The following is a 133074-nucleotide window of genomic DNA, read 5'->3' as shown; positions in this document are numbered from 1 at the left end:
CCGCAGGGAGCGGGCCAGGGGCTCAGTAAGGGGTGCTCTCCCCTGGCAGACAGGGCTGGCCCCAGTGAGGGCTAGGGGGCGCTGTGCCGCAGGGAGCGGGGTGAGAGGCTTAGTGGAGGGTGCTGTGGAGTGGAGGGGCAGCTGTGGGGCTGGGGCTGTGTCTCCCGGGACTGTTAACCCTTTCCTGGCGCAGGCTGAACTTCTCCACGGCGTTCTCCACCAACGTGGTGTCCGTGTGCCGGGCCGCGGGGCTGGGCTGTGTTGACCGTGTCGAGTGCTCCCGCCGCTACCTGCTGCAGGTGAGGGGGGATGTGGGACCCCGGGGAACGGAGGGGATGACCCCTGGGGGATGGGTGGGGAGGCCTGCGGGTGGGGAGGTTCCGGCATTGTGGGGTTAATGGGGGCTCTGGGGTGGGAGGCAGTTTCTGGGCCGCTTGCTCCCCCCCCCCCGATGCCCAGATCTACAGGTGGGGGTACAGGGGGGCTTGGTCTGTCTGTCTCCCCTTCCTGCTCCTGGTGATGCGGGGGATCCTAGTTCTCAGCCCCCCTCCACCCCCAGTGCCTATCCACAGTGGGGAGGGGCAGGAGGTTCCCATTGTCACCCACGCAGGGCAGGTGGTGGGTCCCCTTTCTCACCCAAGGGGAGGAGAGACAGCTCCCCATTCTCACCCCCATCCTCCCTGGCAGTGTGCCCGACACCCCACACCCCCTGAGGAGGCCACCCTGGTGGCGGTGCTCAGTGACCGGATGACGGAGCAGCGCTATGAGGAGCCAATCCGCAGCTTCGCCGTGGCTACCCGCCCTGCCCCCACCTGGCATGTGGATGTGCTGGGGGGGGGCCGCACCGAGCTGGAGCGAGCCAACCAGGAGCTGGGTATGGGGGGCAGGGGTGCTGAGTACCTGGACTAATGGGGGTGGTTGGGTATCATGGGAGTCAGGCTTGGGGGGCTGGGCATGGGGAGCTGGGTGTGGCGGGGGGGTGGGGAGCGGCTGAGCACACTGCAGAGGTTGGGGTGGGGCGTGTGGGGGGGAGGAGATGGACACCCAGGGGTTGAAGCTGGGGCTCTGCAAGATGAATGACTGGGGTGGGGTGAGAGCTGTGGCTGAGGCAATGTCCCAAGCAGCCTGGGTTCGAGCCCCCCGATGTCCTGTGGGGGGAGGGTTCTGCCCACCACGGAGAGAGCTGGGGGTCAAAGGTCTCTGCCCACCTCCCATTCCACCCTAACCCCCTTTCCCCCGCAGGCCTGGCCTTCGACTCCTGGGACCTGGATTTCTACACTGAGCTCTTCAAGAAATTCGGGCGCAACCCGACCAGCGTGGAGTGCTTCGACCTGGCCCAGTCCAACAGGTACCGGCACCGAGTCCCCCCAGCCAGCCAGTCCCCTGCCCTGGGGCCGGATGGGAGCCGGCGCCCCCTTGAGGGGAGAGGTCCCATTCCCAGCACCCCTGAGCCAGCCAGTCCCCTGAGCCAGCCAGTCCCTGGCCTGCGGCTGGATCGGAGTCAACATCCCCTAGAGGAGACAGGCCCCGTGCCCCATTCCCTGCCCCTCTGGCCAGCCAGTCCCTGCCTTGGGGCCGAATGGGAGCCACGCCCATCTAGAGGGAAAGGCCCCTCATGTGCCTGTCTCACCCCCCTATCCCTGCCCCCCAGCGAGCACAGCCGACACTGGTTCTTCAAAGGGCGCCTCCTGGTGGACGGGAAGGAGGTCTCGGAGTCGCTGTTCAAGTCCATCATGCGGACCCAGGAGAAGAGCAACCCCAACAATGTCATCAAGTTCTCGGACAACAGCAGGTGCCTGCCTGGGACCCCCATCCGTGGGGATGGGAATGGGGCTCGAGCTCATGGCCAGGGTTGGATTCAAACTCTCACTTCCTCTGGGCTAGGGATGGGGGTGGGGCTCCGTGGCTGACGGCCGTGGCCGGTTCTCTCCCCCCAGTGCCATCCAGGGCAGGACCGTGTGTTCCCTGTGGCCCCGCGACCCGTCCCGCCCCAGCCGCTTCGAGAAGAGAAAGTCGACCCGGCATGTCATCTTCACTGCAGAGACCCACAACTTCCCCACGGGTCAGTGCCGGGGGCAGGAGGGCTGTGTGTGTGCAGGGGAATATATATGTATGGGGGGCTTCTATCCATGGGGTGGCCTGGGGGCATGGCCAGGGGGTTGTGTGGCAGTCTGCAGGGGGGACATTGGGGGAAATCCATGGGGGGGAGAGTGAATGTGGGGGGGTGAGAGGGTGTCCATGGGTCAGGGGTCTGGGGGGGGGGCGGGTGGCAGTACGTGGGGTTATGGGCTGTGGAGGGGTGGATGCTACACGCTTTCCCTGCTCTCCGTGCGCCTGCCCCAGGCCATGAGGTGCAGGGGCCTCCTGTGTGGGGCGGCTGTGGGCCTGGCACTCTGGGGTGTGTGTTTTGGGGGGTACCTAGGAGGGGTGTCTCCTCGCTCTCACCCCCGTGTGCTCCCCAGGGGTGGCCCCATTCAGCGGCGCCGCAACGGGAACAGGTGGGCGGATCCGGGACGTGCAGTGCACGGGGCGTGGGGCCCACGTCATCGCCGGCACGGCGGGGTACAGCTTCGGAAACCTGCACATCCCTGGTGAGAGTAGGGGGGCCCCACTTCCCCCCAGCCACAGCCCCCCTCCACCACCTCCTCCTCCCCTTCCTCTGCCAGGCCCTGGGACCCCTTCCTCAGGCCCACCTTCTGCAGCCCCCTCCCTGTGGGCTCATGGGGGCCCTCCTGCCCCTGGGAGCAGGCTGCCGGACACTATCCCTCCAGCCCTGAGCCCCTCCCCGACCTGGCCATGGGCCAGGGGACCCTCCACTCCCCACCCTGGGACCCCCCTTGACCTCATCTTCACACCCCCAACTTCTCCTGCCTGGGGTTTGTCCTCCCTGGAGCTGGCTCAGCCCGTCTGTCTCTCCACCCCCTGCCCCCTTTCCTTGGCCCAAACGGGGCAATTTCAGGCTGCAGGTCTAGTCACCCCCCTTATCCTGCCTTTCAGATAACGAGACACACCCCCCTTCCCCCCGCTCCGGCCAGCCTGCCTAGCCATAGCCGCCCTCCTCTGTGCCCAGCCTGCTCCCCAAGGGCAGCGACCAGAGCGTGCCCGGGACCTGCATGGCTCTGCCACAGTGCCTGGCTTTCCACGCTCCCTGCACCCACCCCAGGGTCACCTGGCTTGCGGGGCGGGTCTGTTTGGTGACTCAAAAGGAATCACCCCCTGTCACGGAGTCCCTGGGCGATGCTCTGGAACTGCTCCCCATGAAGCCAGGCAGGACTCTGGGGCAGTCGCCTTTCTGTGAGCAGCCTGTCTGCAGGACACACAGCTCACCCGGCTTCCACCTTCCTGGGTCTGACCTCGGAGCATTCAGCATCCTCTGCCCCTCCGTGCGCTTCCCACAGCGAGTCCGCTCAGGCGGGGTCCTGGGGAAGCCAGAGGGTCCTGCACCCCAACTTCGCAGTCAGACGTGACTCTCAGCCAGCCAGTAAAACAGAAGGTTTATTAGACGACAGGAACATGGTCTAAAACAGAGCTTGCAGGTGCAGAGAACGGGACCCCTCAGCTGGGTCCATTTTGGGGGGCAGTGAGCCAGACAACCACGTCTGCCCTTCACTCCATGTCCCAGCCAGCCCCAAACTGAAACCCCCTCCAGCCCCTCCTCCTCCTCTGGGCTTTGTTCCTTTCCCGGGCCAGGTGGTCACCTGATTCCTTTGTTCTCCAACCCTTCAGCTCTCACCTTGCAGGGGGGGAAGGGCCCAGGCCATCAGTGGCCAGGAAACAGGGTGTCGGCCATTCTCTGTGTCCAGACTCCTGCACACACCTGCCCTCTAGGGCTCTGCAATGATCATACACCCTTACCCCACCCCCTAGATACTTAAGAACTGCCATGGGGAAACTGAGGCACCCCCCCACTATTCAGAGGAAACATTAAGAACAGTCCCACTTCGTCACACCCCCCCCCCCCCCATCAATCTCCTTCTAACCCTGCGGTTGCGAGGCAGGGTCTTCCCTGGGTTACTCCCCACCCCCTCCGTCTCCCCTCCCGCTGTCCCCGCGGGGCACTGCCTGCTGGGCTCCCTGCTCTGGTCCTGGTCCCAGGGCGCTGCGGCTCGTCCAGTCCCCGGCTTCACCTGGGTTCAGAAGACGTCTTTCCTGCCGCCAACTGAGCCGTCCGGCTGCCTTTTGCGCCCCTTGGGGTTGGGGAGCCCGGCATCCAGGCTGGCACCCCCTGACCGTCTCTCCCTGCCCCCAGGCTACCCTCTGCCCTGGGAGGACCCGGCATTGCCCTACCCCAAGAACTACGCCCAGCCCCTGCAGGTGGCCCTCAGGGCCAGCGATGGCGCCTCTGACTACGGCAATAAGTTTGGGGAACCTGTCCTGGCTGGTGAGTGTTGGAGGGGCCGTTCTGGGGGTTTGGGGGGACCCATCCTGGCGGGTGGGGGCTGAGCTGAATCTTCACAGGGGCCTGCTCCCGAGAGTCACCCCATGAGCTGCCCTGTTGCTCCCCGCTCAGAAGGGGCACCTGCCTGGCCCTCGCCCGCCCTTCTGGGGTGGCCAGGAGGCTGTGGGTTCTAGTCTGTCCTTCGATGGTTGGGGACGCGGCGGGCTTGGGGAGCGCCTGGCAGGGAGGATGTGTGACGAAGTGACTCAGCAGGGAGGGGGGAGTGTTGACCTGGGAATGTGCCCTGGGGATGGGAGACCTGAGAGCCTGTCACCTGAGCCAGGAGGGGGAGGGGGAGGTAACACCTCTGCCCAGGAATGTGAACAGAGGCTGCAGCAGGGAACCTGCTGGGTGGGTTTAGTTGGCAGTTGGGGAGGCTGGGGAGAGGAACACAGGGAACCCCAGGGCTGGGGTCTAAGCTCCCTGCTCCCCCAGAAGGACGTGATTGAGGGGTCCTGGTTGTACCCACAAGCTCTGTTGTGGACTGTGTTCCTGTTGTCCAATAAACCTTCTGTTTTACTGGCTGGCTGAGAGTCTCAGTGGATCCCAGGAAGAGGGGTGCAGGGCCTGGACTCCCCCACACTCCGCGACAACTGGTGGCAGCGGTGGGATCTACTGCACCCCGTGAACGGCGCTTCCTGCAGTAAGTGACTGGGGAACAGTAAAACGAAGGGGAATTGACGGGGACCAGGCGTGCTGAAGATTCAGAGAGAGACGGTTTCGGGGGGCGGCTAACCCCTGGGAATGTGTGACCAGAGAGAAAGACTTTTGCAGTAACAGGGTCCCCCGGGGGATTGCAGCGAGCGGTCCCAGGGGCGGAGGAGTCTGCAGCTCGACCCTGGCAAAGAGGTGGTGACCTCAAGAAGGACTGGCACACTAAGGGCTTTTCCTGGAAACCGTGGGAAGCTGCCCGGCCTGCGAGTGGCCAGCAGGGAGATGTACGCTAAACGCCTTAAGAGTGACCTGGTGGAGCTGTGCAGGCAGAGGGGGCTGCGCATCGGGAGGTCCACCAAGGAACAACTGATTGCCCAGTTGGAGGAGGGGGATCGCTTGGATGACCCGATCCCTGTCCCTGAGGGGAGCCGCCCGGCAGACGCAGCGTGGGCCCCGGGGCCTGACCGGGCTGGGAGGGGTCAGACTGCTGCCGAGGACATCCCGAGACCCTTCCTACCTAGGCCTGGGGGAGGGGTTGGGGGAAGCCCGGCGAATACCGAGGGCACCCTGACCCCAGCACCCAGCAGGGGATCCTCCCGGCGGAGCTCCCCATCCCTGGAGCGGAGGCGGCTGGAATGGGAGAGGGAGATGAAAATGAGGGAGCTGGAGGATCATGAAAAACAACGTCAACATGAGGAGAAACAACGTCAACATGAGCAGGAGGAGAAGGAGAAACAACGTCAACATGAGCAGGAGGAGAAGGAGAAACAACGTCAACATGAGCAGGAGGAGAAGGAGAGGGAGCGTCAGGAGAAGGAGAGGGAGCGTCAGGAGAAGGAGAGGGAGCGTCAGGAGAAGGAGAGGGAACGTCAGGAGAAGGAGAAACAAAGACAGCATGAACTGGAGCTGGCCAGGCTGAAGAGCAGTGGGGCCCCGGCTGCGGTGAGTGAGGGGGGACCCAAGACTGCAAGGAGCTTTGATAAGTGCTTCCTGGCCCAGCGTAAGGAGGGGGAGGACATAGATAGCTTCCTGACGGCCTTTGAGAATGCCTGTGAGCTGCACAGGGTTGACCCTGCAGACAGGCTCCAGTTTCTCACCCCCTTACTGGACCCCAAAGCCGTGGAGGTGTACAGCCGGATGACAGGGCCGGAGGCAGGGGACTATGAACTGTTCAAACAGGCCCTGCTCCGTGAGTTTGGGCTGACCCCCGAGATGTACCGGAGAAGGTTCCGGAGTCAGCGTAAAACGCCTGAGGTCACCTACCTACAACTGGCCAACCGGATGCAGGGGTATGCCCGCAAGTGGACAGCTGGGGCCCGAGCTAAAGAGGACCTGCTTGACCTAATTGTACTGGAGCAACTGTATGAACAGTGCCCTTCCGACCTGAGGCTGTGGTTGGTGGACAAAAAGCTCGAGAACCCCCAGCACGCAGGGCAGCTGGCCGACGAGTTTGTGAACAGTCGGTCAGGGGGTAGCCGGGAGGAGTCCCAAAAGAACAGGCCCCCCCCGATGCAGAGAGAGAGTCACCAGGGGGCCTCCCAGCGGGGAAATAGGGAGAACCCCCTCCCAAGGGGAACGCCTGGCGTCGGGCCCCTCCGACCCGCTCGAGGGGACCAACGTGACCTGAGCTGCTATCACTGTGGCCAGAGAGGCCACATACGGTCCCAGTGCCCTGGGCTCAGGGACAAACTGAGCAGACCCAACCTACCCAGGGTTAATTGGGTAGGGACCCAGCTGGACGAGGGGCAGACGACCCAGGAAAGGGGGCCTACCAGTTTACCACCTGCTCAGGAGGGAAGAGTACCCCAGGCCAGCTCCACCAGAGGGCTGGAGGCTCTGGACTCAGGGCGCTCAGTTTACAGGGTGGGCGCGGGGCTGTCCCTCCGGAGAGAGTGCCTTGTTCCCCTGGAGGTGGATGGGAGGAAGGTCAATGGATACTGGGATACGGGCGCGGAGGTGACGCTGGCCCGGCCCGAGGTGGTGGCCCCAGATCGGGTGGTGCCCAACACCTACCTGACCCTGACAGGGGTGGGCGGGACCCCATTTAAGGTGCCCGTGGCAAGGGTACACCTGAAATGGGGGGCCAAGGAGGGCCCCAAGGATGTGGGGGTACACCACCATTTGCCCACTGAAGTTTTGATGGGGGGAGACCTAGAGGACTGGCCAAGCAAGCCCCAGACCGCCCTGGTTGTGACCCGTAGCCAGAGCCGGCGAGGGCCACTGCTCCCTGACCTCGGGGAGGGTACCGCACCGGAGGCGCAGGACCCTACCCTGGTGGGAAGGGAGGGCCGAGGGGCACGGCTCAGAGAGGCTGAGGCCTCAGACCTGGCCACTGAGGGGGAACCGGTCCCCATCCCTTCCCCAGCTGCTGAGTTCCAGGCCGAGTTGAGGAAAGATCCCTCCTTGCGGAAGCTCAGGGACCTGGCCGACCTCAGGGTGGTACGGACCATGAGGAGAGGCTGCCAGGAGAGGTTCCTGTGGGAGAAGGGGTTCCTGTACCGAGAATGGGCTCCCACAAGGGAAGTAGAGTCCTGTGGGATCAGGAGGCAGCTGGTGGTCCCCCAGAAGTATCGCCGCAAGCTCCTGTACCTGGCCCATGACATCCCCCTCGCAGGGCACCAGGGAATCCGGCGCACCCGGCAGAGGTTGCTACAGAACTTTTACTGGCCCGGGGTCTTTACCACGGTCCGGCAGTATTGCCGATCCTGTGACCCCTGTCAGAGGGTGGGGAAGGCCCGGGACAAGGGGAAAGCGGCTTTGAGACCTTTGCCCATCATAGAGGAGCCTTTCCAGAAGGTGGCCATGGACATCGTGGGGCCTCTCAGCAAGACGACCCGGTCGGGGAAGAAATACATTCTGGTGGTGGTAGATTTTGCCACCCGCTACCCCGAGGCAGTGCCCTTAGCTTCCATTGAAGCAGACACAGTGGCAGATGCGCTCCTGACCATTTTCAGCCGAGTGGGGTTCCCCAAGGAAGTCTTGACAGACCAAGGCTCCAACTTCATGTCGGCCCTGCTCCGGTGCTTGTGGGAGAAATGTGGGGTCCGGCACGACTGGGCCTCAGCTTATCACCCCCAGTCCAACGGGCTGGTGGAGAGGTTTAACGGGACGCTAAAGATGATGCTGAAAACCTTTATGAACCAGCACCCGCAGGATTGGGACAAGTACTTACCTCACCTGCTGTTCGCGTACAGGGAGGTGCCCCAGGAGTCTACCGGATTTTCGCCTTTCGAACTGTTATATGGAAGGAGGGTGAGGGGCCCCCTGGACCTGATGAGAGACGAGTGGGAGGGGAAGGCCACTCCCGATGGAGAGTCAGTGGTGGAGTATGTCCTGATCTTCCGAGAGAGACTGGCTGAACTCATGGGCCTGGCCAGGGAGAATCTGGCCAGAGCCCAGAAGAAGCAGAAGGTCTGGTATGACCGCACGGCAAGGGCCCGGGCCTACGCCACCGGGGATCCGGTGATGGTTCTCATCCCTGTGAGAAAGAACAAACTACAGGCCGCCTGGGAGGGCCCTTTCAAGGTCGTCAAGCAGCTCAATGAGGTAAACTATGTGGTGGAGCTGTCGAACCGGGCGCACCACCGCCGGGTGTACCATGTGAATATGATGAAGCCATATTATGCCAGGGGGAATGTGGTGTTGGCCGTGTGTGGACAGTGGGAAGAGCAGGGAGATGACCCTTTAGTAGATCTATTCCCTGGGACCAGAGCTGGTTCCCCCCTGGAAACAATCCCCCTCTCGGATCAGCTAACCCCTGCCCAGCAAGCTGAGGTCAGGGGGGTGCTGCATCCGTACCGACAGCTGTTTTCCAACCAGCCTGGACGCACTAATCTGACTGTCCACCGGGTGCAGACAGGGTCGCACCCGCCGATAAGATGCTCCCCCTTCCGAGTCACAGGGAAAACTGCTCAGGACCTGGAAAGAGAGGTCCGGGACATGCTGGCTTTGGGGGTGATCCAGCCATCGGCCAGCCCTTGGGCCTCGCCGGTGGTGCTGGTCCCCAAAAAGGACGGGTCGGTCCGGTTCTGCGTGGACTATCGGAAGCTCAATGCCATCACTGTATCTGATGCCTACCCCATGCCCAGGCCGGACGAGCTCCTAGACAAACTGGGAGGAGCTCGGTACCTTACCACCATGGACCTTACAAAGGGCTACTGGCAAGTGCCGCTGGATGCAGATGCCCGACTGAAATCGGCCTTTATCACCCCTCTGGGGCTCTATGAGTTCCTGACCCTGCCTTTCGGCCTCAAGGGAGCGCCGGCCACCTTCCAGCGCCTGGTGGATCAGCTCCTGAGGGGGATGGAGAGTTTTGCCGTGGCGTATATTGATGACATCTGTGTCTTTAGCCAGACCTGGGAGGACCACGTGTCCCAGGTTAGACAAGTGCTGGACCGACTCCAGGGGGCTGGGCTGACTGTAAAAGCGGAGAAGTGCAAGGTGGGGATGGCGGAAGTGTCTTACCTGGGCCATCGGGTGGGGAGCGGCCGCCTAAAGCCGGAACCAGCCAAGGTGGAGGTGATCAGAGACTGGCCCGCTCCCCACACCAAAAAGCAGGTCCAAGCCTTTATTGGGATGGCAGGATACTACCGAAGATTTGTGCCCCACTTTAGCGCCATAGCCACCCCCATCACTGAGCTATGCAAGAAGGGGAAGCCAGACAAGGTGGTCTGGACCGAGCAGTGCCAGGAGGCTTTCCGGGCGCTGAAGGAGGCTCTGGTCAGTGGCCCAGTTCTGGCGAACCCGGACTTTGACAAGGCCTTTGTGGTGTTCACCGACGCCTCCGACACGGGACTGGGGGCGGTGTTAATGCAGGAGGATGAAAAGGGGGAGAGACACCCCATCGTGTACCTGAGCAAGAAGTTGCTACCCCGGGAGCAACACTACGCGGCCATCGAGAAGGAGTGCCTGGCCATGGTGTGGGCCCTCAAGAAACTAGAGCCCTATCTCTTCGGGCGGCACTTCACCGTCTACACCGACCACTCTCCCCTGACCTGGCTGCACCAGATGAAAGGAGCCAACGCCAAGCTCCTGAGATGGAGCCTGCTCCTGCAGGATTACGACATGGACGTGGTCCACGTGAAGGGAAGTGCCAACCTGATAGCGGATGCGCTGTCCCGGAGAGGGGGCCCCGAACTTCCCCAGGTCACTGGTCACAGTGACCCCGCTCAGTTCAGTCTCGAAGGGGGGAGAGATGTGACGAAGTGACTCAGCAGGGAGGGGGGAGTGTTGACCTGGGAATGTGCCCTGGGGATGGGAGACCTGAGAGCCTGTCACCTGAGCCAGGAGGGGGAGGGGGAGGTAACACCTCTGCCCAGGAATGTGAACAGAGGCTGCAGCAGGGAACCTGCTGGGTGGGTTTAGTTGGCAGTTGGGGAGGCTGGGGAGAGGAACACAGGGAACCCCAGGGCTGGGGTCTAAGCTCCCTGCTCCCCCAGAAGGACGTGATTGAGGGGTCCTGGTTGTACCCACAAGCTCTGTTGTGGACTGTGTTCCTGTTGTCCAATAAACCTTCTGTTTTACTGGCTGGCTGAGAGTCTCAGTGGATCCCAGGAAGAGGGGTGCAGGGCCTGGACTCCCCCACACTCCGCGACAGGATGTGCCTGGATCTGGGGTGGGGTTGGGGAGCGCCTGGCAGGGGGGACGCATCCGGCTCTAGGGCGGCCTTGGGGAACACTGGGCAGCGGAGGAAGGGGATGCGTCTTGCTCTGGTGGGGGGGATATAACAACCTGAGCAGGAGAAATGCCAAGCACTAAAGGGCTGTGGTGCCCAGTGGGGAGAGGCGGGGGGGGGTGTCTCTGCTCTAACCCCCGCCCCCCGCCAATCTCGGGCAGGGTTCGCCCGTTCCTTCGGCCAGCGGCTCCCCAACGGGCAGCGGCGCGAATGGATCAAGCCCATCATGTTCAGCGGGGGGATCGGCGCCATGGAGGACATTCACGTGCACAAGGAGCCCCCCAAGCCTGGTAAGTACCCCCCCACTCCGTGCCACTCCCTAGCAAACCCTCTCTGCCCCCTCCCCCCACATAGTGCAGTTCCCCCACAGCCTAAGAACCTCCCTGCCCTGCCTCCCCCAGATCTAGGGTGACCAGATGTCCCGATTTTCTAGGGACCGTCCTGATTTTTGGGAGCTTTTTCTTATATAGGCTCCTATTACCCCTCAGCCCCGTCCCAATTTTTCACACTTGCTGTCTGGTCACCCTACCCAGACCCCATGTTGACTGGGAGCAGCCGTCTGGCCCCAGGGCTTCCCCCTCTTTGCGAAGGGGGGTGAGGGAGAGGCAGCGCCTTGCCATGGGGCTGGGGTGGGTTTTGTGGGGTCTTACTGTTCGCTCTCCCTCCAGGGATGCAGGTGGTGAAAGTGGGGGGCCCTGTGTACCGGATCGGAGTTGGGGGGAGTTCAGCCTCCTCCATCCAGGTGAGTGAGGAGGTGACCTGGGGGGCAGGGACGGGGGGTTTCCCTATGGGCGCTGGGGGGATGGAGGGTCAGTAGAGCCCCACCCCCACCCACTGCCCATACTGCTCGACTTACATCCCTGACATGACTCCCCCTATTTTACCCCCCAGGGACACCCGCCCACTGCCCCCATACAGCCCTGCCCCCTTGTCACCCCCCCCACAAGCCACAGTGCAGCCTACTTGGCCCCCTCCCACAGTGGGGCCTGCCCCCCTCAGCTCTGGCCCTGTGTTACCCCCACCCTGCCACATACCCCCTCCAACAGTGGGGCCCACGCAGTCTTCACTCACCATGTCTGTAGTGGGGCCTCCCCGGCCTCCTATCTCTATGTGACCCCCAGGATGCCCCCAACTCACTTCCCAACGAGGCCCACAGTCCTCTGTGTCCAGCACTGCCTGGACAGTGCCCCCACATGCTTCCCCCAGCCTGAGAGCAGGGGCATTGGGGCTGTGTTCGATTGAGCCCTGTCCCCCCCAGAAGCAGGGGGACAATACCGGCGAGCTGGATTTGGGGTGCTGCTGGGAGGATTAGGCTTGTGGGGGTTGAGGCTTGTCACGGAGTCCCTGGGCGATGCTCTGGAACTGCTCCCCATGAAGCCAGTCAGGACTCTGGGGCAGTCGCCTTTCTGTGAGCAGCCTGTCTTCAGGACACACAGCTCACCCGGCTCCACCTTCCTGGGTCTGACCTTGGAGCATTCAGCCTCCTCTGCCCCTCCGTGCGCTTCCTCCCAGCGAGTCCGCCCAGGCGGGGTCCTGGGGAAGCCAGAGGGTCCTGCACCCCAACTCCGCAGTCAGACGTGACTCTCAGCCAGCCAGTAAAACAGAAGGTTTATTAGACGACAGGAACATGGTCTAACACAGAGCTTGCAGGTGCAGAGAACGGGACCCCTCAGCTGGGTCCATTTTGGGGGCAGTGAGCCAGACAACCACGTCTGCCCTTCACTCCATGTCCCAGCCAGCCCCACACTGAAAAACCCTCCAGCCCCCCCTGCTCTGGGCTTTGTCCCTTTCCCGGGCCAGGGGGTCACCAGGTTCCTTTGTTCTCCAACCCTTTAGCTCTCACCTTGCAGGGGGGAAGGGCCCAGGCCATCAGTTGCCAGGAAACAGGGTGTCGGCCATTCTCTGTGTCCAGACCCCTGCCCACACCTGCCCTCTAGGGCTCTGCAGTGATCATACACCCTTACCCCACCCCCGAGATACTTAAGAACTGCCTAGGGGAAACTGAGGCACCCCCACACTATTCAGAGGAAACATTAAGAACAGTCCCACTTCGTCACAAGGCTGTATCAGAAGATTTGTGTCAGGTGACCTCCCCCCCCCCATCTCCCGTCAGGTGCAGGGTGACAACGCCAGCAACCTGGATTTCGGGGCGGTGCAGCGGGGGGACCCTGAGATGGAGCAGAAGATGAACCGGGTGCTGCGGGGCTGCGTGGAGACAGGGAAGGCCAACCCCATCTGCAGCCTCCACGACCAGGGGGCTGGGGGCAATGGTGAGGGGGGGCAGGGCCGGGGGGGGCAGTGGTTCCAGGGTGGTGGGGTGGGGGATCAGTGCCTGGGTGGGGCATAGTGGGGGGGCCCAGTGCCCCAGCAGTGGGTGACTCTTCCTGTCTCGCCCTCCAGGGAACGTGCTGAAGGAGCTGAGTGACCCAGCCGGGGCTGTGATCTACGCCAGCCGTTTCCAGGTGTGTGGGGACCCCCTACCCCTCTGCCCCCCACGCCAACTGCTCCCAGGTGTGTGGGGACCCCCTCCCCTCCCAGCCTGCCCCGTCATACCAGCCACTCCCAGGTGTGTGGGCCTGTCCCAGCTTCAGGGTAGCTGGGCATGACCCCATGGCTCCCCCACTCCATAGTAGGGGTGAGGCTACAACCCCCCGCAAAGTACCAGGAGTCTCCCCTCTCTGAGGCTGGGCCCAGCCGTAGCCCCCCCATCCCCAATATTCAGTTCAATATTCGACTCACCCCCATGAGGCTGACTGCAACCCTGCCCTCAGCAGTGCTGTGGTGTGGGGCTGCCAAGCAGGGATGCTCCCGGCCCCCAGCTGGCGGCTCCAGGGTGTGTGGGACCCCTGATTTCCCCCCAGCCCCCGACCTCACCATAGGACTGCTCCCAGCCCCTGACCCCACCCCTGTCCATCACTCCTGAGTATGTGGGACCCCCCACATCCCTCCCCCTCTGGCCCCTTCTGGGTGTGTGGGACCCTGCGCCAGGCCTCCAACCTCCTCCCCTCCCTGACACCCATGTACCTCCCAGCTGGGTGACCCCACGCTGAGCGTGCTGGAGATCTGGGGGGCCGAGTACCAGGAGTCCAACGCCCTCCTGCTGCGCCCCACCGATGCCGCGCTGCTGCAACGCCTGGGCCAGCGCGAACGCTGCCCCGTGAACGTCGTGGGCACCATCGCCGGGGACGGACGGGTACGGGCGCCGGTGTGGGGGAGCCGGGCCGGGGCTGTGGCTGGTGGGGCGGCTGGGGGCACCGGGCCGAGGGACGGGCAGCCGGGAGCTGCATGTGATGATGGCTTGAGCCTAGGGACAGGCAGCTGAGGGGGGACTGGCGTGTGGGAGTGTCACGGAGTGTGGGGCAGTCAGGGCCCTGCACCCCCCACTTCCTGCCATTCACCCTGCCTCTCAGCCAGCCAGGAACACAGAAGGTTTATTAGCCGACAGGATCACAGCCCAAGCCAGAGCTTGTAGGTACAGACCTGGGTTCTGGGCCTCCCACCACCTAACCTCACTCCCCTTCCTGCTGCCTCACCCAGCCTCCCCTCCGGCCCCTCCTCCAGCCTCTGTCCAGTTCCCCGGGCAGAAGAGGTCGCCTGGGCTCAGGTTACGAAGGGCAGCCGCCAGCCTTTACCTGCTGGCCGTCCAGTGTCGTCCCTCGGGGAAGTCCCCCACTTCTTTCCCATCCCCATCTCGTATTGGTGCAGCACCCCAGGGAAACGGAGGCACGCCCCGGGTTAGCAGAAGACAGTAAGCTAGTAAAACTCCCATGCACCGTTACCAGGTTAATACTCCCCACTCCATGGGGCCCGGGTCCAGGACTTGAGTCTGGGGGAGGGGCGGCCTGGTGTGAGCTGAGCCTGGGGGATCATTGGGATTCATGTGTGGGGAAGCGGGGGGAGGCCTGAGTCCAGGAGTGTGGGGGGAAGCAGGGCCTGGACTGGCACTGGTGGGAGGGGGTTGGGGCCGTGGAAGAGGTGGGGCCAGGACTCTTGGGGGATAGGGTGGGCTGAGCCCCAGGGAGGGGGGGCTTGCACCGGGCAGACAGGACACACAGGCTACTGGAGGGGTGTCGGTTCTGTGGGGCAGCAGGGCACGGGTGGCTAGGCCTGATGGGGTTCGTGGGGGGGGAGGTGCTCGGACTGCAGGGGTAGGGTGGTAGGGCTCATACGTGGGGAGTGGCTCACATGGGGAGACAGGGCATCAGGGCTCAGTGGGCGGGGACTAATCGTGGGGCCCTGGGTCATTGGGGGATTTGTGCATGCGGGGTTTGAGCCAGGGGCGTGGGGGTGAGGATGGGTCTCTAGGCGTGCGGGGCTGGGTCTCTGGAGCGGTGCCGGGGGGGGTTGGCTGGGACTGGGGAGGGGCACTGGGGGGCTCTGTGGAGAGGAAAGGGGGGTGTAGCACAAAGGCTGGGATGGGGACCCTGGTAGCAGAGATGGGGCCTGGAGGTGGGGAGAAGGGGGTGCCGACACTGGAGAGGGTGGGGTGGGCATGGGCTGGTTGGGGTAAGAGGGGGCTGGCAGTGGGGCGGGCCGCCTTCCCCAGGGTGTCCCCTCCGGTTGGAGAACCCTTGGCCAGGCAGCTGCCCCGGCCCCGCCCCAGCCTCTCATTCCAGCCCCTTGGGCGAAGCCCAAACGCCCAGCCCAGGGGCAGGAAGCAGGCATCTCTGCGGGGCTGGAGGGTGGGGTGCTAACCGCTGGGCCCCCTGGCCCTCCACACCCCAGCGCACCGGGGCATAGATTCGGGGGGCTGTGACTCGTCACTGACACCCCTCCATGGGTTACCCCCCCTCAGATTGTGCTGGTGGACGACCTGGAGGCCCCAGTGACGGACGTGGGAGTGAAGCCCAGTGGGAAGAAGATGCCGGTCGACCTGCAGCTGGAGTGGGTGCTGGGCAAGATGCCACAAAAGGTACGGGGGGGGGGGCCTGGGGTCGCACCCACAGATCCCCCCAGACTGCCCCCCCACGGCGCCCCATCTGGGAGAGGCCGGGCTGAAGGAGCCAGCAGCTCCCTCAACAGACGGCACCCCCAGCCTCTCCCCTACGGCGCCCCCTTCTGGGAGAGGCCGGGGCCGGAGTAGCGGGGAGCTCCCCCCATAGACAGTGCCCCCACCCTGTCCCCCCACGGCGTTCCCTGCTGCGAGAGGCCAGGGCTGGAGTAGTCGGGAGCTTTCCCCATAGACAGTGCCCCCCGCTTGCTCCCCACAGCGTCCCCTGCTGGATTAACTCATGAATGTCCCATCTTTTCTCCAGGAATTCGTCTTGTCCCACAGCAGCCCAGCCCTCCACCGCCTGTGCCTGCCCCCTGGGCTGAGGGTGAGGGACGCCCTGGAGCGGGTCCTGCGGCTGCCGGCCGTGGCCAGCAAACGCTACCTGACCAACAAGGTACCGTGTGGCCCAAGTGAGCTCGTGACGATTCAGAGGGTAGTGCCCCCAACCCTGTGGAATGATGCTGGTTCGGGCGGGAGTGCCAATTCAGGGCAAATTGCTTAGCTGGGCAGTTACAGCCCCAGGCTGGGGTTTCTGGGCACACCAAGGCAAAGACAACCAGCCAGCCAGAGAGGACTTTGGTTTTACCCCACCGGCTAACCACAAGTCACACTAGCAATTCCCTTAGACACTCCAGTTTCCCAGTATCCCCACCAGTGCCACTCGTCATGGGGACAGATGGTTATGAAAACCAATACCCCAGTAAAAGAAAAAAGGTTCCCTCGGTCCCAAAGGACCAAGCCCCAGACCCCGGTCAATCTACAAATCAGATCTTACCCACAAATCACACTGTGGCCAATCCTTTAGAATCTAAAATCTAAAGGTTCATTCATAAAAGGAAACAAGATAGAGATGAGAGCCAGAATTGGTTACATGGACTCAGTTCCATCCAGTCATGGCCAAGTTCTTGGTTCAGGCTTGTAGCAGGGGTGGAATAAGCTGCAGGTTCAAATCCCGTCTCTGGAGAACATCCCCAGCCGGGAGGGGTCCTCCAGAGGTCAGAAGCAGGATTGAAGACCAGATGGGGGAGCAGCAGCAGCTCTTCATAGTCTCTTGCCGTGTGGTCTCTTTCTTTGTCCCAAAGACAAGCTGTCCAGCCCATGGCCTGGAAACACCTCAGGGGTCGGTCCATAGGCAGGTCCCTGCCTGCCTGGCTGAGTCCCCAGGCGTGTCTGCCTTCTCTCAATGGGTCAGTTGTATCTCTGATGGTCCTTAATGGGCCGTCCAGCAGGCTAGGCCGAGCTGACCCCAAACTGTCTGGGGTGTCCCCCAGAAGCACAGCACAAGTTTGAACTACAGACAGGACAGAGCCAATATTCATAACTTCAACTACAAAAATGATACACACACACAGACAGCATTATCCTGCCCAGCCAACCATCGCCTTCCCGTAGACACCTTACACGACAATCTCTGTACAATATTTGCTGTCCATATAGAACAGTGGTTGCAACAGTGATCTATACGGTTACAGATTATGTCAATAACATCACACCCTGCCTCTGCCCTCCCATGCCAGAGGGTGAGTGCCTCATGCCCCCTGGCACTGTATCTCTGCCCCCTGAGTGGCCATATCCCCACACCTCCTGATCCTGTGTGTCTGCCCTCCCGAAGGGGAAAGTCTCCTGCACCCCCTGACCCCACGTCTCTGTCGTTGTCCTGTAGGGGAAAATGCCCCCTGACCCCTAGCCCCAGCTCTCTGCTCCCCCACCTCACCCCAGAGGGGTACTGTTGCCCTGAGCTGTGTGTCCCTGTGGCAGGTGGACCGGTCGGTGACGGGGCTGGTGGCCCAGCAGCAGTGCGTGGGTCCCCTGCACACCCCCTTGGCCGACGTTGCTGTGGTGGCTCTGTCCCCCTTTGAGACGGTGGGGGCAGCCACGGCCCTCGGGGAGCAGCCAATCAAGGGACTGATCGACCCGGGCGCGGGGGCCCGGCTGGCCGTGGGTGAGGCGCTCACCAACCTGGTCTTTGCCCGCGTCACCGACCTGCGGGTGAGTCGCCCTGTGAGCCATGGGGGGTCTGCTTGGGGAGGGGAGTTTGGGGTGCTGGGGGGGGTCTGCTTGGGGAGGGGACAGGCTGGGGGGGGCTGAGTGGGGAAGGGCTTGTCTGTGTCTGACATTTTCCCCCCATGGCTAATCCTCCTCCTCTTGACCCCCCCTCCCCCCGGATGTGAAGTGCAGTGGGTATTGGAGGTGGAGGGGGCCCATGGGGCTGCATGTGTGTGGGGGGGGATTGGGGCTGTATGGGGGTCCCGTGTCTCACCCCACTTTCTTCCCAGGATATGAAGTGCAACTGGACCTGGCTGGGGGCGGGGGGTATGGGGTTGTGGGCTCATGTGGCTGATTCTCTCCCCCCTTCCCCTCTGGGACGTGAAGTGCAGCAGGAACTGGGGGGGCTGTGGTGCAGTGGGGTGGTTGTGGGGCTGTCAGCGGACCACGGCTGACCCCTCTCTGTCCCCAGGATGTGAAATGCAGTGGGCACTGGTTGTGGGGGCTGTGGGGCGGCCATGGGGCAGTGGGGGGGGAGGGGGCATGGGGCTGTATGGGGGCCCAATGGCTGACCCCCCTCTCCCCCCAGGACGTGAAGTGCAGCGGGAACTGGATGTGGGGGCTGTGGGGCGGTGTGGGGGGGCTATGGGGCAGTGCAGGAGGCATGGGGCTGGCCGGGGCCCCGTGGCTGACCCCTCTCTCCCCCCAGGACGTGAAGTGCAGCGGGAACTGGATGTGGGCGGCCAAGCAGGCGGGCGAGGGCGCGGCGCTGGTGGACGCCTGTAGGGCCATGTGCGCCGTCATGGCCCAGCTGGGGGTGGCCGTGGACGGGGGCAAGGACTCGCTCAGCATGGCGGCCCGCGTGGGCACGGACATCGTCATGGCGCCCGGTGAGTGTGGGGGGTGGGCTCTGCCCCTTCGCCCTGCCCCAGCAGCCCCCCATCCCAGATTCTGTGGGCCCCCTCGCTCCGCTGTCTCCAGCCCCCATGAGTCCCCGGGTCCCCCTCTGACAGGCCTCCACCCTCCCTCGTCCCATGCCAGCTACGCTCAGCAGGCCGGGCATCTGTCCATAGGGAAACTGAGGCACACCACCAGATGCCTCATCTCCCACAAACCTCCTCTGTTAGAGGGGTGTGCACACCAGGGCCGCCCCATGTCCATCCCCAAAGCTACTGCCCCATGCCCCCTCTGCCGCCACTGCAGCCAGTCCTCACTCCCCTATCCACCCCGTAAAGGGTCCCCAATTCATCCCCTGCAGGTGCCCTGGCTTTCTGGCCCCCGGGAGTCCCCAATCCCGGCCTTCCAAGCTATCCTGGCCCCCCAGACTGGCTCTTTCCCCCGCTTCCCCACCCCCCTAGGCTAGCTGGACTCCCCACTGACCCCATCCCATCTCCCCACAGGGACCTTGGTCGTCTCCGCCTACGCCGTGTGTCCGGACATCACGGCCACCGTCACACCTGACCTCAAGTGTCCCGATGGCAAAGGTGAGGGGCGGGGCCTGGTTGGCTCAGGGGAGTGGGGAATGGGGCACAGGCTCTTTCCCTTTTAGGGGGCACCAGCTCCCATCTGGCCCCAGGGCACGGACTGGCTGGCTCAGAGGGGTGGGGCATGGGGCCTTTCCCCTCTCGGGGGCGCTGGCTCTGATGTGCCACAGGCCAGGGACTGGCTGGCTCGGGGACCCTGGTGTCTGGCTCTGACCCCATCTTTCTTGCCCTGCAGGGGCCCTACTGTACGTGGAGCTGTGCCCCGAGCAGCACCGGCTGGGGGGCAGTGCCCTGGCACAGTGCTACGCCCAGCTGGGGGATCGCTGCCCAGACCTGGAGAACCCGGACAGCCTGGCAGCCTGCTTCCGCGTCACCCAGCAATTGCTGCAAGGTGTGTCCGTCCGTCTGTCCGTCCCTGCTGGGGGGGATGAGCCCTGCTCTGGGGGAGGTGTGAGGGGGGCTGGGGGAGGAGCTGGATGTGGGCACCCCCAGGAGTGGAGTGAAGCTGGCCTGGGTGCCCCTCGGGGCTGGGCGGGGAGCTGATGTGGGCACCCCCAGGGTCTGAGGGGCGGGGCTGGGGGGTGGAGTGAAGCTGGCCTGGGTGCCCCTTGGGGCTGGGGGGGAGCTGGGATGCTGGGGGGGACCTGTCCCACCCGGTGCTGTCCCCCCAGAGTCGGTGGTGAGCGCAGGGCATGACGTGAGTGACGGGGGGCTGGTGACCTGCCTGCTGGAGATGGCCTTCGCCGGGAACTGTGGGCTGCAGGCCGAGCTGGTGGCACCGGGGGCCAGCGGTGAGTGGGGGGCCCTGCCCCGAACCCCACAACCTGGGGGTAAATGGGGGACTTCGCCCCGAACCCGTGTCCCGAGCCCCAGAGCCCAGCGGTGAATGGAAAACCCCACCACAAACCCCCTCCCCAAATCCCCGCCCTGAACCCCACAGCCCGGCGGCGAATGGGGGATCCTGTCCCATAACCCCTCCCCAAACCTCTGTCCTGAGCCCTCCCGTAGCCCAGTAGTGAGAGCCTGGACCCCTCCCCCACAAGGCCAACCTCACCGACCACCTCACACGAGCCCCCCCGCCCCCCCGATCCCCCAGTTCTCCCCCCCAAGCTGACTCCCCTCCCCCCCCAGCCCTGGAGGTGCTGTTTGCCGAGGAGCTGGGCCTGGTGCTGGAGGTGCCCAGCGCTGTGGCAGGAGACGTCTGCAGACGGTACGAGGAGGCTGGAGTGCGATGCCTGCCCATCGGGCACACGGGACCCCTGGGCCCCCAGTCCATGGTGAGTGGGGCTGCGGGTCGGGAGTGAGGGGCACCCGGCAGAGCTGGGGGGGAGCCCAGGGCTGGGCTAGCAGGGGCTGCGGGTCGGGAGTGAGGGGCACCCGGCAGAGCTGGGCTAGCAGGGGCTGTGGGTCGGGAGCGAGGGGCACCCGGCAGAGCTGGGGGGGAGCCCAGGGCTGGGCTTGCAGGGGCTGCGGGTCGGGAGTGAGGGGCACCCGGCAGAGCTGGGGGGGAGCCCAGGGCTGGGCTAGCAGGGGCTGCGGGTCGGGAGTGAGGGGCACCCGGCAGAGCTGGGGGGGAGCCCAGGGCTGGGCTAGCAGGGGCTGCGGGTCGGGAGTGAGGGGCACCCGGCAGAGCTGGGGGGGAGCCCAGGGCTGGGCTAGCAGGGGCTGCGGGTCGGGAGTGAGGGGCACCCGGCAGAGCTGGGCTAGCAGGGGCTGCGGGTCGGGAGTGAGGGGCACCCGGCAGAGCTGGGGGGAGCCCAGGGCTGGGCTAGCAGGGGCTGCGGGTCGGGAGTGAGGGGCACCCGGCAGAGCTGGGCTAGCAGGGGCTGCGGGTCGGGAGTGAGGGGCACCCGGCAGAGCTGGGGGGAGCCCAGGGCTGGGCTAGCAGGGGCTGCGGGTCGGGAGTGAGGGGCACCCGGCAGAGCTGGGGGGAGCCCAGGGCTGGGCTAGCAGGGGCTGCGGGTCGGGAGTGAGGGGCACCCGGCAGAGCTGGGCTAGCAGGGGCTGTGGGTCGGGAGCGAGGGGCACCCGGCAGAGCTGGGGGGGAGCCCAGGGCTGGGCTTGCAGGGGCTGCGGGTCGGGAGTGAGGGGCACCCGGCAGAGCTGGGCTAGCAGGGGCTGTGGGTCGGGAGCGAGGGGCACCCGGCAGAGCTGGGGGGGAGCCCAGGGCTGGGCTTGCAGGGGCTGCGGGTCGGGAGTGAGGGGCACCCGGCAGAGCTGGGGGGGAGCCCAGGGCTGGGCTAGCAGGGGCTGTGGGTCGGGAGTGCGGGGCACCAGTGCTGCAGTCCCCCGGCCCACCCCCTGCGTGCCCCCTAGGTGCGGCTGCGGGTGAACGGGCAGGAGGAGCTGGTGTGGCCCGTGGGGGACCTGCGCGCCCTCTGGGAGGCCACGAGTATCCAGCTGGAGCGGCTGCAAGCGTCACCCCACTGCGTGGAGCAGGAGGAGAGGGGGCTGGCACAGCGCCAGGGCCCCAGCTTCACCCTGACCTTCGACCCCAAGATTGCGCCCCCGCTGCTGTGCCAGATGGGTGAGGGCCGGGGCCCCGGGGGGGAGGGGCTCACTGGGGGGAGGAGGGGTGTGTGGGAGGGGTGTCCCCAGATCGCTGTGGAGAAAGGAGCTCTCTGGGAGGGAGGGGTGTGTGGGCGGGGGTGTCCCCAGGTCCCCGTGGCGGGAGGGGGGGTCTCTGCCAGTGGGGGTGCACTGAGCCCAGCAGGCCCTGGTCTCTAACCCCACCTTTGCCCCCAGCCCAGCCGGGCCCGCGCGTGGCCATCCTGCGTGAGGAGGGCAGCAACGGGGACCGCGAGATGGTGGCAGCCTTCATCATGGCGGGGTTCCAGGTGAGACCTCCCCACCCCCACTCCGACCCCTGGCGTCCTGCCCCCCCCCCCCCCCCCCCCCCCCGACTCTAACCCCTCGGCCCCACCCCCCCTCTCTCCCCAGGCCTGGGACGTGACCATGCAGGACCTGTACGTAGGGGAGGTGACTCTGGAGTCGTTCCGGGGCCTGGTCTTCGTGGGGGGCTTCAGCTACGCGGACGTCCTAGGGTCTGCCAAAGGTGAGACCCCTGCCCGGGAGCCAGCCAGTGCCCCCCTCACCTCCCGACCCAGCCAGTGCCCCCCTCACCTCCCGACCCAGCGTGTCCACTCCCCTCGCCCCCCGCCCAGCCAGCTGTCACGGAGTCCCTGGGCGATGCTCTGGAACTGCTCCCCATGAAGCCAGGCAGGACTCTGGGGCAGTCGCCTTTCTGTGAGCAGCCTGTCTGCAGGACACACAGCTCACCCGGCTTCCGCCTTCCTGGGTCTGACCTCGGAGCATTCAGCCTCCTCTGCCCCTCCGTGCGCTTCCTCCCAGCGAGTCCGCCCAGGCGGGGTCCTGGGGAAGCCAGAGGGTCCTGCACCCCAACTCCGCAGTCAGACGTGACTCTCAGCCAGCCAGTAAAACAGAAGGTTTATTAGACGACAGGAACATGGTCTAAAACAGAGCTTGCAGGTGCAGAGAACGGGACCCCTCAGCTGGGTCCATTCTGGGGGGCAGTGAGCCAGACAACCACGTCTGCACTTCACTCCATGTCCCAGCCAGCCCCAAACTGAAACTGCCTCCAGCCCCTCCTCCTCTGGGCTTTGTTCCTTTCCCGGGCCAGGTGGTCACCGGATTCCTTTGTTCTCCAACCCTTCAGCTCTCACCTTGCAGGGGGGGAAGGGCCCAGGCCATCAGTGGCCAGGAAACAGGGTGTCGGCCATTCTCTGTGTCCAGACTCCTGCACACACCTGCCCTCTAGGGCTCTGCAGTGATCATACACCCTTACTCCACCCCCTAGATACTTAAGAACTGCCATGGGGAAACTGAGGCACCCCCACACTATTCAGAGGAAACATTAAGAACAGTCCCACTTCGTCACACCAGCGTGTCCCCACCCTGGGGCTAGCTGGAAGCCGGCACCCCCTAGAAGGGACAGGCTCCGAGCCCCGTTCCCCACCCCTCTGAGCCAGCCAGTCCCCGTCGGGGGCCAGGTTGGAGCCAGTGGCCCCTAGAAGGGAAAGGCCCCGCGCCCCATTCCCCCCAGGTGATTGACCCCCAGTGTGCCTTTTTGTCCCCAGGCTGGGCAGCTTCGGTGACCTTCAACCCCCGGGCGCGAGCCCAGTTTGAGGCCTTTCACCGGCGCAGGGACACGTTCAGCCTGGGTGTCTGCAACGGCTGCCAGCTGATGGCGCTGCTGGGCTGGGTGGGGGGCGAGAGCCCCACGAGCGACCCCCCGGGTGAGTGGGGCTGGGGGGAGGGGCCTGTCGGTGGGCTGGAGGGTTTGGGGAGGTGTCTGGGTGGGGGAGTCTAGGGCAGGGCTCACTCAGCCTGTCTGTCCGCAGGTGGGGCCGTCCGTCCCGGGGTGCTGCTGGCCCCCAACGATTCGGGCCGGTTCGAGTCGCGTTTCGTGGCGCTGGCCGTCGAGCAGAGCCCAGCGGTGATGCTGCGGGGCATGGCTGGCTCCACCCTGGGAATCTGGGTGGCTCACGGAGAAGGTAACAGCTCTGGGGGGCTGCTCGCTCCGTCCCGTATACACAGCTCCACGCCCCACCCCAGCGCTGGGTGAGGGGTCCCTGTATAACCAGCCTCTGCGTCCTACCCCAGAGGAGTGGCTGGGGGGTCCTTCCCTAATATGGTGGGAGGGGTCCTTGCCCTGGACTCCCCCCCCGTCGGGTGTGTCTCTCCGTCGAGCCATGGTCCTGTGTGTGTTGCTCTCGAGGTGTCCGTGCGCCTGAGACGGGAAGGCTTTTCCCCAGCAGGCTCCGCTGGGCCGTACCTGCCCCCTTCTCCCCCTCAAGCTGCTCCCCAAGAGCGTGGAGCATGGTGCGGCCCGACCATCTCTCCGGTTCCTTTGCAGCACCCGTGGTCGGAGACGGGTCCTCCAGCCGACGTGGTGGGGGTGGGGGAGGGTAAATTGTTCGTGCTTAACCGTCAGTGGCCGAGCATTGGGGTCCCCTTCAGCAAACGGGGGGCACCTCGAGAGAGGTGCCTCTGGATTGGACTCTGGTGCGACCATTGCTGGGATCCTGGCATCCAGTTCTGGTGCCCTCAGCTCAAGAAGGCCTGAGTCGATTGCAGAGGGGTCAGCGAGGAGCCAGCGGGGTTGCAGGCCTCCAGGTAGCATCGAGCACTGAAGTTAAAGCATCGTCCATCCTGGTTAGCCCAGAGCCCAGCCATGCTGTGGTGAACCCCTGGGCTCAAGCTCCGTCTGTCTCTCTGTCTGGCTCCAGCTGAGAGCCCCGACTCCTTCCAGCCCCCGACTCTTATTTCCCCACCCCCAACCTGTCCCGTCCTTTGTTCTCCGGCTGGGGAAATGCTGTGTAGCCTCCCCGAGGAGAGGTGGAGGGGTGCATCGCCCTCTGGGTTGTTGGTAGCTTGGTGTCACTGTCCAGGCCATTGTATTTGCCTTCATCTTCTGAGATGCTCCATTGATACAGGGGCTAAGGCTCCTGCAGCTCGGTGACACCCCCACCTATGTTCCTCAGCCGGTCCCAAGAGCAAACAGCCCTTTCCCACCCCACTGGGTCACAAAGCAGCAAACAGGGGAAACTGAGGCACACAGTGGCTTCCAAAAGATTGCCAAATATTCCAGCTTCGGCACACCTGCCTTCTAGCCAAAGCCACGTGCCACCAGAGAGCTCCACTCTCTGGATGTCTGATGAGCCTTAGTGTCCCCTCTGCAGAGAACGAGACGTAGGAGAGGGGAAGCGAGCTCCTCGTAGAATTTCAGGCTGCGACCTGCCTGCTCCACCCGTCCCTGGACGGTTATGGCAGGTCGGCTCCGGGGTGTCTCTCTTTTGGAGTCTGGTTCCCTGGCTCGTACAGTAGCTGGAGCTCTTGGAGAGGGCGATTCCTGAGTGTGTCCCCCCCGCTCTCCTTCCCCGCCCCCGCGGGTCCTTCCCCCAGAGGGTGTTTTGTTTGCCAAGGAGAAGGAACTGGAGAGCTCTGTGCTCAGGGCCTCGGTCCGGTGCAGGAGGAGAAGGGCGCAGGCGCTGGCCACAGCTAAGGAAAATCCCCCCGCCTCAGCACGTGAAGGGCCTGCCCAGCTCAAGTGGAGCACGTCGGGGTCCGCACAACCGGGAGAACCCCCGTTGCTGTACAGGGCAAGCAACTGGGCTCCCCACTCCCTGCCCTGCTGGCCATCGTGACAGTGAGAGAATGTGCGGGGGGGCTTTATCTGTCTCCCTCCCACGCCCTCCCCAGCTCGCATGCGGTTTCACACTCCCGAGGCAACATCGGGGTATGGAGGCGGTGGGCCTGTTGTGGGGGGGTGTCCCGCTGGGGCTCTCTGCCCATCTCACCCCTTCTTTTCTCCTGCCCCAGGTCGGATGCGGTTCCGCTCACCCGAGGTGCTGGCTGCAGTGACATCGGGGGGCTTGGCCCCGCTGCGCTACGTGGATGACCAGGGCCAGCCCACCCAGGAGTACCCCCTGAACCCCAACGGCTCCCCGCTGGGCATCGCCGGGCTCTGCTCGCCCGACGGGCGCCATTTGGCCATGATGCCCCACCCTGAGCGCTGCGTCCTGCCCTGGCAGTGGGCCTGGATGCCTCCCGACTGGCGCCGCACCATGAAGGTCTCGCCCTGGCTGCGCATGTTCCAGAACGCCTGCGAGTGGTGCCTGGAGCACCCCGAGGGGGAGTCCTGACTGCGGAGCCCCTCGCCAGCCGGTCTCGTATCCCAAGGTTTGTCCCCGGGCCGGGACCGGCACAAAACCCGCCCTGGTTTTATCCGGTGTCGACTGGGGAGGCGGGGCTATTTCAGGAGCACATGGCCCCGCCCCCTCCGCCGTGACCTCCTACGCACCGTGCATATGAGGTCATGCTGGTGGGGGCTGGACGGTGCGCTCTTAAAAATGCCCCCTCCTGCAGTGTGACTGTCTGTGCACCGGGCATGTGGGGTGAGGTCATGTTAGAGGGGGCGGGGTTTGTGTGAGAGAGTTTGAATGGGGGCGGGGTCACATGAGAGGAGGCGGGTCCACACTGTTCCCAGAAGGTCCTTAGCCCTGATCCCTACAGGGCCAGCCACCCCCAGCCTGGAGACCTGTCAGCAGTTCCCCTTCCTGGCCACTGGGGACAGACTTGAGGAGGAACAAAAGCAGGGGTGTGAGGGGTTCAGTGGGGAATAAAGTCGGGGGGGGGGGTTGTGGGAGAGGCAGGTTTGGAGAGAACCTGGGGAGGGGTTCATTGGGGGAATTGAGCTGGGCGGCTGGGGGTGAGGACAGGCCCAAGAGGAAGTTGGTGGGGTTTAGTGGTGGGCCTGGTGAGTGGGGAGCGGCTGTCTGAGCAGCCCCTGCTTGCTGGTTAATGGGTCTGGGGGGCTGGAGCCCAGAGGAGAGGGTGGACCTGCGCCCCCACACCAGATCCAGGGAATGGGGTGTGGAACCCCCACAAAGAGGCCACAGATATCTGAAAGGCCTGGGGGAGACTTGGAGGTGAGGAAGAGAGTGAATCAGAGGGGACGGCTGATGGGGCAGAGTTGAGGAGGCCGCTGTAGATCAGGGGTTCTCAAACTGAGGGTCGGGACCCCTCAGGGTGTCGCGAGGTCATTACATGGGGGGTTGTGAGCTGTCAGTCTCCCCCCCAAGCCCTGCTTTGCGTCCAGCATTGATATTGGTGTTAAATGTTGTCACGGAGTCCCTGGGCGATGCTCTGGAACTGCTCCCCATGAAGCCAGTCAGGACTCTGGGGCAGTCGCCTTTCTGTGAGCAGCCTGTCTTCAGGACACACAGCTCACCCGGCTTCCACCTTCCTGGGTCTGACCTCGGAGCATTCAGCATCCTCTGCCTCTCCGTGCGCTTCCCACAGCGAGTCCGCTCAGGCGGGGCTCCTGGGGAAGCCAGAGGGTCCTGCACCCCAACTTCGCAGTCAGACGTGACTCTCAGCCAGCCAGTAAAACAGAAGGTTTATTAGACGACAGGAACATGGTCTAAAACAGAGCTTGCAGGTGCAGAGAACGGGACCCCTCAGCTGGGTCCATTCTGGGGGGCAGTGAGCCAGACAACCACGTCTGCACTTCACTCCATGTCCCAGCCAGCCCCAAACTGAAAACCCCTCCAGCCCCTCCTCCTCTGGGCTTTGTTCCTTTCCCGGGCCAGGTGGTCACCTGATTCCTTTGTTCTCCAACCCTTCAGCTCTCACCTTGCAGGGGGGAAGGGCCCAGGCCATTAGTTGCCAGGAAACAGGGTGTCGGCCATTCTCTGTGTCCAGACTCCTGCACACACATGCCCTCTAGGGCACTGCAATGATCATACACCCTTACCCCACCCCCTAGATACTTAACTGCCTAGGGGAAACTGAGGCACCCCCACACTATTCAGAGGAAACATTAAGAACAGTCCCACTTCGTCACAAATGTATTAAAAAGTGTTTAATTTATTGAGGGGGTTGCACTCCGAGGGTTGGTTTGAGCCCCACTGCTATAGATGATGGTTCATTCCCCCCCGTGACAATTCACACAGTCCCTTTTGCTGTCATATCTCCAGCACATCCGTGGTGTAATAATGTGTGTTGGGGGGGTCAGATCTTCCCTGGGGCACCGGGATACTGGCAGATCCTTTCTTTCCCCACCCTGGAATGAACTCCGCCAACCTCCCTTCCCAGCCTGCCATGAGCTCTCAGCGGCATCCAGAGGGGAGCACATTGCTTCTTGTCACAGCGGAAGGTGGCCCTGACCCCTCTGATTGGTCATTCGTTCCTTTGCAGAGCAGAAAGCTCCCATGGAATTTAATTCCCGGCTCGGACAAGAGACACAGAGATGCTGCTGCTCGTCAATTTGTGCAAAGGAAAAACTCTTTTTTCAACTGGACCTTGGCTCCTAGGAAGGGAGAGTGGAAAAGCTCAGAGCTGAGGCTGGGTCTCCTCAGTGGTGGGACTGGCCAGCTGGAGACATCCCTGGGTTGAGATCACAGGCATCAGAAACTCCTCTGCCAATGACAGCTGATGCATTGAGAACTGCCCAAAGCCAAGCAGAGTTGGACCTTACAAAAGAAATTTAAATCAGGTAAAAGGTTCTGTTGCCATATAAATAAAACCAGGAAGGAGGAAGTGGGACTGCTAAACGCTCGCAGTGCTGCCAATTTAGTGATTTTGTCACTGGCTGTTGGGACTTTTTGGTTCCCCTAGCAAAGAAATAAGTGTCAAAGTGACCCCTGTAAATGCTGCCCCGGTAAGTGGGGCTCAGCTTCGATTCCTTGGTGATTGGGAGGGGGTGAAAATCCAGCTCTAAGGGGCAGGGGAGGAGACAGCTGCCCCAAGGGGAAAAGTTATGATCCTTTTCTTGGTAAAAACCAGCAGGCACCACTCGCTGGCTGAGGGTGGTGCAGGAAAAACCATTTCCCAATAGATCTCTGAGCCTGTGGCCACCGCAATGTCACCTGATCAAAGTCCCCCTCCCTGAGTGCACATCATGGGCCCACTCCCCAGCCTGGGTGCTGAAGAGCTGGGGGGAAAACTGCCCCAGAAAGTCATGGCTGGCAACCTGCCGCATGGGGACCGCTGGGAAATGTCTCCATTGCGTCCATGCACGTGGCTGGGAATCCCTCCCACGGGGGCGGGGAGCTGCAGCCCTCTGTCCTGGGAGGAGGCTGGAGCCCTCTGCCCATGGGGGGCTGTCCTTGGACGGGGAGTGGGGTCTGGAGCTCCTTCCCCGTGGTGCATTGGGCTGGGAATTTCCCAATGCTCAGAGCAATGGGGGCCCTGGGCTCCCTGACCTCCAGTGACACCGGCTGGAGTAGGCACAGCCAGGGGAAGGGTAGGGCTGGGGTCCAAGCCACTCAGGCACCAACACAGGTTAGCTGCTGCTCCTGGCACAGGGTGGCACCGTCCCCAGATGGTGATCTCCTTGGAACACTGCTCACCCTGGACAGAATATTCCAAGTGTGTGGGAAACACGCCGCACACAACAGACGTTTAGCCCCGCGAGGACTTTACTTTGAATTACAAAGGATCAGGGGCCGTTTGTCATCAATTCTGTGATATTCTTGCGCTTCTCCGCCCCCACGTAGGGCTAACGAGTCAGGGTGCTCACACACTGACCGCACCCCAGAGCTGGGTACAGGCCCTGGCCTGGCAGGATCTGAATCAAGGCAGAAAATGAGGCTGGAGGGAGGTCATGCTGCTGGGGCATTGTTGTCACATACTGCGGGACGGGCGGTGGAAAGGGAGGGATGTGCCAGCACAGGTTAGGCAGGTGGGACAGGTGCACTCTCCATCGCCCACCACCGAAGCCAGACTCTGCAGATCTGATTTTTAAATCAGCCGCTCCATTAACTTGTCTGGGATTGAGGTCAGACTGACAGGCCTCGAACTACCTCGGTCATCCTGTTTATCCTTTGTAAAAACTGGCACAACATTCGTGTTCTTCTGGAACTTCCCCAGTGCTGCAAGGTCTGTTGACCATCAGCATTAACCTCCAGTGAGCTCCTCAGCCAGCTCTTTTGAAACTCTTCGCTGCAAGTTATGTGGGGCTGCTGATTTAAAAATGTCTAACTTTGGTAACGTTTAGGCTGCAGCGATACCAGTGGAATGGAAAGTGTGATGAGATTGCATCATCTGTTTTTAACTCTTTGCCCCTGAAATGCTGTTGATTCTGGGGAGTAGCAGACTGCCAAGGGAGAGCACCCCCCGCTGCCCACAGAACAGTGCCCCTCCCGCTGAGCCCTGTGACACACCATGGCCTGATATCTATGAGTTTGGAATGTAATTTCTATCCCAGAATAGCCAAAGAATTGGTATGTGAGGTTACCGGTCCCGGAGCAAGGAGTTTTACTCCCTCTTTCAGGAGTTGCGCCTTGTGACCGGATAATAGTTAACGTCCTTCCTCTGTTGACTAGAGGTTGACGTTCATAGCTCCAGCGCTTCGAAGGCCAGAGGGGACCATTGTGAATGTCTAGTCTGACCCCCAGTAGCCCGCAGGCTGGAGAACGGCCCATCGGCCCCAACCCCTTCCCAGAGCAGAGCTTTTAGAATCACATCCAGTCTTGCTTGAAAAATGGCCAGGGATGGAGAATCCACCCCGACGGCTGGGAAACTGTTTTCATGGCTAATTACTCCCACTGTTCACAATTGACGCCTTCTTTCCAGTCTGAATTCGTCCAGTCTCAACTGCCAGCCATTGGGTGGTGTCAGACCATTCCCTGCAAGATTGAGAAGCCCATTATTAAATATCTGTTCCCTATTGTGATGGAGTGGGGATTTTCCATAATATTTTGTATGAATAGTGTGTGTGCCTCAGTTTCCCCTGTGTGGTGCATGGATAGCAAGGTGGTGGGGAAAGGTTATTCACTGTCTGCAGAGATACAGGGGTAACAGGCGGCTGGCTGTGTGGGGTCTGGGCCCCATGGCCATGGGAGTCCGAGAAGATCATGGTCGCTCTAATTGCCTGGATACTTGATACCTAGCAACTAATGCCCAGGGATGGCCACCCCTCTCCAGGATGCCAGCTGGATTTGAGCAGCTGGGGGGCTGAAGGCTCTGAGGTTTGATCCCAGGAGGTGGTGAAGCCAAGTGGCTTCCCTTCGTGACAGCGAGAGCCCCTAAGGGGGCAGGCTGGCATCCTGAAGGGGTCCTCCCTGGGACTGCTCCAGAGCACCAGACCCCTGCCACCGTGGCACCCATGTAGGTACTTATGGACTGTGATCAACTCATTCCTTGAGCCTCTTTGAGTCTCTCGCTCTCAGGCAGGGTGTCTGAGCCTTTCATCATTCCTGTGGCTCTTCTCTGACCCCTCTGCAACTTACCAACATCCGTCTTGTCTCGTGGGCCCAGAACCGTACACGGGATTCCAGCAGCGGTCGCACCAGGGCCAAACGCAGAGGCAAAATCACCTCTCAAACACTGTACACAAGTCTGTCTATTGTCCTAATGCTATTACCTTTCTCAACTAAACTTGTCCTCTCCGCAAAAAAGATACCAAGTTAGATTGACGGATCTGTTTTCCATAAACCCATGTTGATTGACATTAATTACATTGACCTCCTTTAGTACTTTATTCATCGAGTCCCCTATCAGCCACTCCATTATCTTGTCCGGGATCCATGTTGGGCTGAGAGGCCTATAAATTACCCAAGGCATCCCATTTATCCTTTTGTAAATTGGCACATCAGCTTTCTTCCAGACTTTTGGAACTTCCCCAGTGTGCCAAGACCTATTGAAAATCAACAGTAATGGTCCGAGGAGCCCTTCCGCCAGCTCTTTTAAAACTCTTGGATGCAAGTTATCTGGACCTGCTGATTTTTAAAATGTCTAACTTCAGTAAATTCTTTGTAACATCCTCCAGAGTTGCTATTAGAAAGGAAAGTGTATTATCACCACTGTATGATGAGACTGGCTCATCTCCAACCCCCCCCCCCCCCAAATATGGAACAAGAATATTTATTGAACATGTCTGCCTTTTCTGCATTATTATTGATAAATCTACCAGTCCCATCTACTAATGGGCTAATACATTGGTCAGGATTGTTTCCCCCACTAATATATTTTGTCCTTAACTCTGCTAGCCACAGACTTCTCCTTGTGTCCCTTGTCTTCCCTTATCAGTTTTCTACAATTCCTAACTTCTGATTTATATTCATTGCTATCAACTTCCCCTTTCTTACCTTTTTTTTTTTTTTTGTATTTTTTTTACCACTGTCTTCGCTTTTCTAAACCAGATGGTTTGGTTTGGTTTTAAAAGCACAGCCTTCTTCCTCAAGTGGAGGATTGTGGCTGACATTTTTGGGATTAAATTCTTCCTTCCAGCTGCTTTGGCTCATAATTGTTTTCAGCTTTGTGAAATTGGCCTGATTAAAGCACCACGTGTGTATATACATTACTGGTCTGGACTTTATTGTTCTTGCATATGATCGTCCCACACTAAACCGATTTCCTTCTTTGAGGAAGTAACTGGCTTTTCAGCTGAGGGGAGTGCAGTAAATCTAATATCCTGGGGCTTCAGTAAAGCTTTAGGCACGGCCCCACACGGGACATGATCAGTTAAGGATGGATATCCTGGAACGCTGAACGGTGTCGCACTGGTCAGCCAAGCGGTTGCACTGGCCGTACGGTTATTCACCGTTATCTTTTCCTGGGGTTGGCTGGTCCTTGCTCACATGCTGTGGGTCTAATTGATCACCATACGTGATCCCCCAGCAATTTCCCCCCAGGTTAGATTGGCAGGAACTGGCCAGCCAAGATTGATTCCCCTTCCTCGGCCGTGTGGGGTGCAGCTGGCCCTATCCGTCATGGCAGGGGCGGAGTAAGGGTTTAAAAGCAGGCGGGCCGGGCAGATGCGGGGTAGCTCTGGGCCTGGGATGGAGCCAGAGCCCCATGAGGGGGTCCTGGAGAGCTCCAGGGAAATCACCCCCGGGCTGTGAACCAGCCATGCAGGACCCGATCGGCAGCCCCAAGGCGAGCCACGGGAGTGGCCGGTTCCCGCCATCCTCAACCTCTCCCAGGTTAGGGAATCGGGGCCAGCGTGGGGGGAGAGGCCGGGCTGGCCCCAAGACGGCACCAGGGGGTGCTGGGCTGGAGGGAGCGGGGCGGGGGCCCAGCAGGGGGCGCTGGGGCTGCACAGAGCAGGGGGCCCAGGGCAGCAGGGGGTGCTGGGCCCCGGGGGGGGGGGCGGGTTGAATGAGCCCTGTCCTAACAGCTGGAGGCCCGGGCCCGGGCCCGGGCAATGGACAGACCCCGGTGCTGGTTGTCTCCAGTCCCTTTATTCGGCCCCCGGGGGCTGAGCCGTGGCTCCCACGCAGGGCTTGGCCACCCCCGAGCTGGGGCGGGGGGAGGGGGCCGCTGGGCCCTGGGCGAGGCAGCGGGGGTGGGCAGCAGGGTCACAGAAGGGCCTGATGTGGTTCAGGAGCCATAGCGGCCCCCACCCCAGAGGTGGCCGCATCTCCACCGCGGGGCGCGGCCCTCGTTGGGGGGGGTTCGGGGCCCCCCGGCCGCTGACGGCAGCCAGGGGCGCGGCAGCAGTGACTGGCCGGGGGGGGGGCCCGGGCCTTGAAGCACCCGCCCTGGGCAGCCCGGGCTGAGAGGTGCCCTCTGGGGGAGGGGTCATAAAAAAGCCCCTCTGCCCCCCTCCCCCATTATTGCCAACACGGGGGGGGGGCTCAGCCCCACCACAGTGACTGCCCCCCCCGCCTGGGCCGGGTTTTACCCTCTGTCAGCGCCCCCCCCCCCCTGCGAACCCTGCCTCCAGCTGCTGCCCCCCCCCCCACCCTCAGGGCAAGGACGGGCAGGGGGAAGGGCGGTGGCTTCAGCCGATGGGGACTGCGCATGCTCGGTGCGCGCGCATGCTCGGTGCGCCCGAAGGAGCACATTGCTGCGCAGGAGCCGTGTCTGGCCTGACCGACCCACGCTGCGGTGGTGACGTAGGAGCTCCCACCCCGCCACCGCGAGGCCGGGCCGCTGCACGTGGGGGCGCGCGAGCAACGGTTTGGAACCGTTAGCGTCGGTTGGAGCGCGGGCTCGCGGGCGGGGCTCTGAGGTGCCCGCTGCCCCGACCCCCCCCCCCCGCACCCCTCCTTCCCTGGCCCGCGCCAGAGCCGCGGGGCCGCGTGGGGACAGGGCCGGGATGGGGGGGCGCCGTGGGGGTCACCGTGGGGCTGGTGTGAGGGGGCGCGGTGTAGGGGGGCGCAGTGGGGGGGGTCGCTGTGGGGGGGCATATGGGGTTAGAGTGGGGGGGCGCAGTGGGGGGGGTCGCTGTGGGGGGGGCATATGGGGTTAGAGTGGGGGGGCGCAGTGGGGGGGGTCGCTGTGGGGGGCATATGGGGTTAGAGTGGGGGGGCGCAGTGGGGGGGTCGCTGTGGGGGGGCATATGGGGTTAGAGTGGGGGGGTGCAGTGGGGGGTGCAGTGAGGGGGTCGCTGTGGGGGGGGCATATGGGGTTAGAGTGGGGGGGCGCAGTGTGGGGGTCGCTGTGGGGGGGCATATGGGGTTAGAGTGGGGGGGGTCGCTGTGGGGGGGCATATGGGGTTAGAGTGGGGGGGTGCAGTGAGGGGGTCGCTGTGGGGGGGGCATATGGGGTTAGAGTGGGGGGTGCAGTGGGGGGCACTGTGTGGCTGTGTAGGGGTCCAGTGGGGGGTTACAGTGGGGGGTCTCTGTGGGGGGCGTATGGGGGGGCACAGTGGGGGGGTGCCCTCTGGCTGGACACTGACCCTGTTCTTCCCCCCCCCCCCTCAGGACCCCGCCATGGCGGTGCTGCACTACTTCCAGCGCCCCGGGGCGGAGGGTGTCCCTGTCTCCCTGCTGCGCTCGGCCCAGGCGGTGCTGGGGGGCGTCCGCGCCCTGCACAGGGAGCTGTGCTACAACGTCAGCTGGACAGGTACGGGCGGGGGGGGGCAACGAGGCTTCTTGGAGCAGCTGCTCCTGGAACCCCCAAAGGGTGGGGCCAGTCTGACGAGCGGCCAGGCTGGGTCGGAGCCAAAGGTGCGTCCAGCCCAGCGTCCTGTCTTCCGACAGCGGCCAGAGCCGGGCGCCCCCGGGGGAGTGGACGGGGCAGGGCCACGATCGAATGGTCCATCCCGCCTCGGCCACTCCCAGCGTCTGGCACCCAGGGGTTTAGGGACACCCAGAGCGTGGGGCTGCATCCCTGCCCAGCCGGGCTAATAGTGCCAAGGAAATGAGAAGGTTCCGTCCCAAAAGTGAAATGCCTGCAAAGACTCAGACTAAACGTAGAGCCCCAAATTAAAAAAATATCATAAGAGGACCCAAAAAGTGCCACCATGGCTAAACAACAAAGTAAAAGAAGCGATTAGAGGCAAAAAGGCATCGTTTAAAAACTGAAAGTCAAATCCTACGGAGGGAAATAGAAAGGTGAATAAACTCTAGCATGTCACATGTAAACGTATAATTAGGGAGACCAAAAGAGAATTTGAAGAGCAACGAGCAAAAGACACAAACTAACAGCAAAAAAAAAAAGAAGGAAGTACCTCAGAAGCAGGAAGAAGACCAAACAATCTGTGGCTGCTGCAGGTGCTGCAGAAGCACTCAAAGAGGATGAGGCCGTTGCGGAGAAGCTAAATGAATTATTTGCTTTGGTCTTGACTGCAGAGTATGTGAGGGAGATGCCCACACTTGAGCCATTCTTCTTTAGGTTTCAGAGGAACAGCCGTGTTAGTCTGTATTCGCAAAAAGAAAAGGAGGACTTGTGGCACCTTAGAGACTAACCAATTTATTTGAGCATGAGCTTGCGTGAGCCACAGCTCACTTCATCAGATGTGTACCGTGGAAACTGCAGCAGACTTTAGGTGACAGATCTGAGGAACTGCCCCTGATTAATTGATCAGAAACCTCCTCTGCTGATACCTCAAACGGTAATAAGTCACCTGGACCAGCCGGTATTCACCCAAAAGTTTTGAAGAAACTCAAATATGAAATTGCACAGCTACTAACTGTGGTATGTAACTTATCGCTTGAATTAGTCTCTGTACCAGAATACTGGAGGGTAGCTAATGGGATGCTGATTTTTAAAAAAGGCTCCGGCGGCGATCCTGGCAATTACAGGCTGGCAAGCCTAACTTCAGCACCAGGCAGATTGGTTGAAACTACAGTAAAGAACAGAATTATCAGACAGAGACTAACACAATTTGTTGGGGAAGAGTCAACATGGGTTGTACAGGGAAATCCTACCTCACCAATCTACTAGAATTCTTTGAGAGTGTCAGCAAACATGGCCAAGGGGGATCCAGCAGATACAGTGTTTGGACATTCAGAAAGCTTTTGACAAGGTCCCTCACCAAAGGCTCTTAAGTGAAGCAAGCAGTCACGTGATAAGTGTTGGGATCCTCTCATGACTCAATAACTGGAGAGAGGAAACAAAGGGTAGGAATAAACGGTCAGTTTTCAGACTGGAGAGAGGTAAATAGTGGTGGTCCCCCAGGGGTCTCTACTGGGACCAGTTCTGTGCAGCATATTCGTAAATGATCTGGAAAAAGGGGTAATCCGGGAGGTGGCAAGATGTGCAAGTGATACAAAATTATTCAGAATAGTCAAGCCCAAAGCTGAGTGTGAGGCGTGACAAAGGGATCTCACTGAACTGGATGTGGTTAGTGCTGTGGAAAGTTGTTAGAGCTGCCGTTGCGGCTATTCTTGGAACCCCGATGTCAGCTGAGCTAGCAGACTGTGCAGCTTGTTAATTCAGCCGAGCTCGGTGTTAGGCATAAGAGAGAGCAGAGACGACCAGTGCCTGCTGACAGTGGAGGGGTACGACCCCAAACAGCTTCCCCACCCCACCCCGTAGCCTCCCACTCCCGGAAAGCAGCAGCCCCTCAGTGCAGCTCCCAGCTGTTCCTCTGCCTCTCCCTGCCTGGGGCAGCTCATGGCTCAACTGCTCTGCCAGGAGGGAGCCCACCCACATCATGTGATCGAGCAATCTTTTGTGTGTGTGTGTGTGGGGGGGGAACGTAACCCTGCATGCCTCCCCACCCATGCGTCACCTGCGAGAAAGACCACCGGCTCGGTTCAGTGGCAAAGGCGCTCGGGTCGGTGTCTTGTCGACGAAGCCCAGTACTAGTGCCCTGGCTCTGTGGTGACAAGTGCACTAACCCAGGTGTGCCCGCGACAATGGTACCAGCTCAGTCCGGACACTGTCCCCTCGGCTGGACAAAGAGGTCGTTCCTGTGACTTCAGTACAAACAAGTTACACATTACACTCCAGACGTTGTTAGTTACCACCCTTCTCCTTGTACCTGCTGCTTTGAACAAACCATTGGTGACTGATTCGGTCCCAGAGCCCCCCTTGGGACTGTTACCTGATGTGCTGAATTTGCCTCTGAGCCCGTTTTCCCTGCCAGCTTGGGCCTCCTGAACCCTGCCTTGTTGAGCCAGACGCACAAGCCTGCTGCAACATAGAGCCAGGTCTAGTCCACGCCCCCAAAGCTACAGACTTTAACTAAAAACTGCTCAGCAGGTTACCTATTGTCCGCCCTCTCTAACACTGACAGAGAGAGATGCACAGCTGCTTGTTCCCCCAGGTATTCATCACTTACTCTGGGTTCATTAATAAACAAAAGTCAGTTTATTACGTATAAAAAGTAGCGTTTAAGTGGTTTCAAGTAATAACAGACAGAACAAAGTAAATTACCAAACAAAACACTCAAGTCTAAGCCTAATACATTAAGAAACTGAATACAGGTAAATCTCACTTTTAGAGATGTTCCAATCAGCTTCTTTCTCAGACTAGCCTCCTTCCTCATCTGGGACCAATACAGGGCCATCCCTACCCATATGCAAAGTATGCAGCTGCATAGGGCACCGAGAAATTTGGGGCACCAAACTTCGTGGTGCCCTGAGCAGCTGCATGTTGCCCCAGCCCCACCTCTTCGCACCCCGCTCCGCCCCCAGTCCACCCCTTCCCCAAAGCCCCCACCCCTGCTCTGCCCCAGCCTCACCCCCCACTCCACCCCTTCCCCAAAACCTCTGGCGTGCTCCACCCCTGCTCCGCCCCAGCCTCGCCCCCACTCCGCTGAGGACTGCCACAGGACTGGGCCTGCACTCACCGGCGGTGGAAAGTGCAGCGACCCGGCCCTAGACGCACTGCCGGTGAGTGCTGGGGAGCGGTTCCCCCCCATGCCCCACAAGCCAGCCCCGCCCCCTCCGGCCCAATACCCTTGGTACAGACCTTGTTAGTTCCAGCAGACATCTTAGGTGAAAAGCAGGGGATTCCACGTGACTGGGACCCCCTTTGTTCTCTTCCATCCCCTTTTATATCTTTGGCACAAGGGGGTTCCCACCCCTCCTAAATGGAAAAGCACCAGGTTTAAGATGGATTCCAGTATCATGTGACATGTTCACGTGTCCTGTGAGACCTCATTCTTCATTACCCACTGGCTGGCACACTTATACAGGAAGGCTTACACGTAAACAGATTTCAGAGTAGCAGCCGTGTTAGTCTGTATTCGCAAAAAGAAAAGGAGGACTTGTGGCACCTTAGAGATGAACCAGTTTATTTGAGCATAAGCTTTCGTGGGCTACAGCTCACTTCCTCGGATGCCATTTACAACCAATTGTCCTAGTCAATGGGAGCCATCAAGATTCTGAATCACCATTAATGACCCACACTTTGCATAACTACAATAGGACCTGAGAGTTATATTTCAGATCCAAGAATGATACATGCATACAAATAGGATGACCATACTCAGTAGAAAGAAAAGGAGTACTTGTGGCACCTTAGAGACTAACCAATTTATTTGAGCATGAGCTTTCGTGAGCTCACGACAGCTCATGCTCAAATAAATTGGTTAGTCTCTAAGGTGCCACAAGTACTCCTTTTCTTTTTGCGAATACAGACTAACACGGCTGTTACTCTGAAACCTGTCATACTCAGTAGATTATAAGGTTTGTAATCATACCTTACAAGAGACCTTTTACATAAAGTATATTCCAGTTACAACATATTCACACTTACAAACATATATTTATGAAGCATATGGAGTGCAACGTCATACCATTCTGCTGTCAGCCCCTCCTTATCTTCGGAGGGGGTTGCCGTGTTCCTGTCCCGTCTCTTAGGAATGTGTTTACGTCGCTCCTTGAGAACTCTGGGTGTTCTTGTTCCATCCTCTCTGGTCAGGCCTGTGCTTTCCTGGATAGCCAATGCCTAGTGTGGTGTTGTTTTGCCAAGGCCCGGCCTCCTCTGGTTCACAGCCTTTGGGTCTCACTGTTAGTTAAGCCCAGGGCTCCAGCAAGGCCTAAAGTGGGTGACTGAGCATCAAAATGGCAGGTGAATTTCAGTGTTGATAAATGCAAAGTAATGCACGCTGGAAAACATCACCCCAACTCTGCACACAAAATGACGGGGTCTAAATTAGCTGTTACCACTCAAGAAAGAGATTGCGGAGCCATTGTGGCGAGTTCTCTGAAAACATCCACTCGACGTGCCGCGGCCGTCAAAAAGCGAACAGGACGTTAGGAACTGCTAGGAAAGTGATAAATAATAGGAAAGGAAGTATTGTATTGCCTCTCTAAAAATCCATGGTATGCCCATGTGACGAAGTGGGACTGTTCTTAATGTTTCCTCTGAATAGTGTGGGGGTGCCTCAGTTTCCCCTAGGCAGTTCTTAAGTATCTAGGGGGTGGGGTAAGGGTGTATGATCATTGCAGTGCCCTAGAGGGCATGTGTGTGCAGGAGTCTGGACACAGAGAATGGCCGACACCCTGTTTCCTGGCAACTGATGGCCTGGGCCCTTCCCCCCCTGCAAGGTGAGAGCTGAAGGGTTGGAGAACAAAGGAATCAGGTGACCTCCTGGTCCGGGGAAAGGAACAAAGCCCAGAGGAGGAGAGGCTGGAGGGGTTTTCAGTTTGGGGCTGGCTGGGACATGGAGTGAAGTGCAGACGTGGTTGTCTGGCTCACTGCCCCCCAGAATGGACCCAGCTGAGGGGTCCCGTTCTCTGCACCTGCAAGCTCTGTGTTAGACCATGTTCCTGTAGTCTGATAAACCTTCTGTTTTACTGGCTGGCTGAGAGTCACGTCTGACTGCGAAGTTGTGGTGCAGGACCCTCTGGCTTCCCCAGGAGCCCCGCCTGAGCGGACTCGCTGTGGGTAGCGCACGGAGGGGCAGAGGATGCTGAATGCTCCGAGGTCAGACCCAGGAAGGTGGAAGCTGTGTGAGCTGTGTGTCCTGAAGACAGGCTGCTCACAGAAAGGCGACTACCCCAGAGTCCTGACTGACTTCATGGGGAGCAGTTCCAGAGCATCGCCCAGGGACTCCGTGACAACTGGTGGCAGTGGTGGGATGTACTGCACCCCGTGGATGGCGCTTCCTGCAGTAAGTGACTGGGGAGCAGTAACACGAAGGGGGATTGCCGAGGACCAGGCCTGCTGAAGGCTCAGAAAGGAGCGGTTTCGGGGGGCGGTTAACCCCTGGGAGTGTGTGACCAGCGAGAAGTACTGTGCAGTAATGGGGTCCCCCTGGGGACTGCAGCGAGCAGTCTCAGGGGCGGAGGAGTCTGCAGCTCGACCCTGGCAAAGAGGTGGTGACCTCGAGAAGGGCTGGCACACTAGGGGTTCTCCCTGGAAACCGTGGGGAGCTGAGAACACATGGGCCTGTGAGTCCACAACAACTTGGGAGGAGCGGAGTGATGGCCTGTCACCGTCTCCTTAAGAAGGACATTGTCACCCTGTGCAAAAAGAGAGGGTTGAGCGTTGGAAAGTTCACCAAAGCAGAGTTAATCGTGCAGCTGGAGGAGGATGACCGCTCTAAGGGACAGATTCCTGACCCCAACTGGGGCTATAGCAGGATCTGGGAGCAGCTGAAGCGGGAGCCAGGCATCGCCAAGACTCCTGTCCCCGACCAGACGAGGGTCTTCACGATCGGGTTCCCCATCGGGGGATCGAGACGGACGGGACTGGAGCTGAGTCCGAGAGAGCAAGGGGACCGTGGGAGACAGCGAGAGCCCGAGAAAGAGCTGCAGAAGCAGCAGCAGCATGAACTGGCGGTGGGGGAGCGGAGAGGCCTAGGGGACCTCCCCGGGGTGAGTGGGGATAGATCCCGGGGGGCCAGTTCGGCAGGGAACCTCGAGACTAAATTGCTGCCCCTGGTTAAGGAGGGGGGGGGTGTGGATGCCCACCTCACTGCCTTTGAGCAGGCTGGCGATTTGAACCAAGGGGACCCTGCGGAAAAGCCCCGGTGTCTAGCTCCCTTGCTGGGTCCCAAGGCCACAGACTCCGTCAGCCAGATGGTTGGGGATGTGGACAGGCTCCCACTCCTGACCCCAACCTATATGTCTGTGTGGAGTTTCCTGGGGCCAGGCCCCCCGGACCTCCAGTGGGAGCAGAAGGTGATGGTCAATGGGGAGACATTCTTGGGGTGCCCAAAGGGCATGGGCTGCATAAACCTTCCCACATGCGGCCTGCGAGTGCTATCGACCACCCCTGACCTAAGGGAGGGTGTGAAACTGGAAGGGCCTGGTGTAACTCCTACCAAGGAATGGGAGAGATGCTGGGGCATCCATGGGAACGTTGGTGGCTTCGAACTTCCCCAGGTCACCGGCTAAAGTGACCCCGCTCAGTTCGATCTCAAAGGGGGGAGAGATGTGACGAAGTGGGACTGTTCTTAATGTTTCCTCTGAATAGTGTGGGGGTGCCTCAGTTTCCCCTAGGCAGTTCTTAAGTATCTAGGGGGTGGAGTAAGGGTGTATGATCATTGCAGAGCCCTAGAGGGCATGTGTGTGCAGGAGTCTGGACACAGAGAATGGCCAACACCCTGCTTCCTGGCAACTGATGGCCTGGGCCCTTTCCCCCCTGCAAGGTGAGAGCTGAAGGGTTGGAGAACAAAGGAATCAGGTGACCACCTGGCCCGGGAAAGGAACAAAGCCCAGAGGAGGAGGGGCTGGGGGGGGGTTTTCAGTTTGGGGCTGGCTGGGACATGGAGTGAAGTGCAGACGTGGTTGTCTGGCTCACTGCCCCCCAGAATGGACCCAGCTGAGGGGTCCTGTTCTCTGCACCTGCAAGCTCTGTTTTAGACCATGTTCCTGTAGTCTAATAAACCTTCTGTTTTACTGGCTGGCTGAGAGTCACGTCTGACTGCGGAGTTGGGGGGCAGGACCCTCTGGCTTCCCCAGGAGCCCCGCCTGAGCGGACTCGCTGGGGGAAGCGCACGGAGGGGCAGAGGATGCTGAATGGTCCGAGGTCAGACCCAGGAAGGTGGAAGCTGTGTGAGCTGTGTGTCCTGCAGACAGGCTGCTCACAGAAAGGCGACTACCCCAGAGTCCTGACTGACTTCATGGGGAGCAGTTCCAGAGCATCGCCCAGGGACTCCGTGACAGCCCACACCTTGAGTATTGCGTGCGGTTCTGGTTGCCCCATCTTAAAAAAAGTAAAAAAATTGGAACTGGAAAAGGTACAGAGAAGGGCAGCAACAATGATGAAGGCTACGGAACAGCATCCGTACAAGGGGAGATTAAAAAGACCGGGACTGTTCATCTTGGAAAAGAGACGACTAAGGAGGGATATGGTAGAGGGCTATAAACTCATGACTGGTGTGGAGAACGTGACTAGAGAAGTGTCATTTACCTGTTCACTTAACACAAGAACCAGGGATCACCCAATCAAATTAACAGGCAGCAGGTTTAAAACAAACCAAAGGAAGTATTTCTTCCCCCAACACCCTGTCAACCTGTGGACCTCTTTGTCGGGGGTGTTGTGAAGGCCAAAAGTATAACTGGGTTCAACAAGGAATTAGCTACGTTCCTGGAGGACAGGCCATCGATGGCTGTTACCCAGGTGATCAGGGTCACAACCCCACGCACTGAGTGTCCCTAGCCTCTGCCTGCCAGAAGCTGGGTCTGGACAACAGGGTGGGTCACTTGCTGATCGCCCTGTTCTGGTCATTCCCTCTGAAGCATCTGGTGCCGGCCGCTGTCAGAGACAGGACACTGGGCTAGACGCACCATTGGTCTGACTCAGTCTGGCCGTTCTTATGAGGCTGGGAGTGGGCATCATGTCCCTTGGGGGCTCCCCTACCTGGCAGGACCCCTCAGCCCCCTTGCCTGCTGGGTATCAGCCCCATTTCTCCCCTGCAGGTGCGTCGCCCCCCAATCCCCAGGAGACCCAGCTGCTGCACTGGCTCTTCGGCTGCCCCTTTGAATCCGGAGACGTTGCCACGGAGTCCTTCCTGTGCCCAGGGCCCACCGACCTGCTGGTGGAGATCGGGCCACGGTGCGTCTCAGGGCTCAGCAGGGGGCTCCGTGCCTTGGGGGCCGGGAGTTGAATCGGGGGTGCTGTGCCGCAGGGAGCGGGCCAGGGGCTCAGTAAGGGGTGCTCTCCCCTGGCAGACAGGGCTGGCCCCAGTGAGGGCTAGGGGGCGCTGTGCCGCAGGGAGCGGGGTGAGAGGCTTAGTGGAGGGTGCTGTGGAGTGGAGGGGCAGCTGTGGGGCTGGGGCTGTGTCTCCCGGGACTGTTAACCCTTTCCTGGCGCAGGCTGAACTTCTCCACGGCGTTCTCCACCAACGTGGTGTCCGTGTGCCGGGCCGCGGGGCTGGGCTGTGTTGACCGTGTCGAGTGCTCCCGCCGCTACCTGCTGCAGGTGAGGGGGGATGTGGGACCCCGGGGAACGGAGGGGATGACCCCTGGGGGATGGGTGGGGAGGCCTGCGGGTGGGGAGGTTCCGGCATTGTGGGGTTAATGGGGGCTCTGGGGTGGGAGGCAGTTTCTGGGCCGCTTGCTCCCCCCCCCCGATGCCCAGATCTACAGGTGGGGGTACAGGGGGGCTTGGTCTGTCTGTCTCCCCTTCCTGCTCCTGGTGATGCGGGGGATCCTAGTTCTCAGCCCCCCTCCACCCCCAGTGCCTATCCACAGTGGGGAGGGGCAGGAGGTTCCCATTGTCACCCACGCAGGGCAGGTGGTGGGTCCCCTTTCTCACCCAAGGGGAGGAGAGACAGCTCCCCATTCTCACCCCCATCCTCCCTGGCAGTGTGCCCGACACCCCACACCCCCTGAGGAGGCCACCCTGGTGGCGGTGCTCAGTGACCGGATGACGGAGCAGCGCTATGAGGAGCCAATCCGCAGCTTCGCCGTGGCTACCCGCCCTGCCCCCACCTGGCATGTGGATGTGCTGGGGGGGGGGCGCACCGAGCTGGAGCGAGCCAACCAGGAGCTGGGTATGGGGGGCGGGGGTGCTGAGTACCTGGACTAATGGGGGTGGTTGGGTATCATGGGAGTCAGGCTTGGGGGGCTGGGCATGGGGAGCTGGGTGTGGCGGGGGGGTGGGGAGCGGCTGAGCACACTGCAGAGGTTGGGGTGGGGCGTGTGGGGGGGAGGAGATGGACACCCAGGGGTTGAAGCTGGGGCTCTGCAAGATGAATGACTGGGGTGGGGTGAGAGCTGTGGCTGAGGCAATGTCCCAAGCAGCCTGGGTTCGAGCCCCCCGATGTCCTGTGGGGGGAGGGTTCTGCCCACCACGGAGAGAGCTGGGGGTCAAAGGTCTCTGCCCACCTCCCATTCCACCCTAACCCCCTTTCCCCCGCAGGCCTGGCCTTCGACTCCTGGGACCTGGATTTCTACACTGAGCTCTTCAAGAAATTCGGGCGCAACCCGACCAGCGTGGAGTGCTTCGACCTGGCCCAGTCCAACAGGTACCGGCACCGAGTCCCCCCAGCCAGCCAGTCCCCTGCCCTGGGGCCGGATGGGAGCCGGCGCCCCCTCGAGGGGAGAGGCCCCGTGTCCCATTCCCAGCACCCCTGAGCCAGCCAGTCCCCTGCCCTGGGGCCAGGTGGGAGCTGGTGCCCACTAGAGGGGAGAGGCCCCATGTCCCATTCCCAGCACCCCTGAGCCAGCCTGCGGCTGGATCGGAGTCAACATCCCCTGGAGGGGAAAGACCCCAAGTCCCGTTCCCCGCCCCTCTGATCCCTCTGACTCTGGGCCCGGTGCCCCAGCAGTGGGTGACTCTTCCTGTCTCACCCTCCAGGGGAGCCAGCGTTGCCTAGAGGGAAAGGCCCCGTGCCCCATTCCCTGCCCCTCTGAGCCAGCCAGTCCCTGCCCTGGGGCCGGATAGGTGCGGGCGCCCCATTCCCTGCCTCTGCCAGCCCCTGCCCTGCGGCCGGATGGGAGTCAGCAACCCCTAGGGGGGAAAGGCCCTGTGCCCCATTTCCCTCCCCCCCTGAGCCAGCCAGTCCCTGGCCTGGGACCGGATGGGAGCCACACCCATCTTGAGGGAAAGGCCCCCCTATGTGTGTGTCTCACCCCCTATCCCTGCCCCCCAGCGAGCACAGCCGACACTGGTTCTTCAAAGGGCGCCTCCTGGTGGACGGGAAGGAGGTCGCAGAGTCACTGTTCGAGTCCATCATGCGGACCCAGGAGAAGAGCAACCCCAACAACATCATCAAGTTCTCGGACAACAGCAGGTGCCTGGGACCTCTATCCGTGGGGATGGGAATGGGGCTCGAGCTCATGGCCAGGGTTGGATTCAAACTCTCACTTCCTCTGGGCTAGGGATGGGGGTGGGGCTCCGTGGCTGACGGCCGTGGCCGGTTCTCTCCCCCCAGTGCCATCCAGGGCAGGACCGTGTGTTCCCTGTGGCCCCGCGACCCGTCCCGCCCCAGCCGCTTCGAGAAGAGAAAGTCGATCCGGCATGTCATCTTCACTGCAGAGACCCACAACTTCCCCACGGGTCAGTGCCGGGGGCAGGAGGGCTGTGTGTGTGCAGGGGAATATATATGTATGGGGGGCTTCTATCCATGGGGTGGCCTGGGGGCATGGCCAGGGGGTTATGTGGCAGTCTGCAGGGGGGACATTGGGGGAAATCCATGGGGGGGAGAGGGTGTCCATGGATCAGGAGTCTGTGGGGGGGGCGGGTGGCAGTACGTGGGGTTATGGGCTGTGGAGGGGTGGATGCTACACGCTTTCCCTGCTCTCCGTGCGCCTGCCCCAGGCCATGAGGTGCAGGGGCCTCCTGTGTGGGGCGGCTGTGGGCCTGGCACTCTGGGGTGTGTGTTTTGGGGGGTACCTAGGAGGGGTGTCTCCTCGCTCTCACCCCCGTGTGCTCCCCAGGGGTGGCCCCATTCAGCGGCGCCGCAACGGGAACAGGCGGGCGGATCCGGGACGTGCAGTGCACGGGGCGTGGGGCCCACGTCATCGCCGGCACGGCGGGGTACAGCTTCGGAAACCTGCACATCCCTGGTGAGAGTAGGGGGGCCCCACTTCCCCCCAGCCACAGCCCCCCTCCACCACCTCCTCCTCCCCTTCCTCTGCCAGGCCCTGGGACTCCTTCCTCAGGCCCACCCTGCCCCCAACTGAAGTCACGGGGCCCTCCTGCCCCTGGGACCAGGCCCCAGGACACTCTTCCCCCAAACCGTGAGCCCCTCCTCCACCTGGCCATGAGCCACAGGACCCTCCACTTCCCACCCTTGGACCTCCCTTGACCTCATCTTCACACCCCAGATAACGAGACACTCCCCCCCCCCCCCCGCCCCGCCTGCGTGCCTAGCCATAGCCGCCCACCCCTGTGCCAGGCCTGCTCCCCAAGGGCTGCGACCGGAGCGTACCCGGGACCTGCATGGTTCTGCCACAGTGCCTGGCTTTCCATGCTCCCTGCACCCACCCCAGGGTCACCTGGCTTGCGGGGGGGGTCTGTTTGGTGACTCAAAAGGATTCACCCCCCCCCCATCAATCTCCTTCTAACCCTGCGGTTGCGAGGCAGGGTCTTCCCTGGGTTACTCCCCACCCCCTCCGTCTCCCCTCCCGCCGTCCCCGCGGGGCACTGCCTGCTGGGCTCCCTGCTCTGGTCCTGGTCCCAGGGCGCTGCGGCTCGTCCAGTCCCCGGCTTCGCCTGGGTTCAGAAGACGTCTTTCCTGCCGCCAACTGAGCCGTCCGGCTGCCTTTTGCGCCCCTTGGGGTTGGGGAGCCCGGCATCCAGGCTGGCACCCCCTGACCGTCTCTCCCTGCCCCCAGGCTACCCTCTGCCCTGGGAGGACCCGGCATTGCCCTACCCCAAGAACTACGCCCAGCCCCTGCAGGTGGCCCTCAGGGCCAGCGATGGCGCCTCTGACTACGGCAATAAGTTTGGGGAACCTGTCCTGGCTGGTGAGTGTTGGAGGGGCCGTTCTGGGGGTTTGGGGGGACCCATCCTGGCGGGTGGGGGCTGAGCTGAATCTTCACAGGGGCCTGCTCCCGAGAGTCACCCCATCAGCTGCCCTGTTGCTCCCCCCTCAGAAGGGGCACCTGCCTGGCCCTCGCCTGCCCTTCTGGGGCGGCCAGGAGGCTGTGGGTTCTAGTCTGTCCTTCGATGGTTGGGGACGCGGCGGGCTTGGGGAGCGCCTGGCAGGGAGGATGCATCCGGCTCTAGGGCGGCCTTGGGGAACACTGGGCAGCGGAGGAAGGGGATGCGTCTTGCTCTGGTGGGGGGGATATAACAACCTGAGCAGGAGAAATGCCAAGCACTAAAGGGCTGTGGTGCCCAGTGGGGAGAGGCGGGGGGGGTGTCTCTGCTCTAACCCCCGCCAATCTCGGGCAGGGTTCGCCCGTTCCTTCGGCCAGCGGCTCCCCAACGGGCAGCGGCGCGAATGGATCAAGCCCATCATGTTCAGCGGGGGGATCGGCGCCATGGAGGACATTCACGTGCACAAGGAGCCCCCCAAGCCTGGTAAGTACCCCCCCACTCTGTGCCACTCCCTAGCAAACCCCCTCTGCCCCCTCCCCCCACATTTTGCAGTTCCCCTATAGCCTAAGAACTGCATCCCCCAGACCCCATGTTGACTGGGAGCAGCCATCTGGCCCCAGGTCTTCCCCTTTGCGAAGGGGAGAGGGGGGGCAAGGGAGAGGCAGTGCCCTGTCATGGGGCTGGGGTGGGTTTTATGGGGTCATACTGTTCGCTCGTCTTCCAGGGATGCTGGTGGTGAAAGTGGGGGGCCCCGTGTACCGGATCGGAGTCGGCGGGAGTTCAGCCTCCTCCATCCAGGTGAGTGAGGAGGGGACCTGGGGGGCAGGGACAGGGGGTTTCCCTGTGGGTGCTGGAGGGGGAGGGATCTCAGTAGAGCCCTGGGCAATGCCCCACCCACTGCCCATACTGCTCGACTTACATCTCTAACGTGACTCCCTCTATCTTCCCCCCCATAGGGGCACCCCGCCCCCTCACTGCCCCCATGTCACCCACCTTCTCTTCCCCCCGCCACAGTGCATCTCACTTGGCCCCCTCTCACAGTGGGGCCTGCCCCCCTCAGCCCTGACCTTGTGTTACCCCCATCCTGCTACACACACCCCTTAACAGTGGGGCCCACGCAGCCCTCTCCCCCATGTCTGTAGTGGGGCCTCCCCGGCCTCCTATCCCTATGTGACCTCCAGGATGCCCCCAACTCACTTCCCAACGAGGCCCACAGTCCTCTGTGTCCAGCACTGCCTGGGCAGTGCCCCTACATGCTCCCCCCAGCCTGAGAGCAGGGAGCAATGGGGGGCATTGGGGCTGTGTTTGGGTGAGCCCTGTGCCCCCTGAATGCAGGGAGACAATGCCAGTAAGCTGGATTTCAGGGGGGGCGGAGGGATCTTTGTTGGGGGAGCAAGGCGGGGGTCAGACCTGTGTCATGGTGACCCCCCATTGTTCTCTCCACCAGGTTCAGGGGACAGTACCTGTGAGCTGGATTTGGGGGTACTGCTGCGGGATCGGGGCTGTATCAAAGGGACGGTGTCAGGGTGACCCCCCGTCTCTCCCCAGCTGCAGGGGGACAATGCCAGTAAGACGGATTTGGGGGTGATGTGAGGAGATTAGGTTGACAGGGTTTGGACTGTATCAGAGGGTCCGCATAGGGCGATCGGTGTCGCTACCCCTGACTCTCCCCCCAGTCTTCTCCCATATGCAGGGGGAGAACACTGGCGAGCTGGATTTGGGGGTGCTGTTGGGAGGATTGGTTGGGGTGGTGGTCAGCTCTGTATCAGAAGGTTTGTGTCGGGTGGTACCCCGCATCTCCCACCAGGTGCAGGGGGACAACACGAGTGAGCTGGATTTCAGGGCGGTGCAGCGGGGAGACCCCGAGATGGAACAGAAGATGAACCGGGTGCTGCGGGGCTGTGTGGAGAGAAAGAAAGCCAACCCCATCTGCAGCCTCCACGACCAGGGGGCTGGGGGCAACGGTGAGGAGGGGCAGAGCCGGGGGAGAGGGATCAGTGCCTGGGGGGGCGTAGTTGTGGGGGGCCTGGTGCCCCAGCAGTGGGTGACTCTTCCTGTCTCGCTCCAGGGAACGTGCTGAAGGAGCTGAGTGACCCAGCCGGGGCTGTGATCTACGCCAGCCGTTTCCAGGTGTGTGGGGACCCCCTGCCCCTCTGCCCCCCACTCCATCCACTTCCAGGTGTGTGGGTTTCCCCTTCCCCCGAGCCTGCCCCATCATACCAGCCACTCCCAGGTGTGTGGGCCTGTCCCAGTTTCAGGGTAGCTGGGCATGACCCCATGGCTCCCCCACTCCATAGTAGGGGTGAGGCTACAACCCCCCGAAATGTACAAGGACTTTCCCCTCTGAGAGGCTGGGCCCAGCCGTAGCCCCCCCATCCCCAATATTCAGTTCAATATTCGACTCACCCCCATGAGGCTGGCTGCAACCCTGCCCTCAGCAGTGCTGTGGTGTGGGGCTGCCAAGCAGGGATGCTCCCGGCCCCCAGCTAGTGACTCCAGGGTGTGTGGGACCCCTGATTTCCCCCCAGCCCCCGACCTCACCATAGGGCTGCTCTCAGCCCCTGACCCCACCCCTGTCCATCACTCCTGAGTATGTGGGACCCCCCACATCCCTCCCCCTCTGGCCCCTTCTGGGTGTGTGGGACCCTGCGCCAGGCCTCCAACCTCCTCCCCTCCCCCCTCCCTGACACCCATGTACCTCCCAGCTGGGTGACCCCACGCTGAGCGTGCTGGAGATCTGGGGGGCCGAGTACCAGGAGTCCAACGCCCTCCTGCTGCGCCCCACCGATGCCGCGCTGCTGCAACGCCTGGGCCAGCGCGAACGCTGCCCCGTGAACGTCGTGGGCACCATCGCCGGGGACGGACGGGTACGGGCACCGGTGTGGGGGAGCCGGGCCGGGGCTGTGGCTGGTGGGGCGGCTGGGGGCACCGGGCCGAGGGACGGGCAGCCGGGAGCTGCATGTGATGATGGCTTGAGCCTAGGGACAGGCAGCTGAGGGGGGACTGGCGCGTGGGAGATGGGCCCGGGGCCAGGACTTGTGTGTGGGGAGGCTGGGAGTGAGGGGCGGGCCTGGTGTGAGCTGGGCCTGGGGAATAATTGGGTTTCATGTGGGGGTCAGGGTGGGGCCTGTGTTATACTTAAAGTACTGCACAGGATCTGTTCAGAGGGGATAAGGCAAACGCCGCATTTATTGGTAATCCACGTATCAATCATACCCTGGATCATACGCATACGATCGATGTTACACTCCCACACACACGCACACTCCGTCTTGTTGTTGTTCCCACCGAGGTGCTCCCCTTCACTTCACTGGCCAGGTGCGTTAGATGGGGGAGAGGTGGATCCGATCCGGAGCGATGCTCCCACGTTGACAAGCCGAGACCTGGGGTCCTCTGCACGACACCTCCCAAGTAGAGCCGCTTCCCTCTCATGCAAATGCAAAATCTGCCTCCGGCGGCGCTTCCTTCGGGATGCCCCGTTTCGTTTCAGAGAGGGTGTTTTCAAAAGAAGGTGCTGGCTTCTCACCCCCAAGGCCGTCAGTATGTCTGATCTTCCGTAGTGAGCCACCTGGCAAGTTTCATTGTGCTTGGCTCTGGCTCCCGTCCCCTTCCAAGGGTTGCAGCTGTCCAGAGGCGCTGCCTTCCACGCCTCGCTCCTTCACCAGGGCAGGCGGTTAAAAGGGGGAGATTTTGTTCTACTCCGAGCGAAAAAACATTTTCCTTCTGCCTTAACTCTCCTTAGGGGCTATAACGTTATGCCAGGGCTCACTACAAAGTTATAAGGATTTGATATAAAGCTGTGTGAAAATAGAGGCAGACAGGGCACATGGGCGACTGGAGGGGTGTCCGTTCTGTGCCGGGGGGGGGCAGGGCACGGGTGGCTGGGCCTGATGGAGTTCGTGGGGGGGGGGGGGGTTATGAGGCGTCTGGGTCTGTGGAGCAGTGCCGGGGGTGGGGTTGGCTGGAACTGGGGAGGGACACTGGGGGGCTCTGTGGAGAGGAAATGGGGGTGTAGCACAAAGGATGAGATGGGGATCCTGGTAGCAGAGATGGGGCTGGGAGAAGAGGGTGCCATAGGATGGGATATCACTGGGGGCAGAGGAGCGGGTGGGCACAGGACACCGGAGAGGGCAGGGCTGGGCACAGGCTGGTTGCCGTGAGAGGGGGCTGGCAGTGGGGCGGGGGTGGCCCCCAGGCAGCGCCTTTCCCAGGCTCCCTGTTGGAGAACCCCTGGCTCCAGCAGGGTCCTGCACGTCTGGATACTTGGGGGGCGACCCCCCTGCAAGTGTTATGAATTACACCTGGTAGGACACGCACACAACTGCTGCGAATTACACCTGGGAGGACACGCACAGTTCGAATCTAGGCTGAGGCACGTAAACAAAGTCCACAACTGCAGAGTTCCCAAAAGACACTTAGTTTATTACGCTCGAGCGTGGTGCCCCCCTGCTAGCCAGGAGGGGACCCTGAATACAGATTATACAAAGGTTATATACTTTTTAGGAAAGCATGTTGCCCTCCCATCGGAAACCTTAGCCAATAAACAAACCCTTGTCTTATCTACCACCTACCCCTGCTTGGTGCATTCCTCGTGCTATACCAGTATGTTGATTACACAGCATGGTCCTAAAGCCATGCATCAGTAACCTTTATTATCAGGATGGGAGGCCTCACATCAAAGGCCAAGAGACAGTGAGTTAGAGACTGACAAAAAACAGATACTGGGAGTCAAGACAGGCTGGAGACAAGGAGGAGGATTTTCACAGGGATTCAGTATCTAAGGATCACTCCTCCTGGTGTATGATGTGCTTGCTTTTAGACAATGGTGGGCCCCAAACCAAAGTGGAGTCACATGTGCTAACTTTTCCTTAACACAAGGGAGGTCCCACGGAGCTACGGGTCAGGGCAGCTGGCTCTGACTCGGGCCCCAGAATTGCAGCGTAGCGGTAGGGCTCAGACTGGGGGGAGGGTTCCAGAGCCAGGCTCCAGCCCGAGCCCCGCGACTACCTGGCTAGTTGTAGGCCCAAGGCCAGGCACGGCCCCGGCTCTGCCCCAGCCCCTTGGGCGAAGCCCAAACGCCCAGCCCAGGGGCAGGAAGCAGGCATCTCTGTGGGGCTGGAGGGTGGGGTGCTAACCGCTGGGCCCCCTGGCCCTCCACACCCCAGCGCATCGGGGCATAGATTGGGGGGGCTGTGACTCGTCACTGACACCCCCGCATGGGTTACCCCCCCTCAGATTGTGCTGGTGGATGACCTGGAGGCCCCAGTGACGGACGTGGCGCCAGTGAAGCCCAGTGGGAAGAAGATGCCAGTCGACCTGCAGCTGGAGTGGGTGCTGGGCAAGATGCCACAAAAGGTACGGGGGGGGACCCTGGGGTCGCACCCACAGATCCCCCCAGACTGCCCCCCCATGGCGCCCCATCTGGGAGAGGCCGGGGCTGGAGTAGCGGGGAGCTCCCCAGACAGATGGTGTCCCCCGCTTGCTCCCCACAGTGTCCCCTGCTGGATTAACTCATGAATGTCCCATCTTTTCTCCAGGAATTTGTCTTGTCCCACAGCAGCCCAGCCCTCCACCGCCTGTGCCTGCCCCCTGGGCTGAGTGTGGGGGACGCCCTGGAGCGGGTCCTGCGGCTGCCGGCCGTGGCCAGCAAACGCTACCTGACCAACAAGGTACCGTGTGGCCCAAGTGAGCTCGTGACGATTCAGAGGGTAGTGCCCCCTGACCCTGTACCTCTGCCCCCGAGTGGCAGTATCCCCACACCTCCTGATCCTGTGTCTCTGCCCTCCCGGAGGGGAAAGTGCCCTGTGTCACGGGGTCCCCGGGCCATGCTCTGGAGCTGCTCCCTACGAAGCCAGGCAGGGCTCTGAGGAGCCTCCTCTCTGGGAGCAGATGGTCCCCAGGGCAGAAGCTCCCACAGCTTCCACCTTCCTGGGTCTGACCTTGGAGCCTTCAGCCTCCCCTGCCCCACCGTGCGCTTCCCACAGCGCGTACGTCTGCCCGGGGTGGGTCCTGGGGAAGCCAGAGGGCCCTGCCCCCCAACTCCGTAGTCAGACGGGACTCAGCCAGCTGGGAAAACAGGAGGTTTATTCGTCGACAGGAACACAGCGTAGGGCAGAACTTGTTAGCACAGAAATCAGTGACTTTCAGCCAAGTCCATCTTGTGGGGAGGGGGGCCCAGAGCCAGGGCTCTGCCCTCCCCGGCACCCCAAGCCAGCCGAGACTGACTCCTTCCAGCTGCGCCTGGCCCCTGCCCTGCCCCTTGCTGCTCCTCCGGCCTTTGTCTCGCTTCCCGGGCCCAGAGTCACCTGTCGCATCCCCCTCCTGGGTTTCAGTGACGAAGTGGCGGCCACAGCATCAGTGCAGGCAGCTGGAGCAGCCCCCGGAAAAGTCACACACGCTTATTCCCACCGCCTAGGCATTGGTGCAATACACAGGGAAACTGAGGCACACACAGCATCCATGAAAACAGTAAGACTCTCAAAGGCTCACATACAACATAACAAGGGAGAACCCCCACCTGTGTCACATCCTGCACCCCCTGACCCCATGTCTCTGTCGTCGTCCCTGGCCCCAGCTCTCTGCCCCCCACCACAGAGGAGTACTGCCACCCTGAGCCGTGTGTCCCTGTGGCAGGTGGACCGGTCGGTGACGGGGCTGGTGGCCCAGCAGCAGTGCGTGGGTCCCCTGCACACCCCCTTGGCCGACGTTGCCGTGGTGGCTCTGTCCCCCTTTGAGACGGTGGGGGCAGCCACGGCCCTCGGGGAGCAGCCAATCAAGGGACTGATCGACCCGGGCGCGGGGGCCCGGCTGGCCGTGGGTGAGGCGCTCACCAACCTGGTCTTTGCCCGCGTCACCGACCTGCGGGTGAGTCGCCCTGTGAGCCATGGGGGGTCTGCTTGGGGAGGGGAGTTTGGGGTGCTGGGGGGGGTCTGCTTGGGGAGGGGACAGGCTGGGGGGGGCTGAGTGGGGAAGGGCTTGTCTGTGTCTGACATTTTCCCCCCATGGCTAATCCTCCTCCTCTTGACCCCCCCTCCCCCCGGATGTGAAGTGCAGTGGGTATTGGAGGTGTAGGGGGCCCATGGGGCTGCATGTGTGTGGGGGGGGATTGGGGCTGTATGGGGGTCCCGTGTCTCACCCCACTTTCTTCCCAGGATATGAAGTGCAACTGGACCTGGCTGGGGGCGGGGGGTATAGGGTTGTGGGCTCATGTGGCTGATTCTCTCCCCCCTTCCCCTCTGGGACGTGAAGTGCAGCAGGAACTGGGGGGGCTGTGGTGCAGTGGGGTGGTTGTGGGGCTGTCAGCAGACCACGGCTGACCCCTCTCTGTCCCCAGGATGTGAAATGCAGTGGGCACTGGTTGTGGGGGCTGTGGGGCGGCCATGGGGCAGTGGGGGGGGAGGGGGCATGGGGCTGTATGGGGGCCCAATGGCTGACCCCCCTCTCCCCCCAGGACGTGAAGTGCAGCGGGAACTGGATGTGGGGGCTGTGGGGCGGTGTGGGGGGGCTATGGGGCAGTGCAGGAGGCATGGGGCTGGCCGGGGCCCCGTGGCTGACCCCTCTCTCCCCCCAGGACGTGAAGTGCAGCGGGAACTGGATGTGGGCGGCCAAGCAGGCGGGCGAGGGCGCGGCGCTGGTGGACGCCTGTAGGGCCATGTGCGCCGTCATGGCCCAGCTGGGGGTGGCCGTGGACGGGGGCAAGGACTCGCTCAGCATGGCGGCCCGCGTGGGCACGGACATCGTCATGGCGCCCGGTGAGTGTGGGGGGTGGGCTCTGCCCCTTCGCCCTGCCCCAGCAGCCCCCCATCCCAGATTCTGTGGGCCCCCTCGCTCCGCTGTCTCCAGCCCCCATGAGTCCCCGGGTCCCCCTCTGACAGGCCTCCACCCTCCCTCGTCCCATGCCAGCTACGCTCAGCAGGCCGGGCATCTGTCCATAGGGAAACTGAGGCACACCACCAGATGCCTCATCTCCCACAAACCTCCTCTGTTAGAGGGGTGTGCACACCAGGGCCGCCCCATGTCCATCCCCAAAGCTACTGCCCCATGCCCCCTCTGCCGCCACTGCAGCCAGTCCTCACTCCCCTATCCACCCCGTAAAGGGTCCCCAATTCATCCCCTGCAGGTGCCCTGGCTTTCTGGCCCCCGGGAGTCCCCAATCCCGGCCTTCCAAGCTATCCTGGCCCCCCAGACTGGCTCTTTCCCCCGCTTCCCCACCCCCCTAGGCTAGCTGGACTCCCCACTGACCCCATCCCATCTCCCCACAGGGACCTTGGTCGTCTCCGCCTACGCCGTGTGTCCGGACATCACGGCCACCGTCACACCTGACCTCAAGTGTCCCGATGGCAAAGGTGAGGGGCGGGGCCTGGTTGGCTCAGGGGAGTGGGGAATGGGGCACAGGCTCTTTCCCTTTTAGGGGGCACCAGCTCCCATCTGGCCCCAGGGCACGGACTGGCTGGCTCAGAGGGGTGGGGCATGGGGCCTTTCCCCTCTCGGGGGCGCTGGCTCTGATGTGCCACAGGCCAGGGACTGGCTGGCTCGGGGACCCTGGTGTCTGGCTCTGACCCCATCTCTCTTGCCCTGCAGGGGCCCTACTGTACGTGGAGCTGTGCCCCGAGCAGCACCGGCTGGGGGGCAGTGCCCTGGCACAGTGCTACGCCCAGCTGGGGGATCGCTGCCCAGACCTGGAGAACCCGGACAGCCTGGCAGCCTGCTTCCGCGTCACCCAGCAATTGCTGCAAGGTGTGTCCGTCCGTCTGTCCGTCCCTGCTGGGGGGGATGAGCCCTGCTCTGGGGGAGGTGTGAGGGGGGCTGGGGGAGGAGCTGGATGTGGGCACCCCCAGGAGTGGAGTGAAGCTGGCCTGGGTGCCCCTCGGGGCTGGGCGGGGAGCTGATGTGGGCACCCCCAGGGTCTGAGGGGCGGGGCTGGGGGGTGGAGTGAAGCTGGCCTGGGTGCCCCTTGGGGCTGGGGGGGAGCTGGGATGCTGGGGGGGACCTGTCCCACCCGGTGCTGTCCCCCCAGAGTCGGTGGTGAGCGCAGGGCATGACGTGAGTGACGGGGGGCTGGTGACCTGCCTGCTGGAGATGGCCTTCGCCGGGAACTGTGGGCTGCAGGCCGAGCTGGTGGCACCGGGGGCCAGCGGTGAGTGGGGGGCCCTGCCCCGAACCCCACAACCTGGGGGTAAATGGGGGACTTCGCCCCGAACCCGTGTCCCGAGCCCCAGAGCCCAGCGGTGAATGGAAAACCCCACCACAAACCCCCTCCCCAAATCCCCGCCCTGAACCCCACAGCCCGGCAGCGAATGGGGGATCCTGTCCCATAACCCCTCCCCAAATCTCTGTCCTGAGCCCTCCCGTAGCCCAGTAGTGAGAGCCTGGACCCCTCCCCCACAAGGCCAACCTCACCGACCACCTCACATGAGCCCCCCCGATCCCCCAGTTCTCCCCCCCCAAGCTGACTCCCCTCGCCCCCCAGCCCTGGAGGTGCTGTTTGCCGAGGAGCTGGGCCTGGTGCTGGAGGTGCCCAGCGCTGTGGCAGGAGACGTCTGCAGACGGTACGAGGAGGCTGGAGTGCGATGCCTGCCCATCGGGCACACGGGACCCCTGGGCCCCCAGTCCATGGTGAGTGGGGCTGCGGGTCGGGAGTGAGGGGCACCCGGCAGAGCTGGGGGGGAGCCCAGGGCTGGGCTAGCAGGGGCTGCGGGTCGGGAGGGGCACCCGGCAGAGCTGGGGGGAGCCCAGGGCTGGGCTAGCAGGGGCTGCGGGTCGGGAGTGAGGGGCACCCGGCAGAGCTGGGCTAGCAGGGGCTGTGGGTCGGGAGCGAGGGGCACCCGGCAGAGCTGGGGGGGAGCCCAGGGCTGGGCTAGCAGGGGCTGCGGGTCGGGAGTGAGGGGCACCCGGCAGAGCTGGGGGGGAGCCCAGGGCTGGGCTAGCAGGGGCTGTGGGTCGGGAGTGCGGGGCACCAGTGCTGCAGTCCCCCGGCCCACCCCCTGCGTGCCCCCTAGGTGCGGCTGCGGGTGAACGGGCAGGAGGAGCTGGTGTGGCCCGTGGGGGACCTGCGCGCCCTCTGGGAGGCCACGAGTATCCAACTGGAGCGGCTGCAAGCGTCACCCCACTGCGTGGAGCAGGAGGAGAGGGGGCTGGCACAGCGCCAGGGCCCCAGCTTCACCCTGACCTTCGACCCCAAGATTGCGCCCCCGCTGCTGTGCCAGATGGGTGAGGGCCGGGGCCCCGGGGGGGAGGGGCTCACTGGGGGGAGGAGGGGTGTGTGGGAGGGGTGTCCCCAGATCGCTGTGGAGAAAGGAGCTCTCTGGGAGGGAGGGGTGTGTGGGCGGGGGTGTCCCCAGGTCCCCGTGGCGGGAGGGGGGGGGTCTCTGCCAGTGGGGGTGCACTGAGCCCAGCAGGCCCTGGTCTCTAACCCCACCTTTGCCCCCAGCCCAGCCGGGCCCGCGCGTGGCCATCCTGCGCGAGGAGGGCAGCAACGGGGACCGCGAGATGGTGGCAGCCTTCATCATGGCGGGGTTCCAGGTGAGACCTCCCCACCCCCACTCCGAACCCTGGCGTCCTGCCCCGCCCCCCGACTCTAACCCCTCGGCCCCACCCCCCTCTCTCCCCAGGCCTGGGACGTGACCATGCAGGACCTGTACGTAGGGGAGGTGACTCTGGAGTCGTTCCGGGGCCTGGTCTTCGTGGGGGGCTTCAGCTACGCGGACGTCCTAGGGTCTGCCAAAGGTGAGACCCCTGCCCGGGAGCCAGCCAGTGCCCCCCTCACCTCCCGACCCAGCCAGTGCCCCCCTCACCTCCCGACCCAGCGTGTCCACTCCCCTCGCCCCCCGCCCAGCCAGCGTGTCTCTACCACACCCCCGCCCAGCCAGCGTGTCCACTCCCCCCGCCCAGCCAGCGTGTCCACTCCCCTCGCCCCCTGCCCAGCCAGCGTGTCTCTACCACACCCCCGCCCAGCCAGCGTGTCCACTCCCCTCGCCTCCCGCCCAGCCAGCGTGTCTCCACCACACCCCCGCCCAGCCAGCGTGTCTCTACCACACCCCCGCCCAGCCAGCGTGTCCACTCTCCTCGCCCCCCGCCCAGCCAGCGTGTCTCTACCACACCCCCGCCCAGCCAGCGTGTCCACTCCCCTCGCCCCCCGCCCAGCCAGCGTGTCTCTACCACACCCCCGCCCAGCCAGCGTGTCCATTCCCCTCACCCCCCGCCCAGCCAGCGTGTCCACTCCCCCCGCCCAGCCAGCGTGTCTCCACCACATCCCCCTCCGAGCCAGCGTGTCCACTCCCCTCGCCCCCCGCCCAGCCAGCGTGTCCCCACCCTGGGGCTAGCTGGAAGCCGGCACCCCCTAGAAGGGACAGGCTCCGAGCCCCGTTCCCCACCCCTCTGAGCCAGCCAGTCCCCGTCGGGGGCCAGGTTGGAGCCAGTGGCCCCTAGAAGGGAAAGGCCCCGCGTCCCATTCCCCCCAGGTGATTGACCCCCAGTGTGCCTTTTTGTCCCCAGGCTGGGCAGCTTCGGGGACCTTCAACCCCCGGGCGCGAGCCCAGTTTGAGGCCTTTCACCGGCGCAGGGACACGTTCAGCCTGGGTGTCTGCAACGGCTGCCAGCTGATGGCGCTGCTGGGCTGGGTGGGGGGCGAGAGCCCCACGAGCGATCCCCCGGGTGAGTGGGGCTGGGGGGAGGGGCCTGTCGGTGGGCTGGAGGGTTTGGGGAGGTGTCTGGGTGGGGGAGTGTCACGGAGTCCCTGGGCGATGCTCTGGAACTGCTCCCCATGAAGCCAGTCAGGACTCTGGGGCAGTCGCCTTTCTGTGAGCAGCCTGTCTTCAGGACACACAGCTCACACAGCTTCCACCTTCCTGGGTCTGACCTCGGAGCATTCAGCATCCTCTGCCCCTCCGTGCGCTTCCCACAGCGAGTCCGCTCAGGCGGGGCTCCTGGGGAAGCCAGAGGGTCCTGCACCCCAACTTCGCAGTCAGACGTGACTCTCAGCCAGCCAGTAAAACAGAAGGTTTATTAGATGACAGGAACATGGTCTAAAACAGAGCTTGCAGGTGCAGAGAACGGGACCCCTCAGCTGGGTCCATTTTGGGGGGCAGTGAGCCAGACAACCACGTCTGCACTTCACTCCATGTCCCAGCCAGCCCCAAACTGAAACCCCCTCCAGCCCCTCCTCCTCTGGGCTTTGTTCCTTTCCCGGGCCAGGAGGTCACCTGATTCCTTTGTTCTCCAACCCTTCAGCTCTCACCTTGCAGGGGGGGAAGGGCCCAGGCCATCAGTTGCCAGGAAACAGGGTGTCGCCCATTCTCTGTGTCCAGACCCCTTCACACACCTGCCCTCTAGGGCTCTGCAATGATCATACACCCTTACTCCACCCCCTAGATACTTAAGAACTGCATAGGGGAAACTGAGGCACCCCCACACTATTCAGAGGAAACATTAAGAACAGTCCCACTTCGTCACAGGGAGTCTAGGGCAGGGCTCACTCAGCCTGTCTGTCCGCAGGTGGGGCCGTCCGTCCCGGGGTGCTGCTGGCCCCCAACGATTCGGGCCGGTTCGAGTCGCGTTTCGTGGCGCTGGCCGTCGAGCAGAGCCCAGCGGTGATGCTGCGGGGCATGGCTGGCTCCACCCTGGGAATCTGGGTGGCTCATGGAGAAGGTAACAGCTCTGGGGGGCTGCTCGCTCCGTCCCGTATACACAGCTCCACGCCCCACCCCAGCGCTGGGTGAGGGGTCCCTGTATAACCAGCCTCTGCGTCCTACCCCAGAGGAGTGGCTGGGGGGTCCTTCCCTAATATGGTGGGAGGGGTCCTTGCCCTGGACTCCCCCCCCCGTCGGGTGTGTCTCTCCGTCGAGCCATGGTCCTGTGTGTGTTGCTCTCGAGGTGTCCGTGCGCCTGAGACGGGAAGGCTTTTCCCCAGCAGGCTCCGCTGGGCCGTACCTGCCCCCTTCTCCCCCTCAAGCTGCTCCCCAAGAGCGTGGAGCATGGTGCGGCCCGACCATCTCTCCGGTTCCTTTGCAGCACCCGTGGTCGGAGACGGGTCCTCCAGCCGACGTGGTGGGGGTGGGGGTGGGGGAGGGTAAATTGTTCGTGCTTAACCGTCAGTGGCCGAGCATTGGGGTCCCCTTCAGCAAACGGGGGGCACCTCGAGAGAGGTGCCTCTGGATTGGACTCTGGTGCGACCATTGCTGGGATCCTGGCATCCAGTTCTGGTGCCCTCAGCTCAAGAAGGCCTGAGTCGATTGCAGAGGGGTCAGCGAGGAGCCAGCGGGGTTGCAGGCCTCCAGGTAGCATCGAGCACTGAAGTTAAAGCATCGTCCATCCTGGTTAGCCCAGAGCCCAGCCATGCTGTGGTGAACCCCTGGGCTCAAGCTCCGTCTGTCTCTCTGTCTGGCTCCAGCTGAGAGCCCCAACTCCTTCCAGCCCCCGACTCTTATTTCCCCACCCCCAACCTGTCCCGTCCTTTGTTCTCCGGCTGGGGAAATGCTGTGTAGCCTCCCCGAGGAGAGGTGGAGGGGTGCATCGCCCTCTGGGTTGTTGGTAGCTTGGTGTCACTGTCCAGGCCATTGTATTTGCCTTCATCTTCTGAGATGCTCCATTGATACAGGGGCTAAGGCTCCTGCAGCTCGGTGACACCCCCACCTATGTTCCTCAGCCGGTCCCAAGAGCAAACAGCCCTTTCCCACCCCACTGGGTCACAAAGCAGCAAACAGGGGAAACTGAGGCACACAGTGGCTTCCAAAAGATTGCCAAATATTCCAGCTTCGGCACACCTGCCTTCTAGCCAAAGCCACGTGCCACCAGAGAGCTCCACTCTCTGGATGTCTGATGAGCCTTAGTGTCCCCTCTGCAGAGAACGAGACGTAGGAGAGGGGAAGCGAGCTCCTCGTAGAATTTCAGGCTGCGACCTGCCTGCTCCACCCGTCCCTGGACGGTTATGGCAGGTCGGCTCCGGGGTGTCTCTCTTTTGGAGTCTGGTTCCCTGGCTCGTACAGTAGCTGGAGCTCTTGGAGAGGGCGATTCCTGAGTGTGTCCCCCCCCGCTCTCCTTCCCCGCCCCCGCGGGTCCTTCCCCCAGAGGGTGTTTTGTTTGCCAAGGAGAAGGAACTGGAGAGCTCTGTGCTCAGTGTCTCGGTCCGGTGCAGGAGGAGAAGGGCGCAGGCGCTGGCCACAGCTAAGGAAAATCCCCCCGCCTCAGCACGTGAAGGGCCTGCCCAGCTCAAGTGGAGCACGTCGGGGTCCGCACAACCGGGAGAACCCCCGTTGCTGTACAGGGCAAGCAACTGGGCTCCCCACTCCCTGCCCTGCTGGCCATCGTGACAGTGAGAGAATGTGCGGGGGGGCTTTATCTGTCTCCCTCCCACGCCCTCCCCAGCTCGCATGCGGTTTCACACTCCCGAGGCAACATCGGGGTATGGAGGCGGTGGGCCTGTTGTGGGGGGGTGTCCCGCTGGGGCTCTCTGCCCATCTCACCCCTTCTTTTCTCCTGCCCCAGGTCGGATGCGGTTCCGCTCACCCGAGGTGCTGGCTGCAGTGACATCGGGGGGCTTGGCCCCGCTGCGCTACGTGGATGACCAGGGCCAGCCCACCCAGGAGTACCCCCTGAACCCCAACGGCTCCCCGCTGGGCATCGCCGGGCTCTGCTCGCCCGACGGGCGCCATTTGGCCATGATGCCCCACCCTGAGCGCTGCATCCTGCCCTGGCAGTGGGCCTGGATGCCTCCCGACTGGCGCCGCACCATGAAGGTCTCGCCCTGGCTGCGCATGTTCCAGAACGCCTGCGAGTGGTGCCTGGAGCACCCCGAGTGGGAGTTCTGACTGCGGAGCCCCTCGCCAGCCGGTCTCGTATCCCAAGGTTTGTCCCCGGGCCGGGACCGGCACAAAACCCGCCCTGGTTTTATCCGGTGTCGACTGGGGAGGCGGGGCTATTTCAGGAGCACATGGCCCCGCCCCCTCCGCCGTGACCTCCTACGCACCGTGCATATGAGGTCATGCTGGTGGGGGCTGGACGATGCGCTCTTAAAAATGCCCCCTCCTGCAGTGTGACTGTCTGTGCACCGGGCATGTGGGGTGAGGTCATGTTAGAGGGGGCGGGGTTTGTGTGAGAGAGTTTGAATGGGGGCGGGGTTACATGAGAGGAGGCGGGTCCACACTGTTCCCAGAAGGTCCTTAGCCCTGATCCCTACAGGGCCAGCCACCCCCAGCCTGGAGACCTGTCAGCAGTTCCCCTTCCTGGCCACTGGGGACAGACTTGAGGAGGAACAAAAGCAGGGGTGTGAGGGGTTCAGTGGGGAATAAAGTTGGGGGGGGGGTTGTGGGAGAGGCAGGTTTGGAGAGAACCTGGGGAGGGGTTCATTGGGGGAATTGAGCTGGGCGGCTGGGGGTGAGGACAGGCCCAAGAGGAAGTTGGTGGGGTTTAGTGGTGGGCCTGGTGAGTGGGGAGCGGCTGTCTGAGCAGCCCCTGCTTGCTGGTTAATGGGTCTGGGGGGCTGGAGCCCAGAGGAGAGGGTGGACCTACGCTCCCACCAGACCCGGGGAACAGGGTGTGGGAACCCCCTCGAAGGGGCCACGAATGTCTGAAAGGCCTGGGGGAGACTGGGGGGTGAGGAAGAGTGTGACTCAGAGGGGATGGCTGATGGGGCAGAGTTGCAGGGGGCAGTGGAGGACAGCTAATGCCGTTGCTGTAGATCGGGGCTTCTCAAACTGGGGGTCGCGAGGTCATTATGTGGGTGGCTGCGAGCTCTCAACCTCCACCCCAAACCCGCTTGCCTCCAGTATTTATATTGTTGTTAAATATGTTAAAAACTGTTTAATGTTTGTTTGAGGGGGCACTCGAGGTTGCTGTGTGAACAGGGTCGCCAGTAAACCCGTCCAAGCCCCACTGCTGTGGATGGTGGTTCATTCCTCCCCGTGACAATCCAGCCAGGCCCTTTTGCTGTCCCCAGCACCTCAGTGATGCAATCGTGTGTGGCGGGGTGTCAGGTCTTCCCTGGCGCACCGGGGTACTTCCTTTCTTTCCCCACCCTGGAATGAACTCCGCCACCCTCCCTCCCCAGCCTGCCATGAGCTCGCAGCCGCATCCCGAGGGGAGCAAACCCCGGCTCGGACAAGAGACACAGAGATGCTGCTGCTCGTCAATTTGTGGAAAGGAAAAACTGGTTTTTCAACTGGACTTTGGCTCCGAGGAAGGGAGAGTGGAAAAGCCCAGAGCTGTCTTTGGGCTGAGGCTGGGTCTCCTCGGTGGTGGGACTGGCCAGCTGGAGACGATCCCAGCCCAGGGCCCAAGGGGGAGGTTGGAATTTCTCACCCCACCCCTGCTCCCTGGAGCCCCGCAGGGAAGCGGGAGGAGGTGGGGCAGGCAGATGGGGTGTTCGGAAGGGTTGGGCCGAGGGTTTAGGTAGCACAGGCTCAGGGAACTGGAGGACATATCAACCCTGGTGTCCGTATCCTCCGAGATCTGCCCAGCGGGGTCTCGATCTCGCTGTGAGTCTGCAGCGCCTGGAACCGAGCTGGGGCCTGCGAGGAGTGGCGGGGGAGTTTGAATCCCCTGCTCTGGGCAGGGATTGGTTGGATGAAAGCCTTCTGCTGGGCTCTTTCCAGTTCTGTGTGATTTATCTCCTGGTCCTATTTCCATCTGCACTCCCGTTGCCAGCCCCAGCTGCCGGCCTCAGCTCTCCCCCGTAGCAATCACGGAGCTGCAGCTCTCACCGAAACTGTCCTCTGCAGACGCCTGCCGCCAGGGTTTTTCTCCTTAGTTGGGGGGAGATTCATGTGACTGTTTGGGTAACAATATTCAAGGAAGTATTTGTTCATTAGCTGGCAGCAGCTCGGCCTTAAGTGGAGGCCAGTTTGTGTGTGTCACTCTTAACTTGTGGTCCCATCAAAGGGATCCTTCCACGCTCCCCCCAGCAGCCCCCAAAGCCATGTAACAGGCTGACCTGTCCTCCACTTCCAGCATCGCACTGAGCTGGGCTTCCAGCCCTCCCTCGGAGAGCGGGGCTCAGCCTTTGGGGTTGGAGCCATCGGCCCCCACCCGTCGCTTTGCTGTGGCTTTGTGGGTTTCCGTTTTGTGGGGCAGCAGCATGGCCTGGTTGTTGGGCAGGACCCCTTGCCCGGCCGCCTGTTGAGCTCTTTGTCATTGCGAGTGGCTGGGGGGGTAATCGGGGGTTTCTTGTCCCGGGCCGCGTTGCCAGACAGCTGGAGGATTTCAGCCGTGGGCTGGTGCCCGCAGCCCGAGTGAGGCTTGCCCTGAGCCTGCTGCTTGCCGTCAGCCACTAGCCATGCATTTCCCCCATTTGCCTGGGGGCACCCAGCTCCCCTGCCTCGGTTCCTGTTTCTGCCTGGCAGCGAGATGGGGAGGGGCTTGCACAGGGGAGGGGACGGGCGTTTGCCTCACCCCAGAGTAATTTGCAGGTTCCTGGGCCCAAGCAGCAACCCCACGGCTGGGCCTGCCCCGCACATACCCTACGCGCCAATTGTGCGCCAGGGATGGCGCCCGGCCTAGCGGACGGAGCCCAGGAGCGGCGTCCCGGGCGCCTGGATTCCCTTCCCAGCACTGCTGCTGTCCCTGGTCAATTCCCCTCCCACTGCCTCAGTTTCCCTGTTGTCAAAATCCTGGCCTGGGGGCTGCCGCTTTGCCAGCTGCCCACCTGTAAGAACTGGGAGGTGAGCCGGGAAAGCGGGGGTCTTGGTAGAGATAATGACTGGGGGGGGCGGGATTAGATTTCTGATTATTTCATTCTATTGCAGTTGCGGCTCAGCATCCCAGTCCCTGCCCTGGTGCCCTTTGGGGCCAGGTGCTGCATGAGCACAGGGGGACAGAGAAGGAGGGAGCCCCATGTGTCCTCTGGCCTTAAAATCGATCAGTGGGGGTCATTGGCTCCATTTTATGGACAGGCAAACTGAGGCACAAAAGGGGAAGTGACTTGCCCAATGTCACCCAGTAGAGCTGAAGCTAGAACCCAGGAGACCTGGCTCCCAGCCCCCCTGCTCTAACCACTAGCCCCCCACTTCCCTCCCAGAGCCAGGGAGAGAACCCAGGAGTCCTGACTCAAGAGGAAAGATGGAGGGACGCCCACCCCAGAATAACCCAGACCCCCATGGTTGGAGCACTTAGTTGGGAATGGCCAGACATGGGTCGGCTCCAGAGTGGGGATTCAAACCGGTGTCTGAGCTGGGCGTCCTGCCCGAGTGGCTACAAGCTGGACACTTGCCCCAGCCCTCTCGGGTATGTGACGTGAGCCCTTCCTCTCCTTCACTTTCCTTCAAACGGCTCGCGTCGCCTCCCTTGAACCCATTGTATTGGACCCGAAACGAACCTTTTCCGGCCATTTTGAGTCCCCCAAAATTCAGAAGCGCCTGGTTCCACCCCGAGCAATTATTCTGCTCATTGCCAGGCCGGCCAGCCAGGGGGCAGTGAGACGCCTGCCCAGCGCTGCCTGGCTCCCCTCCACTCTCATGCTTCAGGGCCACCTTCTGCAGGGGTCAGGAAGGTTTATTTCCTCCCACGTGCAGACTACATGGTGTAACCGTCTCCCCATCCTCTCCGTGGCCCACCGGCCGGGGGAGTCTCCCCACAACCCTCCTGTCTGAGATGGGAGGGGTTGGGCTCAGCACCCCCTCGGGGGGCCTCCCTCCCAGGGACGAGTGAGCTGGAGCGCAGAGCCCACGGCTGCGCGCCAGGGGCAGAAAGGAGCCAGCCTCCCATGGCGCAGCCTTGCTCATCCCACAGGGCTCAGGGACGGGCTCCTCAGGGCAGGGGGAGACTCAACGCCACCAGGCTGGTGGGGCAGGGTGGGGGGCGATGGGTGGGCAGGCAGCCTGGGCCCAGACAACAAGTCCAGCGGCTACCAAGGGCCTCAGCCCTGGCCGATGCCCTCAACCTCACCCCCGTGTTCCCTGGCCCCCCGTCTCCCTTCCTTCCCCATGGCTCCACCCACTTCCTCCTCCCCTCCCTCTGGATTGGGGGCAGGGGTACCCGGGGCGGTTCTCCCACGTGCACCCTGCCGGCGTGGGACGCGCCCGGGCAGCAGCTCGCGGGGCTCACGTCACGCCCGTCACGGGAGGGGTGAGTCACCCCCGGCGGGCACGGCCCACGCCACCTGCCTGCCCGGGGCCTGCCCTGAGTCACCGGCGCGCGGGGATAAAGGGAGCCGGGGGCTGCGGGCTCCTGCCAGCGGCCATGGCCCTGCCGGGGGAGGAGGACGAGCTGGCCACGGTGCCGGCCCGGCTCCAGGAGCGCTGCCTGCCGGGGCGCGGGAAGACCTACCGGCACTTCCTCTTCCGCAGCCGGCTGCAGGGGCCCGGCGGGAGTCCCTGGGGCGGGCCCGGCTGGTGCTGGGCTGCCGGGACGAGGCCGTGCGGGCCCGGCTGCTCCGGGAGGACGGGCTGAGCCTGGCGCGGGCCGTGCAGATCTGCCGGGAGGCCGAGGAGACGGGCAAGCCGGGCCAGCGCCGCCGGGGGCGGGGCAGTGGGCCCACGGAGCCGCCAGCAGGAGGGACCCTGGCTGCGGGCAACCGCCGGGCCCCGAGTGCCAGGCGAGGGACTGGCTGCGGACCTACGTGTGAGGGGCAGGCGTGTCCTTGGGCCGACGCTGGCCTTTGGGGTCACCAGCTCTTCCCTTCCTGGGGCTCGCCCGCCCCCTGCGCGTGGGGAGACCTGTCAGCCCCCCCACTGCCCCTGCCTGTCTCCCATTCCCCTCCCGCCAGACCGGCGCTTCCTTCCCCGACCAGCCCTGCTTTGGCCCTGGGCCGCTCTGCAGTCCTCTTCCTTGAACGGGGGTGCCGCTGGCTGCTTCCCCCAAGGGGCCCTGCACCCCGACCCCGCAGTCGGCCGCGACTCTCAGCCAGCCTGGCAGGTTCCGGAGACGGGGGGGACACAGCCTAGACCGGAGCTGGTGAGCACAGGAACTGGCAGCCCCTGCGGCCAGACGGGTCGCGAACGCTTGAGTGACACCGGGGGGAAACTGAGGCACCCACCCAGTCTTCAGACAAAACATGGAGGACATTCCCACTTTGTCACACACAGCCCCCCCCCCCCCCCCCCCGCGGCAGGGTCTGCTGCACAGCGCCTGGTCCTCGCACCCGCCACACCGAGGGCACCCTGGGGTCTCATCCAGGGCAGGTCATGCCCCAGGGAGCGACGGCCTCAGGCTCTCTGCAGACTCAGGAAGCCAATTCCACGTGTGCCCTGTTTCCTTGCTGGGCCACCGAACGCCGCAGGCCAGATGCTCTGTGGGCCTGTGGGAGCCGAGCCCCACCCAGTCTCAACTCCTCCCCACTGCCTGTCCCGTCACCCCACGCTCTCCGTGGGGCTTCCCCTGCTCCCAGGCCCAAGACACGGCTGCCTCTGGGGCGGGGCGGGGGAATCCCTCACCCGCTGCGGAGATGCGGCCACCTCTGGGGTGGGGGCTGCTATTGCTCCTGAAGCACAGCCCTCCCCCCCCAGCTCGGGGGTGGCCAAGCCCTGCGTGGGACCCACGGCTCAGCCCCCTTGGGCACCACTGTGGATCCACCCCCGGGGCCGAATAAAGGGACTGGAGACAACCAGCACCGGGGTCTGTCCATTGTCGGGGCCCGGGCTTCCGGCTGTTAGGACAGGGCTCGTTCAACCCGCCCCCCCCCGCTGCCCTGCGCCCCCTGCTGCCCCCCCCGTCCCTGCTACCCCACGCCCCCTGCTGCCCCCCCCAGTCCCTGCAGCCCAGCGCCCCCTGCTGCCCCCCCGGTCCCTGCTACACGGCGCCCCCTGCTGCCCCCCCCAGTCCCTGCAGCCCAGCGCCCCCTGCTGCCCCCCCGGTCCCTGCTATCCGGCGCCCCCTGCTGTCCCCCCTGCTCTGTGCAGCCCAGCGCCCCCTGCTGCCCCCCCGGTCCCTGCTACCCGGCGCCCCCTGCTGCCCCCCCCAGTCCCTGCAGCCCAGCGCCCCCTGCTGCCCCCCCGGTCCCTGCTACCCCACGCCCCCTGCTGCCCCCCCCAGTCCCTGCAGCCCAGCGCCCCCTGCTGCCCCCCCGGTCCCTGCTACCCGGCGCCCCCTGCTGCCCCCCCCAGTCCCTTCAGCCCAGCGCCCCCTGCTGCCCCCCCAGTCCCTGCTACCCGGCGCCCCCTGCTGCCCCCCCCAGTCCCTGCTACCCCACGCCCCCTGCTGCCCCCCCGGTCCCTGCAGCCCAGCGCCCCCTGCTGCCCCCCCGGTCCCTGCTACCCCACGCCCCCTGCTGCCCCCCCGGTCCCTGCAGCCCAGCGCCCCCTGCTGCCCCCCCGGTCCCTGCTACCCCACGCCCCCTGCTGCCCCCCCCGGTCCCTGCAGCCCAGCGCCCCCTGCTGCCCCCCCCCGGTCCCTGCAGCCCAGCGCCCCCTGGCGTCTGGACGTGGAACAGAGGGAATGCCCCCCCCACCCGGAGTTTGCCCCCTCCTGACCGCGCCTCCGGCTGCCGGACCCCCCCTGCCCAGCGCCCTGCTCCGCCCCGCCCCCCCAGCGGCCCCCCAGCCCCGGGCGCAAGGGCGGGCAGGGAGAAGGGCAGCGGCGTCAGCCGAGGTCGCTGCGCAGGCTCGGCCCGCGTGCGCATGCTCAGTGTGGCCACAGGCGCCCCAGGCCCGCGGGGGACAGTCACGTGGCTCCTGCCGCCCCGGGCCCCCTTTAGCAACAGCGCCCCCTAGCGCCGCCCTGGCGCCTAGGGGAGAGCGCCCCCTGCTGAGCGCCCCGCCCCGTTGCCCACAGCACGGCGCCCCCTGCTGGGCTCCCCACCAGGCCGGGGGGGGAGCTGGGGAAGCCCTTGGGAGGGAGGAGAATCGCTGCTCTGGGTGCAGTGTGGGGCCTAGGACACATGGGTGAGCGCTTCAGCCGCCTTCCCCGCCAGCCACACCCGGAGATAAAGGGGGCAAAGGCCGGCCGGGGAGCAGAGGGCCTGGGGTGTGGTTGGCGGCTCACCAGAAATGACAGGCTGGGGGCACGGTGCCAGGTGGGGGGGACGGTGCCAGGCAGGAGGGCGTGGTGCAAGGTGGGGGGCACGGTGCCAGGATGGGGGCGCGGTGCCAGAATGGGGGTGCCATGCCAGGCTGCGGGTGCGGTGCCAGGTGGGGGGCACAGTGCCAGGATGGGGGTGCCATGCCAGGATGGGGGCACGGTGTCAGAATGGGGGCACGGTACCAGGCAGGGGGGCGCGGTGCCAGGCTGGGGGGGCTGTGCCAGGTGGGGGGACGGTGCCAGGATGGGGGCGCGGTACCAGGCTGGGGGTGCAGTGCTAGGTGGGGGTCACGGTACCAGGCAGGGGGGCGTGATGCCAGGATGGGGGTGTGGTGCCAGGTGGGGGGGTGCGGTGCCAGGATGGGGGTGCAGTGCTAGGTGGGGGGTGCGGTGCCAGGATGGGGGTGCGGTGCCAGGTGGGGGGCGCGGTGCCAGGCAGGGGGCGCGGTACCAGGCAGGGGGCGCGGTGCCAGGCTGGGGGGCGCGGTGCCAGATTGGGGGCGCGGTACCAGGCAGGGGGCGCGGTGCCAGGCTGGGGGGGCGCGGTGCCAGGATGCGGTGGGGGTCTTGCTGCCAGTCTGGGGGCGCTGCCGGTTCCGTCCCAGGCCGGGAGCCGGGACTCCAGTCATGTTCTCCCCGCCCCCCCGTCCCCCCACATCCCGGCTCCGCCCCCCATCCCGGGCCGGTCACATGGAGGCGGCGGCGCCTGCCCCGAGCGCAGGCAGCGGCCGCCTGCAGCAGCCCGGCGGCGTGTGCGGGACAAAGGGCGGCTGAGCCCGGATCCTCGGGCGGGACCCAGCGGCCCGGGCCCGGGCCCGGAGCGCCCCGGATCCTACATCCCCAGGGAGGGACCGTGGGCCCCGATCCTACATCCCGGGGGGGGACCGTGCGCCCCGGATCCTGCGCCCAGGGTGGGACCGTGCGCCCCGGATCCTGCTCCCCAGGGAGGGACCGTGCGCCCCGGATCCTGCTCCCCAGGGGGGACCGTGCGCCCCGGATCCTACGTCCCCGGGGGGGGACCGTGCGCCCCGGATCCTGCGCCCCGGGGGGGACCGTGCGCCCCGGATCCTACATCCCCGGGGGGGGACCGTGCGCCCCGGATCCTACATCCCCGGGGGGGGACCGTGCGCCCCGGATCCTGCGCCCCGGGGGGGACCGTGCGCCCCGGATCCTGCGCCCCGGGGGGGACCGTGCGCCCGTGAAGGCGACCGAAGGTGGGTGGCGCCGCAGAGCCGGGTCTGCAGCCGCAGCCCGAGCCCCGGGGGACAAGGGGGGCGGCGGGGACGCGTCCGCAGTGCGCTGCTGGGCGGGGGCTGTTTCCTGCCCAGCCCCCCGGACCCAGCATCCAGCCCGGGCCCCCAGCACGGCTCAGCAGATGTCCCTAGCTGCCCCCCAGCCCGCCCCATTGCTCCCGTGGGTCCCTGTGGGCTGAGGGGTCCTGGGGCTCCCCTCCAGACGTGGGGTCTCCCCGGGAAGCCAGGGAATCGCTAGGGGGCGCCGGGCTGCAGGGGGTGAGGTGGGGGGCAGCAGGGGGCGCTGGGCTGCAGGGGGTGAGGTGGGGGGCAGCAGGGGGCGCTGGGCTGTGGGGAGCGGGGTGGGGGCGCTGGGCTGCGGGGGGCAGGGAGGGGGGCAGCAGGGGGCACTGGGTTGCAGGGAGCGGGGCAGGGGCTCTGCAGGGGGCGCTGGGCTGCGGGGGGCAGGGAGGGGGCAGTAGGGGGGGCTAGGCTGTGGGGAGCAGGGGGGGCTCGGCAGGGGCCGCTGGGCTGTGGGGGGCAAGGGGGGGCAGCAGAGGGGGGCTGGGCTGTGGGGAGCAGGGGGGGCTCGGCAGGGGGCGCTGGGCTGCGGGGGGCGGGGAGGGGGGCAGCTGCTGGCCCTGTCATTAGGGGTCCCCAGGCCTTCTCTGCGTTTCCTCTGGGGGAGCACCCAGGCATGCCGGCTCCTAACGGGATGGGGCTCGTCCGAGCCAGCCCCACAGCGTCAGCGTCTGGGGGTCGCCAGAGCCGGTGAACGAGGAAGTGAGAGACATGAAATGAGTCGGGGATCTCAGTGTTCAGGGAATGGGGAAGGAGCTTCGTCTGGGGGCAGGTACCTTTGCACGAAGTGGGGCTGGGAGCCAGGACTCCTGGGTTCTCTCCCCGGCTCTGGGAGGGGAGTAGCGCCTAGTGGGTTAGAGCAGGGGTGCTGGTAGCCAGGACTCCTGGGTTCTCTCCCCGGCTCTGGGAGGGGAGTGGCGCCTAGTGGGTTAGAGCAGGGGGGGCTGGGAGCCAGGACTCCTGGGTTCTCTCCCCGGTTCTGGGAGGGGAGTGGGGCCTAGTGGGTTAGAGCAGGGGGCTGGGAGCCAGGACTCCTGGGTTCTCTCCCCGGTTCTGGGAGGGGAGTGGGGCCTAGTGGGTTAGAGCAGGGGGCTGGGAGCCAGGACTCCTGGGTTCTCTCCCTGGCTCTGGGAGGGGAGTGGGGGCCTAGTGGGTTAGAGCAGGGGGGCTGGGAGCCAGGACTCCTGGGTTCTCTCCCCGGCTCTGGGAGGGGAGTGGGGCCTAGTGGGTTAGAGCAGGGGGGGCTGGGAGCCAGGACTCCTGGGTTCTCTCCCCGGCTCTGGGAGGGGAGTGGGGCCTAGTGGGTTAGAGCAGGGGGGGCTGGGAGCCAGGACTCCTGGGTTCTCTCCCCGGTTCTGGGAGGGGAGTGGGGCCTAGTGGGTTAGAGCAGGGGGCTGGGAGCCAGGACTCCTGGGTTCTCTCCCCGGCTCTGGGAGGGGAGTGGGGCCTAGTGGGTTAGAGCAGGGGGGCTGGGAGCCAGGACTCCTGGGTTCTCTCCCCGGTTCTGGGAGGGGAGTGGGGCCTAGTGGGTTAGAGCAGGGGGGCTGGGAGCCAGGACTCCTGGGTTCTCTCCCCGGCTCTGGGAGGGGAGTGGGGCCTAGTGGGTTAGAGCAGGGGGGCTGGGAGCCAGGACTCCTGGGTTCTATCCTCTCCCTCTCCAGCCCGGAGGTCTCCAGGGTGGCGTTCTCACCCCAGGGCTGGCAAGGCCGAAATAACCTCCCTGGCAGTAAGGGAAGGGAGGCCCGCGCCAAGCGGGTGGGGCGGGGGCAAGGTGGGTGTGGGGCTCTCGGGCTGGCACACCTGGCTCCGGGAGCAGAAGGTGTCTCAGGACCTCAGGTGTTGACACAGGAAGGAAAGTTTCTTCCTGTGTTTCAGGGCTGGCCCCGAGGCCCCAGGTGCCGTGCTGGGGGCGGGGTGGGGGGGCTGTGCTGTGGGGCGCGCTCCCCCTGGCAGTCTCCTCTCTCCACCCCCAGTGTTGCTGTGGGCTGTCCCAGCCCTGTTCTTCTCCACCCCAGAGGTGGCCGCATTTCAGGAGCGCTGGGAGCGGGTCTGGGCCCGGTGGTTCAGACGGGCCCTGCCAGCTGTGAGTGGGAGGACCGAAGGCTAGAGAGGGTGTATTCCTGTCCCCCCCATCCCGTGCACCCCCCCTCATTATATGTGCTTTCCCCCAACGCCCCCCTGGAAGGAGCTAGGCCCCTCCGTGCCACGCTGCCCCATGCCAGGCGCCCCTCTCCAGTCGGACACCGGGGTCCCCCAGGGAGGCCGGGCTCTAAGTGATGGTGCTGGCTGGGAAGTGGGGGGGGGGGGTCTCACTGGCTGGCTGGGGTCTCTGGGTCTCCAACTTCCCCCGTCTCTGCTGGAGACCAGATGCACTGGAGGGGCAGAGAGAGAACCCAGGAGTCCTGGCACCCAGCGAGGCCGGAGACCGATTCCCTCAGCCCGGAGAGGGCTGTGGGCTGGGGACAGGGAGAGGGCCAGGCCAACCCCCCTTGCTCTAACCACCAGCCCCCGTACCCCTCCCAGAGCCGGGGAGAGAACCCAGGAGTCCTGGCTCCCAGCCCCCCCTGCTCTAACCCACCAGCCCCCACTCCCCTCCCAGAGCCGGGGAGAGAACCCAGGAGTCCTGGCTCCCAGCCCCCCCTGCTCTAACCCACTAGGCCTCCTAGAGCCAGGGAGAGAACCCAGGAGTCCTAGCTCCCTGCCCCCCCTGCTCTAACCCACCAGCCCCCACTCCCCTCCCAGAGCCGGGGAGAGAACCCAGGAGTCCTGGCTCCCAGCCCCCCTGCTGCAACCCACTAGACCCCACTCCCCTCCCAGAGCCGGGGAGAGAACCCAGGAGTCCTGGCTCCCAGCCCCCCCTGCTCTAACCCACCAGCCCCCACTCCCCTCCCAGAGCCGGGGAGAGAACCCAGGAGTCCTGGCTCCCAGCCCCCCTGCTGCAACCCACCAGCCCCCACTCCCCTCCCGGAGCCGGGGAGAGAACCCAGGAGTCCTGGCTCCCAGCCCCACCCCACCGCGAGGGGCAGGGGCGGGAAATAGGGGCGGAAGAAGCGAGCGTATGTCGGGGAAGGACTGAAGCAGCCGCTGGCTTGGGGTGAGCTGCGGGGGGAGGGGAAGGGGGTGTTGGAAACCGGGGGGGTGGGGTGTGTGGCCCCTGTCCCACCCCACATCACCCTGCCAGGGCCCTCTGTACAGGGGTGGGGGAGGGGAGCCAGAGGCAGGCGTGGGGGGGGGGCAGGCTGGGGAGCAGGGGGAATCCTGGTGCTGGGGGGCATTGGGAAGGTTTGTAGCTCTAATTGCCTTGGGGATTAGCTTAGCTGGGAGCCAGGACGCCTGGGTTCTCTCCAGGGCTCTGGGAGGAGAGTGGGGCCTGGTGGGTCAGAGCAGGGGGGCCTGGGAGCCAGGACGCCTGGGTTCTCTCCAGGGCTCTGGGAGGAGAGTGGGGCCTGGTGGGTCAGAGCAGGGGGGCCTGGGAGCCAGGACGCCTGGGTTCTCTCCAGGGCTCTGGGAGGAGAGTGGGGCCTGGTGGGTCAGAGCAGGGGGGCCTGGGAGCCAGGACGCCTGGGTTCTCTCCAGGGCTCTGGGAGGAGAGTGGGGCCTGGTGGGTCAGAGCAGGGGGGCTGGGGGCCAGGACTCCTGGGTTCTCTCCAGGGCTCTGGGAGGAGAGTGGGGCCTGGTGGGTCAGAGCAGGGGGGCCTGGGAGCCAGGACGCCTGGGTTCTCTCCAGGGCTCTGGGAGGAGAGTGGGGCCTGGTGGGTCAGAGCAGGGGGGCCTGGGAGCCAGGACGCCTGGGTTCTCTCCAGGGCTCTGGGAGGAGAGTGGGGCCTGGTGGGTCAGAGCAGGGGGGCCTGGGAGCCAGGACGCCTGGGTTCTCTCCAGGGCTCTGGGAGGAGAGTGGGGCCTGGTGGGTCAGAGCAGGGGGCCTGGGGGCCAGGACGCCTGGGTTCTCTCCAGGGCTCTGGGAGGAGAGTGGGGCCTGGTGGGTCAGAGCAGGGGGGGCTGGGAGCCAGGACGCCTGGGTTCTCTCCAGGGCTCTGGGAGGAGAGTGGGACCTGGTGGGTCAGAGCAGGGGGGCCTGGGAGCCAGGACTCCTGGGTTCTCGCCCCAGCTGTGGGAGGGGAGTGGGATCTAGTGGGTCAGAGCAGGGGGGGTCTGGGAGGCCGGACACCTGGGTTCTCTCCCCACACATTCCCCTTCCAGCCTTTGTATCCTAGTGAGTTCCTGGGTCTCTGCCCCCAAGGGCCAGGCCTCCCCCCTTCTCCTGGCAGTGACCCCCTGAGCCTCCAGGCACGGATCCCCCCAGGCAGTAAGTGAAACTGCCCCCTGGGGCCGTGCCCCACAGGAAAGTGGGGAGGGGGGGCGAGACTGGCAGTCCCGATTGGTAGGGAGGAAATCTTATGCCAGCCAGGAATAGAACCCAGGCTCCCAGCCCCCTTCCCCCTGCTCTGACCACTAGGCCCCACACCCCTCCCAGAGCTGGGGAGAGAACCCAGGAGTCCTGCTCCCAGCCCCCCCGCTCTAAACACTGGAACCCACTCCCCTCCCACAGCTGGGGAGAGAACCCAGGAGTCCTGGTCCCAGGGCCTCCCCCCGCAGTAACCACTCCCTTCCCAGACCAGGGGATGGAACCCAGGCATCCGGGCTCCTAGGCCCCCCCCCTGCTCCCCTGCTCTCCAGACACTCACAGCAGCACTAGGCTTGGGGCTGTGGGTTCCCCGCTCCGGGTCTCAGCCTACGGGACAGGGCGACGTTCCCCCCTCCAGCTGATTGACCCCCGGGCAGCCCAGTGCCGGAGCGGTGCCCCTTCCTCAGGGCTCCCCACAGCCTGTCCGGGGATAACAGGGCCCAGACAGCCCCAGCGCAGCTCCCAGAGAGCAGGCGGGGAATCCCCCTCAGGCATTACGGGGTCTAAGATACACACCGTGCAGCCTCGAGCGCGGCCGGCAGGGGGCAGCCACGAGCGCGGAGGACCTCTGTAGGAGCCGGGGGACCCAAAGCTGCGTGTGTGGAGTGTGGGGGGGGAAGGGAGGGAGAGGATGTAGCTGGGGGGGGCGGAAGGATGTGGCGGGGGGCAGGGGGCTCAGCAGGGATAAATTAGTCCCGCCAGGAAGCTCAGTGAGACACCGCAGCCCCCTGGGGGCAGAGAACGAGCGAGGTCTAGTGGTTAGAGCGGGGGGGGCGGGGCTGGGAGCCAGGACTCCTGGGTTCTATTCCTGGCTCTGGGCGGGGATTGAGGTCTAGTGATTAGAGCCGGGGAGCGGGGGAGGACAGCTGGGTGCTCGGACTCCTGGGTTCTATCCCCAGCTCTGTGTACTTAGCTCAGTCCCATCCCCTCCCCCTGCCTCAGTTTCCCTGAATGGGTTCCTTAGCGCTCGTATAACGTGGAGCTGGGAGACGGCAGGGCAACTCTTCCCCTCACCCCCCTCGGAAATTCCTGCCCTTCCTCTGGATTTACCATTTCCTGGCTGCGGAAAGACGCACTTCCCCTCCCCGCTGGGCCAGGGCATGGGGGGTGTCCCTGCATCCTCCTCCCCACCCCCCCAGCTGGCAATCTACACCCCCCAGGGCTCCCTCTCCTCCCTACTGGGACGGGGGGGGGGGCTTTGCTTTGGCAGGCTTCAGTGGGGAGAACCCAGGAGTCCTGGCTCCCATCAGCCCGTGGGTGGCACTGGGGCTGTGTGGCACCTTGGCCCCGTACTGCCCCAGGCTGAGGGCGATTCTCCGCGCGCCCGGCTGCTGAGGGCGGCTCTCCTGGTACAAAGGGGCCCTGTGCGAGCCCCGCTGAGTCACCGGGGCCGGTGGGGAGCCGGCGGCTTGGCTGGAGTTCCCGGCCGGCCGCCTGCACAAAGGGCCTTTGAGAGAGGGGGCCGGCCCAGAGCCGGGAGGGGGTTGGGGGGGACTATGGGGGCCCTGGCTCTGAGCTGGGGGGGGGGAGCAGCCTTTTCCAACCACTAGCCCGGTTCACCGCCCACTCTGTGTATAGCCTGAAGGGGGGGCAAGCCCCCTCCGCATTGCAGACCAACGATTCCTAGCCCCCCTGCTTCCCACAGAGTCGAGCGCCCCGCCGTGTGTCATGGGCCCCGCGCTGCTGGCCCCCGGGGGTGATTCTCCCCGATGTGGGGACTGATATCTGGGAAACTGAGGCACTGACAGATGGACAGAGGTCCCCAGGGAATGGAAGAGGGACAGAACCCAGGAGTCCTGGCTCCCAAGCCCCTCCCCGCCATTCCAGCCACGAGACCCCACTGCCACTCCCCATCTATATTATCCAGCTCAGCCCCACAACCCCCCACTCACATGGTTGGCTAGAAATATCCCAACAGCTGCACCAGCCCTGAGTTCACCCCCCCCGTCCCCCCCGGGAGAATGTGGGAGAGAGGATGAGGATGGGGAGAGCCAGGACTCCTGGGTTCTCTCCCCGGCTCTGGGAGGGGAGGGGGGGCTGGTGGGTGAGAGCAGGGGGGGCTGGGAGCCCGGACTCCTGGGTTCTCTCCCTGGTTCTGGGAGGGGAGTGGGGGGCTGGTGGGGGGTGGGCCAGGGTGGGGGTGGGGAGGGCTCCTGGCTGGGCCAGCAACTGGGGAATCCAGGCCAAATTTAACCCTGGCAGCTGGGCCGGGACTAGCCGGGGTGGGGCGGGGCTGGGGAGGAAGTGTGTGGGGCGGAGACAGATGCACTGGGTGTGAGGGGAGATCCCCCCTCCGCTCCCCGCTGAGCCCTCCCCCCCCCCGGTGCTCCTTTCTCTGTGTCCTGGGGGGGGTGGGCACCTGCTTCTCCCTTGGCACCGTCCCTCCCCGCCTGCCCTGGGCTGTGCCAAGAGGCCGGCCCTGGTGAGCCATGTGGAAATATGGGGGCGGGCAGGGCTGGGAGCCAGGACTCCTGGGTTCTCTCCCCGGCTCTGGGAGGGCAGTGGTGGCTGGTGGGTTAGAGCAGGGGGGGCTGGGAGCCAGGACTCCTGGGTTCTCTCCCCGGCTCTGGGAGGGGAGGGGGGGTTAGAGCAGGGGGGGCTGGGAGTCAGGACTCCTGGGTTCTCTCCCTGGCTCTGGGAGACGAGTGGGGGCTGGTGGGTCAGAGCAGAGGGGCTGGGAGCCTGGACTCCTGGGTTCTCTCCCTGGCTCTGGGAGGGGAGTGGGGGGTAGTGGGTTAGAGCAGGGGGGTCTGGGAGTCAGGACTCCTGGGTTCTCTCCCTGGCTCTGGGAGGGGAGTGGGGGCCGGTGGGTCAGAGCAGAGGGGCTGGGAGCCCGGACTCCTGGGTTCTCTCCCTGGCTCTGGGAGGGGAGTGGGGGGTTAGAGCAGAGGGGCTGGGAGCCCGGACTCCTGGGTTCTCTCCCTGGCTCTGGGAGGGGAGTGGGGGCCGGTGGGTCAGAGCAGAGGGGCTGGGAGCCCGGACTCCTGGGTTCTCTCCCTGGCTCTGGGAGGGGAGTGGGGGCCGGTGGGTCAGAGCAGAGGGGCTGGGAGCCCGGACTCCTGGGTTCTCTCCCTGGCTCTGGGAGGGGAGTGGGGGCTGGTGGGTTAGAGCAGGGGGGACTGGGAGCCAGGACTCCTGGGTTCTCTCCCCGGCTCTGGGAGGGGAGTGGGGGGTTAGAGCAGAGGGGCTGGGAGCCCGGACTCCTGGGTTCTCTCCCTGGCTCTGGGAGGGGAGTGGGGGCCGGTGGGTCAGAGCAGAGGGGCTGGGAGCCCGGACTCCTGGGTTCTCTCCCTGGCTCTGGGAGGGGAGTGGGGGCTGGTGGGTCAGAGCAGGGGGGGCTGGGAGCCCGGACTCCTGGGTTCTCTCCCTGGGTCTGGGAGGGGAGTGGGGGCTGGTGGGTCAGAGCAGGGGGGGCTGGGAGCCCGGACTCCTGGGTTCTCTCCCTGGCTCTGGGAGGGGAATGGGGGCTATGGGGTAGAGTGCGGGAGTGGCCGGGGCTACTCTTGCTTTTTCTGGGATCAGCTGGGTGTGGACCCTGGCGTCCTACCCAGGTTCCCTCCCCCCCCCCGGCAGCTGCCCTGGTCCTTTACCCTGCGTTTCCTGTTCCAAATTTGTTTGCTGACTTGTGCGCCCCGCCCCAGAGGTGGCCGCGTCTCGGGGCCGGGCGAGGGGGCCCCGTGTCCCCTGCGCCCCGCCCCAGAGGTGGCCGCGTCTCGGGGCCGGGCGAGGGGGCCCCGTGTCCCCTGCGCCCCGCCCCAGAGGTGGCCGCGTCTGGGGCCGGGCGAGGGGGCCCCGGGTCCCCTGCGCCCCGCCCCAGAGGCAGCTGCATCATCTCCTGAGCACGTCTCTCTCCCCCCCGCAGGTGACCATGTCGTCGATGGACCCCCTGCCCCCCGCCCTGCCCCCCACCCAGAAGCCCACCCGCATCATCAAGCCACGGCCCCCCTCCCGGTCGCGGCCCTGCCTGGCCCCCCAGCAGGACCTGGGGCTGCCGAGCCCGGAGGCCGCCCCCCTGCCGGCCCCCTGTCTGGATGCGCCCCCCGGCAGGGCGCAGCGCCCGGGCAACGTCCGCAAGATCGTGGGGCGCTTTGAGCACCGGGCGGGTGGGGGCCGGGCCCCCAGCCCCCCGCTGGAGAATGGGGCCCGGCCCCCCCCGGGGACGGAGCTCGGTGAGTCTGGCTTGGGGCGCCCCCGGGGCGTGTGGGGCATCGCGTGACAGGCCCCCCCCCCTCACCCCGTCTCTCTCTCTCTCCCCCTGCAGGTCGGTGCCCGGACGCCGGGGGGGAGCCCCCCATCCCGGAGCCCCCGGGCGCCTGCCCCCCACGCTGCCCCTGCGGCTGCCATCGGCACCGGCCCGGCATGGTGCTGGCCTGGGTGCCGGCCCCCGAGGGGGAGGAGCCAGGCTCGGACGGCTCCGCCTCCACCGACGAGGAGGGCCCCCTCTTCCGGCGCCTCCTGGAGGTCACCCCCGCCCCCCAGTCCCGCTGGTCCCCCCTCAAGCCCCCCGCCCCGCCCCCCGAGGACGGCAGCGTGGTTCTGACCAGCTACCGCCCCACGGCCCAGCTCAACGGGGGCCCGGCGCTGGCCAAGCCCCCCCGGCGGGCCAAGGGGGGGGCGCCCGAGGCGGCCCGGCCCCCCCCGGCCGTGCCCCCCAAGACCCCGGCGAAGCCCCTGCGCGGGACACAGGGCACAGGGCTCGGCTCCTGGCAGCCAGAGCGGGGGGACAGCTGCCCCCCATCCTCTGCCCCCTCCCAAGCCCCTCCAGTCCCTGCCAAACCGTGCCCCCCACCCCCGCCTGCCCAGCCCCCCCACAAACCCCCAATCGCTGCCAAAGCGCGCCCCCCATCCCCGCCCCCTGCCCAGCCTGCCCCAGGCCCCCAAGTCCCTGCCAAGACATGTTCCCTACCGCCGCCCCCCACCCAGCCTCCCCCGCCCCCCGCCAAGCTCTGCCCCCCGCCGCCCGCCTCCCAGCCTCCCCCGCCCCTGCAGAAGGAGCACGCCCCGGCGCCGGGGGACGAACCCCGCCAAGGTACGGCCCGGGGACCAGGGTCCGTCCACGCCCCGAATCCTGGGTCCCGGCTGCCCCATGGGAGGGGGTTGGGGGGGGTCCGGACTGGAGAGGGGGGGCTGCATTTCCTCGTTGTGGGGATGCTGGGATCGGGGTTCCCCGGGTGGGGTGTGGGTTTGGAGTGTGGGAGGGGAGCCAGGAGCGGGGCTGGCTCGGGGGGGCAGGTCCCCCCAGCCCCACTGACCCCACACTCCGTGTCCCCAGGAGACTCGGATGGCCACAGTCCGGAGCCAGAGCCGCCGAGGGACAGGTCTGTGTCCCCCCCAGCCCCCCATCTGTCCCCTGCCCCCCGCCACCTCTCCGTCCGTCTGCCCTCCAGACCCCCCGTTTGTCTCTCTGCCCCCCAGCCCTTCTGTCCGCCCCCCGCAGCCCCCCGTCTGTCCCACTGCCCCCCGCCACCTCTCCGTCCGTCTGCCCTCCAGACCCCCCGTTTGTCTCTCTGCCCCCCAGCCCCTCTGTCCACCCCCCCCCGCAGCCCCTCATCTGTCCCCTGCCCCCCCACCACCTCTCCGTCCGTCTGCCCTCCAACCCCCCCGTTTGTCTCTCTGCCCCCCAGCCCCTCTGTCCACCCCCCCCGCAGCCCCTCGTCTGTCCCCCTGCCCCCCGCCACCTCTCCGTCCGTCTGCCCTCCAGCCCCCCTGTTTGTCTCTCTGCCCCCCAGCCCCTCTGTCCACCCCCCCCGCAGCCCCTCATCTGTCCCCTGCCCCCCCACCACCTCTCCGTCCGTCTGCCCTCCAACCCCCCCGTTTGTCTCTCTGCCCCCCAGCCCCTCTGTCCACCTCCCCCGCAGCCCCTCGTCTGTCCCCCTGCCCCCCGCCACCTCTCCATCCGTCTGCCCTCCAGCCCCCCTGTTTGTCTCTCTGCCCCCCAGCCCTTCTGTCCACCCCCCCCGCAGCCCCTCGTCTGTCCCCCTGCCCCCCGCCACCTCTCCGTCCGTCTGCCCTCCAGCCCCCCTGTTTGTCTCTCTGCCCCCCAGCCCTTCTGTCCACCCCCCCCGCAGCCCCTCGTCTGTCCATGCGGCTCTGACCTCGCTCCCCCTCCCCCCACAGGTGCTGCCCATCCCTGAAGGGCCCCGGCTGGGGGCTGCCCCTGCAGGACGGTAAGGGGGGGCTGTGCCGGGGGGGCGCTGGCGGAGGGGGGGGAGGAGGGGCTGCGGGGCGGGGGGGGGGATTCCCGGGTATGGGGATCGGGGCAGGAAGGGTCCTGGGGCAAGGGCACGGGGCTGGGGGAGGGGATTGGGGCCCCGGGGTGGGGTGGGGCGAATGGGGGGCAGCCTGACCCCTTTCCCCCCCCCCCCCCCAGAGCCCCTGTACCAGACCTACCGGCAGGCCGTCATCCGCAAGGAGATCCAGCGCCAGACCCTGCCCCATAGCGCCAGCCCGAGCAGCTGGGACGACGCCCCGGCGCCCCCCCCGGCGCCCCCCCCCGGGCCCCCCCGGCGCCCCCCCGCAGCACCCTCTGGCAGGACCTGCCGGCCGTGCGGGAGAGCGGCCTCCTCCGGCACATCAGCCCCCAGGAGCGCAAGATGCAGGAGGTGGGTTGGGCCCCCCGCCGCCCCCCCCGCTTCCCGCTGCCCCCCCCCGGTTCCCCTGCCCCCCCCAGCGCCATATCCGCCACTTCCTCCTGCCCTGCATTCCCCTGCCCCCCCAATTCCCCTGTCCCCCCAGCGCCATGTCCCCCGGTTCCTCCTGGCCCCCCAATTCCCCTGCCCCCCCAGCGCCATATCCGCCGCTTCCTCCTGCCCCCCATTCCCCTGCCCCCCATTCCCCTGTCCCCCCAGCGCCATATCCCCCGCTTCCTCCTGCCCTCCATTCCCCTGCCCCCCCAATGCCATGTCCCCCGCTTCCTCCTGCCCCCCAATTCCCCTGCCCCCCCAGCGCCATGTCCCCTGGTTCCTCCTGCCCCCCTGATTCCCCTGCCCCTCAATTCCCCTGCCCCCCCAGCGCCATGTCCCCTGGTTCCTCCTGGCCCCCCAATTCCCCTGCCCCCCCGCGCCATGTCCCCCGCTTCCTCCTGCCCCCCCAGCACCTTGCCCCCCGGTCCCCCTGCCACGCCCCACTGGCTGTGCCCCCTGCCCCCCACGCTGTGTCCCCCAGTTCCCCTTCCCGCCCCCCGCCGTGCCCCCCGGTCCCCTCTGCCCCCGGCCTCCCCGCCAGGCCCCGGGCTCCCGAGCGACGGCGAGGCCAGGGGAGGGGCCCGGGGACCCCGCGCGCCCCCCGGGGCCCCCGGCCTGACCCCCGCCTGTCCCGGCAGAGCCTGTTCGAGGTGCTGACGTCGGAGGCCTCCTACCAGCGCTCGCTGCGGCTGCTGGCCGAGCACTTCGTGGGCTCGCGGGAGCTGGGCGAGACCCTGGCGCCCCGGGAGCGCCAGGCCCTGTTCTCCAGCGTCCTGCGGGTCAAGGAGATCAGCGCCAGGTCAGGCCTGCCCCCGCTGGCCCCTGCCTGCCCCCCGCCTTCCCCCGGGCCCCCCGCCTGACCCCCGCCGGCCCCCCGCCTTCCCCCCCGCCTTCCCCCCCGCCTGACCCCCGCCGGCCCCCCGCCTTCCCCCGCCTTCCCCCCCGCCTGACCCCCGCCGGCCCCCCGCCTTCCCCCGGGCCCCCCGCCTGACCCCCGCCGGCCCCCCGCCTTCCCCCCCGCCTGACCCCCCGCCTGACCCCCGCCGGCCCCCCGCCTTCCCCCGCCTTCCCCCCCGCCTGACCCCCGCCGGCCCCCCGCCTTCCCCCGCCTTCCCCCGGGCCCCCCGCCTGACCCCCGCCGGCCCCCCGCCTTCCCCCGGGCCCCCCGCCTGACCCCCGCCGGCCCCCCGCCTTCCCCCGCCTTCCCCCGGGCCCCCCGCCTGACCCCCGCCGGCCCCCCGCGAGCCCCTGCCTGCCCCCCGCCTTCCCCCGGGCCCCCCGCCGGCCCCTGGTCCCCCGCCTGCCCCATGCCCCCCGCCGGCCCCTGGTCCCCCGCATTCCCCCCCGCCGGACCCCCGCATGCCCCCCGCCGGCCCCTGGTCCCCCACCTGCTCCCCGCGTGCCCACCACGTGTCCCCCGCCGGCCCCCCACCTTCCCCCTGGCCCCCCGCCGGCCCCTGGTCCCCCGCATTCCCCCCCGCGTGCCCCGCACGTGTCCCCCGCCGGCCCCCCGCCTTCCCCCTGGCCCCCCGCCGGCTCCTGGTCCCCCGTGTGCCCCCCCGCCGGACCCCCGCGTGCCCCCCGCCGGCCCCTGGTCCCCCGCCTTCCCCCTGGCCCCCCGCCGGCCCCTGGTCCCCCGCCTGCTCCCCACCTGCCCCCCGCCGGCCTCTGGTCCCCCGCGTGCCCCCCCGCCGGCCCCCCGCGTGCCCCCCGCCGGCCCCTGGTCCCCCACCTTCCCCCTGGCCCCCCGCCGGCTCCTAGTCCCCCGCGTGTCCCCCTGGCCCCCCGCCGGCCCCCCGCCGGCCCCTGGTCCCCCGCCTGCTCCCCACCTGCCCCTGGTCCCCCGCGTGCCCCCCCGCCGGACCCCTGCGTGCCCCCCGCCGGCCCCTGGTCCCCCACCTGCTCCCCGCGTGCCCCCCACGTGTCCCCCGCCGGCCCCCCGCCTTCCTCCTGGCCCCTCGCCTGCCCCCGGTCCCCCGCCTGCCCCCTGGCGTGCCCCCTGGCGTTCCCCACGGCCTGCTCCCTGCCCCCTGCGTGCCCCACGGCATGCCCCCTGCCCCCACGTTCCCTCTAGCCTGCCCCCCCATGTGCCTCGGGCCTGCCCCCCCATACCCTGGTGTGCCCCACGGCATGTCCCCTGGCTTGCCCCCCCATGTATCCCCAGCCTGTCCCCCCCAGCATGTCCCCTCATGTCCCCCCCGGACCCCCTCCAGTTCCACCCACAGCCCCCCCAGACCCTCCAGCCCGCCCCCCGGCCCTGATGCCCCCCCGCCCGCGGCAGGTTCCTGGCGGCGCTGGAGGGACGCGTGGCCGAGAGCCTGCAGATCCGCGACGTGAGCGACGTGGTGGCCGCCCACGCCCGGCGCGACTTCCCCGCCTACGTGGACTACGTCCGCAACCAGCCCTACCAGGAGAAGGAGTACAGCGCCCTCATGTGCGGGCGGGGCCACGGGGAGAGGGGGCGGGGCCACGGGAGACGGGGGCGGGGCGATGGGAAGAGGGGCGGGGCTATGGGGAATGGGGGCGGGGCCATGGGAGACGGGGGCGGGGCGATGGGAAGAGGGGCGGGGCTATGGGGAATGGGGGTGGGGCCATGGGGAGAGGGGGTGGGGCCATGGGAGATGGGGGCGGGGCGATGGGAAGAGGGGTCGGGCTATGGGGAATGGGGGCGGGGCCATCGGGAGAGGGGGTGGGGCCATGGGAGACGGGGGCGGGGCGATGGGAAGAGGGGCGGGGCTATGTGGAATGGGGGCGGGGCCATGGGAGACGGGGGCGGGGCGATGGGAAGAGGGGCGGGGCTATGTGGAATGGGGGCGGGGCCATGGGAGACGGGGGCGGGGCCATGGGAGACGGGGGCGGGGCGATGGGAAGAGGGGTCGGGCTATGGGGAATGGGGGCGGGGCCATGGGGAGAGGGGGCGGGGCCATGGGAGACGGGGGCGGGGCGCTGGGCCGTGGGGGCGGAACCATGGGGTGGGGCCAGGGGGGACAGGGACGGGGGCGACAGGAGAGGCGTATGGGGGGCCGAGGGGGAGGGGGACGGGGGCACAGAGGCCGGGGGCGGGGTGGTTGTCGGGCCGAGGCCCGGGCGCCCTGGCTGGGACTTGGGGGGCCGGCCCCGTCTCACCCCTCTCCCCCCCCGGCGCAGGGAGCGAAACGGGCCCTTCGGGGCGGCGCTGGGCCGGCTGCAGGAGCACCCCCTGTGCCAAGGCCTCCCCCTCCTCTCCTTCCTGCTGCTGCCCTTCCAGCGCATCACCCGCCTCAAGATGCTCCTGGAGGTAGGGACCCCGGCGTCCGGGACAGCCTGCGCCCCACGGCCCAGAGCAGGGGCTGCGGGTCAGGACTCCTGGGTTCTCTGCCTGGCTCTGGGAGGGGCGTGGGGGGCCTGGTGCTTAGAACAGGGGGGGCTGGGGGTCAGGACTCCTGGGTTCTCTCCCCGGCTCTGGGAGGGGCGTGGGGGGCCTGGTACTTAGAACAGGGGGGGCCGGGGGTCAGGACTCCTGGGTTCTCTCCCCGGCTCTGGGAGGGGTGTGGGGGCTGCTGGGTGAGAGCAGGGCGGGGCTGGGAGCCAGGACGCCTGGGTTCTCTCCCCGGCTCTGGGAGGGGGAGGGGGGCGTGGTGCTTAGAACAGGGGGGGCTGGGAGTCAGGACTCCTGGGTTCTCTCCCCGGCTCTGGGAGGGGCGTGGGGGGCCTGGTGCTTAGAACAGGGGGGGCTGGGGGTCAGGACTCCTGGGTTCTCTCCCCGGCTCTGGGAGGGGCGTGGGGGGCCTGGTGCTTAGAACAGGGGGGGCTGGGGGTCAGGACTCCTGGGTTCTCTCCCCGGCTCTGGGAGGGGCGTGGGGGGCCTGGTGGTTGGAACAGGGGGGGCTGGGGGTCAGGACTCCTGGGTTCTCTCCCCGGCTCTGGGAGGGGCGTGGGGGGCCTGGTGCTTAGAACAGGGGGGGCTGGGGGTCAGGACTCCTGGGTTCTCTCCCCGGCTCTGGGAGGGGCGTGGGGGCTGCTGGGTGAGAGCAGGGCGGGGCTGGGAGCCAGGACGCCTGGGTTCTCTCCCCGGCTCACCCGGGTCCCCCCTGTGCCCCAGAACATCCTGCACCGGGCGGAGGAGGGATCGGAGCGGGAGCGAAACGCGCTGGACGCACTGGCCTGCGTCTCCCAGGTGAGTCGGGGGGGGGGGGAGAGGCTGGGGGGGGTGGTGATGGGGGGCTGGGGGGCTGCCCCCCCTCACTCGCCCCCCTCTGCCCCCCAGATCATTGAGGAGTGCAACTCGGAGGTGGGGCGCATGCGGCAGACGGAGGAGCTCATCGAGATCGCCGGGCGCATCGACTTCGACCAGCTCAAGGTGCCCCCCGAGCCCCCCCCGGCCCCCCAAGCCCTCCCTGCACCTCGGAGTCTGGGCCTGTGGCCAGGCCCCTGGCAGCTCGCGCCCCCCCCCGGACGCCCGCGGGGCATGGACGGTGGCCCGCACTCGCCCCCATCCCCGGTGTGGGCCCGGGGGTCCTGCCCCCCCATGGGTCTGGTGCTGCCCCCGCCCACATGCTGGGGGTGCTGCCCCCTGGGGTCTCTGTCCCCCCGCCATGTGCTGGGGGTCCCGCCCCTCTCCCCCCCCGCCGTGTGCTGGGGGTCCCGCCCCTCCCCTGGCGTCTCTGCCCCCCCCCGCCCCGTGCTGGGGGTCCTGCCCCTCTCCCGGTGTCTCTCCCCCCCCCCCCGCCGTGTGCTGGGGGTCCTGCCCCTCCCCCGGGCTTCTCTGCCCCCCCCCCGCCGTGTGCTGGGGGTCCTGCCCCTCTCCCGGCGTCTCTCCCCTCCCCCCGCCGTCTGTTGGGGGTCCTGCCCCTCCCCCGGCGTCTCTGCCCCCCCCGCCCTGTGCTGGGGGTCCCGCCCCTCCCCCGGCGTCTCTGCCCCCCCCACCGTCTCTTGGGGGTCCTGCCCCTCTCCCAGCGTCTCTGCCCCCTCCGCGCCCTGTGCTGGGGGTCCTGCCCCTCTCCCGGCGTCTCTGCCCCCCCCCCCCGCCGTCTGTTGGGGGTCCCGCCCCTCCCCCGGCATCTCTGCCCCCCCCACCGTCTGTTGGGGGTCCCGCCCCTCCCCCGGCGGCGCTGACCCCCCCGCCCCCCAGGCGGTGCCCATCGTCTCGCAGAGCCGGCGGCTGGAGAAGCAGGGGGGCCTGGCCGAGGTGCTGCCCCGGGGGTCCCTGTTCGGCACCAAGCCCCGGACGGTGCCCATCTACCTCTTCCTCTTCAGCGACCTGCTGCTGCTCACCCGCCGCAAGAGGTGGGGCCGGGGGGCTCGGGGGGGCAGGCGGGGGGGCTGGTTTGGGCTGGGGCTGGGGGGGCTCCTGGCAGGGGCTGGGGGGGCTCTGGGGGGGGCTCCAGGCAGGGGGGCTGGTTTGGGCTGGGGCTGGGGGGGCTCCTGGCAGGGGCTGGGGGGGCTCTGGGGTGGGCTCCAGGCAGGGGGGCTGGTTTGGGCAGGGGCTGGGGGGGCTCGAGGCAGGGGGGCTGGTTTGGGCAGGGACTGGGGGGCTCGAGGCAGGGGGGCTGGTTTGGGCAGGGACTGGGGGGCTCCAGGCAGGGGGGCTGGTTTGGGCAGGGGCTGGGGGGCTCGAGGCAGGGGGGCTGGTTTGGGCAGGGGCTGGGGGGCTGTGGGGGGGGGCTCGAGGCAGGGGGGCTGGTTTGGGCAGGGACTGTGGGGGCTGTGGGGGGGGCTCCAGGCAGGGGGGCTGGTTTGGGCAGGGGCTGGGGGGGCTCGAGGCAGGGGGGCTGGTTTGGGCAGGGACTGGGGGGCTCGAGGCAGGGGGGCTGCTTTGGGCGGGGGCTGTGGGGGGGGCTCGAGGCAGGGGGGCTGGTTTGGGCAGGGACTGGGGGGCTTGAGGCAGGGGGGCTGCTTTGGGCGGGGGCTGTGGGGGGGGCTCGAGGCAGGGGGGCTGGTTTGGGCAGGGACTGGGGGGCTTGAGGCAGGGGGGCTGGTTTGGGCAGGGGCTGTGGGGGGGCTCCAGGCAGGGGGGCTGGTTTGGGCAGGGGCTGTGGGGGCTGTGGGGGGGGGGGTTCCAGCCAGGGGGGCTGGTTTGGGCGGGGGGCTGTGGGGGGGGGGTTCCAGCCAGGGGGGCTGGTTTGGGCAGGGACTGGGGGGCTTTAGGCAGGGGGGCTGGTTTGGGCAGGGACTGGGGGGCTCTAGGCAGGGGGGCTGGTTTGGGCAGGGGCTGGGGGGCTCGAGGCAGGGGGGCTGGTTTGGGCAGGGGCTGGGTGGCTCGAGGCAGGGGGGCTGGTTTGGCCAGGGGCTGTGGGGGCTGTGGGGGGGTTCCAGCCAGGGGGGCTGGTTTGGGCAGGGACTGGGGGGCTCGAGGCAGGGGGGCTGGTTTGGGCGGGGGCTGTGTGGGGGGCTCCAGGCAGGGGGGCTGGTTTGGGCAGGGACTGGGGGGCTCCAGGCAGGGGGGCTGGTTTGGGCAGGGGCTGTGGGGGCTGTGGGGGGGGCTCGAGGCAGGGGGGCTGGTTTGGGCAGGGACTGGGGGGCTCCAGGCAGGGGGGCTGGTTTGGGCAGGGGCTGGGGGGCTCGAGGCAGGGGGGCTGGTTTGGGCGGGGGCTGTGGGGGGGGCTCCAGGCAGGGGGGCTGGTTTGGGCAGGGACTGGGGGGCTCGAGGCAGGGGGGCTGGTTTGGGCAGGGACTGGGGGGCTCCAGGCAGGGGGGCTGGTTTGGGCAGGGACTGGGGGGCTCGAGGCAGGGGGGCTGGTTTGGGCAGGGGCTGGGGGGGCTCCGGCCGCACCCTGACGCCCCGTGTCCCCCCCCAGCACGGGGCGCTTCGTGGTGCGGGATTACGGGCACCGCTCGCTGGTCTCGGTGCAGGGGGTGGGGCAGCCCCCCCCGGCGCCCGGCCTGGGCCAGGCCTTTTACCTCACCCTGCTGGAGAACCACCGGGGCCAAGCCTGCGAGCGTCTCTGCCGGGCCCCCAGCCAGTGAGTGGGGGGCCGCGGGGGGGCCGGGGGAGGTGGAGGGGCCCCGGGGGAGCAGGGATCGGGGCTGGAGGCCAAGGGGGAGTCCCGGGGGGGGGGGGTTGGGGGGCCCCCCCTCCCTGTCCCTGAGGGGGCCCTGTAGCTGTTTTGGGGAGGGGAGGTGGGTGTAAGGACGGGAAACCCCCCCACAGACACCGAGGATGGGGGGGGCAATGGCGCTCCCCCTTTCACAGTCTTCCTCCCCCTTACCCCCCCCCAGGTCGGACATGCACCGATGGATGGAGGCCTTCCCCCAGCACGGCACCCCCCCCAGCCTGCCCCAGGAGATCATCTACGAGGACTGGGGTGGGTACTTGCCGCCCGGACGCCTGGGTTCTACCCGGCTCTGGGAGGGGAGGAGGGTCTAGTGGTTGGAGTGGGAGGGGGGGCTCGGAGCCAGGACGCCTGGGTTCTCTCCCTGGCTCTGGGAGGGGAGTGGGGGCTGGTGGGTTAGAGCAGGGGGGCTGGGAGCCAGGACTCCTGGGTTCTCTCCTGGCTCTAGGGGGGCAGGGGTCTCACCTGCCCCCCTCTCCCCCCAGACTGCCCCCAGGTGCAGTGCGTGGAGCCCTACGTGGCCAGGCAGGCCGATGAGCTGAGCCTGGAGCCGGCCGACGTGGTCAACGTGCTGCGGAAAACGAGCGAGGGTGAGCGCCGGGGATGGGGGGGGGGGCGTCGCTGCAGGGTGCAGCCCCCCCCAGAGCCCAGTGCCCAGGCCGGGAGCCCCAGTGCTGCCCCACGGTGGAAGGAGCTGGATCAAACCCAGGCACCTGCTGGCTCCCCTTGCTCCATGCTTTGCCCCCCCGATCCCCCACCCATTGGGGTCCCCCCTAACCCTCCCCCCTGTGGGCCCCAAATCCCTGGGCCCTCTTGCCCCACCGCTGTGTCCCCCCCCCCGCCCCGTGAATCCACAGCCCCTCCCCCAGGCGCTGGCGTGGGTCTTTTCCCCCCGTGGCGGGAGGGCGCCGAGGGCAGGCTCGTTGGCGGTGCCCCGGGCCGGCCGCGCTCACCCCTCCCCTCGCCCCGGCAGGCTGGTGCCAGGGCCAACGACTGGCCGACGGGCGCAAGGGCTGGTTCCCGGCCAGCCACGTGCAAGAGATCACCAACGAGCACGTCCGCCGGCGCAACCTGCGTGAGAGACACCGGCTCCTCCAGGCCGCCCGCCAGCTGCAGGTCAGCCGCCTCGCCGCCGCCAAGGCCGGCTCCACCTGAGCCGGGCCGGGCCCCGCGCCCTGATCCACCTGAGCCGGGCCGGGCCCCGCGCCCTGATCCGCCGGGGCCCCGCGCCCTGATCCACCTGAGCCGGGCCGGGCCCCGCGCCCTGATCCACCTGAGCCGGACACGGGATGTGCCCTGATCCTCCGGGGCCCCGCGCCCTGATCCACCTGAGCCGGACACGGGACGTGCCCTGATCCGCCGGGGCCCCGCGCCCTGATCCACCTGAGCCGGGCCGGGCCCCGCGCCCTGATCCACCGGGGCCGGGCCGGGCCCCGCGCCCTGATCCACCAAGGCCGGACACGGGACGTGCCCTGATCCGCCGGGGCCCCGCGCCCTGATCCACCTGAGCCGGGCCGGGCCCCGCGCCCTGATCCACCTGAGCCGGGCCGGGCCCCGCGCCCTGATCCACCAGGGCCGGACACGGGACGCGCCCTGATCCACCGGGGTCCGCGCCCTGATCCGCCGGGGGGGCCCGGACACGGGACGCGCCCTGATCCGCTGGGGTCCGCGCCCTGATCCGCCGGGGCCGGACACGGGACGCGCCCTGATCCGCCGGGGTCCGGACCGGGACGTGCCCTGATCCGCCGGGGCCGGACACGGGACGGGCCCTGATCCATGGGGGCCCGGATGCGCCTTGATCCGCCGGGGCCCGGACCGGGACGTGCCCTGATCCGCCGGGGCCGGGATATTGGGCTAAGTTGGGGGGGGGTGCAGGCCAGGGCCCCCCACCTCTACCCGCAGCCAGCGGTGTTGGAGGGGGGCGGCTCCAGGACAAGCTACCTCAGCTGGCCCCCCCCCTCCGTGAACCAGCACCCCTCCACCACGCGTCCCTGGAGCTGTGACCCCCCCCCCCCAGCCCGGCCCCTCCCTGGCAGCTCTCAGCAGGGATCCGGGCATGGGGGGCAGCGTGGGGCTGGCGGGTTCAGCTGCTGTTTCTTGGCCTGGCTGGTGCCCCCCCCCCCGTATTAATTTATTAGGGCTCGGGGGGGGGGACGGTGTCATGCCAGGGCTGGTTTTTATAAACAGAAAGTGAAAGGAACGTGTGGCCCAATGATTGACATGGGGGGGGCGCCGTGTGTGTGTGTGGGGGGGGAAGGCGTTTTGGGGGGTCACATGCTTTCTCCTGGGGGGGCTGCGTCACAGACCACCCCCTCCCCCCCACCCCACAGATGCTGGGCAGGGACTTACGCTCCAGCTGTCAACTGCCCCCCCACGGTTTCCGGCCTGGTGGGCGCCTGGCTCGGCCCTGGCACCGGGCGCGCCCCACGGCGGGCGGCCGGCACCCCGAGCGCCCCTCCTCCCGAAGCACGTTCCACATGAGAGCTGGGGTATTAGCCCCTCGGGGTGCAGCCCCCCCCTCCAACCCATCCACAGCCGGGGAGAGAACCCAGGAGTCCGGGCTCCCAGCCTCCCCCCCCCGGCTCTCATCACCAGCGCCCACTCGCCTCCCAGAGCTGGGGAGAGAACCCAGGAGTCCTGACCCCCAGCCCCCCCTGCTCTAACCACCAGCCCCCCCACTCACCTCCCAGAGCTCGGGAGAGAACCCAGGAGTCCTGGCCCCCTGCTCGAACCACCAGCCCCCACTCCCCTCCCAGAGCCGGGGAGAGAACCCAGGAGTCCTGACCCCCAGCCCCCCCTGCTCTAAGCACCAGTCCCCCCACTCCCCTCCCAGAGCTGGGGAGAGAACCCAGGAGTCCTGACTCCCACCCCCCCTGCTCTAACCACCCGCCCCCCCACTCCCCTCCCAGAGCCGGGGAGAGAACCCAGGAGTCCTGGCTCCCAGCCCCCTCTGCTCTAACCACCAGCCCCCACTCCCCTCCCAGAGCCGGGGAGAGAACCCAGGAGTCCTGGCTCCCAGCCCCCTCTGCTCTAACCACCAGCCCCCCCACTCCCCTCCCAGAGCTGGGGAGAGAACCCAGGAGTCCTGACTCCCACCCCCCCTGCTCTAACCACCAGCCCCCCCCACTCCCCTCCCAGAGCCGGGGAGAGAACCCAGGAGTCCTGGCTCCCAGCCCCCTCTGCTCTAACCACCAGCCCCCACACTCCCCTCCCAGAGCTGGGGAGAGAACCCAGGAGTCCTGACCCCCAGCCCCCTCTCCTCTAACCACCAGCCCCCCACTCCCCTCCCAGAGCCAGAGAGAGAACCCAGGAGTCCTGGCCCCCTGCTCTAACCACCAGCCCCCCACTCCCCTCCCAGAGCTGGGGAGCGAACCCAGGAGTCCTGGCCCCCAGCCCCCCTGCTCTAACCACCAGCCCCCCACTCCCCTCCCAGAGCCAGATAGAGAACCCAGGAGTCCTGGCCCCCAGCCCCCCTGCTCTAACCACCAGCCCCCGACTCTCCTCCCAGAGCCGGGGAGAGAACCCAGGAGTCCTGGCTCCCAGCCCCCCTGCTCTAACCACCAGCCCCCGACTCTCCTCCCAGAGCCGGGGAGAGAACCCAGGAATCCTGGCTCCCAGCCCCACTGACCACCACGACGCAGAGACACATCGGAGGCTCTGGTTAAAAATACACATTTATGGGGGGGAGGAACCCCAATAATTTAACACACTTTATACACAGCAGCCACGTTTCCCCCCCCCCAGCACCACCAGCCCCCAGATCCTCCAGCCCCACAGGCTCCTGGCCCCCCCCCCCCGGCTCCCAGCCCCCAGGGCGCAGCTCCTGCCCCACGGGAGCCGAGACCCACGGGGGGGGGGCCTTCCCCCCGCTGCCCCCTGGCCCGAGGGGGTGGAGGGGACCGAGGGGACAGGCTGGGCACACGGGGGGCCCCCAGGGTTGGGGGAGGGGGAGCGACCCCAGTGCCCAGCAGGGGAGGGGCTGGGGAAATTCCCTGAGTGGTGGGGGGTGGGGGGGGCGGCGCCGGCCAGGGCTAGGGGTCGACGAAGGACACCATGATGTAGCGGGTGCCGCGGGTGGTGGGCAGCCCCTCGTGGAAGTGGGTCAGGCGCCCGGGGTGCATCAGGCTCCAGCCCTTGCGGGGCGACGTCACCGAGCAGGAGTAACGCAGGAATCGGCACCCGCCGCCCTGGGGGGAGACGGGCCTGAGCGGTGCCCCTCAGCGCCGGCCCGCAGCTCCCGGCCCGCAGCCCCCGGCGCCCCTCGCTCCCGGCCCGCAGCCCCGTTACCCAGCCCCCGGCGCCCCTCAGCGCCGGCCCGCAGCTCCCGGCCCGCAGCCTCCGGCGCCCGTCGCTCCCGGCCCGCAGCCCCGTTACCCAGCCCCCGGCGCCCCTCAGCGCCGGCCCGCAGCTCCCGGCCCGCAGCCCCCGGCGCCCCTCGCTCCCGGCCCGCAGCCCCTTTACCCAGCCCCCGGCGCCCCTCAGCGCCGGCCCGCAGCTCCCGGCCCGCAGCCCCCGGCGCCCCTCGCTCCCGGCCCGCAGCTCCCGGCCCGCAGCCCCCGGCGCCCGTCGCTCCCGGCCCGCAGCCCCGTTACCCAGCCCCCGGCGCCCCTCAGCGCCGGCCCGCAGCTCCCGGCCCGCAGCCCCCGGCGCCCCTCGCTCCCGGCCCGCAGCCCCTTTACCCAGCCCCCGGCGCCCCTCAGCGCCGGCCCGCAGCCCCGTTACCCAGCCCTCAGCGCCGGCCCGCAGCTCCCGGCGCCCCTCGCTCCCGGCCCGCAGCCCCGTTACCCAGCCCCCGGCGCCCCTCAGCGCCGGCCCGCAGCTCCCGGCCCGCAGCCCCCGGCGCCCCTCGCTCCCGGCCCGCAGCCCCGTTACCCAGCCCTCAGCGCCGTCCCGCAGCTCCCGGCCCGCAGCCCCTTTACCCAGCCCCCGGCGCCCCTCAGCGCCGGCCCGCAGCCCCGTTACCCAGACCTCAGCGCCGGCCCGCAGCTCCCGGCCCGCAGCCCCCGGCGCCCCTCGCTCCCGGCCCGCAGCCCCGTTACCCAGCCCCCGGCGCCCCTCAGCGCCGGCCCGCAGCTCCCGGCCCGCAGCCCCCGGCGCCCCTCGCTCCCGGCCCGCAGCCCCTTTACCCAGCCCCCGGCGCCCCTCGCTCCCGGCCCGCAGCCCCGTTACCCAGCCCCCGGCGCCCCTCAGCGCCGGCCCGCAGCTCCCGGCCCGCAGCCCCCGGCGCCCCTCGCTCCCGGCCCGCAGCCCCGTTACCCAGACCTCAGCGCCGGCCCGCAGCTCCCGGCCCGCAGCCCCCGGCACCCCTCGCTCCCGGCCCGCAGCCCCGTTACCCAGCCCCCGGCGCCCCTCAGCGCCGGCCCGCAGCTCCCGGCCCGCAGCCCCGTTACCCAGCCCTCAGCGCCGGCCCGCAGCTCCCGGCCCGCAGCCCCCGGCGCCCGTCGCTCCCGGCCCGCAGCCCCGTTACCCAGCCCCCGGCGCCCCTCAGCGCCGGCCCGCAGCTCCCGGCCCGCAGCCCCGTTACCCAGCCCTCAGCGCCGGCCCGCAGCTCCCGGCCCGCAGCCCCCGGCGCCCGTCGCTCCCGGCCCGCAGCCCCGTTACCCAGCCCCCGGCGCCCCTCAGCGCCGGCCCGCAGCTCCCGGCCCGCAGCCCCCGGCGCCCCTCGCTCCCGGCCCGCAGCCCCTTTACCCAGCCCCCGGCGCCCCTCAGCGCCGGCCCGCAGCTCCCGGCCCGCAGCCCCGTTACCCAGCCCCCGGCGCCCCTCAGCGCCGGCCCGCAGCTCCCGGCCCGCAGCCCCCGGCGCCCCTCGCTCCCGGCCCGCAGCCCCGTTACCCAGCCCCCGGCGCCCCTCAGCGCCGGCCCGCAGCTCCCGGACCGCAGCCCCCGGCGCCCCTCGCTCCCGGCCCGCAGCCCCGTTACCCAGCCCCCGGCGCCCCTCAGCGCCGGCCCGCAGCTCCCGGCCCGCAGCCCCCGGCGCCCCTCGCTCCCGGCCCGCAGCCCCGTTACCCAGCCCCCGGCGCCCCTCAGCGCCGGCCCGCAGCTCCCGGCCCGCAGCCCCCGGCGCCCCTCGCTCCCGGCCCGCAGCCCCTTTACCCAGCCCCCGGCGCCCCTCGCTCCCGGCCCGCAGCCCCTTTACCCAGCCCCCGGCGCCCCTCAGCGCCGGCCCGCAGCTCCCGGCCCGCAGCCCCGTTACCCAGCCCTCAGCGCCGGCCCGCAGCTCCCGGCCCGCAGCCCCCGGCGCCCGTCGCTCCCGGCCCGCAGCCCCTTTACCCAGCCCCCGGCGCCCCTCAGCGCCGGCCCGCAGCTCCCGGCCCGCAGCCCCGTTACCCAGCCCTCAGCGCCGGCCCGCAGCTCCCGGTCCGCAGCCCCCGGCGCCCGTCGCTCCCGGCCCGCAGCCCCGTTACCCAGCCCCCGGCGCCCCTCAGCGCCGGCCCGCAGCTCCCGGCCCGCAGCCCCCGGCGCCCCTCGCTCCCGGCCCGCAGCCCCGTTACCCAGCCCCCGGCGCCCCTCAGCGCCGGCCCGCAGCTCCCGGCCCGCAGCCCCCGGCGCCCCTCGCTCCCGGCCCGCAGCCCCGTTACCCAGCCCCCGGCGCCCCTCAGCGCCGGCCCGCAGCTCCCGGCCCGCAGCCCCGTTACCCAGCCCTCAGCGCCGGCCCGCAGCTCCCGGCCCGCAGCCCCCGGCGCCCGTCGCTCCCGGCCCGCAGCCCCTTTACCCAGCCCCCGGCGCCCCTCAGCGCCGGCCCGCAGCTCCCGGCCCGCAGCCCCGTTACCCAGCCCTCAGCGCCGGCCCGCAGCTCCCGGCCCGCAGCCCCCGGCGCCCGTCGCTCCCGGCCCGCAGCCCCGTTACCCAGCCCCCGGCGCCCCTCAGCGCCGGCCCGCAGCTCCCGGCCCGCAGCCCCCGGCGCCCCTCGCTCCCGGCCCGCAGCCCCGTTACCCAGCCCCCGGCGCCCCTCAGCGCCGGCCCGCAGCTCCCGGCCCGCAGCCCCCGGCGCCCCTCGCTCCCGGCCCGCAGCCCCGTTACCCAGCCCCCGGCGCCCCTCAGCGCCGGCCCGCAGCTCCCGGCCCGCAGCCCCCGGCGCCCCTCGCTCCCGGCCCGCAGCCCCGTTACCCAGCCCCCGGCGCCCCTCAGCGCCGGCCCGCAGCTCCCGGCCCGCAGCCCCCGGCGCCCCTCGCTCCCGGCCCGCAGCCCCGTTACCCAGCCCCCGGCGCCCCTCAGCGCCGGCCCGCAGCTCCCGGCCCGCAGCCCCCGGCGCCCCTCGCTCCCGGCCCGCAGCCCCGTTACCCAGCCCCCGGCGCCCCTCAGCGCCGGCCCGCAGCTCCCGGCCCGCAGCCCCCGGCGCCCCTCGCTCCCGGCCCGCAGCCCCGTTACCCAGCCCCCGGCGCCCCTCAGCGCCGGCCCGCAGCTCCCGGCCCGCAGCCCCCGGCGCCCCTCGCTCCCGGCCCGCAGCCCCGTTACCCAGCCCCCGGCGCCCCTCAGCGCCGGCCCGCAGCTCCCGGCCCGCAGCCCCGTTACCCAGACCTCAGCGCCGGCCCGCAGCTCCCGGCCCGCAGCCCCCGGCGCCCCTCGCTCCCGGCCCGCAGCTCCCGGCCCGCAGCCCCCGGCGCCCCTCGCTCCCGGCCCGCAGCCCCGTTACCCAGCCCCCGGCGCCCCTCAGCGCCGGCCCGCAGCTCCCGGCCCGCAGCCCCCGGCGCCCCTCGCTCCCGGCCCGCAGCCCCGATACCCAGCCCTCAGCGCCGGCCCGCAGCTCCCGGCCCGCAGCCCCCGGCGCCCGTCGCTCCCGGCCCGCAGCCCCGTTACCCAGACCTCAGCGCCGGCCCGCAGCTCCCGGCCCGCAGCTCCCGGCCCGCAGCCCCCGGCGCCCCTCGCTCCCGGCCCGCAGCCCCTTTACCCAGCCCCCGGCGCCCCTCAGCGCCGGCCCGCAGCTCCCGGCCCGCAGCCCCCGGCGCCCGTCGCTCCCGGCCCGCAGCCCCTTTACCCAGCCCCCGGCGCCCCTCAGCGCCGGCCCGCAGCTCCCGGCCCGCAGCCCCCGGCGCCCCTCGCTCCCGGCCCGCAGCCCCGTTACCCAGCCCTCAGCGCCGGCCCGCAGCTCCCGGCCCGCAGCCCCGTTACCCAGCCCCCGGCGCCCCTCAGCGCCGGCCTGCAGCTCCCGGCCCGCAGCCCCGTTACCCAGCCCCCGGCGCCCCTCGCTCCCGGCCCGCAGCCCCGATACCCAGCCCTCAGCGCCGGCCCGCAGCTCCCGGCCCGCAGCCCCGTTACCCAGCCCCCGGCGCCCCTCAGCGCCGGCCCGCAGCTCCCGGCCCGCAGCCCCTTTACCCAGCCCCCGGCGCCCCTCAGCGCCGGCCCGCAGCTCCCGGCCCGCAGCACCCGGCGCCCGTCGCTCCCGGCCCGCAGCCCCGTTACCCAGCCCTCAGCGCCGGCCCGCAGCTCCCGGCCCGCAGCCCCTTTACCCAGCCCCCGGCGCCCCTCAGCGCCGGCCCGCAGCCCCGTTACCCAGCCCTCAGCGCCCCTCAGCGCCGGCCCGCAGCCCCCGGCCCGCAGCCCCCGGCGCCCCTCGCTTCCGGCCCGCAGCCCCTTTACCCAGCCCCCGGCGCCCCTCAGCGCCGGCCCGCAGCTCCCGGCCCGCAGCCCCCGGCGCCCGTCGCTCCCGGCCCGCAGCCCCGATACCCAGACCTCAGCGCCGGCCCGCAGCCCCCGGCGCCCCTCGCTCGCGGCCCGCAGCCCCGTTACCCAGCCCTCAGCGCCGGCCCGCAGCTCCCGGCCCGCAGCCCCGTTACCCAGCCCCCGGCGCCCCTCAGCGCCGGCCCGCAGCTCCCGGCCCGCAGCCCCCGGCGCCCGTCGCTCCCGGCCCGCAGCCCCGTTACCCAGACCTCAGCGCCCCTCAGCGCCGGCCCGCAGCTCCCGGACCGCAGCCCCGTTACCCAGCCCTCAGCGCTGGCCCGCAGCTCCCGGACCGCAGCCCCGTTACCCAGCCCTCAGCGCCGGCCCGCAGCTCCCGGACCGCAGCCCCGTTACCCAGCCCTCAGCGCCGGCCCGCAGCTCCCGACCCGCAGCCCCTTTACCCAGCCCTCAGCGCCGGCCCGCAGCTCCCGGCCCGCAGCCCCGTTACCCAGCCCCCGGCGCCCCTCAGCGCCGGCCCGCAGCTCCCGGCCCGCAGCCCCGTTACCCAGCCCCCGGCGCCCCTCAGCGCCGGCCCGCAGCTCCCGGCCCGCAGCCCCCGGCGCCCCTCGCTCCCGGCCCGCAGCCCCTTTACCCAGCCCCCGGCGCCCCTCAGCGCCGGCCCGCAGCTCCCGGCCCGCAGCCCCCGGCGCCCGTCGCTCCCGGCCCGCAGCCCCGTTACCCAGCCCTCAGCGCCGGCCCGCAGCTCCCGGCCCGCAGCCCCGTTACCCAGCCCCCGGCGCCCCTCAGCGCCGGCCCGCAGCTCCGTTACCCAGCCCCCGGCGCCCCTCAGCGCCGGCCCGCAGCTCCCGGCCCGCAGCCCCGATACCCAGCCCTCAGCGCCGGCCCGCAGCTCCCGGCCCGCAGCCCCGTTACCCAGCCCCCGGCGCCCCTCAGCGCCGGCCTGCAGCTCCCGGCCCGCAGCCCCCGGCCCGCAGCCCCGTTACCCAGCCCTCAGCGCCGGCCCGCAGCTCCCGGCCCGCAGCCCCGTTACCCAGCCCCCGGCGCCCCTCAGCGCCGGCCCGCAGCTCCCGGCCCGCAGCCCCGATACCCAGCCCTCAGCGCCGGCCCGCAGCTCCCGGCCCGCAGCCCCGTTACCCAGCCCTCAGCGCCGGCCCGCAGCTCCCGGCCCGCAGCCCCCGGCGCCCCTCGCTCCCGGCCCGCAGCCCCGTTACCCAGCCCCCGGCGCCCCTCAGCGCCGGCCCGCAGCTCCCGGCCCGCAGCCCCGTTACCCAGCCCTCAGCGCCGGCCCGCAGCTCCCGGCCCGCAGCCCCCGGCGCCCCTCGCTCCCGGCCCGCAGCCCCGTTACCCAGCCCCCGGCGCCCCTCAGCGCCGGCCCGCAGCTCCCGGCCCGCAGCCCCGTTACCCAGCCCTCAGCGCCGGCCCGCAGCTCCCAGCCCGCAGCCCCATTACCCAGCCCTCAGCGCCGGCCCGCAGCTCCCGGCCCGCAGCCCCGATACCCAGCCCTCAGCGCCGGCCCGCAGCTCCCGGCCCGCAGCTCCCGGCCCGCAGCCCCGTTACCCAGCCCTCAGCGCCGGCCCGCAGCTCCCAGCCCGCAGCCCCATTACCCAGCCCTCAGCGCCGGCCCGCAGCTCCCGGCCCGCAGCCCCGATACCCAGCCCTCAGCGCCGGCCCGCAGCTCCCGGCCCGCAGCCCCTTTACCCAGCCCCCGGCGCCCCTCAGCGCCGGCCCGCAGCTCCCGGCCCGCAGCCCCGATACCCAGCCCTCAGCGCCGGCCCGCAGCTCCCGGCCCGCAGCCCCCGGCGCCCCTCGCTCCCGGCCCGCAGCCCCTTTACCCAGCCCCCGGCGCCCCTCAGCGCCGGCCCGCAGCTCCCGGCCCGCAGCCCCGTTACCCAGCCCTCAGCGCCGGCCCGCAGCTCCCGGCCCGCAGCCCCCGGCGCCCCTCGCTCCCGGCCCGCAGCCCCGTTACCCAGCCCCCGGCGCCCCTCAGCGCCGGCCCGCAGCTCCCGGCCCGCAGCCCCGTTACCCAGCCCTCAGCGCCGGCCCGCAGCTCCCAGCCCGCAGCCCCATTACCCAGCCCTCAGCGCCGGCCCGCAGCTCCCGGCCCGCAGCCCCGATACCCAGCCCTCAGCGCCGGCCCGCAGCTCCCGGCCCGCAGCTCCCGGCCCGCAGCCCCGTTACCCAGCCCTCAGCGCCGGCCCGCAGCTCCCAGCCCGCAGCCCCATTACCCAGCCCTCAGCGCCGGCCCGCAGCTCCCGGCCCGCAGCCCCGATACCCAGCCCTCAGCGCCGGCCCGCAGCTCCCGGCCCGCAGCTCCCGGCCCGCAGCCCCGTTACCCAGCCCTCAGCGCCGGCCCGCAGCTCCCAGCCCGCAGCCCCATTACCCAGCCCTCAGCGCCGGCCCGCAGCTCCCGGCCCGCAGCCCCGATACCCAGCCCTCAGCGCCGGCCCGCAGCTCCCGGCCCGCAGCCCCTTTACCCAGCCCCCGGCGCCCCTCAGCGCCGGCCCGCAGCTCCCGGCCCGCAGCCCCGTTACCCAGCCCCCGGCGCCCCTCAGCGCCGGCCCGCAGCTCCCAGCCCGCAGCCCCATTACCCAGCCCTCAGCGCCGGCCCGCAGCTCCCGGCCCGCAGCCCCGATACCCAGCCCTCAGCGCCGGCCCGCAGCTCCCGGCCCGCAGCCCCTTTACCCAGCCCCCGGCGCCCCTCAGCGCCGGCCCGCAGCTCCCGGCCCGCAGCCCCGATACCCAGCCCTCAGCGCCGGCCCGCAGCTCCCGGCCCGCAGCCCCCGGCGCCCCTCGCTCCCGGCCCGCAGCCCCGTTACCCAGCCCCCGGCGCCCCTCAGCGCCGGCCCGCAGCTCCCGGCCCGCAGCCCCCGGGTCTCACCTCGTAGTCGGTGCCCTTGCTGTTGAGCGCGATGTTGATGGTGAAGGTGGACGAGTCGTGGTGGGGTCTCAGAGCCGGCTGCTGCTCGGGTCGGTACCGAACCACGAAGTTCAGCAGGGCCCGGGCCTGGGGGGAGGGGCAGTCAGGGTGGGTGGGGGGGAGGGGCAATCACAGCCGGGGGGGGGGCAGGGGGAGGGCACCCCTGTGGGGCGACCCAGCGGTGGGTAACGGCCCGACAGCCCCTGCCAGCGCGGCCGGGGGAGCGCTCCCCGAGGCTGGAGGTCCGTGGGGGGGTCCAGAGAGCCCGGCTCCACCCCCCCAGGGCCGCCCGACCCCACCTGGCCGGTACCTCGGGGCAGGAGCCGGGCTACAGGGTGGGGGGTCCCCCAGCGGGTACCTGGGTGGAGTAGCTGGGGTGCGGGGTGCGGGGTGGGGGGCCCCCCAGTGGGTACCTCGGGGAGGAGCCGGGGATCGGGGTTGGGGTCCCCCCGGCGGGTACTTGGGTGGCGTAGCTGGGGTACAGGGTGGGGGACCCCAGCGGGTACCAGGGTGTGGGGCGGGGGCCCCCCAGCGGGTACCTGGGTGGAGTAGCCGGGCAGCGGGGCGGGGGGCCCGGGGCTCCCCGGCGGGTACCTCAGGGCAGGAACCGGGGTGCAGCGTGGGGGCCCCCAGCGGGTACCTGGTTGGAGTAGCCGGGGTACAGGTTGGGGTCCCCCGGCGGGTACCTGGTTGGAGTAGCCGGGGTACAGGGTGGGGGTCCCCCCGGCGGGTCCCTCGGGGCAGGAGCCGGGGAGCGGGGTGGGGGCCCCCCGGGGGGTACCTGGGTGGCGTAGCCGGAGAGCGGGGCAGGGTACCTGGGTGGCGTAGCCGGGGAGCGGGGTGGGGTCCCCTGGGGGGTCCCTCGGGGCAGGAGCCGGGGAGCGGGGTGGGGTACCTGGGTGGCGTAGCCGGGGAGCGGGGTGCGGGCCCCCAGCGGGTACCTGGGTGGCGTAGCCAGGGAGCGGGGCGGGGGCCCCCGAGGGGTCCCTCGGGGCAGGAGCCGGGGAGCGGGGCGGGGTCCCCCGGGGGGTAGCTGGGTGGCGTAGCCGGGGAGCGGGGTGGGGGGTCCCCCGGGGGGTCCTTCGGGCAGGAGCCGGGGAGCGGGGTGGGGTCCCTCGGGCAGGAGCTGGGCAGCGGGGCGGGGTACCTGGGTGGCGTAGCCGGGGAGCGGGGTGGGGTCCCTCGGGCAGGAGCCGGGCAGCGGGGCGGGGCCCCCCGGGGGTCCCTCGGGCAGGAGCCGGGCAGCGGGGCGGGGGCCTCCCGGGGGGTCCCTGGGGCAGGAGCCGGGCAGCGGGGCGGGGTACCTGGGTGGCGTAGCCGGGGAGCGGGGCGGGGGCCCCCGGGGGGTCCCTCGGGGCAGGAGCCGGGCAGCGGGGCGGGGTACCTGGGTGGCGTAGCCGGGCAGCGGGGCGGGGCCCCCCGGGGGTCCCTGGGGCAGGAGCCGGGCAGCGGGGCGGGGGCCCCCCGGGGGTCCCTCGGGGCAGGAGCCGGGCAGCGGGGCGGGGTCCCCCGGGGGTCCCTCGGGGCAGGAGCCGGGCAGCGGGGCGGGGGCCCCTGGGGGGTCCCTGGGGCAGGAGCCGGGCAGCGGGGCGGGGCCCCCCGGGGGTCCCTGGGGCAGGAGCCGGGCAGCGGGGCGGGGGACCCCGGGCAGGAGCCGGGGAGCGGGGCGGGGCCCCCCGGGGGTCCCTGGGGCAGAAGCCGGGCAGCGGGGCGGGGTACCTGGGTGGCGTAGCCGGGGAGCGGGGCGGGGGCCCCCGGGGGGTCCCTCGGGGCAGGAGCCGGGCAGCGGGGCGGGGTACCTGGGTGGCGTAGCCGGGCAGCGGGGCGGGGCCCCCCGGGGGTCCCTGGGGCAGGAGCCGGGCAGCGGGGCGGGGGCCCCCCGGGGGTCCCTCGGGACAGGAGCCGGGCAGCGGGGCGGGGTCCCCCGGGGGTCCCTCGGGGCAGGAGCCGGGCAGCGGGGCGGGGGCCCCCGGGGGGTCCCTGGGGCAGGAGCCGGGCAGCGGGGCGGGGCCCCCCGGGGGTCCCTGGGGCAGGAGCCGGGCAGCGGGGCGGGGGCCCCCCGGGGGTCCCTCGGGACAGGAGCCGGGCAGCGGGGCGGGGTCCCCCGGGGGTCCCTCGGGGCAGGAGCCGGGCAGCGGGGCGGGGGCCCCCGGGGGGTCCCTGGGGCAGGAGCCGGGGAGCGGGGCGGGGCCCCCGGGGGGTCCCTGGGGCAGGAGCCGGGCAGCGGGGCGGGGTACCTGGGTGGCGTAGCTGGGCAGCGGGGCGGGGCCCCCGGGGGTCCCTGGGGCAGGAGCCGGGCAGCGGGGCGGGGTACCTGGGTGGCGTAGCTGGGCAGCGGGGCGGGGCCCCCCGGGGGTCCCTGGGGCAGGAGCCGGGCAGCGGGGCGGGGTACCTGGGTGGCGTAGCTGGGCAGCGGGGCGGGGCCCCCGGGGGTCCCTGGGGCAGGAGCCGGGCAGCGGGGCGGGGTACCTGGGTGGCGTAGCCGGGGAGCGGGGCGGGGCCCCCGGGGGTCCCTGGGGCAGGAGCCGGGCAGCGGGGCGGGGTACCTGGGTGGCGTAGCCGGGGTACAGGGCCTCGGCGACGGGCGCGATGAATTCCCGCAGGAAGAGCAGCCACGCGCCCTCCAGCCCGACCTGCTGCAGGTGGACGTCGTCGGTCGGGACGTTCTCGTAGCCCCCGGCCAGGCGGGCGTCCTGGGGGCGAGCGCCGGGTCAGGGGGGGCTCTGCGCTGGGGGCCGCAGGGGGCGCTGGGCTGCGGGGAGTTGGGGGGCTCAGGTGGGGAGGCAGCAGGGGGCGCTGGGCTGCAGGGAGTTGGGGGGCCGCAGGGGGCGCTGGGCTGCGGGGAGTTGGGGGGCTCAGGTGGGGAGGCAGCAGGGGGTGCTGGGCTGCGGGGAGTTGGGGGCCGCAGGGGGCGCTGGGCTGCGGGGAGTTGGGGGCCGCAGGGGGCGCTGGGCTGCAGGGAGTTGGGGGGCTCAGGTGGGGGGGCAGGAGGGGGCGCTGGGCTGCGGGGAGTTGGGGGCCGCAGGGGGTGCTGGGCTGCAGGGAGTTGGGGGCCGCAGGGGGCGCTGGGCTGTGAGGAGTTGGGGGGCTCAGGTGGGGGGGCAGCAGGGGGTGCTGGGCTGCGGGGAGTTGGGGGGCCACAGGGGGTGCTGGGCTGTGGGGAGTTGGGGGGCCGCAGGGGTTGCTGGGCTGCAGGGAGTTGGGGGGCTCAGGTGGGGGGGCCGCAGGGGGCGCTGGGCTGCGGGGAGTTGGGGGGCCACAGGGGGTGCTGGGCTGTGGGGAGTTGGGGGGCCGCAGGGGTTGCTGGGCTGCAGGGAGTTGGGGGGCTCAGGTGGGGGGGCAGGAGGGGGCGCTGGGCTGCGGGGAGTTGGGGGCCGCAGGGGGTGCTGGGCTGCAGGGAGTTGGGGGCCGCAGGGGGCGCTGGGCTGCAGGGAGTTGGGGGGCTCAGGTGGGGGGGCAGGAGGGGGCGCTGGGCTGCGGGGAGTTGGGGGCCGCAGGGGGTGCTGGGCTGCAGGGAGTTGGGGGCCGCAGGGGGCGCTGGGCTGTGAGGAGTTGGGGGGCTCAGGTGGGGGGGCAGCAGGGGGTGCTGGGCTGCGGGGAGTTGGGGGGCCACAGGGGGTGCTGGGCTGTGGGGAGTTGGGGGGGCCGCAGGGGTTGCTGGGCTGCAGGGAGTTGGGGGGCTCAGGTGGGGGGGCCGCAGGGGGCGCTGGGCTGCGGGGAGTTGGGGGGCTCAGGTGGGGGGGCAGCAGGGGTTGCTGGGCTGCGGGGAGTTGGGGGCCGCAGGGGGCGCTGGGCTGTGAGGAGTTGGGGGGCTCAGGTGGGGAGGCAGCAGGGGGCGCTGGGCTGCGGGGAGTTGGGGGCCGCAGGGGGCGCTGGGCTGCGGGGAGTTGGGGGCCGCAGGGGGCGCTGGGCTGCGGGGAGTTGGGGGGCTCAGGTTGGGGGGCCGCACCCCACTCACCTTGTGCTGGCCTCCGGACCACATCCCATAATGCTCCACTTCCTGCACCAGCTCGTCGCAGGCCGGCTCGGCGAGGACGGGGAACCAGTAGACGTCGGGGCAGGGCTGCGGGGGGACGGGGGGTTACTGGGGGGGACGCCGTGGGGCAGCCTCCCCGGCGGGGCACGTGAAGGGGCAGGCGGGGGGAGGACACGGGGAGGGGAGCTGGGGGGGATTCCCGGGGGGTTCGGTGGGAGTTTCGGGGGCAGGTCAGGGGCCGTGCCCGGCTCTCTGCCCAGCCCCCCGTGTTCCCAGCGGGGCTTGGGGGCGGGGCGGACGCCCCATGAGCCGTCCTGGGGGGTCAGCGGGGGGCGATGGGGGGCTGGGGGAAGGTGGGGGCGGGGGGGGGTTCACCTGCTCCACCAGCTCCCCCCGCAGCACTCGGGAGTAGTTCTCGTGGATGTATTTCTCCTGCCAGTCCTGGGGGGCACAAAGCCTGCGTGAGAGACACCCCCTGCCCCCCGTCTCCCCCCCGGCCGGCCCCCTGCCCCCCGTCTCTCCTTCGCCTCCCCCAGCCGGCCCCCTGCCCCCCGTCTCCCCCCCGGCCGGCCCCCTGCCCCCCGTCTCTCCCTTCGCCTCCCCCAGCCGGCCCCCTGCCCCCCGTCTCCCCCCCGGCCAGCCCCCTGCCCCCCGTCTCTCCTTCGCCTCCCCCAGCCGGTTCCCTGCCCCCCGTCTCTCCTTCGCCTCCCCCAGCCGGCCCCCTGCCCCCCGTCTCCCCCCCCGGCCGGCCCCCTGCCCCCCGTCTCTCCTTCGCCTCCCCCAGCCGGCCCCCTGCCCCCCGTCTCCCCCCCGGCCAGCCCCCTGCCCCCCGTCTCCCCCCCGGCCGGCCCCCTGCCCCCCGTCTCTCCTTCGCCTCCCCCAGCCGGTTCCCTGCCCCCCGTCTCTCCTTCGCCTCCCCCAGCCGGCCCCCTGCCCCCCGTCTCCCCCCCGGCCGGCCCCCTGCCCCCCGTCTCTCCTTCGCCTCCCCCAGCCGGCCCCCTGCCCCCCGTCTCCCCCCCGGCCAGCCCCCTGCCCCCCGTCTCTCCTTCGCCTCCCCCAGCCGGTTCCCTGCCCCCCGTCTCTCCTTCGCCTCCCCCAGCCGGCCCCCTGCCCCCCGTCTCCCCCCCGGCCAGCCCCCTGCCCCCCGTCTCTCCTTCGCCTCCCCCAGCCGGTTCCCTGCCCCCCGTCTCTCCTTCGCCTCCCCCGGCCGGCCCCCTGCGCCCCGTCTCTCCTTCGCCTCCCCCAGCCGGCCCCCTGCCCCCTGTCTCCCCCCCGGCCGGCCCCCTGCCCCCCGTCTCTCCTTCGCCTCTCCCAGCCGGCCCCCTGCCCCCCGTCTCTCCCCCCGGCCGGCCCCCTGCCCCCCATCTCTCCTTCGCCTCCCCCAGCCGGCCCCCTGCCCCCTGTCTCCCCCCCGGCCGGCCCCCTGCCCCCCGTCTCTCCTTCGCCTCTCCCAGCCGGCCCCCTGCCCCCCGTCTCTCCCCCCAGCCAGCCCCCTGCCCCCCGTCTACCCCCTGGCCGGCCCCCTGCCCCCGTCTCTCCTTCGCCTCCCCCAGCCGGCCCCCTGCCCCCCGTCTCCCCCCCGGCCGGCCCCCTGCCCCCCGTCTCTCCTTCACCTCTCCCAGCCGGCCCCCTGCCCCCCGTCTCTCCCCCCGGCCAGCCCCCTGCCCCCCGTCTCTCCTTCGCCTCCCCCAGTCAGCCCCCTGCCCCCCGTCTCTCCCCCCGGCCAGCCCCCTGCCCCCCCGTCTCTCCTTCGCCTCCCCCAGCCGGCCCCCTGCCCCCCGTCTCCCCCCCGGCCGGCCCCCTGCCCCCCGTCTCTCCTTCGCCTCCCCCAGCCGGCCCCCTGCCCCCCGTCTCCCCCCCGGCCGGCCCCCTGCCCCCCGTCTCTCCTTCGCCTCCCCCAGCCGGCCCCCTGCCCCCTGTCTCCCCCCCGGCCGGCCCCCTGCCCCCCGTCTCTCCTTCGCCTCTCCCAGCCGGCCCCCTGCCCCCCGTCTCTCCCCCCGGCCAGCCCCCTGCCCCCCGTCTACCCCCTGGCCGGCCCCCTGCCCCCGTCTCTCCTTCGCCTCCCCCAGCCGGCCCCCTGCCCCCCGTCTCCCCCCCGGCCGGCCCCCTGCCCCCCGTCTCTCCTTCACCTCTCCCAGCCGGCCCCCTGCCCCCCGTCTCTCCCCCCGGCCAGCCCCCTGCCCCCCGTCTCTCCTTCGCCTCCCCCAGTCAGCCCCCTGCCCCCCGTCTCTCCCCCCGGCCAGCCCCCTGCCCCCCCATCTCTCCTTCGCCTCCCCCAGCCGGCCCCCTGCCCCCCGTCTCCCCCCCATCCGGCCCCCCTGCCCCCCGCCTCTCCTTCGCCTTCCCCGGCCAGCCCCCTGCCCCCCGTCTCTCCTTCGCCTCCCCCAGCCGGCCCCCTGCCCCCCGTCTCCCCCCCAGCCAACCCCCCTGCCCCCCATCTCTCCTTCACCTCTCCCAGCCGGCCCCCTGCCCCCCGTCTCTCCTTCGCCTCCCCCAGCCGGCCCCCTGCCCCCCGTCTCCCCCCCGGCCGGCCCCTGCCCCCCGTCTCTCCTTCGCCTCCCCCAGCTGGCCCCCTGCCCCCCATCTCCCCCCCGGCCAGCCCCCTGCCCCCCGTCTCTCCTTCGCCTCCCCCAGTCAGCCCCCTGCCCCCCGTCTCTCCCCCCGGCCAGCCCCCTGCCCCCCGTCTCTCCCCCGGCCGGCCCCCTGCCCCCCGTCTCTCCTTTGCCTCCCCCAGCCGGCCCCCTGCCCCCCATCTCCCCCCTGGCCAGCCCCCTGCCCCCCGTCTCTCCTTCACCTCTCCCAGCCCCCCATCTCCCCCCCGGCCAGCCCCCTGCCCCCCGTCTCTCCTTCACCTCTCCCTGCCCCCCGTCTCCCGCCCGGCTGGCCCCCTGCCCCCCGTCTCTCCTTCGCCTCCCCCAGCCGGCCCCCTGCCCCCCGTCTCTCCCCCCGGCCGGCCCCCTGCCCCCCATCTCTCCTTCGCCTCCCCCAGCCAGCCCCCTGCCCCCGTCTCTCCTTCGCCTCCCCCAGCCGGCCCCCTGCCCCCCTTTTCCCCTCCCCCAGCCATCCCCCTGTGACCCGTCTCTCCCCCAGCCAGCCCCCTGCCCCCCACCTCACCTTCCCCTACCCCAGCCAGCCCCCTGCCCCCCATCTCCCCTGCCCTATTCGGAGGGATGAGTTTTCCCCTCACACCTGGACCCCAGGGCTTCCTGCCCCACCAGCCCTGGAGACAGACCCCTAGAAGCCCCTGTACCCCATGGGCCAGCCCAGCCGCCGCAGCAGCGTAGGGGCTAGGACACACAGCAGAGGGGCACGGCCTGGGGCGGGACATGCTGTGGGCGGGGAAGGGCGTGGGGCCAGGCTGTCACTCACCGGGGGGGCTCTCCGAGATCTGCCAGAGGCCGGGGGGCCGGCGGGACGTGGGGCGGGGTGGGGGTCACTCACCAGGGGGTTCTCCGAGATCTGCCAGAGGCCGGGGGGCCGGCGGGACGTGGGGCGGGGTGGGGGTCACTCACCAGGGGGTTCTCCGAGATCTGCCAGAGGTCGGGGGGCTGGTGGGACGTGGGGCGGGGTGGGGGTCACTCACCAGGGGGTTCTCCGAGATCTGCCAGAGGCCGGGGGGCTGGCGGGACGTGGGGCGGGGTGGGGGTCACTCACCAGGGGGTTCTCCGAGATCTGCCAGAGGTCGGGGTGCCGGCGGGACGTGTTGTACGGGGCCGTGGAGAGCAGGTGTCCAAACTCCTCCAGGTTCGTGATGTGCAGGAAAATCCCCTGCGGGAGACGGGCCGTCAGGGACCCCCCGGGCGGGGAGGGGTCGAGCGAGGGGTTTGGGGGGGGGGGTTGGGGACCGGGGAGGGTTCAGGGGGACTGCGGGGGTTTGGGGGGGCTGTGGGGGGGTTCAGGGGGACTGTGGGGGTTTTGGGGGGGCTGTGTAGGGTTCAGGGGGACTGCAGGTGTTTTGGAGGGCTGCGGGGGTTTTGGGGGGGCTGTGGGGGGGTTCAGGGGGACTGCGGGGGTTTGGGGGGGCTGTGGGGGGGTTCAGGGGGACTGCGGGGGTTTGGGGGGGCTGTGTAGGGTTCAGGGGGACTGCAGGGGTTTTGGGGGGGCTATGTAGGGTTCAGGCGGACTGCGGGTGTTTTAGGGGCACTGTGTAGGGTTCAGGGGGACTGCGGGGGTTTGGGGGGGCTGTGGGGGGGTTCAGGGGGACTGCGGGGGTTTGGGGGGGCTGTGTAGGGTTCAGGGGGACTGCGGGGGTTTTGGGGGGGCTATGTAGGGTTCAGGCGGACTGCGGGTGTTTTAGGGGCGCTGTGTAGGGTTCAGGGGGACTGCGGGGGTTTGGGGGGGCTGTGGGGGGGTTCAGGCAGACTGCAGGTGTTTTGGAGGGCTGCGGGGGTTTTGGGGGGGCTGTGTAGGGTTCAGGGGGACTGCGGGGGTTTTGGGGGGCTGTGTAGGGTTCAGGGGGACTGCAGGGGTTTTGGGGGGCTGTGTAGGGTTCAGGGGGACTGCGGGGATTTTGGGGGGCTGTGTAGGGTTCAGGGGGACTGCGGGGATTTTGGGGGGCTGTGTAGGGTTCAGGGGGACTGCGGGGATTTTGGGGGACCGGGGCGGTTCAGGGGGGCGGGGGCCCCGTACCCTCTCGCGGACGTTCTTGCAGAAGGCCATGTCGGGGTCGGTTTCCTCCAGGGTGAAGACGCTCCGGTCGTGCAGCTCCGAGCGCAGCGTCTCCCCGCGCACCAGGTAGGCCTGGCTGATATAGGGCACGTTCCACACCCCGCTGCGGGACGGACACACGGACATGGCGTCAGCGGGGGAAGGGGCAGGCCCCTCCGCAGGGAAGGGGGTGGAGCTCCGGTCGGAGGGGGGGGTCTAGGGCCCTCCCCAGAGAAGAGGGCGGAGCTCTGGTCTCCCCAGGGAAGGGGGGCGGAGCTCCAGTGGGAGGGAGGGTCAAGACCCCTTCCCTGCATAGGGGTGGAGCTCCAGTTGGAGGGAGGGTCAAGGCCCCTCCCCACGGAAGGGGCGGAGCTCTGGTGGGAGGGGGTTCTAGGCCCCTCCCCAGGGAAGGGGGCGGAGCTCCGGTCGGAGGGGGGGTCTAGGCCCCTCCCCAGGGAAGGGGGCGGAGCTCCGGTCGGAGACATGGTCTAGGCCCCTCCCCAGGGAAGGGGGCGGAGCTCTGGTCGGAGGGGGTTCTAGGCCCCTCCCCAGGGAAGGGGGCGGAGCTCCAGTCGGAGACATGGTCTAGGCCCCTCCCCAGGGAAGGGGGCGGAGCTCCGGTCGGAGGGGAGTCTAGGCCCTTCCCCAGGGAAGGGGGCGGAGCTCCAGTCGGAGACGTGGTCTAGGCCCCTCCCCAGGGAAGGGGGCGGAGCTCCGGTCGGAGAGGGGGGGTCTAGGCCCCTCCCCAGGGAAGGGGGCGGAGCTCCGGTCGGAGGGGGGGTCTAGGCCCCTCCCCAGGGAAGGGGGCGGAGCTCCGGTCGGAGGGGGGGTCTAGGCCCCTCCCCAGGGAAGGGGGCGGAGCTGCGGGGGGCGGGTCCCTGGGGGTGACTCACGTGCGCTTGCCCTGCACCAGCTCGACGTAGTCCTCGGAGCGGGCGTAGTAGCCCTCTGGGCTTAGCGCCCCCCAGAAATTCGACCAGAGCTTGCCTGGGCGCGACACCATGGGGGCGATGACCTTCCTGCAAGGGGGCGGAGACAGAAGGGGCGGAGCTAAACAAGGGGGCGGAGCCACAATGAAAGGGGCTCTCACAGGATCTGGTGGATCAGGGTGCGCGGGGCCCCCGGGGTGGGGGGACGGTGGGGGGCAGGGGGGCGGTGGGGAGCGGCGGGGGGCAGGGCGTGGGGTTTCGGGGGGTCTCACCGGTTCTGGCGGATCAGGGCGCGCAGGGTTCCCGGGTTGGTCAGGGCGACGTCCGCGTCGAGGGTGAAGTAATAGTCACAGTCGGGGTCCTGCCGGCAGATGTCCCTGGGGGGCGGAAAACGGGGGGGGGGATGTCAGACAAGCCCCATGAACCCGGTTCCTATTCCCCCCCACCCCCAGCCCCACATCGGGACCCCCACGGCCCCCCCACCCCTCCTCTGTGCCCCTCTCTAACCCCTCCACCCCCACATGCCCCCTACACCCCTCGGTCCTGCCCCCCACTGCTCAGCCCCGCCCCCTCACCCATAGCCCCGCCCCTCCCCCACAGCTCCGCCCACTCCTAATCCCTCCCCTGTTGCCCCCCACCCCGTTCTCATGGGGCCTGCCCGCAGTCCCATTGCCCCGCCCCCATCCCCACAGCTCCGCCCACTCTTAATCCCTCCCCTGTAGCCCCCGCGCCCACACTCCCATTGCCCCGCCCACGCCCTCCGGCGTGGCCCCGCCCCCGTTCCCAGGGCCCCGCCCACTCACATGGCCATGTCCCGGGCCTCCCCCTGGCTGAGCTCCTCCTCCGGCCCCACCAGCTTGACGTCGGCGAAGGCCCCACGGAGCCGCTCCCAGGCCTCCTTTACGTGGGGCTCGTGGAAGACCTCCTGGGGGGAGGAGGGGCGGGGGTCAGCCGGGGGGATCCCCCATGCGGGATGGGGGGGCCTGGGGGAGGGGCGGGCTGCGGTGTCTCCAAGTAATGAAAGATCTCTGGGTGGGGGGGGCCCTGCTGGGTTGGGGGTATTTGGGGGTCACTGGGGGGTGGCAGGGCCGGGGGCCCTCTGTGGGGGGGACTCTAGGGAGCCCCTGAGGGGGGCAGCCGGGGGGTCGCGGTGGCAGCCGGGGGTTACGGGGGGGTCACGGGGGTGGCGGGGGCTCATGGGAGGTGGCGGGGGCAGCCGGGGATTACGGGGGTCGGTGCTGGGGGCGGAGGGGATGAGAGGGAATCTAGGGGGGATCTGGGGGCGAGTGGTGGTGATGGGCATCTATGGGTGGCCCCGGGGGTCAGCCGGGGGTCATGGGGGGATCTGGGGTTCCCTGGGGGCGAGTGGTGGTAATGGGGATCTATGGGTGGTCCCGGGGGTCAGCCGGGGGTCATGGGCGGATTTGGGGGTCCCTGGGGTTGAGTGCTGGTGATCTATGGGTGACCCTGGAGGTCAGCTGGGGGTCATGGAGGGATCTGGGGGTGAGTGCTGGAGATGGGGGTACCTGGGGGGATCTGGAGGGGTCCAGGGAATGGGATCTCTGGGGGTCATGAGGGCAGCTGGAGGTCGAGGTGGTCATGGGGGCAGCAGGGGGTCACAGAGGGGGTCATGGGGCAACAGGCGGTCACGGGTCATCATGGGGGTAGCTGGGGGTTTCAGGGGCAGCCGGGGGTCACAGGGTCACTGGGGGTTATGGGAGGTCAGGGGGGCAGCTGGAGGTCGCGGAGCAGCCGGGGGTTACGGGGGTCACAGGGTTGGTGGGGGGGTCATGGGGGGTCGTGGGGGCAGCCGGGGGTTACCGGGGGGTCATGGGGGATCGCAGGGCAGCTGGGGGTCACGGGGGTGGGGAGGGTCATGGGGGTCGTGGGGAGGCCGGGGGTCGTGTGCTCAGCCGGGGGTTATGGGAGGTCACAGGGTTCGCAGGGGGTCATGGGGGGTCGCAAGGGCAGCCAGGGGTCACAGTGGCAGCCGGGGGTCATGGGGGGTCGCGGGGGTAGCTGGGGTTTAGGGGGGGTCACGGGGGCGGCCGAGGGTCATGGGGGGTCACAGGGGCAGCCGGGGGTCATGGGGGGTCGTGGGGGCAGCTGGGGTTTACGGGGGGTCACAGGGGCAGCCGGGGGTCATGGGGGGTCACGGGGGTAGCTGGGGTTTACGGGGGGTCACGGGGGCGGCCGAGGGTCATGGGGGGTCGTGGGGGCAGCTGGGGCTTACGGGGGGTCACAGGGGCAGCCGGGGGTCATGGGGGGTCGTGGGGGCAGCTGGGGCTTACGGGGGGTCACGGGGGCAGCCGGGGGGCAGCCGGGGGACTCACCCGGTTGTGCAGGAAGAGGCCGAGGCGGGCGTAGGGATAGGCCCAGCCCAGCAGGCGTTGCAGGAACTGGGGCAGGAAGGGGGTGGGCTGCTCGATGAACACCCCCACCAGCACCCGGGGCAGCGCCACCTCCTGGGGAGAGACGGGGGTCAGGCACCCCCAAACCCGGCCATGGCCAGCCCCCCCAAACCCAGCCATGGCCAGCCCCCCAAACCCAGCCACTCTGTGCACCCCCAAACCCAACCACTGCCAGCCCCCCAAACCCAGCCACTCCGTGCACCCCAAACCCAGCCACTCCCTGCACCCCCAAACCCAGCCACTGCCTGCACCCCCAAACCCAGCCACGGCCAGCTCCCCAAACCCAGCCCCTCCCTGCACCCCCAAACCCAGCCACGGCCAGCCCCCCAAACCCAGCCCCTCCCTGCACCCCCAAACCCAGCCACTCTGTGCACCCCCAAACCCAACCACTGCCAGCCCTCCAAACCCAGCCACTGCCAGCCCCCCAAACCCAGCCACTCCCTGCACCCCAAACCCAGCCACTCCCTGCACCCCCAAATCCAGCCACTGCCTGCACCCCAAACCCAGCCACGGCCAGCCCCCAAACCCAGCCCCTCCCTGCACCCCCAAACCCAGCCCCTCCCTGCACTCCCAAACCCTACCACTGCCAGCCCCCCAAACCAGCCACTCCCTGCACCCCAAACCCAGTCACTGCCAGCCCCCCAAACTCTGCCACTGCCAGCCCCCCAAACCCAGCCTCTGCCTGCACCCCCAAACCCAGCCACTCCCTGCACCCCCAAACCCTGCCACTGCCAGCCCCCCAAACCAGCCACTCCCTGCACCCCAAACTCTGCCACTGCCAGCCCCCCAAACCAGCCACTCCCTGCACCCCAAACCCAGCCACTGCCAGCCCCCCAAACCCAGCCACTCCCTGCACCCCAAACCCTGCCACTGCCAGCCCCCCAAACCAGCCACTCCCTGCACCCCCAAACCCTGCCACCGCCAGCCCCCCTAACCCCAGCCACTCCCTGCACCCCCAAACCCTGCCACCGCCAGCCCCCCAAACCCAGCCACTCCTGGGGAGAGATTGGATCACTCCCAAACCCGCCCCTGCCCCCAGAAACTCAGGACCCCCAAAACCTACCCCAAACCCAGAAGCCCACAAACCTGCCTCTCAGACCCCCACAATTCCAGCTCCCCCCCCACCCCCAGGCTCCCCCAATTTGAGACCCACCCCCCAAACCCGCCCCCACACTCCCCACCACCCTCCAGTGTCCAGCATGCCCCCCCCACCTCAGAGAGCCCCTCCGGCCCCCCACCCCTGGGGCTCTGCCTGGGGGTCCTGCCCCCGCACTCACCGGGGGCCCCTGGTCGCAGCCCCCCCAGCCCCCCTCGTAGGTCCATCGGTTCGGAATGTAGTTCCCCAGGTAATTCAACTGCAGCTGTGGGGGGGCGGGAAAGGGTGAGATACGGGGCCCCCCCATCCCACCACAGCCGGCCCCCTCTCTGCCCCCGCATCTCTGCCCCCCCAGGCGCCGTCCTGCTGCCCTCCAGCCCCCTCCTACCACAGCCGGCCCCCACCCCAGCAGACCCCCCCCCTCCCCGCAGCTGCGAGGGCGGGGGGCACCTGCCGGGGGAGCCCCCGGCCAAGGGCAGCCTGAGCGATGGCGGAGGAAGTCAGAAGGGGGGCTCCCGGGGGTACCTGAGGGGTTGTGGGGGTCCCAGGGGGGATCTCGGGGGTGCCTGGGGGAGATGGGGGGTCGTTGGGGTCCCAGAGGGGAGGGGGGATCTCAGGGGTACCTGGGGGAGGAGGTGGGTTGTCGGGGGGTCCCAGGGGGTATCTCGGGGGTAGCTAGGGGGTTGTGGGGCTCTCGGGGGTACCTGGGGGAGATGGGGGGTTGTGGGGGTCCCGGGGGGATCTCGTGGTTACCTGGGGGAAATGGGGGGTTGAGGGGGTCCCGGGGGGATCTCAGTGTCCCAGGGGGGATCTCGGGGGGAGATGGGGGATCTCGGGGTACCTTGGTGGGCCCGTTGCCGTGGATCACCACAGGGAGGGTGTCATAGGCCACGTTCCGGGCACGGACCCGGTTCCTCTCGAACTTCAGCACCACCTCGTCTGGGAGAGAGAGGGAGACGTGGGGATTGAGGGGCCCAGCCCCCCGCCCCTCCCAGAGTCGGGGAGAGAACCCAGGAGTCCTGGCTCCCAGCCCCCTGCTCTAACCCACCAGCCCCCACTCCCCCACCAGAGCCAGGGAGAACCCAGGAGTCCTGGCTCCCAGCCCCCCTGCTCTAACCCACCAGCCCCCACTCCCCTCCCAGAGCCAGGGAGAACCCAGGAGTCCTGGCTCCCAGCCCCCTGCTCTAACCCACCAGCCCCCACTCCCCCACCAGAGCCAGGGAGAACCCAGGAGTCCTGGCTCCCAGCCCCCCTGCTCTAACCCACCAGCCCCCACTCCCCCACCAGAGCCAGGGGGAGAACCCAGGAGTCCTGGCTCCCAGCCCTGCCTGCTCTGACCCACCAGCCCCCAGTCCCCTCCCAGAGCCAGGGGGAGAACCCAGGAGTCCTGGCTCCCAGCCCCGCCTGCTCTGACCCACCAGCCCCCGGTCCCCTCCCAGAGCCAGGGAGAGAACCCAGGAGTTCTGGCTCCTAGCCCCCACTCCCCCACCAGAGCCAGGGAGAACCCAGGAGTCCTGGCTCCCAGGCCCCCCTGCTCTGACCCACCAGCCCCCACTCCCCTCCCAGAGCCAGGGGGAGAACCCAGGAGTCCTGGCTCCCAGCCCCGCCTGCTCTGACCCACCAGCCCCCAGTCCCCTCCCAGAGCCAGGGGGAGAACCCAGGAGTCCTGGCTCCTAGCCCCCACTCCCCCACCAGAGCCAGGGAGAACCCAGGAGTCCTGGCTCCCAGGCCCCCCTGCTCTGACCCACCAGCCCCCGGTCCCCTCCCAGAGCCAGGGAGAGAACCCAGGAGTCCTGGCTCCTAGCCCCCACTCCCCCACCAGAGCCAGGGAGAACCCAGGAGTCCTGGCTCCCAGGCCCCCCTGCTCTGACCCACCAGCCCCCACTCCCCTCCCAGAGCCAGGGGGAGAACCCAGGAGTCCTGGCTCCCAGCCCCGCCTGCTCTGACCCACCAGCCCCCAGTCCCCTCCCAGAGCCAGGGGGAGAACCCAGGAGTCCTGGCTCCCAGCCCCGCCTGCTCTGACCCACCAGCCCCCGGTCCCCTCCCAGAGCCAGGGAGAGAACCCAGGAGTCCTGGCTCCTAGCCCCCACTCCCCCACCAGAGCCAGGGAGAACCCAGGAGTCCTGGCTCCCAGCCCCGCCTGCTCTGACCCACCAGCCCCCAGTCCCCTCCCAGAGCCAGGGGGAGAACCCAGGAGTCCTGGCTCCCAGGCCCGCCTGCTCTGACCCACCAGCCCCCACTCCCCTCCCAGAGCCAGGGGGAGAACCCAGGAGTCCTGGCTCCCAGCCCCGCCTGCTCTGACCCACCAGCCCCCAGTCCCCTCCCAGAGCCAGAGCGAGAACCCAGGAGTCCTGGCTCCTATCCCCCACTCCCCCACCAGAGCCAGGGAGAACCCAGGAGTCCTGGCTCCCAGCCCCGCCTGCTCTGACCCACCAGCTCCCACTCCCCCACCAGAGCCAGGCAGAGAACCCAGGAGTCCTGCCCCTGCCCCACCCGGAGCTGGGATAGAACCCAGGCGTCCTGACCCTTATGGGGTGCCCCCCCATCTCTCACCAATGGCCCCATTGAGGTTCTGGAAGATTTTCGACTTGTGGTCGAGCGCCAGTCCAAACTTCTCCTGGGGGGGGGGGGAGAGAGGGGGCTTCAGAGCGGGGAGGGACCTGCGCCCAGAGGCTGCCCCCATCACCCCCCACCCCCAGCCCCCTGAAATCCCTTCCCTCCACTGCTCCCCCCCAGCCCCAGACCCCCTACCCTGCCTCCAATCCCACCCCCCCAGCCCTTCCCCAACACTGCAGTCCCCATGCCCCCTTCCCCCCCCAGAGCACCCCGCCTGCCCCCTCCTGCAGTGCCCCACCTCGGCCTGGGGCCGAGACCCCCGAGGGAAGCAGCCCAGAAGCCTGACAGGAGCTGAAATGATTTAATGGGGGGGGGCCCTTCACCTTTGGGGGGGAATATCTCCCTCAAATGTCCCCCCGGCCCTGAACCCCCAATCGGAACGCCCCCCAATGGGAGCCAGGGTCCACGGCTGGTGGAAATTGTGTGGGTGTGTTGGGGTGGAAGGGAGGGTGTCTCCCTGCTGCGCACCCCAAAACCAGCCATGAGCAGGGGCCGATTCCCCAACTTCCCCTTGGGTCTTCTCCACTGGGCTCCTGGAACTTGGCCGCCCCCCCCCAGCCCCCAGAGTCAGCCGCATCCCAGAGCCAATCCCAGCCCCCCATCACAGAACCCAGGAGTCCTGGCTCCCAGCCCCCCTGCTCTAACCCACCAGCCCCCTCTCCCCTCCCAGAGCTGGGGGAGAACCCAGGAGTCCTGGCTCCCAGCCCCCCCTGCTCTGACCCACCAGCCCCTACGCCCCTCCCAGAGCCGGGGGGAGAACCCAGGAGTCCTGGCTCCCAGCCCTCCCTGCTCTGACCCACCAGCCCCCACTCCCCTCCCGGAGCCGGGGAGAGAACCCAGGAGTCCTGGCTCCCAGCCCCCCCCCCCCCCGCTCTAACCTCTGCTGGTGCCACTTGAGCTCCAGTTTGTGGCAGATTCCTGTCCAAATTTGGTGGGGGGGGGCTTTGGAGCAAAACCTTTCCCCGATACCCTCGTTTCCAGCCCGAACTCGTCACCCCCGCCCCCCGCCCTGGGCTGGCCGCGTCGCGCATTTCCACCCCCGGTGTCGGCGTCAGGCCCTTTCACCCCCCCCGCCCCGCCAGCGCCCCCCAGTACCCCCGGCCAGCCCCACGTCGTGACTGGGGCGGGCGGGGGGGGACACACAATGGGGAATGGACCGGGCCAGAGCCCCTACTGCACCCCCCAGCCCCACGGGGCCCCCGGCCAGCCCCACGTCGTGACTGGGAGGGGGCGGGGGGGGAGGTACAATGGGGTGAAGCCCCCCCCCCATTAAATCATTTAGAGGCCCGGGATTCTGGAGGGGTTTAGACAATTTCTCCCCAATTCCCCCGCCCCAATTTGCAACCGGGCTTTTGCCCGCTTCCCCCTGGTTTCCAGCCCAGAGATGTGGGTCGGGTTTGGTCCTTTGTTTCCAGGCCGAACAAGTCCCGTCCCGCGCGCCCTCCCCCCCCAGTTTTGACGCCAAAAGGCCACCAGGGAACCGGGGTCCCCCCGGGCTCGGGGGGCCGGCCGGCGGGAGACTGGGGGGCCGGCACTGGGCACGCCGGGGACCCACCCGCAGGCCGGGGTCCAGGTAGATGTGGGTGTAGAAGAGCTGGTCGTCGTCGTCATCCTTGTATTTCCAGCGTTGGACCACGCGGTGGACGGCCGGGGCGAAGCCGATGAATCCTGGGGGGGGGGCGGGCGGAGAGGTCAGGCCCCCCCGCCCCCTGGGGGCTGCCCCCCTGCACGCCCCCCCCACCCCGCAAATCAGGGACCCATGCCCTCCCCTCCGCCCCCCTGCCGCCGTACACCTGGGATACCCTGCCCCGCCGGGGACCCCCACCGGCACGTACCCGCGCTGTGCCCCCCGGCCCCCCAAACCCATCCCCCTCCTACGCCCCCCGAGGCCCGGCCCCGGCCCCCCAGCACTCACCGCCGGAGTTGAGGAACCGCTTGCCGGTGCTCACGGGGGGGTAACGCTCGGCCAGGCCCCACTCGGGCCAGCAGAAGCCCTCGGCCGAGAAGACGACCCGGCTCTCGAACGCCAGGAACTTCCGCAGCAGCCCCACGGGGCCCCCGGCCAGCACCACGTCGTAACTGGGGGGCGGGGGGGGCACACGATGGGGAATGGACCGGGCCAGAGCCCCCCACTGCACCCCCAGAGCCCCCCCAGCCCCACGGGGCCCCCGGCCAGCACCACGTCGTAACTGGGGGGCGGGGGGGCACACGATGGGGAATGGACCGGGCCAGAGCCCCCCACTGCACCCCCAGAGCCCCCCCAGCCCCACGGGGCCCCCGGCCAGCACCACGTCGTAACTGGGGGGCGGGGGGGGCACACGATGGGGAATGGACCGGGCCAGAGCCCCCCACTGCACCCCCAGAGCCCCCCCAGCCCCACGGGGCCCCCGGCCAGCACCACGTCGTAACTGGGGGGCGGGGGGGCACACGATGGGGAATGGACCGGGCCAGAGCCCCCCACTGCACCCCCAGAGCCCCCCCAGCCCCACGGGGCCCCCGGCCAGCACCACGTCGTAACTGGGGGGCGGGGGGGCACACGATGGGGAATGGACCGGGCCAGAGCCCCCCACTGCACCCCCAGAGCCCCCCACTGCACCCCCAGAGCCCCCCCAGCCCCATGGGGCCCCCGGCCAGCACCACGTCATAACTGGGGGGCGGGGGGGTACACGATGGGGAATGGACCGGGCCAGAGCCCCCCACTGCACCCCCAGAGCCCCCCCAGCCCCACGGGGCCCCCGGCCAGCACCACATCGTAACTGGGGGGCGGGGGGGCACACGATGGGGAATGGACCGGGCCAGAGCCCCCCACTGCACCCCCAGAGCCCCCCACTGCACCCCCAGAGCCCCCCCAGCCCCACGGGGCCCCCGGCCAGCACCACGTCGTAACTGGGGGGCGGGGGGGGCACACGATGGGGAATGGACCGGGCCAGAGCCCCCCACTGCACCCCCAGAGCCCCCCCAGCCCCACGGGGCCCCCGGCCAGCACCACGTCGTAACTGGGGGGGCGGGGGGGGGCACACGATGGGGAATGGACCGGGCCAGAGCCCCCCACTGCACCCCCAGAGCCCCCCCAGCCCCACGGGGCCCCCGGCCAGCACCACGTCGTAACTGGGGGGCGGGGGGGCACACGATGGGGAATGGACCGGGCCAGAGCCCCCCACTGCACCCCCAGAGCCCCCCCAGCCCCACGGGGCCCCCGGCCAGCACCACGTCGTAACTGGGGGGCGGGGGGGCACACGATGGGGAATGGACCGGGCCAGAGCCCCCCACTGCACCCCCAGAGCCCCCCACTGCACCCCCAGAGCCCCCCCAGCCCCACGGGGCCCCCGGACAGCACCACGTCGTAACTGGGGGGCGGGGGGGCACACGATGGGGAATGGACCGGGCCAGAGCCCCCCACTGCACCCCCAGAGCCCCCCACTGCACCCCCAGAGCCCCCCCAGCCCCACGGGGCCCCCGGCCAGCACCACGTCATAACTGGGGGGCGGGGGGGCACACGATGGGGAATGGACCGGGCCAGAGCCCCCCACTGCACCCCCAGAGCCCCCCCAGCCCCACGGGGCCCCCGGCCAGCACCACGTCGTAACTGGGGGGCGGGGGGGCACACGATGAGGAATGGACCGGGCCAGAGCCCCCCACTGCACCCCCAGAGCCCCCCCAGCCCCACGGGGCCCCCGGCCAGCACCACGTCATAACTGGGGGGCGGGGGGGGGGGCACACGATGGGGAATGGACCAGGCCAGAGCCCCCCACTGCACCCCCAGAGCCCCCCCAGCCCCACGGGGCCCCCGGACAGCACCACGTCGTAACTGGGGGGCGGGGGGGGGCACACGATGGGGAATGGACCGGGCCAGAGCCCCCCACTGCACCCCCAGAGCCCCCCCAGCCCCACGGGGCCCCCGGCCAGCACCACGTCGTAAATGGGGGGTGGGGGGGCACACGATGGGGAATGGACCGGGCCAGAGCCCCCCACTGCACCCCCAGAGCCCCCCCAGTCCCACGGGGCCCCCGGACAGCACCACGTCATAACTGGGGGGCGGGGGGATGCGTACAGGTCACAGCGACCCCCTGGCCCGCTCTCTCTGCCCTCCTTCCCCACTGGGGGCTGGGAATTGTAGCGTCACCCCCCCGCCCAGTGCACCCTCAAAATCCCCCTCCCTGCCCAGACTGGCCCCCCAAATGCTGCTTCCAGCCCAGCGGGACCCGGGGGCCGGGAGTGGAGCGGGGGGACGGATGCACCCCGGAGCTGGGGACCCCCAGACGTCAGGGAGAGCAGGGCACCCCCCCGCCGTACCTGTCGACGAACATGACGACGAGCTCCTCGCGCTCTGCGTGCTTCGCCATCTCCTCCTTCAGCCAGCGCACCTTCTGCCCGCCCCCCACCGTGCGGGCCACGTCCCCCCCGCGCCACTCCTCGCCCAGGCCCAGGGTCTGCGGGGACAGGGGGCATGAGAGAGACCCCGCCCGCCCAGACGCGGCCAGCTCTGGGGCGGGGCGCGGGGGCTGGTTTCACGGGGACCCCGTCCCGGCGCCGAGATGCGGCCAGCTCTGGGGTGGGGCGGCTGGTTTCACGGGGACCCCGTCCCGGCGCCGAGATGCGGCCAGCTCTGGGGTGGGGCGCGGGGGCTGGTTTCACGGGGACCCCGTCCCGGCGCCGAGACGCGGCCAGCTCTGGGGTGGGGCGCGGGGGCTGGTCTCACGGGGACCCCGTCCCGGCGCCGAGACGCGGCCAGCTCTGGGGTGGGGCAGCTGGTGTCACGGGGACCCCGTCCCGGCGCCGAGACGCGGCCAGCTCTGGGGTGGGGCGGCTGGTTTCACGGGGACCCCGTCCCGGCGCCGAGACGCGGCCAGCTCTGGGGTGGGGCGGCTGGTTTCACGGGGACCCCGTCCCGGCGCCGAGACGCGGCCAGCTCTGGGGTGGGGCGGCTGGTGTCACGGGGACCCCGTCCCGGCGCCGAGACGCGGCCAGCTCTGGGGTGGGGCGGCTGGTGTCACGGGGACCCCGTCCCGGCGCCGAGACGCGGCCAGCTCTGGGGTGGGGCGGCTGGTTTCACGGGGACCCCGTCCCGGCGCCGAGACGCGGCCAGCTCTGGGGTGGGGCGGCTGGTGTCACGGGGACCCCGTCCCGGCGCCGAGACGCGGCCAGCTCTGGGGTGGGGCGGCTGGTCTCACGGGGACCCCGTCCCGGCGCCGAGACGCGGCCAGCTCTGGGGTGGGGCGGCTGGTCTCACGGGGACCCCGTCCCGGCGCCGAGACGCGGCCAGCTCTGGGGTGGGGCGGCTGGTCTCACGGGGACCCCGTCCCGGCGCCGAGACGCGGCCAGCTCTGGGGTGGGGCGGCTGGTCTCACGGGGACCCCGTCCCGGCGCCGAGACGCGGCCAGCTCTGGGGTGGGGCGGCTGGTCTCACGGGGACCCCGTCCCGGCGCCGAGACGCGGCCAGCTCTGGGGTGGGGCGGCTGGTTTCACGGGGACCCCGTCCCGGCGCCGAGACGCGGCCAGCTCTGGGGTGGGGCGGCTGGTTTCACGGGGACCCCGTCCCGGCGCCGAGACGCGGCCAGCTCTGGGGTGGGGCGGCTGGTGTCACGGGGACCCCGTCCCGGCGCCGAGACGCGGCCAGCTCTGGGGTGGGGCGGCTGGTGTCACGGGGACCCCGTCCCGGCGCCGAGACGCGGCCAGCTCTGGGGTGGGGCGGCTGGTTTCACGGGGACCCCGTCCCGGCGCCGAGACGCGGCCAGCTCTGGGGTGGGGCGGCTGGTTTCACGGGGACCCCGTCCCGGCGCCGAGACGCGGCCAGCTCTGGGGTGGGGCGGCTGGTTTCACGGGGACCCCGTCCCGGCGCCGAGATGCGGCCAGCTCTGGGGCGGGTCCGTCTCACCTTGACAGTGTAGTTGAAGTAGCGGGCGGTGTGCATGAATCGCTCGTACCCCTCCGTCTGCTCCGTGGCCGCTGTGATCAGCAGCAGGTTGTCTGTGGGGCAGAAAGGTGCCGGGTTCTGGTTAGTTCCCCCCATAGACCCTGCTTGGCTCTGCACGCCCCCCCCCCCCCCGGCACTCCCCTTGGATTCACTCCCCCGCAGCCCTCAAGTGGAAGAACCCAGGAGTCCTGGATCCCTGGACCTGCCCTGGGGGGCTGCGGCCAATGGGAGGTGCTGGCAGACTCCCTGATCCTGGAGAATCCCCCTCCAGGGGCAGCCGTGCAGGGCCTCGGACACACATCACCCACTCAGACAACAGCACCCAATGAGGCCTCACAGCGCTGGGCCCTGAAATTCCAGCTCTTGCCATGCCTCGAGGGAGGGGAAACTGAGGCACAATGGGTGGGAGGGGCTTTCCCGAGGGCTGCACCGTAAAGAAGTGGAGGGCAGGAAGCGGATGGCTCAGCGGGTCGGACCCTGGGCTGGGCACCTGGCTGAGCCGCTGCCCTGCGGGGGACATCGCACAAGGCCCTTTCTTGCACGCTGCCTCAGTTTCCCCCCTTGCCCTTTGTCTGGTCAGGCTGTGAGCTCCACGGGGCAGGGACTGGCTCAGGGCGTCTGCAGCACCTGGCGCGACAGGGTCCCGATCTCGGTCGGGGGGGGGGGTCTGGGAAGCGCCCGGTGCGATGGGGCCCCGATCTCAGTGGGGGGGAGGAGTCCACCTGGCCCCTGGCACGCCGGGGCCCCCCTCTCTGGCAGGGCGTCCAGCCGTTACCGTCCTACGCGTGAACAACAGGGACAAATTCCCGGCGCCTGGCCCTCGCCAGGCCGCTAATTGGAAGCAGAGGGCGGCGCCCGGGCCAGGTCTGGTGACTGGGCTTGAGACAGTGACGGGGCCCCCGTTCCCCACTCAGTCCCGGCATGGGGCGCCCCATGGCCCCCAGAAAAGGACTGGACCCCCCCTTCTGTACCAGCTGAGCAGGGCTTGGCTCCCAGAGGGTCCCCAGCGCCGGGGGGTTTAGGTGAAATCCCCACCCCCTCTTCTGGGGCTGGCCCTGAGCCGAAGGCAGGGGCTCCCCCAGACTTTGGGGAGCAGGCTGCCCGGGCAGCAGGACCTGGGGGGTCTGATCCTAGCCAGGGCAGCGCCCCGACCCTGCTGCCCACAGGAAAGAGCAGGGGGCTGGGAGCCAGGACTCCTGGGTTCTCTCCCTGGCTCTGAGAGGGGAGTGGGGCCTAGCAGTGAGAGCAGGGCCCTGGGAGCCAGGACTCCTGGGTTCTAGTCCTGGGTGAGCCGCTGCCCTGCGGGGGACATCACAAAAGGCCCTTTCTTGCACGCTGCCTCAGTTTCCCCCCTTGCCCTTTGTCTGGTCAGGCTGTGAGCTCCATGGGGCAGGGACTGGCTCAGGGCGTCTGCAGCACCCGGCGCGACAGGGTCCCGATCTCGGTCGGGGGGGGGGTCTGGGAAGCGCTTGGCGCAATGGGGCCCCGATCTCAGTGGGGGGGAGGAGTCCACCTGGCCCCTGGCACGCCGGGGCCCCCCGCGTCCTGCCGTTACCGTCCTACGTGTGAACAACAGGGACAAATTCCCGGCGCCCGGCCCTCGCCAGGCCGCTAATTGGAAGCAGAGGGCGGCGCCCGGGCCAGGTCTGGTGACTGGGCTTGAGACAGAGATGGGGGCCCCCGTTCCCCCCTCGGTCCCGGCATGGGGCCCCCCATGGCCCCCCGAGAAAGGCTGGACCCCCACGGGAAAGAGCAGGGGGCTGGGAGCCAGGACTCCTGGGTTCTCTCCAAGCGCTGGGAGGGGAGTGGGGGCTGGTGAGTTAGAGCAGGGGGGGCTGGGAGCCAGGACTCCTGGGTTCTCTCCAAGCGCTGGGAGGGGAGTGGGGGCTGGTGAGTTAGAGCAGGTGGGGCTGGGAGCCAGGACTCCTGGGTTCTCTCCAGGCTCTGGGAGGGGAGTGGGGGCTGGTGAGTTAGAGCAGGGGGGGCTGGGAGCCAGGACTCCTGGGTTCTCTGCCTGGCTCTGGGAGCCAGGAAAACCCCACGTACCCCAGTGTCTCTGGTGGGGTCTCTGTTCAGAATGGCCGGCAACTCAGGGGTCCCAAGGATTGGGCAGAGTGAACCCCCCAGCCCTGCCCGCGACTCCCCTCAGCTCCCAAGGAGCGGGGGGGGGGTTCCCTCGGGGCAGGCATGGGGTTCCCCCTCTGCCCTCCCGTTCTCTGTGTGCCTGATCCCCCGCTTCTCCCTGGCCGACCTAGCCCTCCGGGGAAGCCCCCTCCAACAGCTGGGCCCCCCACCACCCCGCATGCCCCTCCCCGTGTCCCCTGCCCCCGATCCCCCCCAACTCCCCCGTGTCCCCTGCCCCGATCCCCCCGCGCCCCTCCCCGTGTCCCCAACCCCCGATCTCCCCCCTAACCTCCCCGTGTCCCCTGCCCCTGATCTCCCCCCAACACCCCCGTATCCCCCGCCCTGATCCCCTCGCCTTCCCCCTGCGCCCCTCCCCGTGTCCCCGGCCCCCGATCTCCCCCAACCCCCCCCGTGTCCCCTGCCCCGATCCCCTCGCTTTCCCCCTGCGCCCCTCCCCATGTCCCCTGCCCCCGATCTCCCCCCGACCCCCCCGTGTCCCCTGCCCCGATCCCCTCGCCTTCCCCCTGCGCCCCTCCCCATGTCCCCTGCCCCCGATCTCCCCCAACCCCCCCCGTGTCCCCTGCCCCGATCCCCTCGCCATCCCCCGCGCCCCTCCCCATGTCCCCAACCCCCGATCTCCCCCCGCGCCCCTCCCCGTGTCCCCTGCCCCTGATCTCCCCCAACACCCCCGTGTCCCCTGCCCCCGATCCCCCCCAACTCCCCCGTGTCCCCTGACCCGATCCACCCGCGCCCCTCCCCGTGTCCCCAACCCCCGATCTCCCCCCTAACCTCCCCGTGTCCCCTGCCCCCGATCTCCCCCCGACCCCCCCCGTGTCCCCTGCCCCGATCCCCTCGCCTTCCCCCTGCGCCCCTCCCCATGTCCCCTGCCCCCGATCTCCCCCCGACCCCCCCGTGTCCCCTGCCCCGATCCCCTCGCCTTCCCCCTGCGCCCCTCCCCATGTCCCCTGCCCCCGATCTCCCCCCGACCCCCCCGTGTCCCCTGCCCCGATCCCCTCGCCTTCCCCCGTGCCCCTCCCCGTGTCCCCTGCCCCCGATCTCCCCCCAACACCCCCGTGTCCCCTGCCCCGATCCCCTCGCCATCCCCCGCGCCCCTCCCCATGTCCCCAACCCCCGATCTCCCCCCGCGCCCCTCCCCGTGTCCCCTGCCCCTGATCTCCCCCCAACACCCCCGTGTCCCCTGCCCCGATCCCCTCACCATCCCCCTGCGCCCCTCCCCGTGTCCCCTGCCCCCGATCTCCCCCCAACACCCCCGTGTCCCCCGCCCTGATCCCCTCGCCTTCCCCCTGCGCCCCTCCCCGTGTCCCCTGCCCCGATCCCCCCAACTCCCCCGTGTCCCCTGCCCCCGATCTCCCCCCAACCCCGCGAGTCCCCCGCCCCCCGACCCCCCCCTGCCCGGGGCTCACCCGCGTTGAGCGCCGGGCGGTCCCGGGGGGCGCTGCCGGGGACCCCCAGGAGCAGGGCGGCCAGGGGCAGGAGGGCGGCCGGGCTCGGCTCCATGGCTGGGAAGCTCTGAGCGGGGCCCGGGCTCGCAGCTCTCGCGATCCGAGCCCGGCTCCTCCCAGCCCCCCCCCCCCGTGTGTGTGGGGGGAGCTGCCCCCCCCCTCCGGGTTCTGCGCCCCTCCCAGACTGGGGGCGGCCCCCCCCCGCCCCTCTCCCCCCTTCCTCCGGGACCCGCATGGGTGGGGCGCTGGGGGGGCACCCCAAAAGCAGGAGCCCCGCCCTCAGCCAAGCCCCCCCCCCGCGCCCCCCACCCCGCCGGCCAATCCCCGGCCTGCAAAGTTCCCGACCGAGAAAACGCTGGAAAAGCGGGGGCAGAAGAAAGGGAAGTTTTTGGTTCCCGCTGCCACGTTGCCAAAAAGTGGGGGCGGGGCGGAGGAGGGGTCTGGGGGGGGGGCCGTGAGGGATGGGGACCCCTTGGGGGGCAGGGAGGGAAATATGGGAAATATGAGGGGGGGACTCCTAGGGGGAGAGAGGGGAGCGTGGGAAAAGGGGGCACTTGGGGAATGAGGGGGCAGTGGGGCTGGTGGGTTAGAGCAAGGGGGGCAGGGATCCAGGACTCCTGGGTTCCCTCCTTGGCACTGGGAGGGGAGCAGGGGCTAGTGGTTAGAGCTGGGGGGCAGGGATCCAGGACTCCTGGGTTCCCTCCTTGGTACTGGGAGGGGGCAGGGGGCTGGGGGAGGGGCTGGGAGCCAGGACTCCTGGGTTCTCTTCCCAGCTCTGGGAGGGGAGCAGGGACTAGTGGTTAGAGCAGGGGAGGCTGGGAGCAGGACTCCTGGGTTCTCTCCCCAGCTCTAGGAGGGGAGTGGGGTTCTGGTGGGTTAGAGCAGGGAGGGCTGGGAGCCAGGACTCCGGGGTTCTCTCCTCAGCTCTGGGAAGGAAGTGGGGGCAAGTGGCTAGAGTGGGGGGGCTGGGAGCCAGGACTCCTGGGTTCTCCTCCTGGGCCTGGGAAAGGAGTGGGCTCTCGTGGGGGGGGGGGTTTGAAAATCCCTCCCCCCACAGTGGCACAATTCCACCAACCCAACGGGTAGAAAGCACTCGGTGGGGTCACTGCGCCAATTGCGGGCGGGGGGGGGGGGGTCCGCCCCAGAGACTCGTCTACACTAGGGCCACGCCAGCGGCGCGTGTCTGGCGGAGTCGGCGGCTCCCTCCCGCCCGAGCCGGGAAATCGCCCCCACGAGGCCTAGCGCAGGGGGCGGGGGGGGGCGTCACTTCCATGGCTCCGGGCTGGGGCGGCTTCTTCGCTCCGGCGCCCCGGAACCTCCCCCCACGTGGCCGTGTAGACGAGCCCCGGCATGCTTGGGCTTCGGGCCTTCACGGGGCCGGGGCAAGCCGGGGGGCTGCTGACGCCTGTCAGCGCCCCTCCGTCTCCTCTCGGGGGGCGGGCGGGGGGCACGGCCAGAATCACTGGGCCCCGTTTGTGCCCCCCACCCCCCCCCGGCTGGAGGAGCTGGATCCGCGGGCCCGGGGCCGGAGCAGTTCGCTCTCCCCGCCCCGGCCCCAGAGGAGATCTGTGCCCCCGCTGACAGGTGTGTGTGTGGGGGGGACCCTGCTTGCACCCCCCCCTTCCGCACGCCGTCGGGGGGGGGAGCTGGGTCCACGTGGAGAGTCGGGGCTCGGTCAGGGTCTCGCCCCGGCCCCAGGATGGACGTGGGAAGATCCGGGGGCCGCCCCCAAGCGCCCTGGAGGGTGGGTGGGGGGCAGATCTGGGCTGGGGGGCTGCCTGGTGCGTCCCCCCCCTCACGCCCGGCCAGTGGCTGTAACAAGCCCTTGCGGGGGGGGGGTGCCCGGGGGCTGGGCTAGTTCAGGGGTGAGCCCTGTCGGGGGTGGGGGGACCCCTCTGGATGGTGGGGGGGGCAGGGACTCGGGTGCTGGGGGGGAGGGGCGCTGGGGGGGCACTAGGCGGGGGGGGTCCAGCCCAGGTCAGTGTAGACGGGCCCTGCCCAGACGCCCCCCCCCCGCCACAGCTGACCTAGCCCCCGCCCCCCTGGCTCCTCCCCACAGGAGCTGGGGCGGGTGGGGGACCAGGAACAGATCCCCGCCCCCCCAGCACCGAGGGGGCGGGGCCTAGCGGAGGGAAGCAGAAGCGGGGCTGCCCCGCCTAAGATGGCAGCGGGGGGCGGGGCCTAGCGGGGGAAGGCGGAAGCGGGGGTGCCCCGGCTAAGATGGCGGCGGCGGGGGGCGGGGCCTAGCGGGGGGAGGCGGAAGCGGGGGTGCCCCGGCTAAGATGGCGGCGGCGGGGGGCGGGGCCTAGCGGAGGGAAGCGGAAGCGGGGGTGCCCCGGCTAAGATGGCGGCGGCGGGGGGCGGGGCCGAGCGGGGGAGGCGGAAGCGGGGCTTCTCCGCCTAAGATGGCGGCGGGGGGCGGCTCCCAGAAGTGACGCCGGCCCCCCCCCAGCCCGGCCCCAGCATGGTGGAGAAGAAGGTGGCAGGTAGCGGGGAGGTGGCGGGGAGCGGAAGGGGATGGTGGGGGGCTGGGCGGGGTTCGTGGGGGGCCGGGAGCAGGGGATCTGGGCAGGGGGCGGGAGCAGGGGGTCTGGGGGGGTTCTCGGGGGGGCGGGAGGAGGGGGTCTGGGCGGGGTTCGCGGGGGGGCGGGGGCGGGAGCAGGGGGTCTGGGGGGGTTCTCGGGGGGGCGGGAGCAGGGGGTCTGGGCGGGGTCTGGGTGGGGTTCGCGGGGGCGGGGCGGGAGCAGGGGGTCTGGGGGGGTTCTCGGGGGTCCGGCGGGCGGGAGCAGGGGGTCTGGGCGGGGTTGGTGGGGGCGGGGCGGGAGCAGGGGGTCTGGGTGGGGTTCGTGGGGGCGGGGCGGGAGCAGGGGGTCTGGGTGGGGTTCGTGGGGGCAGGGCGGGAACAGGGGGTCTGGGCGGGGTTCGTGGGGGGCGGGGGCGGGAGCAGGGGGTCTGGGCGGGGTTCTCGGGGGGGTGGTGCGGGGGGCGGGAGCAGGGGGTCTGGGGGGGTTCTCGGGGGGGCGGGGGCGGGAGCAGGGGGTCTGGGTGGGGTTCGCGGGGGCGGGGCGGGAGCAGGGGGTCTGGGCGGGGTTCGCGGGGGCGGGGCGGGAGCAGGGGGTCTGGGTGGGGTTCGTGGGTGCAGGGCGGGAACAGGGGGTCTGGGCGGGGTTCGTGGGGGGCGGGGGCGGGAGCAGGGGGTCTGGGCGGGGTTCTCGGGGGGGTGGTGCGGGGGGCGGGAGCAGGGGGTCTGGGGGTTCTCGGGGGGGCGGGAGCAGGGGGTCTGGGTGGGGTTCTCGGGGCAGGGGGCGGGAGCAGGGGGTCTGGGCGGGGTTTTTGGGGGGTCGCGGGGGCGGGGCGGGAGCAGGGGGTCTGGGTGGGGTTCGCGGGGGCGGGGCGGGAGCAGGGGGTCTGGGCGGGGTTCGTGGGGGCGGGGCGGGAGCAGGGGGTCTGGGTGGGGTTTTTGGGGGGTCGCGGGGGCGGGGCGGGAGCAGGGGGTCTGGGTGGGGTTCGCAGGGGCGGGGCGGGAGCAGGGGGTCTGGGGGGGTTCGCGGGGGCGGGGCGGGAGCAGGGGGTCTGGGTGGGGTTCGCGGGGGCGGGGCGGGAGCAGGGGGTCTGGGGGGGTTCGCGGGGGCGGGGCGGGAGCAGGGGGTCTGGGTGGGGTTCGTGGGGGCGGGGCGGGAGCAGGGGGTCTGGGTGGGGTTCGTGGGGGCAGGGCGGGAACAGGGGGTCTGGGCGGGGTTCGTGGGGGGCGGGGGCGGGAGCAGGGGGTCTGGGCGGGGTTCTCGGGGGGGTGGTGCGGGGGGCGGGAGCAGGGGGTCTGGGGGGGTTCTCGGGGGGGCGGGGGCGGGAGCAGGGGGTCTGGGTGGGGTTCGCGGGGGCGGGGCGGGAGCAGGGGGTCTGGGCGGGGTTCGCGGGGGCGGGGCGGGAGCAGGGGGTCTGGGTGGGGTTCGTGGGGGCAGGGCGGGAACAGGGGGTCTGGGCGGGGTTCGTGGGGGGCGGGGGCGGGAGCAGGGGGTCTGGGTGGGGTTCGTGGGGGCAGGGCGGGAACAGGGGGTCTGGGCGGGGTTCGTGGGGGGCGGGGGCGGGAGCAGGGGGTCTGGGCGGGGTTCTCGGGGGGGTGGTGCGGGGGGCGGGAGCAGGGGGTCTGGGTGGGGTTCGCGGGGGCGGGGCGGGAGCAGGGGGTCTGGGGGGGTTCGCGGGGGCGGGGCGGGAGCAGGGGGTCTGGGCGGGGTTCGCGGGGGCGGGGCGGGAGCAGGGGGTCTGGGTGGGGTTCGCGGGGGCGGGGCGGGAGCAGGGGGTCTGGGGGGGTTCGCGGGGGCGGGGGCGGGAGCAGGGGGTCTGGGCGGGGTTCGCGGGGGCGGGGCGGGCGCCCGGCCGGGCGGCAGTGGGGGGAGCAGGGGGGGGCGGGGGCAGGCCCTCGGCCGGCGGGGGGCCGGTTCTGACCCGTGGCTCTGCCCCCCCCCCCAGTGCGGTCCCAGGACCCGGGCCAGCGGCGCATCCTGGACCGGGCCACCCGCCAGCGCCGCCTGAACCGCCAGCTGGAGGCGCTGGAGAACGACAACTTCCAGGACGACCCCCACGCCAACCTGCCCCAGCTGGGGAAACGCCTGCCCCAGTTCGACGACGACGCCGAGACCGGTGCGCCCGGGCCCCCCGAGCTGCCGGGACGCCTGGGTTCTCTCCCCGGCTCTGGGGGGCAGTGGGGGCTAGTGGTTAGAGCCGGGGGGGGGTGGCGGGGAGCCAGGACGCCTGGGTTCTCTCCCCGGCTCTGGGAGGGCAGTGGGGGCTAGTGGTGAGAGCCGGGGGGGTGGCTGGGAGCCAGGACGCCTGGGTTCTCTCCCCGGCTCCGGGAGGGCAGTGGGGGCTAGTGGTTAGAGCCGGGGTGGGGGCTGCTGTGGGGGATAGATTGTAGGGCTTGCGACCCCGGGGACGGGGCCCACGATGGTATCCTGGGGGGCGGGTCCAGGCCACAGAGGGTGGGGGGCTCACTCGTATGAGGGGGCGTCAGTCTCTCTGCCCCGGGCGTGGGGGTCTCGGTCTCTCTCTGACCCAGTGGTTCTCAACCTCATTGTCAATGTGGGGCCGGGCGGCAGCCCCGCCCCCGCCGCACTGGGCAGCGGGGGACCCGGCCCCCCGCCCCGCGGCTGGGCCGCAGCGGTGGGGAGCCGGGTTCGAAAGGCGACTCTGCCCCCCCAGGGAAGAAGAAGAAGAAGACCCGGGGAGATCACTTCAAACTCCGCTTCCGGAAAAACTTCCAGGCGCTGCTGGAGGAGCAGGTGGGGCCAGCCCCGGGGCGCGCGCGGGGGGCTGGGTGGCCCCCGGAAGGGGTGTGTGTGGGGGGGGCAGGGGTGTGTGTAGGGGGGGCGGGGGGGTGTCACGGACTCTCAGGACTCGTGCTCTCTCTCGGCCCCGTGCGGTCCACGGGGGGCACCCCCTTCAGTGCGACCGCCCTTCTGGGGGGTCCACTCTCTCCCGGGGGTTCAGCCCCTCCGCCCCCTGGACCCACACCGCTCCGAGCCTTAGCCTGCCTGGCTCCTGCCGTGGCCCCCCCCTCGATCTCGCCACCCCCAGAGAGAGTAATGCCCCCCCCCCCGATCTCTCCAGGCCCAGGGGGAATCAGGCCCCCCCCGATCTCTCCAGGCCCAGGGGGAATAAGGCCCCCCCGCACGATGTCTTCACCCCCAGAGGGAATAAGGCCCCCCTACGATCTCTCCACCCCCAGAGGGAACCCCCACGGAGTGTGTGTGGGGGGGTCTGGCCCAGCCCCACGGATTGAGTGTGTGTGTGTGGGGGGGTCCTGCCCCACAGTGTGTGTGGGTTGGGGGGCGTCCGGCCTGGCTTGGACTGTGTGTTCGTGGGGGAGGGAGGTGTGGCCTGGAGCGTGAGGAGGAGTAAGGGGGTGCTGGGGAAAGCATGGGGGGGGCTGCGGGGTAGGAGCAGTGTGGTGAAGGCACAGGGGGGCCAGCGGTGGCTGTGGGGCAGATGTGTATCCAGGAGCTGTGGGGCCGGGACTGTGGGGCAGAGCCATGGGGGGCCGCTGGAGTCTGTGGGGCGGAGGCGTGGGGGGCCGGCGGGGACTGTGGGGCGGAGGCATGGGGGGCCGGCGGGGTCTGTGGGGGGCCGGTGGGGACTGTGGGGCGGAGGCAGGGGGGGCTGGCGGAGCCATGGGGGGCCAGCGGGCGCTGTGGGGCGGAGGCATGGGGGGCCGGCGGGGTCTGTGGGGGGCCGGCCGGGACTCACGCTCTCCCTGCCCCCCAGAACCTGAGCACCGGCGAGGGCCCCAACTACCTGACGGCCTGCGCGGGCCGCTCCAGCCTGCCCCAGCGTCATTTCTGCACCGTCTGCGGCCTCCCCTCCCACTACACCTGCGTCAGCTGCGGGGCCCGCTACTGCTCCGTGCGCTGCCTCTGCACCCACCAGGAGACCCGGTGAGCCCCCCCGGGCCCCCCCCCGGGGCCCAGCCCCCGACCGCCGACCCCGCCGGGACCCCCCGGCCGCCGGCACCTCCCGGGCCCCCCCCGGCCGCCGACCCCGCCGGGACCCCCCGGGACCCCCCCCCGACCCCGCCGGCACCCCCCGGGCCCGGCCCCCGACCCCGCCGGACCCCCAGGGCCCCCCCCGGACACCGACCCCGGGGAGCCCCCGCCGGGACCCCCAGGGCCCACCCCCCGGCCGCTGTCCCCGGGGAGACCCAGAGAGCCCCTCACTGCCCCCAGGGACTCTGGGGACCCCATCACCGCCCCGGGGAGCCCCCCGCAACCCCCAGAGGCCAGGGGAGACCCCCACCGTCCCCAGGTACCTCCCAGGACACCAGGTGATACCCCTTGTACCTCCCAGGGGAGACCCCTGCTGTTCCCCCCAGGTACTTCCTGGGAGACCAGGGGTGACCCCCCTCAGCCACCTCTCAGGGGAGACCCCCCCCAGGAGACCAGGTGAGTGCTCAGGGAGGCACCGGGGCTGGGGAGGGGGTTGCCGGGCAGTGGGGTCCCTGGGAGAGGTATTGGGGGGCTCTCTGTTAATGCTACATCTTGCCCTAGGCCGAGCCCCAGCCCCTCTGGTCTCTCTGCTGCTCCCATCCCGCCCTGGGGGGGCCTCGGCCAACGCCCCCATCTCACCCCGCCCCCCAATCTCGGTCTCTCTGTGCAGGTGCCTGAAGTGGACGGTTTAGCCCTGCCCGGGATCCTGGATCTTCACCCCAACCTTTGGGGACCCTGATCCTGCTGCCCTGGGAGGAGGCTGATCCCGGGGAGCCCCTGATCCTGCTGTTTTGGGGGGCCCCTATCCTGCTGCCTGGGGGGGGGGGTCTGATCCTGGGGGGCCCTGGGCCTGCCTGTCAATAAATTCTCCATCCCCAAGACCCTGTGTGTTTTCTCTGTGCTCACTGGGGTGGGCCAGGGATCCAGCCCCGTAGTGCACTGGGTGGGGGGTGCCTAGATCCAAGTGGAGGGGCACAGATACATCCTTCCCCCCCAGAACTGAGAGTTCACGCTGTTGCATGGAGGGAGGGGAAACTGAGGCACACAGTAAGGGGCAGCTCAGGGATCCCCCACAACAAGGAGAGGCCCTGCACAGGGCGCCAGGGTTCTTCTCCTTGCTGGGTGACTTCTTCCCTCCCTCAGGCCCAGCTGTACCCCCAGGAACTGGGTGAGGGTGGGTGGAAGGGAGTGGGGCCTAGGGGTTAGAGCACGGGGGGGCTGGTAGTTCCCCTCCACCCACCCCCTGCTCTAACGCCTGGACCCCACGCCCCTCTCCCAGTTGGGGATAGAACCCAGGAGTCCTGGATCCCACTTCCCCCCTGCTTTAACCACGAGACCCCACTCCCCTCCCAGACCCGAGGATAGAACCCAGGAGTCCTGGCTCCCCCCAGGCGCCCCCCCCGACAACTAGACCCCACTCCCCTCCCAGAGCTGGGGAGAGAACCCAGGGGTCCTGCATCCCAACCCCCAGGGCACCTCACCCCACCTGCCCTCAGTGCCAGGTGTTACTGGCCCGGTCTCTGCACTGGTCTCCGGCGGCTCTGAGCTGAAGCCGTGCTGGGGAGCGGGGCAGCCCCATGGGATGTGACCCCTGCCCCCCCAGCGGGAGCCCACTGGCCCTGCAGCCCCTGTGGAGGAGCCTAGCTGCTGGGCAGTGATCCCCCCCAACACACACGCTACCAGGCCACTTCC

The 133074-nt window shown here is 68.8% G+C and overlaps 5 protein-coding genes across 9 annotated transcripts in view; 4 read left to right on the top strand and 1 right to left on the bottom strand.

Annotated features, from left to right (window-relative positions):
- The window catches only part of LOC125628593 (phosphoribosylformylglycinamidine synthase-like), a 34568-nt gene extending 2513 nt beyond the window's left edge, over positions 1-32055 (top strand). The window contains exons 4-30 of one of the 2 annotated variants that reach the window (XM_075123891.1): positions 194-299; positions 688-874; positions 1243-1348; positions 1652-1792; positions 1938-2062; positions 2463-2591; positions 4250-4381; positions 10928-11056; positions 11435-11508; positions 12880-13036; positions 13167-13228; positions 13798-13959; positions 15562-15678; positions 16022-16153; positions 17518-17748; positions 18455-18635; positions 19146-19229; positions 19465-19620; positions 19901-20020; positions 20361-20506; positions 21546-21756; positions 21975-22066; positions 22170-22284; positions 23327-23485; positions 23591-23743; positions 25572-25931; positions 27956-32055. In XM_075123891.1, the coding sequence (XP_074979992.1) occupies positions 194-299; positions 688-874; positions 1243-1348; positions 1652-1792; positions 1938-2062; positions 2463-2591; positions 4250-4381; positions 10928-11056; positions 11435-11508; positions 12880-13036; positions 13167-13228; positions 13798-13959; positions 15562-15678; positions 16022-16153; positions 17518-17748; positions 18455-18635; positions 19146-19229; positions 19465-19620; positions 19901-20020; positions 20361-20506; positions 21546-21756; positions 21975-22066; positions 22170-22284; positions 23327-23485; positions 23591-23743; positions 25572-25894 (3730 nt within the window). In that variant the 3' untranslated portion in view covers positions 25895-25931; positions 27956-32055. Of the gene's footprint in view, positions 1-193; positions 300-687; positions 875-1242; positions 1349-1651; positions 1793-1937; positions 2063-2462; positions 2592-4249; positions 4382-10927; positions 11057-11434; positions 11509-12879; positions 13037-13166; positions 13229-13797; positions 13960-15561; positions 15679-16021; positions 16154-17517; positions 17749-18454; positions 18636-19145; positions 19230-19464; positions 19621-19900; positions 20021-20360; positions 20507-21545; positions 21757-21974; positions 22067-22169; positions 22285-23326; positions 23486-23590; positions 23744-25571; positions 25932-27950 lie in introns of both variants that reach the window. The other variant, XM_075123890.1, reaches the window with a different exon arrangement.
- Positions 32056-33525: 1470 nt separating this feature from the next.
- Positions 33526-62687, top strand: LOC125628592 (phosphoribosylformylglycinamidine synthase-like). Of its 3 annotated transcripts, none has more exons than XM_075123888.1 (29): positions 33526-33658; positions 34406-34547; positions 42749-42884; positions 43145-43250; positions 43638-43824; positions 44193-44298; positions 44926-45066; positions 45208-45332; positions 45713-45841; positions 46613-46744; positions 47175-47303; positions 47545-47618; positions 48628-48784; positions 48889-48950; positions 49526-49687; positions 52056-52175; positions 52358-52489; positions 53454-53684; positions 54391-54571; positions 55082-55165; positions 55401-55556; positions 55837-55956; positions 56290-56435; positions 56819-57029; positions 57250-57341; positions 57431-57545; positions 58314-58472; positions 59313-59465; positions 61302-62687. In XM_075123888.1, the coding sequence occupies exons 2-29, from the start codon at positions 34415-34417 to the stop codon at positions 61622-61624; spliced, it is 4002 nt and encodes a 1333-aa protein (XP_074979989.1). In that variant the 5' UTR covers positions 33526-33658; positions 34406-34414; the 3' UTR covers positions 61625-62687. The 3 variants fall into 3 exon arrangements, with proteins under 3 accessions (XP_074979989.1, XP_074979990.1, XP_074979988.1); XM_075123889.1 differs by having other exon boundaries at positions 33545-33711; positions 48634-48784; XM_075123887.1 differs by having other exon boundaries at positions 33546-33711.
- A 6773-nt stretch (positions 62688-69460) lies between these two features.
- On the top strand, positions 69461-90394 carry ARHGEF15 (Rho guanine nucleotide exchange factor 15). The gene is given in 17 exon segments (XM_075123892.1): positions 69461-69976; positions 78343-78649; positions 78742-79509; positions 79753-79798; positions 80598-80647; positions 80851-80990; positions 80993-81082; positions 81802-81962; positions 83445-83597; positions 84311-84440; positions 85245-85319; positions 85410-85502; positions 86274-86428; positions 87940-88104; positions 88361-88446; positions 88680-88784; positions 89168-90394. Coding segments are annotated over 16 exon segments (2700 nt in total). The 5' UTR covers positions 69461-69976; positions 78343-78348; the 3' UTR covers positions 89350-90394.
- Positions 90395-91855: 1461 nt separating this feature from the next.
- Positions 91856-125020, bottom strand: PLOD3 (procollagen-lysine,2-oxoglutarate 5-dioxygenase 3). Its single transcript, XM_048833773.2, has 19 exons — positions 124868-125020; positions 121281-121372; positions 119699-119835; positions 117321-117484; positions 116961-117073; positions 115343-115406; positions 113631-113728; positions 112971-113054; positions 111616-111747; positions 110086-110207; positions 109555-109659; positions 109247-109372; positions 108336-108477; positions 107361-107474; positions 104082-104147; positions 103689-103793; positions 102277-102423; positions 99692-99817; positions 91856-92381 (listed from the first exon to the last, which is right to left on the bottom strand). The coding sequence occupies exons 1-19, from the start codon at positions 124959-124961 to the stop codon at positions 92226-92228; spliced, it is 2187 nt and encodes a 728-aa protein (XP_048689730.2). The 5' UTR covers positions 124962-125020; the 3' UTR covers positions 91856-92225.
- Positions 125021-126162: 1142 nt separating this feature from the next.
- ZNHIT1 (zinc finger HIT-type containing 1) lies at positions 126163-132263 on the top strand. Of its 2 annotated transcripts, none has more exons than XM_075124027.1 (5): positions 126163-126490; positions 129374-129544; positions 130103-130182; positions 131165-131334; positions 132053-132263. In XM_075124027.1, exons 1-5 carry the CDS (start codon positions 126178-126180, stop codon positions 132072-132074), a joined length of 756 nt encoding a protein of 251 aa, XP_074980128.1. In that variant the 5' UTR covers positions 126163-126177; the 3' UTR covers positions 132075-132263. The 2 variants fall into 2 exon arrangements, with proteins under 2 accessions (XP_074980128.1, XP_048689915.1); XM_048833958.2 differs by lacking the exon at positions 126163-126490 and adding an exon at positions 127278-127392.
- The last annotated feature ends 811 nt before the right edge of the window (positions 132264-133074 follow it).

The sequence above is a fragment of the Caretta caretta genome, chromosome 28, assembly GCF_965140235.1.
Source record: "Caretta caretta isolate rCarCar2 chromosome 28, rCarCar1.hap1, whole genome shotgun sequence".
Classification (NCBI taxonomy): Eukaryota; Metazoa; Chordata; order Testudines; family Cheloniidae; genus Caretta; species Caretta caretta.
The sequence above is the reverse complement of the archived record's forward strand: the minus strand, read 5'-3'. Positions and strand labels throughout refer to the sequence as shown.

Coding starts and splice junctions, on each gene's coding strand:
- PLOD3 (XM_048833773.2), bottom strand. CDS start 124,961: ATGGAGCCGAGCCCGGCCGCCCTCCTGCCCCTGGCCGCCCTGCTCCTG. Junction 109,373..109,554: donor GCCCTGATCCGCCAGAACCG/GTGAGACCCCCC, acceptor GCCCCCTTGCAG/GAAGGTCATCGCCCCCATGG. Junction 107,475..108,335: donor GCAAGAACGTCCGCGAGAGG/GTACGGGGCCCC, acceptor CGTCTCCCGCAG/GGGATTTTCCTGCACATCAC.
- LOC125628592 (XM_075123888.1), top strand. CDS start 34,415: ATGGCGGTGCTGCACTACTTCCAGCGCCCCGGGGCGGAGGGTGTCCCT. Junction 54,572..55,081: donor GGACATCGTCATGGCGCCCG/GTGAGTGTGGGG, acceptor ATCTCCCCACAG/GGACCTTGGTCGTCTCCGCC. Junction 55,557..55,836: donor CACCCAGCAATTGCTGCAAG/GTGTGTCCGTCC, acceptor CTGTCCCCCCAG/AGTCGGTGGTGAGCGCAGGG.
- ZNHIT1 (XM_075124027.1), top strand. CDS start 126,178: ATGGCTCCGGGCTGGGGCGGCTTCTTCGCTCCGGCGCCCCGGAACCTC. Junction 126,491..129,373: donor ATCTGTGCCCCCGCTGACAG/GTGTGTGTGTGG, acceptor CCCCCCCCCCAG/TGCGGTCCCAGGACCCGGGC. Junction 129,545..130,102: donor CGACGACGACGCCGAGACCG/GTGCGCCCGGGC, acceptor CTGCCCCCCCAG/GGAAGAAGAAGAAGAAGACC.